General features: G+C 36.9%; 1 protein-coding gene across 3 annotated transcripts; it reads left to right on the top strand.

Annotated features, from left to right (window-relative positions):
* Positions 1-590: 590 nt before the first annotated feature.
* Positions 591-107,859, top strand: JMY (junction mediating and regulatory protein, p53 cofactor). 3 transcript variants are annotated; one of them, XM_020998380.2, is made up of 11 exons: positions 591-2,227; positions 42,228-42,401; positions 53,820-53,970; positions 62,936-63,105; positions 71,516-71,681; positions 75,246-75,433; positions 84,696-84,782; positions 95,435-95,530; positions 96,874-97,471; positions 99,040-99,357; positions 102,452-107,859. In XM_020998380.2, exons 1-10 carry the CDS (start codon positions 1,241-1,243, stop codon positions 99,345-99,347), a joined length of 2,925 nt encoding a protein of 974 aa, XP_020854039.1. In that variant the 5' UTR covers positions 591-1,240; the 3' UTR covers positions 99,348-99,357; positions 102,452-107,859. The 3 variants fall into 3 exon arrangements, with proteins under 3 accessions (XP_020854039.1, XP_020854038.1, XP_020854040.1); XM_020998379.2 differs by having other exon boundaries at positions 99,040-99,350; XM_020998381.2 differs by having other exon boundaries at positions 99,040-99,191.
* Positions 107,860-118,180: the final 10,321 nt, after the last annotated feature.

Here is a 118,180-nt window from a genome sequence, read left to right on the forward strand (position 1 = left end):
ACTCTGAGAAGGGATCCATAGACTTCAGAAAACTGTCACGACACAAAAAAAGATCGAGAATTCTTTCCCAAATGCAACTGATTTCATTAATGTTTTGTGTTTCTTCGTCTTCAGCGACAAGGATTCTTCTGGACACTAAGTTGTCCTCTAAATGACCACTCTGGCTCTCAAATGTGCACCACAGAAAGGGTGACTTGAAGAGCCCCGGGGATAGTTCACATCTTAGCTTCTCCCAGGTACAATCTGAACCTCGATTTCTGAGAGTGGCAATCACAGCACCTTATTCCCCTATTTTGTTCAGGTCTCCCTAGAGTTCAGGAGTCACCTGCCCCAGAAGTGAACAGCTACCCCACCCCTTAATCCCACCACCCTCCTCGCCTTCCATCCCCGTCCCAGGTGAGCACAGAGCAGCCGTTCCTCCCCGGGTCCTCCCAGTCCGCACCACTGCAAACTGCAGAAAGAAGTGAGCACTGGGATGAGGATGCGGGAGCCCAAGGATGGGGGCGGGGAGGAAGGTAGGCGGGCCCAGGCCTGCGCGCGCCGCCGCCGCCGCCGCGTCACCAGCGTGCCGCACGTGTCCGTGTTTACGTCCCTCGTGGAGCCGGACGACGTCAGCAGCAGAATGGTAACATTGTTGCGGTGATGGTGCTGAGGCGGAGAGTTTAGAGAGACGCCTCCGGCTCTAGCTAGGGTGGGAGGGGGCTGGCCTTGGCGATCGAGGCTGACAGAGCGATCCGACCCGACTGATCCTCGGACTGCATTCGCTTACAGCCTTTCTCCCCTGCTTGTGAGGCGTCGGGACGTACGTGGGGGCCTCGGTCCCTCTGACGGGAAAGGAGCAGCGAGAAGCAGAGCGGGGGGCGGCGGCGGCGGCCGGAGAGGAGCGAGTTGCCGCAGCGCTGGCGCTTGTAAACAGATCCCATCACACGTGACCATGTGAACTACCTGCTCGGGCGACGTGTATTGTCTTTCCCGGCGGCCGGAGCCGAGCAACCGCCGCCGCCGCCTCGCGCGCCACAAAGAGCACGGCCGACCCCGGGGCCTCGAGCGCCTGTGCGCGAGACCGAGCGCAAGCGCGAGCCGGTCTCGCTCCTCCAGTCCTCCTCCCGCTCGAAGATGGCTGATGGTGGCCGGTGAGAGGGGCGGCCGGGGCCGGTGAGTTTTTCGGAGCAGGGCGGGGGAGGGGAGAAGGGAGCAGCCGGGGGCTCCGGCTCCGCCGCGCCGAGGGGGAGACCCAGCCATGTCGTTCGCGCTGGAGGAGACGCTGGAGTCGGACTGGGTGGCCGTTCGGCCGCACGTCTTCGAGGAGCGGGAGAAGCACAAGTTCGTCTTCATCGTGGCCTGGAACGAGATCGAGGGCAAGTTTGCCATAACCTGTCACAATCGCACGGCCCAGAGGCAGAGGAGCGGCTCCCGGGAGCCGGCGGCCGCCTTAGGGGCCACCGAGGCCGGGCCCCCGCCGGACAGCCCGGGCCCCCGGAGCGCCGGCAACAGCCCGGTCTCGCGAGGCCGTGGGGAGCCGGCCGCCGGCCGGAGGAGCCCCAGCCTGCGCCGGAGCCCGGCCTGGGCGGAGGGCGGCGCGGCGCGGAGCGCGCACCCGCGGGGGGACGCCTCGCTCCGAGGGCCCGCGGCCAAAGCGGGGGACCCGGCGCGGGCCCAGGCCAGCCCGGGCAGGAAAGCTCCGGGGAAGCGGGAGCCGGTCCCGGCGGAAGCGGCCGGCCCGTCGTCGGTGCGGGTGGTGAGCACGGCCGGCGCGGCCGCTGAAGAGATCGAGGTGCTGGAGCTGGTGAAGGAGGACGAGGCGGCGCCGACGCTCCTGGAGCTGCCCGAGGCGCCCGAGCCGCCCGCCGAGCTGGACTCGCCCCCCGAGGAGTGCAGCTGGGCCGGGCTCTTTTCCTTCCAGGACCTGCGCGCAGTGCACCAGCAGCTGTGCTCCGTGAACTCGCAGCTGGAGCCCTGCCTGCCCCTTTTCCCCGAAGAGCCCTCGGGCATGTGGACCGTGCTGTTTGGGGGAGCCCCGGAGATGTCCGAGCAGGAGGTGGACAGCCTCTGCTACCAGCTCCAGGTCTACCTGGGCCACGCTCTGGACACCTGCGGCTGGAAAATCCTCTCCCAGGTTCTTTTCACCGAGACGGACGACCCGGAGGAGTATTACGAGAGCCTCAGCGAGCTGCGGCAGAAGGGCTACGAGGAGGTGCTGCAGCGGGCCCGGAGGCGCATCCAGGAGGTGAGACCGAGCCCTGGGCGAGAGAGGGGACTTGGGAACCGGCCCGCCCCTCACTTTGTTGCCTAAAGCCTGAAAGATTGGAGTGTTACATATGTGTGTCTAAGGGGGAAGGTGGATCTGAAAGGAAAGTTTAAGAAGTTTTTGTCTGAATACCTATAAATAAGAACTGACGTTTATGTAGGAGTTTACAAAATGCTTCTTATAAATGATCTCATTTTCTTCTCCCAGTGACCCTTTTAGGTGGGTGCTGTTGATACTCCCCCATTTTAGGGATGAGGAAACTGAGGCTTCCAGAGATTTAACGGCTTGCTCAGGGTCAGACACTCAGTGTTTGGGGGTGGGGGGTGGGAGGGGGTGGAGCTTAGAGCCCAGATCTGTCTTCACTGAGCCTTGATACCTTACAGAATTCTGGTCCCAGTGTTGAAGCCACGAAGGTCCTCAATGGCTGGCTTTGGAGTCAGAGGGACTGAGTTTTTGACTTATGGCAAGTCACTTAACTTCTCTGGGCCTCCGTTTCCTTATTGGTAAAATGATATCGAAGTTGCTTTCCACCTCTCAACTCTGTCATCCTAAAGGTTTGCCAATCTATAAAACCTGGTTCTCCTGGCTTTTTGAAGCGACTTCCCTAAGTCATTGGTTTACTTGACAATTTCTGTATAATCGGGATCCTTTAATATGTTGTGTTAAAGTACTGGTCTGGAAGTCAAGGGACTTAGGTTCTAGTCCCACTTCTGACACTTTCTAGCTGTGTAACCTACCTAGTTCAACTCATTTAATCAGTTAATCAGTAGTTAAGCATCTACCTTTGAGGAGGTCCTGTGCCATCCCTAGCAATACAAATGCAAAAAATGAGACACTCCTCTAGGAGGTTACCTCTCTTGAGGAGGGCACAATATGTTCAAGTTTCAGTTAATGATTATGTAAGTACATATACACAAAAAATAAATATGCAGTGGTAAGGAGAGGTTCATTAACTGGAAGAGTTGGTGTCTTAAAGGATCTGGTACTAGGGCTGAGCCATGAAGGGAGCTAGGAGATTCTGTAGGTAGAGCATTCATGGCCTGGGAGGCAGACTTTTTAAAGGCACACAGGTGGGAGATGGGCATTGACCTCCCTTGCCTCAGTGAATCTCATTTAGGCCGTTGTGCTAAAACAATCTCCAAAGAGTTTAGATTGTACCACAGGTGATGGTACAGAGGGCTGGCCTTGGTGGTTGAGGCTGTGACAGATCTATCAGACCCTGTAGAATACAATCTGTATTTCTGACTTTATCCACTAGTAATTTCCTGATATCAGGACTTCTTTCCACCCTTATGACTATAAGGGTGTTCTACAAGGTTGACCACACCACGTATCCATTTTCATTTTTTATCAATTGTGTATTAGTTTAGGTAAACGTCTACATATCATACCAGATAATTTGACTATATGTAAAAGAAGCAATGGATGATATTTAATACATTTATTATGTATTTAAAAGGTTTTACAAACCTCAGGAACTTTAATCTTTTTTAGAGGTTGGTTGGGACTCAAATTTCAACCATTCTCTTTCAGGTTGTTGAGCTCTTCAGTTTTGAAGAGATAATAGGTCACTAAGAAAGGACAGTGTATTCAAATTTAGTGTAGACTTTTTTTAAGTTTGGGAATTTTGGTCTAGATTTTTGAAATATTTTGTGCCATACTAATAGTAAATGTTAGAAATAAATGGGGAGAAAGTCTTAATGAACGTATGTTCTAGACTGTAGGGTATGAAAGTAATTTAACATCTAGCTCTTTTGTGAGCTTACACATCAAATAGAACTTTGAATTAAACGATTTTAAATTATGAATTCATCGTTTCTTCTAATGAAAAGTTAAGGTAAATGCTCAAAAGAATTTGTACCCTTTAAATCTTTGAAGTTTACCCAAATTCATTTTAGCATTAGTACCATACAGCTTGAATAAAAAAATAACACCTTTGAATTTTATTGTGCTTTGCTCTTCCTAGAGATTACTTTATTTGATTATTATAGATATACTACCTAATCTTTATATTAAGTCAGATGAGACTCATCTCTGCATAATGTACTTTTAAAATCTTTGTTAGAGTTAAAAAATCTTTAGAAAATTTTCTCATTCATCTTTGTGTTTACAACATTGCTTAGGTCTGAGTGGAGCAGTTCCACAAAACTGCTTGCATCTACCTCTATTATTATAGGTGAGTCAGAATTATAAGGCACTCTTTTTTTGGTAGCTGAATCCCTTTGGATTGGGTCTAAAACAGACAGGCAATATGCTGAATTTTGTGCTGGATCACAGGCAGGCCCAGTTTGTTTATGGTGAGACTCAATGCCTTCATTTTTTTGTTATCCTCTTGCTATTTGGTCTCTTTCTCTGCCTTTTTTTTTTTGATTAGTGTTGATGTGGTAGTTGTACCTACAAGTTTGGGATGTTGTTTTTTTAATGCCATAGGACTGACATAACTTGTTTTTCCTTTAACTCACATCAATATTTTACCAACTACTTTTTTCCTAATATTTGTCTTAATAATATTTAATTTCTATTTAAATGATGTAGCTTGGCTATATAAGCTGTTAATGTTCCTTAAGACAAATGAGAATGTTAAATTTTTGTAGGAAATAAATTTGGGTCAGAAATGAAGGTTGTCCTACATAGATGGGGACAGTTGAAAAATGTAAGTATGGGTTTACTTTAGTTCTTTGAAGGAAAGGTGAAATCCAAAAATAAAGTCAGTGCATTTTCAGAATGGGATTTGTATGCTGACTCAAATTTTATCTATTTATTTTTCTTTATGAAGATATCTAGTTTTTTATGTTTTGAGATCCTTTCAGGGTTTTTGATGCTGTGTAAAACAAAGTCTAAGTAATAGGAAGTATAAATTTATAAATTTGCTGGACATTAATTATATAAGTAATACTTTTAAAAATTGTTTAATATTTAATGGCAAAACACATAGTTAGCTGTTTCATTATTAGTTTTAACTGAAAATGTTCAACTGCCAGAGAAGTCATGCAGTCTTTCAATTCTTTGAGCCCATAATAGCTTGTTTCAGTGGAACCTTTTATTCTCAATCTTCTATTTGATTCACATTTGATGAATTTACTCTTGGTTTTAAAACCAAGCGTGGTAAATCAAATATTGTCCTTAGATATGTACCAGGTAAACAAAGGTACAAATGTAGTTATTAGCTATGGTTTTCCTTCCTTCCTTCCTTCCTTCCTTCCTTCCTTCCTTCCTTCCTTCCTTCCTTCCTTCCTTCCTTCCTTCCTTCCTTCCCTCCCTCCCTCCCTCCTTCCCTGTTAGGTCATAGGATCACAGATCTAGAACTGGAAAGGAACTTCAGAGGCCATCTTAACCGAACCCCCTCATTTTATAGATGAGGAAACTAAGGTCCAGGAAGGTTAAGTGTGGCCTATGGCCACACCAGGTAGTAATTATCACTGGAAATTTGGACCCAACGTCTTTAGACTCTAGAGCCAGTGCTCTTCCCACTGTACCACTATAATTTTAATCAAGCTTAATTATCCTTGAGGCAGTGTGAGAACTGCTAGAGAGTTGGCTTGGAAACCAGGAGTGACTACCTGGGTTCAAGTTCCACCTCTGCCCTTATTGGCTGGCTGTGTGACACCTGGGAAAATAACAACCTACTTTGTGCTGAAATTCTGAGACTAAATTGCAGAGATAAGCCAGCCTAGATTGGTGGAGTAAGGTTCCTCATTCCTATACCACTAAAATCACAGATCCATTCCCTATTCCTATTCTGAATGAGTAGTAAGAACTCACAATTTTATAGCACTTTTAAGGTTTACAAAGTGCTCTTCTCACACCTTTGAGTTGTATTAGTGTAAGTGTTCTTATCTCCATTTTATAGATAAGGAAACCACAGTTCCCCAAAAGGTGCTATCACTTGTAAAAGGTTACTCAACTACTACAAAGTATCTTAGACTGGGACTAGAACCCGAGTCTGATTCTCAAGTTCAGTGCTATTTCCACTTCAAAGAGTTGTCCCTCATTTAGGTATTTTCTGGTCTTTGTCCTTGCAGTGTTCAATTTTCCCATCCATTTAAGTATTGTTGTTTGGAGACCACACCTATTATTGTTTAAAATGTTCAGTAAAATAGTTGAAGTTTTTAAAATAGAATAGTCTGTACAACTAAATTGTAAACTCAAGACCAGTGGTCTTTCCATTGTTTTGTAACCCTTTTCTCTGTAAGTTTTCTGAATAGGACAAGACAATCCTGTGAGTACTTTGATATTAATAAATTAAGTAGCTATTAAGTTATAAATACTTTAAAATATTTTTTGCACCATTCTAGAAATGGTATGAGCATTTTCTCTTTATGCAGAACTATTCAGTGGAAACTTGAGAATCCTTTTGTAATATGAATAATCACTTCGGAGTCAGGAGACTATGACTTCCACCATTGGTTGTACCGGTAATTAATTTTGTGACCATAACCTCCTCGTGTCCTCATATGTAAGATATGAGGTATTCTGTACCTCAGCAGGTAGCTGCTGCAGTTAACAGAACAGTGAGCCTAGAGCCAGGAAGACCTGAGTTCTAATCCCACCCCATTCGCTTCCTAGCCATATCACTTAATCTTTGTTGGCCTTAGTTTCCTCAAATATAAATAATAACATCTACCTTCCAGAGTTGATCTGAAAGACTAAATGGGACAATATTTGACTTTTTAAAAAAAATTTTTAGGCAGTTGGGCTTAAGTGACTTGCCCAAGGTCACACAGCTAGTAAGTGTCAGGTGTTTGGTCTGAGGCTGGATTTGAAGTCAGGTCCTCCTGACTTTAGGGCCGGTGCTCTATCCACTGCGCCACCTAGATGCCCCAAATGGAAGAATATTTGTTTGCACTTAGTGCAATGTCTGGCACATAGTAGCTGCTTCATAAAATGCTTGTTCCCCTTCCTTCGTCCCCAGTACATTGTTAGCTTCCGGGGGAGGGGGGGAAGGGGAGGCTTTTTGTATCCCCGGTGCCTCAAATGTATACTTAGGAGGTTTGCTCAATTTATGTATTTGACTTAATAAAACAATTGTTATATTCTATTTTGAGTTTATAAAATTCAGATGGAAAGAAACTTCAGCTTCACTGCTCCAAAGAATGATGTTGTAGTAGAGTGTAAAGAGCATCAAATTTAGAATCAATGTACCTGGCACTGCTTCCAGTTAGTTACCTTTGGTGAACTTAGTGATTGGTGAAGTCACTTAACTTCTCTGGACCTCATTTCTTCCATCAAGGGTTGGGCTAGATGATCTGATAAACCTCTCTTCCAACTCTAAATCTATGATTCTATGCCTTGGTAGCAATTAACAAGGTATAACCAATTGAGAATAATAGGTTTTATATTAGTTGATTAATTTGTAATATCTTCCAGTAATTAAATTGCATTTAAACTAAGAATGGGCATTATAGGGAAAGCCTTGAATCCTGTCTGAGGGTTTTTTCCAAATGGAAATGCTTATGTACCATGCTAGATGTTGAATAAATATTTGAAAAAAAATGGTACCTAAAATCAATTATTAAAACACTTAATTGAAACTGATGTTTTGGGCATGGACTGTGGGGACTTTTAAAGTCACACAGTGTGTTAGTGACAGAACCTGGATTGAGAAACCCAGGTCTTTTGACTCTAAAAACCAATGCTGTTTGTACTATACAGAAGTGTTTTCCTCTGGCTTGGTAACTAATTAAAATAATCATTTGTGTACAAAACCACTTCTCCAGTCTTACATCTATTTAACACATTTGAGGTTGTTATTCAAATAACTGAAAAGAAAATGAATAAATGCTATGTTAACTTTTTGGTAAAACTCAAAAATTGAAATGCCTGATTAGAGCAAAAGGTGAAGCAAGAGAGTTAAGACTTTTGTCCTCTGGTCCTGAGTACTACACAAAGATGGGGTAAAATAGGAAGGGAGCCAGGCTGCTGTGTACCAGATACTGCCTACTCTGTGCTAGGCGATGTGCTAAACGCTTCACCAATATTATCTTATTTGACTAGGGCATGTTTCTTTATTGTTGGAACAAAGAAGCCTAAATTTCATTTTGGATTTATCATTAGAGGATAGATTTTCTCTAATGATTGTGTTCAGAATTGATTTAGCCTCTTACTCTTACTGTTACTGCGTACAACGTTCTCCTGGCTCTGCTGGCTTTACTCAACATCAGTCCATACAAGTCTTTCCATTACATTCATATACCACAACTTGTTCAGCCATTCCCCAGTTGATGGGCATCCTCTCAATTTCCAATTCTTGGCCACCACAGAAAGAGCTGCTGTAAATATTTTTGTACCTGTGGGTCCTTTTCCCATTTTTATGATCTCTTTGGGATATAGGCCTAGAAGTGGTATTGCTGGGTCAAAGGGAATGTACATTTTTATTGCCCTTTGGGCATAGTTTACTTAGAATTTTTGGCTACTGAAGTTCTTCAAACACCTTTTTTTCTTTTTTCCTTTTTTACCTTTCTTTCCAGGTCATTCTCTGGTGTCTTTATTGTCTTCCTTACAATTCTAGTAACTTTTGCTGTTTGTTTGTCTTTTTAAGAATGAGAATCAGCACACCTTTGTCTAGTATACCCCTTGACAGCTTGAAAGGTGTTAATAAGAGTCCTTTTCCTGGGCAATATAGGTCACAAGTGATTGATTGTGTTTTGTTTTTGTTTTGTTTTGTTTTTAACTTTAAATAACGGTTGCCTCCTATCAGAGATCATTGGAATTACTGGAAGGCTAATTTGAATCCCTGCCTATCTAATTGGGGCATAAAACTGTATCAGAATCCAAGTTTCTTTCTTATAGGAATTATTAAAATGAAAATTTCCTATTGTTCCTTGGTGGAAAAAACAAACTTTATACTCACTTTTCAGTATTTTACAATATTTAGTATTTCTGTGAATTATTAAACTTGTCATTGCTTGAAACATTTTGTTTCTTAGGGCACATGATTGGCAAAGCTAAGTGAGTTGATCTGAAAGTTGTAAAAGTGTATTAAAATTATCGTTTTAAAATATTCCAACTCATTTTAGAGAAGCAATCAGAACTGGTGTGTGTTCTAATCATCTGGAAATCTGATACTTTTTTTCTGTCTTGTTTATTTCATCATTCTGATGCTACCCTTTCTCCCTTATTAGCTACTAATACCAAATTCTCTTTTTCTACTCACTTATCTCTCTATTTCAGATACTTTGCCAAAAGCTTATTTATCACTGGTTAGCCTTTCCTTTCCATGGCTTGAAGGAGAAAAAATAAGAAATTATCTATCTCTCTATCTGCCTCTTCCCCTTTCTTCCCTTATGTATGGGGATACTATAGACTGGGGCATCTGTAGTTGCTCTGTTAAAAAAAAGTTTGAGAAGCAACTAGTATAGGGAATAAGAAAGAAGAGAACATTGAAAAGGAGGGGAAAGCCTGGTTTTAAAGTAGCAATATTATTTAAGTTTGAAAACTCCTTGAGAACAAATAGCCTTTATATAAACAAGCAATTATAGAGAAATCTTTTTAGAAGAGCACTCATTTTTGAACAGTTTTTTAAAACTTCAGTAGCAGTGGCATGTGTATTTCTTAACCATATTCTACTGCATATTTTGAACTCACTGGTTGTAGCCAAAATTTAAACTAAGGTCTTTTAATTTCTTTTTGTGGGGATTAGGTTCTATGGTTGCATTTCTCATTTATTTATATTTTCCAGTTTTCCTGCATCTAAGAGACTGATTTCACAGTCTGTGATGGCTTCTGCTGTTTTTATTCAGTGGCAAACACGCGTTTAAGGCAAAATATGGCTGGGACATATGTACCGTTTGCTTCAGTCCCATGGATTTAGGAACCTAAAAAGAAAAGGTAATTTTAGAGCTTGAAAAGAGAGATTTTCAGTATCATCCATCCAACTCTCATCCTATAGATAAGGAAACCATGAATCAGGGAAGTAAAATTTAGACTTGCTGAAGGTCATACAGTGAATTAGTAGCAAAGCCAATACCTAGAACCTGGATTTTCTTATTCCTGGTCCATACTGTATAATTTACTCCTTGGAGCCTAGCTATCAGCTGTTTCAAGCCAGTGTCTGAAGGGACTGGAAAAGATAGTCAGCTCCATATTTGTGTATTTGGTGAATTTAGGGGTGAGAATTGGAGACAGTTTGTTACCTGTAATGGCTTGAAATTTATTCTCTCAATCACTGTTTGGGGGATTTGATTATATGTACAATTATGGCTTTCCTCTTTAAAATCTGGATAAAATCATTAAGGAGAATTCCTTGTGTTGGGGTTTTTTGGTGACTTTTGTTTAAAATTGGATAGCCTATTTTCACTTGGGCCAAAATGGCAGAGAACGATTGTGTAAATTAATTTTAAAAAATAATTTCTAACTTTGGCATCTGTGCTTGTGGCAAGGAGGGGTTGGAGATAAAATAACATATTGGAATAACTTGTCATTAAGTTGTTTGTTTAGGGTCATATTAAAATTAGTTCATATTAAGTAGTTTTGTGTAGTAGAAAGAAACATTAACAGTAAGATACTGTCTGTCTTTATATTCTGACTTTGCTATTTGGTATCTATGTGAATGACCTTGGGCTTTTTCAGGGCTTTAGTTTCCTCAGGTCCTTCCTTGCTCTAAATCATATGAATCTAGTTATTGTAATTCCTAAATTATGTGTTTTATGACTATTCCCCTAGCACACATCAATATTATGGAGAAACAACCTAGAGTTTTTTGAATGTGAGATTAAAAGTAGTCTGTGATACAGAACTGTTAGTTATTCCTGATCAGCCTCTCAAGTACTGTTTGTAGCTTCTTTCATACCCCTGACATTCTAGTCCAGGAAAAGTCAGAAACCCCTTGTTTCCCACAGCTACTTTCAGACACACCTGTTACTGCTATCACCCTTGCTGCACCCAACCCTTCAGTCTTTCCACCTTTGAGTTTCAGTCTCCTTAAATCAGCCCTTCTAATTGCTTACTGGATCCCTTTGTCTTCTTTTTTTAGGTGTTGGGTACCTGACTTTGTCATCTTCACCTCAGACTTATTCTTTATTTTTATTATAACTTGACATCCCCTCTAACAAACTAGCTCAACATTCCATACACAACTTCCATTATTTACATCTTCACTATACTCCATCATCTGTAACTGTGTTGCCTCCATGATCTCCTTGGAAGGCATGCTGGATAGCATGCTGAACATGAGTCAGGAAGATCTGACTTCAAACTCATTCAGCCTCAGACACTTAGTATCTCTGTGACCCACAGTAAGTCATTTACCCTCTGTCTGCCTTAGTTTCCTTACTGTAAAATGGAGATAATAATAGCCTCTACCTCCCAGGGGTTATTATAAGGATACAATGAGAAAATACTTGTAAAGCACTTAAAAACCTTAAGGTGCTATATAAATAAATGCTAGCTAGGTTGATGATGACGAGATCTGAAACTCTTTATTAATCCTTAGAGGCATTCCCTTAGTGTGGATATGGTTGTTGTCCTTTGTTCTAGAAGAGGACCAAAATAACATGACTATGTTGGGATCAAGGTACATTGTGTCCATCTGTGGCTGATCAGACCAATATGAGTCCAGAAGCTCTACCACAGGACAGGCACAAATCGTCCATATGAACAGTTAGAGTAGAGATGGCTCTAAATTTGCAAATCTCACGTTTCTTTTGATCTACTATAATTCCACTTTGCTCTGAGAGCACAGCACATTCTTTGTTGTGGGCACACCATGTTAGTTGGTCCTGTGCCAGTGTCTCCTGTGTTTCACAGCTGATCCTAAATTCTTCAGAGAGACCTTGAAAGTGTCCTTGTATAACTTCCTCTGATCTCCACGTGAGCATTTACCTTCTTTGAATTCTCTATAAAATAGTCTTTTAGGCAAACATATGTTTGGCATTCTAACAAGTTGGCCATCCCATTGGAGTTGTGCTCTCAGTTGTGCAGTAGATAGAGTTTGAATGCATAGCATTCAGTTTGAGAAAGGACCTTAGTGTCTGGTACCTTATTTTAATGGATATGAGCCTAGATATGAAGTTAGAAAGTCTAAAATTAAAATTCCACCTCTGATACTTAGTAGATTTCTGACCATCACTGAACCTTTCTGAGCCTCAGTTTCCCCATCTGTAAAATAAGGATAACTGTAATACTTGTGTTACTTAACTCATAGGGTTATTATGAGACCTAGTTGAGATAATGCATGCAAAATGTTTTACAAACGTTAAAGTGTTATGTAATCTATCCATTTGTGCCTCTGCCTCATTTCTTTTGAACTTTTAAATTGATGTTAGCAGATACAGAGCTGGACTCTGCAAAAAGAGTTCAGAAAGCTGCATAATTTGTGCAAAAAAAATTGAAATCATGAATTGCCATAGAGTAATACCTGTGCATGACTACAGTTGGTATTTTGTGTATATTCTAATTTTTTTTACATTTTTCCTAATGTGACATTTAAAAAGTTTAAGAGATATAGTTTCTGGGTAATGGTTAGTGACAACTCTTGAATGCCAAAGACCTCTCATGGCAGTGGGCTCACAGTTTATATGCCCTTGGAAGAGTAGGTGTTCCTGAGGGTGGCAATCAACTCAGATTGGTTAACATAGTAATGAGAGAGAATGAATATTGCCGGGAGGGGCTGGAGGAATGTAACTTTGATTATGTCATTTACTTCTAAAATTGCCCAGTCTTAGAAAATCTAATCAAAGAATTTATACCCACCAACTGGTTCTATCAGGGTCCAGTCCCTTTGTTCAGGGCTTATGGATCACATGCATGCTGGTGTCCTGCCTCAGCTCTTTTGGTTCCTCATGTCTTTGGCTGTCTTTGCACAGCTCTGCCTCACATAAATCTAATTGAGTTGCAAGTCATGACATCACCTTTCTGATGTCATTGGTCGTCTTCGAGAAGAAGGACAAAACAACAACAAAACAATCTCTGGTTCAGTACATAGCAGCACGCAGCATCACCATACTACAGTCTTGGTGAGCAAATCCTTGGTTTTTGATTTTCCATGGAAAGGGGAGAAAGATTGGGGAGGGCAGAGAGAGCTTTGTTTAAAGCTAGTGAGTGGATTAGTTTATACAATTCTGCCAGAGCTTGTGGCTCATGCTAAGTAAGGTTGTTAGGGATTAAAACTAATCTGCAGTTCTTTTGTTGGGTTGTTTACCTTGTTATTAAACCAGTTATGTCAAATTCAAATAGAAACAGGCTTCATCTTTTTTTTAAATCCCTCAAATTAACATTATCTATGTTGTATTAAATAAATATTTCTCAATTACATTTTAATTGGTTGGGGCAACACTCTGGGAGTTTTGCAGGCCACATGAGCCATCCAGCCACAGATTTGTTACCTCTTAGATCATAGAGACAACTGAAATGGTTTGGTTTTTATCTCTTACAGCATTCCTAGTTTAAAGGGATTTGAAAGATTTTGTGAGGTTTAGAGAAAGTATCTAGTTCTCCATCTTGTTGGTCATGCCACACTTCTTGCTCAGTGAGCTTTCAGTGGCTCCCTATTGCTTCTAGGTTCAGATGTAAATGAAGTCCTCTAATATTTAAGGCTCTTCATAACCTAGCCCCTTAATGCCTTTCTAGTCTTCTTACATTTTACTCTCCAACCATGTGCTCCATGATCTAGCTACAATAGTCTACTGATAGTTTCTCAAATACATCTTTTGCACTGCCCTTCTGTCAGGCCTGGAATGCTTTGACCCCTCATCTCTACCTCTTATTTTTCTTGGCTTCCTTCAAGACTCAATTCAAATTCCAGCTTCTATAAACTTTTAACAGCTGCTAATGCCTTCCTCTTTCAAATTACTTTGATCTACTCTGTATATGTGTGTGTGTGTGCACGCATGCACGTGTGTGTATATATACACACACACGTGCGCGTGCACACACACATATATATCTAGTTACTTGCGTGTCATCTTCCCCATTAGAATATATGTCTCTTGAGGGCAGATTGTTGTTTTTTTCTTTTGATTTTCCTTTCTTTGCATCCCCATTGCTTAGTACTGTTTCTAACACATAGTAAGCTCCTAATAAATAGTTATTTACTTATTGCTTTAAACTGTTAGTGTTTAAAGAAAACTTCCATTTGTGTCAAATAAAGAAGAAAATGAGAGAGAAAATATTTTGAAATCTATGTTTTTCAACATTCAGCAAATACTATTAATCCCTCCCTACCATCTGTAGGGCACTTGTTTTAAGCACTGTAGGAAGTATACAGATGATACGGAGTTTACAGATGATTCAAATTTATGGGTGATAAAGTATACACATATATATAAAATTCAACTTTTAAAATAAGTGCATAAAAATATAGGGTCTGGTGAGGTCTGATGTGAGATAGATTACTTCTTTCTTGGGAAAGTTAAGAAAAAAAAGTTTCATGGAATAGGTGGTATTTTGTGCTAATTTGGGAGGGATGAAAGTAAATTGCCAGCAGTCTTACGTGTCAGAGGAAAACATTGAGCAAAGGTAGGAAGTCAGGAAAGCAGAAGACTTTGTTGCAGGGATGATTATTTCCAGTTGGCAACAGCATAGTGTACATGAATTGAAATGTAGTAGGAAATAGTATATGAGATATAAGGTAGAATGGGGCCAGATTTTGGAAATCTTTGAATGCCATACTGTGGAGCTTGGTAGACAGTAGGAGTCAGTGAAAGTCTGAGCAGTTAAGTAATATGGGTAGATATATACATTAGGAAGATTGATCTGGAACTGCTCTATGTGGGTTGGGTTTAGAAGAGATGTGATGTAAGGTGAGAAAAACCAGTTAGACTATAGTTTTCAGAGATTACTCTGAGATTATGAACCAGCATGGGTTTACTGGTAATGCCATTGACTGAGATAGGGTAATGGGGGCAAGATGAATGATTTTGTTTTGGACATAGATGAATTACTAGTGCTGCTGATAGGAAGGATCAAAGATTTAAAGTTGGAAGGAACCTTGAGATCAGTGGGATACATGGGTAGAATGCTCAAAAGGGGATTCGAAAAGTGAGTCTGGATCCTGGAGCTAGAAATCGGGGCCAGAGATAGAGTTTTGTGGCATTCAGCATTAGAACCAGTAGGAGGAATGATATCAAGATGATTATTTGAAGCCCATGGGTAGGGGACAGAGTTGCTGAAAGAGAGAAGCCTGAAGACATAGCCTTGGGAGTAGGAAGGTGCAAAATGAGCCCTAGGGTGCAGTTAGAGTGACAGGAAGAACCTAGATAGTGCGTGGTTCTGGAATCCAAAGAGTCAAGTATTAAAATTAATATTAAAAGGGAGATTGTAGGGCATTGTCATGGATACAGAAGGACCAAAAAAGATGAGAACTCAGTAAAATACAGTTTAATTTGGCAATTAGGACATTGTTATTGACCTGTGAGAGAGAAAGAGAGTAGGAATGAAATCCAGTTTGCAAGAATTTGGGGAGCTTGTTAGTGGTAAGGCTTTTTGTTGAGTCGTTTGAGTCTATCCAGCTCTTCATGACTCCATTTGGAATTTTCTTGGCAGAGATACTGGAGTGGTTTGCCATTTTCTTCTCTAGCTTGTTTTATAGATGAGGAAACTGAGGCAAGCAGGGTTCAGTGACTTGCCCAGGGTCATGTTAACAGTCTGAGGCCAGATTTGAACTCAGGTCCTCTAAGTCCAGCACTCTATCCACTGTGCCATCCAGCTGCCCTAAATTGCCAGTTAACAACTAAAATCACAAGATCTTAATAGTTTAGAAATGTCAAAGATAAAGGTTTATAGCTTTTCCTATTAACATTTTATCTATCTTCTCAAGACCACTAATACAAATATGTTTTCCCTTGGAGGTGTACCCCAGGTTCCTTAAATTGGGAAAGCTCAACTGGCCTGGTTGTGTATTTGGTAACTTCTTGAGTGATGCGATCAGTTTAGAAAGGGTGACTGCAGCAGGTTCATCTTTTTTTGGAGGTGGAATATTTAGTTTTCTTAATTAGTACTAGTAAATGTATCAGTTGCTTTTTTAAATTAATTTATTTTTAATTTTCAACAGTCGCTTCCTTACGCTTTCCTACCCCCCTCCCTTCCCACTATGGCCTGCAATCTGATATAGGCTCTACATATACATTCCTATTAAACATATTTTCACATTAATCATGTTGTAAGGAAGAATTAGAGCCAATAGGAGGAACCACAAGAAAGAAGAAAACAGGGGAAGCTAGGTGGCACAGTGGATAAAGAACCCGTCCTGAAGTCAGGAGAACCTGAGTTCAAATCTGGTCTCAGACCAAACACTTGACATGTGCTAGTTGTGTGCCCCTGGGCAAGTCACTTAACCCCAGTTGCCTCACAAAAAAAAAAAAGAATGGAGAAAACAAAACAGGAGGAAAAAAAAGCAAGTAGTATGCTTCCATCTGCATTCAGACTCCATAGTTCTTTCTCTGGATGTGGATAGCATTTTCCATCATGAGACTTTTGGAGATCCTTGCCATTGCTGTGAAGGGTTAAGTCTATCAAAGTTAGTCATCTGCACAATGTGGCTATTACTGTGTACAACATTCTCTTGGTTCTGCTCACTTCACTCAGCACCAGTCCTTACAAGTCTTTCCAGGTTTTTCTGAAGTCAGCCTGTTCATCATTTCTTATAGCACAGTAGTATTCCATTACACTCATACACCACAGCTTGTTCAGCCATTCCCCAGTTGATGGGCATCCCCTCAATCTCCAATTCTTGGCTGCCACAAAAAGAGTTGCTATAAATATTTTTGTACATTTGGGTCCTTTTCCCATTTTTTTGTCATCTCTTTGGGATATAGCCCTAGAAGTGCTATTGCTAGATTAAAGAGGTATGCAAAGGGGCAGCTAGGTGACCCAGTGGATAGAGCACCCGCCCTGAAGTCAGGAGGACCTGAGGTCAAATCCGGCCTCAGACCAAACACTTGACACTTACTAGCTGAGTGACCCTGGGCAAGTCACTTAACCCCAATTGCCTAAAAAAGATTAAAAAAAAAGAGGTATGCACATTTTTATAGCCCTTTGGGCATAGTTCCAAATTGCTCTCCAAAATGGTTGGATCCATTCACAGCTCCACCAACAGTGCATTAGTGTTCCAATTTTCACACATCTCCAACATTTATCATTTTCCTGTTTTGTCGTGTTGTCCAATCTGATAGGTGTGATGTTGCACCTCAGAGTTGTTTTGATTTATCAGTTGCTTTACATTTAATATATAGATGGTTGTATCAGGTTTGAAATTGTTAAATACAGTGACATTATTTTGATACTAAAAAAAATGAATTAGTTTGTTATAAATGTGAATGATAGAGCTTTGTAAAATAATGAGATTGTTTGTGGACATTTCTATTCCAAGCTTTTGCTACAGTTGTTTTTGCCTTTCCAGAAATGTCCTTTCTGTCCTCTATCACTGTCTCAGATCAGACGCCTTGCTTCATGATGACCCACTTTAAATATCACCTCTTGTATAAAAGCCCGTCCCCACTTTTAGCCTTTTGTGAATCTCTTGCCCTCTGTAAAGTCCTTTTAAGTTTACCATTTATATCACATATACTACCATATATGCTATCACTTTAATAAAATCTCTTAGCATATATACTGTCTTATTGTTACATTTTAATGTATATATCTTGTATTTCTAGATTGTTCTGAGAACTCTGAAGGCATGGACTATCTTTTATGCCTTTTTGAGTCCTCATTACAGGGAAGGTTGTTGATTAAATTTTAAATCGGCCTCAGAGCTAGCTTTATCTAAAGATAGTTATTCATCTATCCATATATACACATATATGTACATATATAAAAATGATACTTCATTAATCAATGATCTGATTCAGAGGAAGTAAAATGCAGTAACATTTATCATTTGTAATTTACAAAGAAATCAGGTCTTTAGTATTTTACACTATACATTTTAGAGTAGTTTGTTATATTGCTACTGTGCTTACTAAAAATTGTTGCATTAGCTTAGGTTATCACTAACAGTTGCTGAAAGTAACTGAATTAATCACTGATTGACACATACCAATTTTCATTATGTTCTTACCTTTTATTTTTGGCATTCAAGGCTCCTTTATTGTTTTTCATGATGTATTTTTAAAAAAATTTATTTTAGACTCAAACGCCAGAACACAAATACAGAATAGAAAAAAAAATCATAAAATTAGATATTGGAACTTAAATACAGAGTAAGAAAAGAAAAAGTATGTCATATGCATAGCAGAACATGAGAGGATTCAAAATATGTAACAATAGATCCACTTCAAGAAAGCCTGTATAATAAATACTACACCTTGTGTTGAGAGCTGTCTATCTTTCCTTTGCCTCCTTGTAAGTTTTTTTTTGTTCTCTGCTGTGTACTTTTTACTTTGTTCTTTTTTTTTCTGTCCTCCCCTACAAGGTTACAATTAAGCACGGATACATTTCTCTGTAGCTTTAGATATATGCATGCACGTATACATATATACACATACATGTATACATATATACACATATACTTTCCCAAACAAATTCTACCCCTGATCTTTGTTTTTAAGTTCCTGCATATTTCTTGTTTCCTATCACTCCTAACTCCTCTACTTTACTTCTACCTACTACCTTGCCCTCCTTTTACTTAGCCTACCCCCCTCCAAAGATCCCTTCACTGTCCTAACATTCCCATAAATCTAAACACCCTTCTATAGCCTCTTTTTTTTTTTTGGCTAGGCAGTGGGGTTAAGTGACTTGCCCAGGTCACACAGCTAGGGAGTGTTATGTGTCTGAGGGCAAATTTGAACTCAGGTCCTCCTGAATTCAGGGCCAGTGCTCTATCCATTGCGCCACCTAGCTGCCCCGTCCATAGCCTCTTATAACCTATTCCGTCTCCCTCTCCTGTTCTTAGCTTTTAAAAGAAAAAAGTTCTTAACTGGGTTTTTTTTTTTAATTAATGTTGCTTGCATGTAGCTATTGGAGCTATTGTCAATCTTGTGTCTGTTGAAGGTGGATACTGTATGCTTTGTTGAGGCTTTCATGAATTTCTGGAGTCCTAGGTTTGGACTTAGTTTAAGGGGCTGCTCCTCCAGCTCCAACTAGCCCTCTACTCAAATTGTTTCTGCCAAGCAGAATAGTTATTTTCCATTTGAGCACTTGTTGGAACTCTCTACAAAGGAGTAAATGAGGAAGAGACTTGGAAATGGAAGGTTAGAAGAGAGTCAGTTTTCTGTTTATTGCAGGAGAGTTGGTCAGGGAAAGCTTGACAGGTAAAGAGTTTATTTAATCTGTGAGATTACCCTGTTATTTTACTTGGAACTAAATTTCTAATATATGAGAAAAAAACAAGGCAAGGGAAAAGTTACAGTTGATTCATCTGACCAAAAATCCAGCTAGGGAAAGAAGAGACCTTCCAAATTGTATATAAAGAGAAATTGATTTTTCATTTATGGTGAAATTCTGAATCCTGTTTAAGAAAAGTACCCTATTACCTAAGACCTTTCGAGAGTTGAGTTTTTGAGTTGATGATTATAGGAAAAATCAGCCTCTGTTGCTGTGATACAATAAGAAGTCTCTCAAGGGGTTAGAAGAGGGGGAAGGGAGATGATAAAAAAAAGACAAAAGAAAATTTATGATGCAAAGAAGAGAGATCTGAGGAGAGGCTTTAGGAAATTCTGCCTTCTGTTACATGAATATAAAAAGCAAAATTCTAAAGTTTTAAGTGGACATTCATTTTTTAAAATAAAATAAGTAATTTTACATCATCTTTTCTTCTCAGATCCATCTTTCCTGTGTCTCTGTAACTTCTTACTGTTACTAAAAGTGCTCTAATAGTATCATTTATGTGGTGAACCTCTCGAAGGCATTCTTGTGTATAAACCCTAAGGCTGCTGTCACATCCTTCTTAGCAATCTTAGAGGTCAATTAGTTACATTAATTACTACCTTTAAAAATGTTCCCAACAAGAGTTTTAGCATGATATAATGGCAGCAATACTGGATTTGGAGTCAGAAGACCTTGTTTTGAATCCCAGCTCTGCTCTTTTACTGTGTGGTCTTTTGGATCTCAGTTTCCTAATGTAAAATGAGGAGGACTGAATGATTTCCAAAATCTCTCTTTTCAAATTTATTATTTATTTATTTTTGACATTATTTTCTTTTTAAATTTTGAGTTCCAAATTCTCTCCCTCCCTTCCTCACCTACTGAAAAAGGAAGCAAAATGACAAAGTTCTTAGCTATTTACATGTATCATCTTCCCATATAGGAATGTAAACAGTTTAAGTTTATTGAGTCCCTTATGACTACCCTTTCATGTTTATCTTGCTTCTCTTGAGTCTTGTGTTTGAATGTCAGATGTTCTATTCAGCTCTGGCCTTTTCATCAGGAATACATGAAAGTCCTTTGGTTTTGTTAAGTGTCCATTCCTCCCCACCCCCAAAGGATTATACTCAGTTTTGCTAGGTAGTTTATTCTTGTTGTAATCCTAGTTTCTTTGCTTTCTGGAATATCATGTTTCAAGGCCTCCACATTTTTAACATAGAAGCTGCTAAGTCTTGTGGGATCCTGACTGTAGTTCCATGATATTTGAAGAGTTTCTTTCTGGCTGCTAGCAGTATTTTTTCCTTGACCTGGGAGCTATGGAATTTGGCTGTGATATTTCTGGGAGTTTTCCTTCTCGGATCTCTCTGAGGATCAGTGGATTCTTTCAGTTTTACCCTCTGGATCTAAGATATTGGGGCAGTTTTCCTTAATTTCTTGAAATATGTCAGGCTTTTTTTTTTATCATGGCTTTTAGATAGTCCAATAATTCTCAGATATCTCTCCTGGATCTATTTTCCAGGTCAGTTTTTCCAGTGAGATATTTTATATTTTCTTTTGTTTTATTCATTCTTTTGACTTTTCTTGATGTCTCGTGGAGATATTAGTTTCCACTTGCCCAATTCTGATTTTTAAGGAATTATTTTCTTCAGTGAGCTTTTGTACCTCTTTATTCCTTTTGACCAATTCTGCTTTTTAAGGAGTTCTTCAGCGAATTTTTGTACCTCCTTTTCTGTTTGGCCTATTTTGCTTTTTAAAGAGCTCTTAAGTGAATTTTTGTGCCTCTCTGACCATGTAGGCCAATTATATTTTTTAAGGTGTTCTTTTCTTCATTTTTTTGTGCCTCTTTACCAAGCTGTTAATTCTTTTCATAATTTTCTTGCATCACTCTCATTTCTTTTCCCAGTTTTTCCTCTACCATGCTTATCTCTTTCTTTAACTCTTCCTGGAATTCTTGTTGGGCTTGTGTCCAATTAGTATTTTTCTTTGAGGCATTGCTTGTAGCTGTTTTCTTGTTGTTGTCTTCTTCTGAGATTGTATCTTGATCTTCCCTGCCACCATTGTAACTTTTTGTGGTCAAGTTCTTTTTTTTCCCTCATTTTTCCAGTCTATTTCTTGACTTTGAGTTTCATGTTAAAGTTGAGTCACTGTCCCAAGGATCAAGCTTTTTTTTGCTGCTCTTTTCAGAGTAGTTCTGGGAGGTCTGCCAGTTTTTGCTGCTTTTAAGGTGGAATAATCTGGAGAGAGGTGTGGCTACTGCTCTCTTGATTTGCATTCTGGTCTTTACCCAGGAAGGGCTTCTGCTCCCCTGCAGCATCAAGTGAAAGTACTCCTCTCTGACTTGGAACTGTGACCAGGTTCCCTGCCCCTCTCTTGTGACCAACTTCAAACACTCTTCTCTGCCTTGGAACTGTAACCCCAAACTCCTGTGGTCAATAGAATTGCCAGTGAGCATGAGCTGCACCCAGTGTCAGAAAAGGGTCATCTTTAATCACTTTCTAACCAGTTGTCTTGTTGTGGGCTGAGAGGTTGTGCCCCCTCAAAGACTGAAGTACATGGGTCATCTAGAATAAATTCACAGACTCAAGCATTCTTTAAGCCAAGGTGGCAAAGTTTATTGTTAAGCTTTTCAGAGGGCAAGGATTCTTAAAGGATCCTGCAACCTTAGAGAGGTACAGTTAAAGTTTATATAGGATAAAATAAAATAAAACGTGTGCCAAATATGCTAACTAGGGGATCCAGGGTGGGATTAGGGAGTGGTTAAGGAGTGGTCAGTTCTTAAAAGAGCTTGCACTTCTTGTATCTACTGCAAAGGCGTTTTAGGAAAAGCCCTCAAACGGGACCACATGGAGGTGTGGTTTTAGGCCTGCTGCATCACTAAGTCAACCAGAGTTCAGGGTAACTGAGAGTTGTCCAGTCTGCCACCAATCAGTGTCTTGTTAGACAAGATAGATGTAGGGAGTATACATATGTCTTAAATCTAGAATACAGTTAATGAGGAGGCCAGGATGTAGATAATAAGGCAGGGCGGTAGGATAGTATAGTAGTGGGTAAGAATGTCTTTATGACCCAGCACAAAGCCAGTTTAAACTAATAAATCCTTCAGGTGCTACTTGGAACTGCACCAGGGAGAGAGATAAGGGTCTTGCTGGGGCCCACTCATGAGTGATTGCTAGGCACAGGGTCCTTGGGCTAGGGAGAAACTGTCAGGGACAGTGCTTCTGAGGCTAGGGGGAAATTGGGATCGAAGTACAAGCACCCAAACACAAGCACCCAAGCATAAGCACCCAAGCACCACATCATTCTGACCCTTTTAGTGTCTGTAGGCTGGGAGGTCCTGAAGTTTCTGCTGCTGGCTTCCACCCCAGTGTCATAGACTTCTCCTGACAACTTCTTAAGTTGTTTTAGGCTGGGAAAAAAATGTCTCTCTCTGGCCTTTTGTTGGCTCTGCCACTCCAAAATTTGATTTGAGGAGTTATTTTAAAGTTCTTTGGAGGGGTATATTGAGAGAATTTGGCCTGGTTGCTGCCTTTAATCTGCTATCTTGGCCCTGCCTCCTGATATCCAAATTCTAAGATCTTAAGTGACTACCTAGCCTCTGTTCCAAGAACTACACAGTTCTAGAACCCAGAACCCTACTTTTGGGTAACTAATTGTTAGGAAGTTTCCCTTTATACGTTTATCCCAAATCTCTCTGTAGCTTTTATTCGTTGTTTTTACTTCTTCCTTTTTGGGCCAAATAAAATGAATCTAATTAATCTCCCATATGACATTTCTTCAGATGTTTGAAGACAGTTGACATGCTACTGTTAAGTCTGCCCTTTTGGGCTAAACGTCCACTTTTTCTTTAACTGATTCTCATGAGGACATGGTTTCTAGTCCCTTCTCATTATACCCTATTTAGCCTCTTTGGGCTCCAGTTCATTTTGTTTCCTTTATATATTAACACCTCTCACCCTCACACCCTTAGTAATCCTTCTACAGCTTTAATTCAGGACCCTTCTCTGTCCACCAGTTTAATCCCATTAACTCTGGTTTTTACCTGTTCCCCTTATTTATCTTTCGGTATAACCCTTTCAATAGCCATAAAATATTTGTTATCAGTATATTCATAGAATCTTAGAATTGGAAGGAATCTAATAGTTAACTGCAGCTTAAAATCATCCGGTTATTACTCATAGACCAACTTATTCCTTGACCTTTATTGATTTCCCAGTGGATTATAAAATTAATGTACGCTTTCAGTGATGTAGTCCTGCGTTGGCTATATTCTAACCTTATTTACCGAATATAATCAGTTGTTTCACTGTTAATTATCACTAGCAGAATACAAAATATTATGTTAGCTAAAAGAGACTAACCAATTGAAAACTGTAATTGCGTTTAAGATAATATAATGTAGGAAAAGCAAGAAACTTAATAGCAAGGAAGACAGATTAATAAATTAACAGTGTTAACTGAGATGCTATGAGCCTTGGTGTGCAAGGGTATTAAGTTCAGTTTCTGCATAATAGCCCTGTAAAATACTGTTTAGCTTGGGGAATGAGCTATGTTGGGGGGGGGATATATTGTGTGAATATGCTAGATATTTTTTGTAAATTCATTGTACTTTATATACACCAGTGCTCTAAGTTTGTTACACAGTTTAATAGTTCCTTGTCAGTTGGGTGTACATTTGTATAAGGTGGTAAATATATAATGGTTTACTTTAAAAATACATAGCATTCGGCATATAAATGTTAATAGTCCCTACTTTCCAAATGCTTTGCTGTAAAATTTTTCCTTTAATGGCTTAAAAAAGAGGAGTCAAAGCAAAGTATTTGAGAACTGATTTGTTTTGTCCTGGGAAGAACATCATACATTAACTCAGCAGTGACCCAGGTAAAATCTTACTGTTATTGTGCCTGCTGCCATTTATTTCTCTTCAACTTTTAGCACTTTTATTATCATTTCCTGAAGCCTTTGAGCAAATATCAGTAAATGAAGTGGTGCTTTTTTTTTTTGAGATAGAGTTTAGGATTATATGATAGATCACAGAATTTAGAGCTGAAAGAAACCATAGCTCTATTTCAACTCATGACTTCATTTTATAGACAAGGAAAGAGTTGGTTCACTATTTAGCTGGTAATAGTAAATGATGTTTATACAGTGATTAACAGTTTACAGTAATTTCCATGTATGAGCTCATTTGATCTTGGGGGACAGGGATGTGAAGTACAAGTATTATTAGTTTCTCTTTTGTTCAGTTTCTTTGTCTATGAAGTGAGAATTAGTGGCTTATTCCAAAACACCACAGCAAGTATGTAATGGATTTGGAATTTGAACCTAAGTCTTCTGACTCCAGATCTATTGGTCTTTCCACTAAACCAGGCAGCCTCCCTAAACAGAAAAGAATTATTTCCAAATTGCTAATGGTTTATATCCAGAGATAGCTTTCTAATCATTGTAACAGCACCGTCATTAATTTTTTATTGTTGTACATTGAGACAGAGTTCCAACTTCATTTGCATGTCCCAGGACTATGGCATACTATTGAAACTTCAGACATTTTGAATAGATTATGCTATAGAACCCCTGAACCTATTATTTAAATAATACATTTTAAAATAATCAAAGGATAGCAATCTTAGACTCCTTTGGAAGCTTGGAGGAAAAGTAAGAAAATAAAAGATTGCAGTCTGATAAAGTTAATATACATTTTTCAGTTTATTAACCTGTCTTTTTGTGGTCCCATCCATTGAATGCTTTTTGTCTTCAGTTACGTCATCTCAATCATTTGTAGTAGCTTCAAAGGCACTACCATAACTTCCTCATCAGTAACACATGACTGAGCATCTCACCATTCCTACTAGACAGAAATGTTCATTCAGACCTAAATAGAGGCACACTCATTTTCTGAATTTTGACTATCACATATCAGCAGTTATCAGTTTCATATAGCTTCTTCTTCAGTCTAGACTAGATTGATTTGAAATGGATAGTCCAGGAACCTTCAAGCAGCTAAAGAGCTTCTATAGTCAGGCTCCTCAAATAAATACCCTTTGCAGGAAGAGGAGTATATTGGGAAAGTTGTAGATAGGGGAGAGGGAGAAATGATGTTTAAATTTATCAGCTTCGCTATAACAACAATTGAATCATTTTATGTCCATATAATACTAATGGTGCTTTGTGACAGCCTTAAAAAATAAGATTGTGACTGAATTATGAACTCAGAATTTTAGTTTAAAAGGTAATGTGATCTCTGTGTGTGTGAGTAATAACTCAAAGAAAGGGTAGTGCATGAGAGGAAAAATGATCCTAGAGAAAAGAACTTATTACGGGCAGCTTGGTGGCTCAGTGGATAGAGCACTGGCCCTGGAGTCAGGAGGACCTGAGTTCAAATCTGGCCTCAGACATTTACTGATTGCCTCAAAAAAAAGAAAAAAGAAAAGAACTTGTTACCCTTTTCTGTTTATGAAAATAATTATGTAACATGATTCTACCTAACATACACTTTTCAATTCAGTAAGAAATTTTTGACTGGGTGCACTATGGTAAATAATGGGTCAGTTGCCTTAGAACCACAGACTTTCAGAAATTATTTTCATGCTTTCTTGTAATCAGATACTGCCAACTAACTAGTAATATTTTACTCTTGCGCAGTTGAAAACACAAGGATAATTCCTCGATATATTAAAAATCATGCATAATATTTTTATACAATTGTGAAAAGATAAAAATTAGTATTACCTCTGAGTTCTAACATTGATTTTATAATGTAATTGATTTATGCTATATTGATTTTAATAATTGAGTTAGTCTCTACCTGAGCTCATCTTGCTCAGAAATGTAGTTTTTCCTAGTCCAAATTAGTTTATAAAGGTGTGGTTGAAAAGTCAATATCACTTAGGCCATTAGCTCCTGGGACATTTGCCTATCGTCTGTAAATTCCAACCTGCTGGATCTGGTGCCACACCCCAAAAGACATGTAGTCTTTGTCCTTGCCTGTCCTTGTCTATCCTTGTAGAGTTAGGAGAGACTTGATCTCCCTAAAGGGGACAACAAACCTGGTTCTAGTCCCCTAACAAAGATTACAAGAGGTAGATAAGTCCCAAAAAACAATTAATGTGTCTTAATTGTCAGAGAGGGGTGTGATTAAACCACACCTGAGTGCCAACCCACTTTTGCTAGTATAGCTAGTTGTAATGCTCCAAAACTACCCAGATCTCCCTCTATACCTACAACTACCTGTCCAGAAATAGGATCTTCCCTCCTCCCCCACTGGGTTTGCTGGCCTTCTGAGGTGGCCAATCTGACTTGCTTTGTTAACAGTTAATACATTTCACTCTTAATAAACTGATTTTGCTGAGAGTATGTACCTCAGTTTACCTTTATTGCATATACTCGGCACACAACAAAATTAAAATTTACTATGTGTCCTAATAAAATATGTAAACTGATCATTTTGAAAAGCAGAACTAATAGTTTGGTTTCTTCATAAAGTAGAAATTTAAACATTTCTTTTTAATATTCTTGATTATGATCATGTTAGAAATAATGCAAAATATGACACATGTGGGATCATTTAAAGGTTTTGGTAACACCTTTATTTTATCTGCAAAAAATTGATAAGCAATTTTTCAGGAACATACATCCTATATAAAGTGAGAAATACGAATAATATGATATAATATATAGCTTGAGAGACAATAAATTCAGCTAAGAATTTAGAAATCAGACTGCTGAAGTAGGATTTTTTGAATGCTTTCCATTACGTCATTTCTTATTAGATTAAAAATAAATTAATCAAACTTCAAAAAGAGAAGGAAGAGTCTTATTTTTGTGAAGGGAAGGTTTTATTAGATTTTTTAAAAATACCTACTTAAAATTTCATTAATCTTTCTACTAGGCTTTTTTCACCCATTAATTACATAAAATTTTTCTTATGTATTGAAGAATAAGATGTGTAATATTCAAAATGCAATGACTGGTTAACTTGTGATTAAAAATGACTGATATCAAATGAATTTCCTTTATTGTCAGGAAACCTAACAGATTCAGAAAATTCTCCTAAGTGCCAATTCTTCCACTTCTGAGGCATTCTGTGTTAATCAGAGATACAATCTCTGATTTTAACATGACACTGACACAGGGGATGTTTTTTAAAGAACTAATAATGCTTGTCCTCTCACCACTTTTCACCTCTGCCTGTCTAAAAGCCCTAGGCAGCTTCTCTCTCTCTCTCTCTCTCTCTCTCTCTTCTCTCTCTCTCTCTCTCTCTCTCTCTCTCTCTCTCTCTTTCTGAGTTTTACTGCTTTCCTCCACTTTTTTCCACTTTTTTTTACCCATTACACTTTTCATTCCACCCAAGCCTCTTCCACTTGGCTTAGGAGTTCTGATCTTTAGCCCTTTGAGGTTTTTCCTGGATCCATTTAATTCCCCCCCCCCCCTGCTTTCCCCTTTCTAAAAAAGGCATGAAGTAGTCAGAGCTAAGCAAAGATTAGGAAGTATTGTTACAGATCTCCTTGGAACATGAGCCACAAGGACCATCTTTTTATTTTGGTATCTCAAGCTCTTGGGAGAGGTGCCTGAAAGCAAACATTTAAATGTTGACTAACTAATTAACGACAGTATTGGGCCGACTTCGTTATTCATTCATAGTACCTGTCCAAGATAGTATGTCTTTATGTACTGACTCTTTGGCCTGTCGATCCACCTACAAGTTAAGATCTAGACAGCAGTAATTTTTCATTCAGTTAAGTTAGGCCAAATGCCTTGAAGTATGCTTATAGATCTCCTTTAGGAAAGTTTACAGAATCAGTATAGTGTCATCTGTAAATGAGAACATGGCTTTCCCCATTCATAGGGAGAATACCTTTTACATTTAGGCTCTTTGGAATCTTCCATGATAGTGGCAAATCCTCTCTGTGAGAGTACTTCTTGTTTTTCTGTGACTTGGTTTATATCAAGATAGAGATATCAAAGTTCTTTCAAGAAAGTTTATATGAGAGAAATTTGTTGGAGATTGACATTTTGCTTTAAAAATTAAATGTTATTTTTTAAAATTAAATTTATTTTTTGTTTTCAACTTTGACTTTTATAAGATTTTGAGTTCTAAATTTCCCCCCCCTTCTTTCCCTCCCCCCTTCCCCAGACATCATGCAATCTGATATTGGCTATACATGTACAATCATATTAAACATATTTCTACATTAGTCATGTTGTAAAGAAGAATCAGTACCCAAGGGAAAAACCACAAAAGAAAAAACAAAAAAGAGAGAGAGGAAAATAGTATGCTTTGATCTTCATTCAGACTCCATTTTTTTTTGTTTTGTTTTTCCTGGATGTGCATAGCATTTTTCATCTTTAGTCTTTTGGATTTTTCTTAGATTATTGCATAGCTGAAAAGAGCTGAGTCTTTCAAAGTTAGTCATCGTACAGTGTTGCTGTTACTGTGTACAATGTTCTGGTTCTATTCACTTCATTCAGCATCAGTTCATGCAAGTCTTTTCAGGTTTTTAAAAAATTATTATTAATTTATTTGTTTTTAATTTTCAACATTCACTTCCATAAGATTTTGAGTTTTAAATTTTCTCCCCCTCTCCCCTCCACACTCTTCCAAGATGTCATGCATTCTGATATAGGCTTTACATATACATTCACTTTAAACATATTTTCACATTAGCCATGTTGTAAAAAAATAATTAGAACCAATGGGAGGAACTACAAGAAAGAAGGGGAAAAAAGAGCAAATAGTATACTGCCATCTGAATTCAGACTGAAACTCTTTATCTGAATGTGGACAGCATTTTCCTTCATGAGTCTTGTGGACAGCATTTTCCATCATGAGTCTTTTGGAGTTGTCTTGGTTGCTTGCATTGCTGAGAAGAGCTGAGTCTATCAAAGTTACAATGTTGTTTTTACTGTGTACAATGTTCTCTTGGTTCTGCTCACTTCACTTAGCATCACTTCATATAAGTCTTTCCAGGGGGCAGCTAGGTGGCTCAGTTGATAGAGCACCGGCCCTGAATGCAGGAAGACCCGTTCAAATCCAGCCTCAGACCAAAGACTTGAAACTTCCTAGCTGTGTGACCCTGGGCAAGTCATTAACCCCAATTGCCTAAAAAAAAAAAAGAAAACAAAAACATATCAGTCTTTCCAGGTTTTTGTGAAGTCTGCCTGCCTATCATTTCTTATGGAACAGTAGTATTCTGTTACCTTCATATACCACAACTTGTTCAGCCATTCCCCAATTGATGGGCATCCCCTCAATTTCCAGGTCTTGGCCACCACAAAAAGAGCTACTATAAATATTTTTTTTACTTTTTAATTCATTTATTTTTAGTTTTCAACATTCACTTCCTCGAGATTTTGAGTTCCCAGATTTTCTCCCCATCTCGTCCCTCCCCCTACCACAAGATGGCATGCATTCTGTGTACCCCTTCCTCTAATCTGCCCTCCCTTCTATCTCTCCCCATCTCCTGTTATACCCTACCCCTTCTATTTTCCTGTAGGGCAGGATATATGTCAATACCCCATTTCCTATATTTCATATTTCCCAGTTGCATGTGAAAACAATTTTTTTTAACATGTGTTTTTAAAACTTTGGGTTACAAATTTTCTCCCTCCCTTACCACCCACCCTCATTGAAAAGGCAAGCAACTCGATACAGGTTATAGATGTGTAGTCATGTAAAACATTTCCATAGTGGTCATGTTGTGAAAAACTAAGTATATTTCCCTTCATGCTGTCCCACCCCCCATTTATTCTATTCTCTCTTTTGACCCTGTCCTTCCTCAGAAGTGTTTGCTTCTGATTATCCCTTCCCCCAATCTGCCCTCCCCTCTGTCATCCCCCTGCTCTCTTGTCCCCTTCTCCCCTTTTTTCCTGTAGGGTAAGATAGATTTCCGTACCCCATTGTATATGTTATTCCTTCCTTAAGCCAAATCCTATGAGAATAAGATTCACTCATTCCCTCTCACCTTCCCCCATTTCCCCTCCACTGTAAAAGCCTTTTCTTGTCTGTTTCACGTGAGATACTTTACCCCATTCTACCTCTCTCTTTCTCCTTCTCCCAGTATAATCCTCTCTCATCCCTTAATTTTATTTTCCAGATATCACCCCTTCATCTTCAACTCACCCTGTGCCCTCTGTCTATCTATCTATCTATACACATACATATAATTTTTTCCCTCCCACTACCCTAATACTGACAAAGGACTCATGAGTTACAAATATCATCTTTCCATGCAGGAATGTAAACAATTCAACCTTAATAAGTCTCTTATGATTTCTGTTTCCTGTTTACCTCTTCATGTTTCACTTGAGTCTTATATTTGAAAGTCAAATTTTCTCTTCAGCTCTGGTCTTTTCATCAAGAATGCTTGAAAGTCCCCTATTCCACTGAATGACCATTTTTTCCCCTGAAGGATTATACTCAGTTTTGCTGGGTAGATGTAATCCCATTTCCTTTGCCCTCCAGAATATTATATTCTATGCCTTCCGGTCCCTTAATGTAGAAGCTGCTAAATCTTGTGTTATCCTGATTGTGTTTCCACATACTTGAATTGTTTCTTTCTGGCTGCTTAATATTTTTCCTTGACCTGGGAACTCTGGAATTTGGCTACAATATTCCTAGGAGTTTTCCTTTGGGGATCTCTTTCAAGGAGATTGTGGATTTTTCAATTTCTATTTTGCCCTCTGGTTCTAAAATATCAGGGCAGTTTTCCTTGATAATTTCTTGAAAGATGATGTCTAGGCTTTTTTTTGATCATGGCTTTCAGATAGTCCAATAATTTTTAAATTCTCTCTCCTGGATCTATTTTCCAGGTCAGTTGTTTTTCCAATGAGATATTTCACATTGTTTTCTAATTTTTCATTCTTTTGGATTTGTTTTACAGTGTCTTGATTTCTCATAAAGTCACTAGCTTCCAATTGCTCATTCTAATTTTTAAGGAAGTATTTTCTTCAGTAAGCTTTTGGACTTCCTTTTCCATTTGGCCAATTTTGCTTTTTAGGGCATTTTCTCCTCATTGGCTTTTTGGACCTCTTTTGCCATTTGGGTTAGGCTATTTTTTAAGGTGTAATTTTCTTTAGTATTTTTTTAGGTCTCCTTTAGCAAGCTTTTGACTTGTTTTTCATGATTTTTTCTCTTCTCCAGTTTTTCCTCTACTTCTCTTACTTGCTTCTCAAAATCCTTTTGAGCTCTTCCAAGGCCTGGACTGATTCATATTTTTCTTGGAGGCTTTGGATGTAGGAGCTTTAGCTTTGTTGTCTTCTTCTGGTTGTATGTTTTGATCTTTGTCACCAAAGTAAGATAATATAGTCTGACTCTTTTTGTGCTGCTTGCTCATGATCCAGGCCAATTACTTGAGTTGTAAACTCTTTCTTAAGGTAGGAATCTGTTTCCAGTGTGGAGAATACACTGTCCCAAGCTTCAGGGGGTTTATGCAGCTGTTTTCAGAGATACTTGTAGGGACCTGTAAATTTTCACTTCTTCCAAGGTGCTGTGATCAAGGGCAGGGTGTTTACTCCTTTCCTGGCCTGTGCCCTGGTCTATGAGTAACCACAAGCACTCCTTTCTGTCCTGAAACTGTGAGGAGGATTTCCTCCTCAGAGCCACTACAACCTCCACCACCAGCCCTCCTCACCCCAGGACCGCCACCCAGAACTGTGACCCAGATCCAGGCACAGGCAAAGCAAGAGAATCCTGCACCAGCAGAAAGATCCCTACAATCCTCCTCTGATCAGCCACCTGATTCCCCCTCAGTCTGTGAGCTGGAAGCTCAGGAGGCAGCCGTTGCCCCGGGCCCAGGCTCAAGGACTGGAGCTGAGACCCTCTCACTGCAGACACAGACTTTTCCCACTGACCTCTAAGTTGTCTTTGGCATTCATGGGTTGAGAAGTATGGAAACGGCCACAGCTGCCCCTGATTCAGTCCTCTGAGGCCTGCTCCAGGTTTGCTGTGGCCTACAGGCCCACGCCAACTTTGTTCCTCTCCCAGCCTGATGCAATAGTTTTTTCTGATCAACCATCCAGGCTGTCTTGGGCTAGAAATTTGTTTCACTCTGTCTTTTTGTGGATTCTGCTATTTTAGAATTTGTTTAGAGTCGTTTTTTACAGGTATTTGGAGGGGTTTGGGAGAGAGCTCAAGCAAGTCACTGCTTTTACTCTCCCATCTTGGCTCCACCCCTCTAAATATTTTTGTATATGTGGGTCCTTTTTCCATTTTTATGATCTCTTTGAGATACAGACCTAGAAGTGGTACTGCTGGATCAAAGAGTATGCTCAGTTTTATATCCCTTTGGGTATCGTTCCAAATTGCTCTCCAAAATGGTTGGATTAGTTCACAACTCCACCAACAATGCGTTAGTGTTCCAATTTTCCCACATCTCCGACATCAAATGTTATTTTTAGTAGCCAACAGACAGTAAGCATGCTGGCAACTTATTTTCTGCTGTAGAATATCAGTTACAGAAGCTTGTTTGTTCTTTTCTCATACTTTCTTGGCCACCCTTAATATTTAATATATGTGTAGAATATCCTCAGAGATTTTATAGAGATGCCAGAGTAGTTACAGGAGTGAAGTTAGTGATATTCTCTTGATCTTTTTTGGTGATGATAATAAATGTCAATTGTCTTTCTCCCTTCTCCTCCCATTATTTTGCTTTCAGCACAAATCTCCTCTATTTACACTAGGTCTGGCCCAACTACTTTTTCTTTCTGTTTTCTTTACTGTCATTTCTGCTTTTCTGAAGCATGGTGTATTAGAGACTGTAATGTTAAACTCTAAACATGGTGATTGCATTGTCATTGATAGAGAAAAAATTGTTCATAGTAACCTTGACAGATCTTTTACATTTTTTGTCTTTAAAGTTTTGTCCTCCTAGTTTCATCCTTGGGTTTCTTGCCAAACTTTCTATAAGCTTGTTTTTCCTTCTACTGTTTCTTGCTGTTATATGAAGCAATACTGTTTACAGTCTTCTAGTGTCCTTTTCTGCCTGAGTTTATATAAATATATTTTATAAGTTTATAACAAATATTGTAAATCACTTATAGATCATTGGCATTCTGGGCAGCCATCTCTCTACTTTACAAAGGAGATCAAGTGTTTGCTAATTGAGGTGCATTCTAGATTCCTTTTCTTTTCCTGATGAGGTGACAAATTTATGTTGGTAGAAAATATTAGACTTTCAGTGTCTTATTTTATTTAGGCAGCACGTACAGTGGATAGAATACCAGAAGACCTGCCTTAGAATGAATAAGGTCAGCAATTGAATTCTGACTTTGAGGCTTATTTGCTATTTGACCATGGTCAAGTTGCTTAACCCCTCTGAGCTTTGGTTTCTGCATGCATGAAATAGGAATATTAATAACTGTAATCCCTACTTCATAGGGTCATTTTAAGATCAAATGAGATAATGTATATAAAACACCTTGCAGACCTGAAAAAGACTGAATGTCTTATGCATTTACCAATTTTCCACCTTAGTAGCTTATTTAAAAAGGCCAAATTGGAGTTGTCTTATTTGCCTATCATACTCTCTTACCACATCTAGCATCTGCTTTTCTTTTTCCCTTAGAGGATGAATTTACACATTGTCACAAAGAAGCCAAAAGAAATAAGTAGTGTTTTTAAAGTAGTTTAAATGCCCTAGGACTTAGCAATTTGAATACTGAGGTTTTCTGTGACTAGCTTTTTATGCATGTTATGATATAAATCTGATGTGAAGGACCCAACTAGATTGACTTCTCTTGTGTCCATAGCAGATTCTTGTGTTAGTTTCAGATTCTTATCCTTGAGGACCATTTCATATCCAACCTAGTAATTATAAGCTATGAATGAACAAGTGGAATTTAGCACCTGACTTTAGTGTGGCAGAATTAGGGAAATATTAAGTGTCTGCTTTGTGCAAGGGTACTGTACTAGATGGTAAGATTACAAAAGTGAAAAATGTCTGTCTTCTGTCAGAGAGATTGAAATCTGGAGGGAGATGACAAAGAATTTCAATGGGTGAATATTCAGAGGGAGCTTTGAGAGATTGGGTGTAACAAGTTCACTGAAGAAGAAGAGGAAAGAACAATATCCAGGAAAGCAGATACTGTAGTTCAGAGGTTCTTCATTTATTTTTGTGTCATGGACCCATTTGGTAGTCTGTGAAGCCTGTGAACCCCTTCTCAGAATAATGCTTTTAAATTAAATTAAGTATATTGTATTTCAAAGGAAACTATGTTGAAAAAAAGTTATCAAAAATTTCTTTGAAAGTTCATTGATCCTAGATTAAGAACACTTGGTATAATTTGCCTAGCATATGGTAGAGTATGTGAGGAGCAGTAATATTTCTAGAAAAGTCCAAATTATGGAAGGCTTTTTTGAAGGTCAGGTTCTAAAGCATTTAGGTTTTGTTTAATTGGCAATGAGGACTACTGAGGACCTGGGACCAGATGTGTTTACAAATGAATTCTGTCAAGCATTTGAATAACACTTGTCTTGCAGTTTTAATACTAATACCAATCAAACTATCAAAGAATGTTTTATGGAATTCATTTGAGGGGGAGGAAAATCTGGAATATCAAGGGGAATTTTTTAAAAGTCAGGATGAAGGAGAAATAGCATTTCCACCAAGAAAACTCCAAATAGGGTCATGAAGAGTGGAATATGACTGAAACAATTCAACAACAGATCTCAAACTATTATAAAGCAGCACACATTAAAACCATTTGGTACTGCTGAAAAAATAAAGAAGTAGATAAATGGAATAGAATAGACAGAGGTAAATCAGAAACAGCGTAATTGAGTAACCCAGTTCAAGAAACCTGAAAACCTAAATTATTTAGGGAGAAACTCTCTATTTGATAAAAAGTGTGGGGAGCCTTAGAAGGCAGTTTGGCAGAAGAAATTAAACTTAAATCAACACTTTCTACAACACATTCAAAATGGATATGTTACTTTAATGTTAAAGAAGATAGGAAATGTATTCTCAACTAAGGAAGAGATAAAGCAATTACAAAAAGATGAAATAACTTTAATTGCATGCAACTGAAAAGCTTCTACACAAACAAAATTAGTGCATCTAGGATAGGGGAAGTGGTAGACTGGGGAAAATTCTTAGTTGTAGATTTCTCAGATGACGATTTGGTACTCAAAATGTAGGTAGCATACATATACACATACCTACATATATGCGTATGTTTTTATATGCATATGCACCTAATGTCCAGAAACCATTCCCCAGTACACAAATGGTCCAGGGATATAAACAGTTCTTAAAGGAAGAATTGCAAACTGTTTACAGTTACATGGAAAAATGCTCCATATCACTATAACAAGAGAAATACACATCAAAACAGTCCTGACGTTTCTTTTCACACCCAGAAAATTGGCAAAGATGACAAAAGGTAGGAATGGTCAAATGTTTTAGGGATTGTGCAAAGCAGAATGCCTGTCTGATGAGGCTTTATAGATAGCTGAGGAAAGAAGCAAAGTGAAAAGAAAAGATATGCCCAACTGAATGCAGAATTCCAGAGAATAGCAAGGAGAAACAAGAAGGTTTCCTTAAATTAGCAGTGCAAAAATTAGAAGAAAATAATAGAATGGGAAAGATGAGATCTCTTCAAGAAAATTAGAAATATCAAGGGAACATTTCATGCAAAAATGGGCATGATGAAGAACAAAAGTATTAGCAACTTTAACAGAAGCAGGAAAGATTAAGATGAGCTGGCAAGAATATACAGGAGAACTATGCAAGAGAGATCTTAACATTGCTGGTAACCACAATGGTGTGATTAATGATCTAGAGCCAGACATCCTAGAGAATGAAGTCAAGTGGGTCTTAGGAGTGCTTAACAGTAAGGCTAGTGGAGGTGATGGAATTCCAGTTGAGCTATTTAAAATCCTAAAAGATGATGCTGTTAAAGTGCAGGACTCAAAATGTCAGTAAATTTGGAAGACTCACTAGGTTGGAAAAGATCAGTTTATGTCTCGATGCTGGGGATTTAAGAATGGCAGTGCCGAAGAATGTTCAAATTACTGAACAATTGCACCATTTCACATGCCAGCAAGGTAATGCTTAAGATTCTGCAAGTTAGGATTCAGCAATGTGTGAGCGAAGAACTACCAAAAGAGCAGCTGGTTTTTTGAAGATGAAGAAGAACTAGAGACCAAATTGCCAACATTTGGTGGATTATGGTGAAAGCAAGAGAGTTCTAGAAAAAACCATCTATTTCTGCTTCATTAACTACGCTAAAGCCTTTGACTGTGTAGATCACAACAAAATGTGGCAAGTCCTCAATGAGATGGGAGTAGCAGATCATCTTGTTTCCCAAGCAAACAGTATGCAAGTCAAAAAGCAGGAGTTAGAACTGAGCATGGAACAACTGATTGATGGTTGGAAAAAATAGTATGACAAGGCTGTTTATTGTCACCTTATTTATTAACTTATATGCAGAGCACATCATGTGAAATGCTAGGCTGGATGAATCAAAAGATGGAATTAAGGATGCCAGGAGAAATACCAACAATCTTAGATATGTAGGTGATATCACTCTGAGGGTAAGAAGCCTCTTGATGAGGATGTAAGAGAAGAGTGTAAAGCAGAGATCTTCTTGCTGCCAAAGGTCCACGTAGTCAAAGCTATGTTTTTTCTTTTTTAATAACAGTATATGACTGAGAGTTGGACTATAAGGAAAGCTGAGCACTGCAGAATCAATGCTTTTGCTACTGGATTGTGCTACTGGAGAAGACTTTTGGGAGTTCCTTAGACTTTCAAAGTAGCAAGGAGATCAAATCAGTCAATACTTGTATTAATTCAGAGTATTCATTGGAAGGTCAACTACTGAAGCTGAAGCTTAAATACTTTGGCCACATAATGAGAAGACAGGTCTCATTGGAAAAGACCCTGATGTTGGAAAAGATCGAAGGCAGAAGAAGGGGACAGCAGAGGATGAGACGGACAGATAGTGTCATGGAAGCAACAAACGGGAGTTTAGACAGACTTCAGGAGATAATGGAGGATAGAAGGACCTGGTGTGCAGTTGTCCATGAAGTGACAAAGAGTTGGACACGAGTGAACAACAGCATAGGGGTTGTGGGAAGCTAGGCACACTAATGAATTGTTGTTAAATCTGTATGACCATTTTGGAAAGTTATTTGGAGTTACACAAAGTCATTAAAATGTCTGTACCCTTTGACCCAGAGTTCCACTACTAGTCTTTTACCCCAGAGAGGTCACTGATAAAAAGAAGCAAACTACCCCCCACTCCCCCCCCACACCCTGTACACCAAAATATTTATAGCAGCATCTTTTGTGGTAGCAAAGATTTGGGAAAAAAAGTAAATACTCACTGATTGGGAAAAGGCTAAACAAATTTTGATACCCTAATGTTGTTAATGTTACCATACTATAAGAAATTATTAATATGAAGAACACAGAGAAAATGGAAAGACTTAAATGAACTGATAAGCAGAAAGAAGTTAGCTGATCCAAGAAAACAATATATATATAGTGTAAATGGAAAGAACAACTACAAATTATATCCTTTTTTTAAGCTTTTAAAAAAAGATGAGCCTTCATATCAGAGAGTTTATTAAGAGAGCTTTTCAGTTTCTCAAAGGTAGTTCTCAGCTCATCCTCCTATTTAATTCTGGACCTACATCATTTTTGATTTACAGTATATCTTCAAAAGATAAATTGATAGGCCCTATGGGATGTCCATTCATGAATGTATCAAAATCTAAATAAGTCATCCTTCATTTGATTTTTCCCATGTGGATAGTTAGGCCATATTCTGAAGTATTAATCTCTACAGTGTTCATGAGTATCATGTTGATTATTATATCATCTGGAAGCAGTTGCATCTGGAAGTCTTCACTATTTACAGGGAATTTCTCTAACTTAGATTCTGTGGTAGATGGTCTCCATTATAGCTAGGAAGATAGAGCATTTACTAAGCACTTACTGTATATCAGGCAGTGTGCTCAGTGCTGGAGATGCAAATATAGGTAAGGAAAACAATCCTTGAAGCCCTCAGTGAGCTTTCTGCACTCTAGTGAGGAGGACAGCACAGAGAGGAACATGACAGTGGCAAGCACCTTTGCTGAGCCTTTGTTTTATATCTTGCTTGATGTTAGTGATTAGAGAGCTGTTGAACAATTATTTTATCTCTTTCAAGAAACTTTTGGGGCAGCTAGGTGGCAAAGTGTAGAGAGCACCAGCCCTGGAGTTAGGAGGACCTGAGTTCAAATTTGGCCTCAGACATTTACTAGCAGTGTGACCCTGGACAAGTCACTTAACCCCAATTGCCTCCAAAAAAAAAAGAAGAAATCTTGTGTAATTTTGTCACATGTGGGAGACCATCATCTGATGGAGGAGTCTTTAAGGCATTTTGTTCTACTGAATCAAATGTGTTTGACAGTCAAAATGAGCACTGCAGTCTTCTTTACCTTTCAGTCAGTTACATGATGGGGAAGATGTAGTCTACTGTGGAGTTCCACTTTCAGTGACCTCCATGTCCCTGTCAGGGATACTCCTGATGCTAAAATAAATGATTCTCATAAAAATTTGATGTAGCTGAGAATTTAGGTTTATGAGTCAATAATTATTGATGTTTTCTTAGTTTACTTTTTAGGTAATGATAAAGTCAGAGATTTCTTTTTTTACCCACCAAAAAACTTTTTTATTTTTCCCAATTACATGTAAAGACAATTTTTAACATTCAGTTTTTAAAAATTTTGAGTTCCAAAGTTTATTTCTCCTTACATTATTTCCCCCCCTCCCTAAGACAGTTAAACAGGTTATATATATACAAACATGTAAAACATATTTCCATATTAGTTATGCTGTGAAAAAAGAAACAGACTAAAAGGGAAAAAAAACCATGAAAAAATAAAATGAAAAAATAGTATTTTTCTATCTGCATTCAGACCCCATAGTTCTTTCTCTGAATGTGAATAGCATTTTCCATCTTTAGTCTTTTGGAATTGTCTTAGATCATTGTATTACTGAGAAGAGCTAAGTCTATCAAAGTTGGTCATTGCACAGTGTTGCTGTTGCTATGTACAGTGTTCTGGTTCTGTTCATTTCACTCAGCATCAGTTCATATAAGTCTTTCCAGGTTTTTCTGAAGTCCCCCTGCTTGTCATTTCTTATGGAACAGTAGTATTTCATTACCTTCATATACCACAACTTGTTCAGCCATTCCCCAATGAATGAGCATCCCCTCAATATCCAATTCTTGGCCACCACAAAAAGAGCTGCTATAAATATTTTTGTACCTGTGGGTCCTTTTCCTGTTTTTGTGATCTCTTTGGGATACAAACCCAGAAGTGGTATTGCTGGATCAAAGGGTATGGGTAGGGTATGCCCTTTGGGCATAGTACTTTTATATATTCTTCCCCCCCCTTTTTTTGTGAGGCAGTTGGGGTTAAGTGACTTTCCCAGGGTCATACAGCTAGTAAGTGTTAAGCATCTGAGGCTGGATTTGAACTCAGGTCCTCTTGACTCCAAAGCCAGAGCTCTATTCACTGCGCCATGTAGCTGCCCCTCTATATACTCTTTTCAGCTGCTTTTCCTATTTTTGTCCTCTCTTTTTCTTTTTCTGTATACATATATGGGCCAAATAGAGTCCAAATATGGTAGTTCCACCATCCTTACTGGTGAAAACAGTATGTTATAAGAATTCCTACAGTGTTTCCACATTCTTCTGCTATTTATTATCCTCTTTCCAGTTATATCAGTAAAACAGCCTTGCTTTGTTGAGTCTCTTTAAACTTCCTTTTCTTGTTTTATGTGGTATGCTGCTCATAATCCTTCATCATCCTTTAAAACCCCAAGTTATCTCTATGCCATAATGAAGCATCGACATAGGATTTCCAGTATAAAGATAGAGGGATAGTGATAGAGACTGAACTGATAGAGATTTCACTAGTGTAGGTGAATACCCTGGTAAGGAAACTCCCTTTGCCCCAATGATTGTGTTGGCTTTATCTCATATCCTGTCCTTGGGGTTAAGCTGTTCTTTATAATTTCATAAAATTCAGTTTTATTTGTGGTGATTTTTCGTTCCATTTATACTTTTGTAAATATTATAAATAATTATTTTCCTGGTTCTGCTTACTTTGCATCAGTTCATATCTTTCTGTACTTCTCTATTCATTATATTTATCATTTCTTACAGTAAATAATATTTCATTACATTCATGTACCATGATTTGTTTAGGCATTCTTGCATAATACACATCCACTTTGTTTCTAATCCTTTGCTACCAGGCAAAGTACTGCCACAAATGTTTTGGTGTTTATGAAAGCCTTTGTGCCAGGGGAGGATGGGGTGGAGTGACCTCCTTGAGGTATGTGCCTAATAGTAAGTCAAAGAATGTAATAAAATCTTTTGTAACTTGTGAGTCTCGGATACTGAGGAAGGCTTACAATAAGACACACATTGTGTATATATGTATATGTGCGTCTATAAAATGTGTAATGCCAAGTTTATAACTTGTAGATCAGTGGTTTTGCAAAAGAATGTAAGGTTGTATGCTAAGGTGTTTCAGGATCACAAGTCTTTATATCAAAATGTGAATTTCTTAATGCAAACACAACCCAAATATTACAAAAAATTTTTGTACATGGTTACAGATTTTCTTTCATTGTACTTTAATTTAAAATTCCTTAATTCAGAATTGGAGCTGGGTTAGACACATATAAGAAACAACTTATTGACCAGTGCTAAATTTCAGGGGAGAGTTTGACAAAGCAACTTTTGGAATTTTTTCTTTATGGATTTTAATAACCCAATAGATTTGGAGAGAGAGAGCGAGGAAGAGAGAATGTATGTATGTTTGTGTGTGTAGGCATTGCTTATACTACTTTTGTGGTCAGATTGTCAAACCCAGGTTGTTGAACTTTATACTTAAAAATGAAAATTGAAAGAAAATCTGAAGTTGAGGGTAGTGAAAAATAATCAGCTAGCGTTTTGGGGGCATCCATTGTGTGTTTTATACTAGGTGCTATAGAATAAAGATGAGGAAAAACATAGCCTTGAGCTCTTCTAGTCTGGGGTTGAGTAGTCATGTTTTAAATAACTAGAGTTCACAAGGAGACATGCATGATAATGTAGTTCCAGCCATATGAATAAAGACAAAGAGAATTATAAGGAAGTAATCTGCTTCAATTAGAGTTAAAGTCATTCTGGAAATGTCTGCTTTGGTTGGACAAGTCAAATTATACTTGACTTCCAAAAGAGGTAAATCTTGAGCTAGGTCCTAATTCCAGAGCCTTCCAAATAAGGAGACAAAAACAGAGATGGGTACAGCCTTGTGCACAAATACAGGAAACATTCCTAATAGTGGTGGAGAGGCTTCTTTGTGGAATAGTGAGATATTAAGTGTGATATGGACCGGGAAGACTGAATTTTGCAGCATCATTTATGCTATTTTGAATTTAAGCAGGCAGTAGGGAGTCACAAAAATGCTTAAATAGAATGCTATCATGGTAGAAATAATTTGCAAAAAGATTATTCTGGTATGACATGGTATAAAGCATGGACTGAGATGGTGGAAAATTAGAGGAATAGTGACCAAGTTGAAAGCTTGTCAAAATTATTTAACAACTTTCTTCTCTGTTGCTTTTCATATTATTATTCTATTAGAATTTTAGGTGCCATTTTAAGGAGCTTAATTTTAAAAGAAAGCAATTAAAGCATATGTAATCAGCTTCCTTACTATTGGGGTTTCAGCATTACCCTCTAAATCTTCCAATTCTCTCTTCAGTTATTAGAAAAACATAAGAACACAGAGAGTATGGTGGAGCTTCTTGACCTATATCAGATGGAGGATGAAGCCTATAGCAGTCTTGCAGAAGCCACAACTGAATTATACCAGTACTTATTACAACCATTTCGAGATATGCGGGAACTTGCAATGCTGAGAAGACAACAAATAAAGGTACACATTTTTCTGTCTAGTAATAGTAGCCTACCTGAATTGTATGTAGTGTCTTCGTATTTTGGTTTGGCACTAATGAGAATGAACTGGATAGTTTTGTAGCTTCCCTTCCCTTCTCACCCTCCCATCTGCCTCATCTTGCTTGGCATAGGCTTGAGGGAAACTGTTGTTTTGGAATTCCTTGTACCTAGAGGGTCCACAGTCATGAGGATGATTTGGTGAGGTCGCAGAATTTCAACCCCATGGCATTCATTTTTCATGTTTAGATAATGTGGATCAGATTTATTGAAATGCAGGTATTAACAATTGAATTTACCTGTCTTTTGTACTTGATGGTGTTGAACTAATATATGAATTTCTTTTTTGATAAATTACCAGTCATTCTATTAAAATAAATTTTCTTGGAAATACACATTGACAGTTTACCATAAGAATTTTTGTCTCTTTGAATAATGATGAGAAAGGAAGCATGCTAGTTTATCTTGTTTTGATAATGCTTAGAAACTTACTAAATAATTATACAAGAAACTCAAGCTTTTTTTAAAATTTGCATTTGTGATCTTTGAAACTCTTGGGTTGTCAGTCACTTTAATCTCTTAAAACTAACCTTTTTTTTAAGTGGTACTGCTTCATAGTGAACAGAGTCCTGGACTTGGAGTTATGAAGACTCAGGGTCAGATATTGCTTCTGACTCTAATGGTGTGACTGAGGGGCAAGTCACTTAACTACTCCGAGCCACATGCTTCTAGAATGTAAAACGGACATAATTCTTGTAGTGAGGTAGCAGGGGATAGTGGAAGGAGCATTGGCTCTAGAATCAGAGGGCCCCAAATCCTCCCTCTGTTTGTACTTTGGGACTAGTCTCTTAACCTTCTTGGAGTTCACTTTTTTTACTGTAAAATGGAAGGGGAGGGGCAAGACTAGAGGGCCACTGAGGTCCTTTTTAGTTCTAGATCTGCTCGGTCACTCTCATCAGTTTGTTGGGAGACTCAAATGAGACAATAGATGTAAACACTCCATAAATTTTAATGCACTTTATAAATGTCAGTTGTTATATTAAACACTGCCCAGATTTTCTGTCAGCAGACCTTTTTTTCTGTACATATTTGTTTAGATTTAAACTAACCTTTTTTTTCACTTTGAGAAGCTCATTTTCAAAACCGGAAGAGGTCATCAATTAATTTTGAGTCCAGTTGGATGCATTACTCAATACCAGATCTTTTTGATTGAAGAGTTGTAGCCCCTTCCATATCTTATAGAAAATGTTGCTTTTAAAATGAAGATATTTGAGTAAGAATAATGTAATTAAAATATGTCCTTTTTTTTAAAGACACACATGTATTTTTATATATGTACATTCATATATATATGTACTGAATGATCATGAGAGAAGTTATACCTCCATTTTTCATAATGTGTTTACTCTTTGTCGAATGTGGTTTTTGTTAGGGTAGACCTATTAAAGCAGTAGAAACTATTTCATCCCATAGACTTGCAATTTGGTCTTTCTGAGCACAGTTTTGATTTGCTACAATTTTATTTATTTGTATTATGTAAAGAATGTTGGTGTTCAGAATATTGGGGCATATTCCTGTCCATTTAGTAAATACACATTTGTGCCAATGATATGTCTGATATACTATGCTAATAAATTATCAGTGATGAAAATAAGAGCATTTGAAAAATTTCACTAGTTAAAAGTGGTATAATTTACTTTAATGTCACTTATAACTAGTTTAATGCATTGTTGAGAGAGCCAACGTGGAGAAAAAGCTATCTTAGAATATTATCATATTGGTCCACATGTATGGCACATTTGCACCTCCCTTCCTCCCCCTCCTCAAAAAAATCTGGCTTTTACAAAACCTTGAGTGTCGCCTGTTGGTATTAATATTTTTCACTGTTCTTTACATTTTTTAAAGTGTATATTCTGCAGTTTGTTAATAGCTAATGAGTGTTTGTAAGTACATTTTGGAAAGTAACCTGGAAAAATGTTCATTTTTCCTGTATCTCCCCTACCTACAGTTCCAGGGCAACTTTCTGCTCTGTGCCTCAGAAATAACCACCCTAGGCAGTCTGCTTCATGAGATTCAGATAGTTACTAAATTATTCTTGGTTCCCAAAGATTCTGGAGATCTTGGTTTAACTTTGTTATTTATGGCTGCTAGAGCTCTATTTTTATTCTGAACTTAAGCATTAAAAAAAAACCCTAAGCCTTTCTATCTATACAGTAGAACATAAAAGGGAATATATATGTATATGTATATACACACACACATACATACGTATATTGTATATATGAAACTGAGTTGTCAAGTCAGCAAGTGCCTTCTAAATGCCCAGGCACTATGGATACAAAGGAAGGCCAAAAAAAAAAAAGTTTCTGCTCTCAAGGAGCTCACAATCTAATAGGAAGATGGCAGTAAGAAAACAGCTATGGAAATAGTAATAGGAAAATGACTATGTACAAACAAGATAAACATGGGATAAATTGGAGATTTATCAAAGGGAAGATACTATTATTAAAGTGTACTTTGAAAGATTTCTCACAAGAGGTGGAACTTTAGCTGAGATATGAAGGAAGCCAGGAGGTGGAGAAGAAGAGGGAGAATGTTCCAGGTACAAGGAAGTATTTAGTTCCAGCTAATGAAGATGCTTGGAGTTAGGAGATACTGTCAGCAAGGAGGCTAATGTCATTGGTCATCCCCTTGACTACCAGTCAGTAATCATTCTCACTCCCCACTTAAAACCCATAAAGCAATTAATTTATACCAAGTAATTCTTTTCATGTATCTTTTTTTGTGTGTTGAACATGAACTAATTAAGGTTGATCAGGAGGGCAGGGGCTGTGTTATTTGACGTACTGGCTTCTTAGAGCCATGAGCCAAGACTAAAAAGAAAAAAATGTGCGTGTCTGCGTGTGTGTGTGCATACGCGCTCTCATTTAATTTCATCTTTTAGAGATGGGGGAGGGAGAAATGTTCCAGGTGTAACTAATGTGCCAAGATGATAGCAGTGTCAGAGGACATAGAAGTTATCAAGGTATTAATAAGATTTGACTATTGCATATGAGAGAATGAAATGAGAAAGAAGTGAGGAGGAAAGGGTGATAGCTAGGTTACTAGTCTGGGTAACTAGGAGATTGGTGGTACCCAATAATATGAAAGTTTAGAGGAAAGGATTGGGTGGGGGGGGAAGATAATGAGTTAACTTTTGTAACTTCACTTTTTGTGAATGCTAGGTTTAAAATGTCAATGGGACATCCAATTCATGATGTCTAAAAGGCAGTTGAATTCTGTTTAATAGTTCAGGACTGATAATAGGGTAGTGGCAATGGGAATGTAGAAGAGGATTTATAAAACATTTTGAGTGACATTAGAGTTAGAATCAATAGGACTTGGCAACTTACCAGATATGGGGAATGATAATAGTCATTCTGGAGATGGGAGTCTCGTGTTTGGTAGAAAGGGCAAGGCTAGAGTTATGGATTTAAAAGTCATCTGTGTGGAGATGATTGTTGAAACCATGAAGAAAAAAAACAAAAATGAGATTGCTAAGGGGCAGTTGGAGGACTAAAAGGTCTAAGACAAAATCTGAAGGAACATTAACTTTAAAGGATCTGAGAAAGGGAAGACAACGAGGAATTCACAAAAGGCGTAGTAGTCTGAGTAGAAGCAGAAGTATCTAGAAGACAGTAGAGTAGTCATCAGTGTCAGAACCTAGAGAAGAAAGGCCAAAGAGAATGAGGACTGAGGCTTTTGATTTGGTGACATTCTGAAAAAGCTTCAGTAGAGTGATGGGAATGGAGAACCAGATTGCAAATGCAGAAAGTGAGGTAAACTACCTTGTCAGTTAGTTTGGTGGTTTAAAAAAAAATGTGATAGATAGAAGAGAGACGGAGTAGAAGGGTTTAGTCAAGGCCTTTTTTGGATTGGAGAGACTTGGCATGTTTTTAAGCAGATGAGAAATACACTGTGGAAAGAGAAAGTCCTGAATATGCATATACATGAGGAAAAGGAGGTGATTTGGACTAAAGGCCTAGGAACAGATCAGACCAAGGATACAAGTAATAAAATTAGCCTTAGGAAGAAAAAGAGAAAGGACAAATATATTGAGAATCACAGAAATGTCAGAAGTGGCCTTAGAGGCCATCCAAGATGAAAATTCCTTAATCTACAGTGGTGGGGGGGGGATAACACCATACCATTTCCTGGAGCAGCTCATTAAACTTAAGAATACTTCATTAGAACTACTTAAGGAGGTCTCTTTATATGAAGCCTAGAATTGCTACTTGCAACTTCCACCTGTTCCTAGTTTTTATCTAAACAGTCAACCAATTTCAAAAACAACGAACTCTAATACTGTCTAACCCACATCTTTTTTCTTGTCCACAAAGATAGCTAGGCAAAAATCTAAGGCATCTATATCTTCCCTGGGCTGCCAGTTTTTGTTAAGTGCCAAAAAAAAAAAAAGAAAAAAAGAAAAAAATAGAAATGTGATTAGTCTGTCATGAACAAAAAAAAAAGGAAATGTGATTAGTCTGTCATGATTTCTTCTTTGCAGTCACTGCTTCCTTTTCTACATGTTTACGAACAATCCCTTTAACAGCGCTGTTGTCCAGGAAAAAAAAACCCTTTGTTTTAATGGTCTAGTTTTTCTCCAACAAGCTAGATCCTGGACTTCAACTGCTCCCTCTTTGCTGGACCCTCCCGTATCTGTTTCTGGAAGCCTTCACACCAAAAGTTTCTTATTTTTGGTGGATTGTTGCCCAAATGCCTGTAACATCAGAGGGAAGAGACCAATCAGCCCAGGGGTGTCTGTCTCCTTTCCCAGTATCGCTTTGAAGCTGTCAGTCTTGCCTGAGCATAGGAGATCAGCTGGTGCCCTTGTTTGGAAGTGTTAGATCCAATGTGGAGGGTTAGTGGGCTGCCTTGTTACTGTTGCCTGGCCTTTCTAATAAAGGGGCGTAGTACTGAATTTTCAGCTTTGACTGGCTCATCTCATTCTTCTACAAAGCTCTATTAATACTCTTGGCAAAACCCAGCAAATTTGTACTTGAATTTTGCCAGAAGTTGTAGTCTGACCTATAGTTTATAGGCTTCTTTATTTCATTTTTGAAAAAAGATAACAAGTAACATTTTCTGTTTTTCAGTCTGAGATCTCTCACATTTTCCATAGTTTTCCAGAGATTATTGATAGTAACTTAATAATCACTGCCAGTTTTTGTTTTGTTGTTGTTTCAGTGCCTCTGGGAATCTAGTTCACCAAGGCAGGTATCAAGGGCAACAAGGTACTCCATTACTTTTCTTCTTTCTTAGCTGGGATTTCCACTCGAAGTTAACTAATTTTGTTCTGTCTTTTTGAGTGCAGTGATTGAAGATATTGCCAGAGAAACCTGAAGTGAAATAAAAATTTACAAGTTCCATTTAGGGTGGGGGGGTGTTGTCTGTTATTGTCCCGTCCTTCCTAGTATGGATCTTTCTTTGCCCCCATGTAGGTTGTTTTTTTTTTCTCTCTTGTTGTTTTTAGTTTTTCTTGCCATTTTTACCTAATTCCACGGTTTAGCTCTCCTGATGATATTCTTACTGAGTAAATATACCGTGTTTTTGTATGCTTCTGTTATCTTCCCTTGCTTCCTTCTTCTTGTGCATTTTCACATTGATCTTTTCAAACAGCTCCCCTTCTTCCTCACCAGAATTGGTTTTTTATACCTTCAGAATTTCATACTTAAAAGTTTCCTATCCCTGCTGACTATAGAATTTAATTCCATGGAACCCCACTTAATCCTTTTTTTCTTGAATTCTTTGAAATCTACTCTCTTACAATCAAGAGTACATGTCATACTCTTTCTAGAAGTTTCCTCTGTTATTCTGTTGCATGTTCTCAATTGGAGACTGATTTCCCCATTGCTTATATTTAAGTAACCATTTCATCCCTCTTGGTGAGAATCAGGGACAGAATTAGGGTTTGTGTTGTTGGGTTTTCCATTTTTTGAAGGATGATATTATCACTAATGCAAGCCAATATATTATTAGCTGCTATGCATCTGGCAAAGAGAAAGGGAGCTTCAGTAGATTTCTCAATAGTTGAAGTTTCCCAGAACTACCATAGTTTATATCATCTGTTTGTTGCTGAACTACTCTTCTGTTGAATTGTTCTGTATTATACTCTTAATACAACATAATTTGTATTACCGTATCTCTAGGTCTTCATCAAAGTCAAAGTATATTATAAACCAGATTAACCCCTTCTCCATTTTGATTTCTTCACATGAGTACATCTTCTTAATATATAGTAGTATTCAGTGTACCTTAAATCACTGACTTGCTCTGTGTTTTTTCAGTAAGGTAAACCTTCTCAGGGTTTATCTATGGGTCCAATCTGAGAAGTCCCAGTGACATGTGTGAAGTTAAAATTCAACTCTGCACTGTCCTCTTCCCTTGAGTCCCTTGCCCCTGTTATCATTTCACCAATTGAATTATGCCAAGCTTTAACCTTAGATCTCTTCAACTATCTGCTATCTTTGTTCCTATTCATGTGTTGCCAAATGAAAATGGAGAAAATCAAGCAGCTGTTCAGATTGGATCCAATACAAATTTATGTTATATAAGCTAAACTGGGCCCTCACTTCTGCCAGGCAATCCTACTACATTTCCCTCATCAGTTCACCATCCTACTTTCCACAGCAGCTCTTCCAAACTTTTTCATCACTCCTCAAGCCTCTCGTGGCTCCCCCTACCTACACCCTCTTAACCGAGGACCTTGCCTCATATTTTACAGAAAAAATTGGGATCATTCATTGTGACCTCTTTTATCTCCCCTCTTCCTCATCTAATGTCATTCATATGTCATCTGCCTCTGTCTCCTCCTTCACCCTGTCTCACAGATGAGTTGGCCTTACTCCTTACCAAGTCTAATCCTGCTGCCTGCTCAAGCAATGCCATTTCATTCCATCTCCTTGAATAGATTTTCCCCTCTGTCATCCCCATTTCACTAACTTTCAATCTCTTTCCTTATTGCCTACAGACATGCTAGTGTCTCCTTTATTGCGGAAAAAAAAAATAACAACAAAAAACCCTTAGTTGATCCTTCTATCCCTACTATCATTCTATATCTCACCTGCCCTTTATGTCTAAACTCCTTGAAAAGGTTATCTACAATACGTCTTCTCACTTATAATCCGGCTTCTAACCTCATCCTTCCACTGAAATCGCCCTCTCCAAAGTTACCAGTGATTTCTTAGTTGCTAGATTCAGTGTTCTTTTCTCAGTTCTTATCCTTCTTGACCTTTCTACAGCCTTTGACACTATTAATCACTCTCTTTTCCTTGATACACTCTTCTCTCTGTGTATTTGGGACACCGCTCTCTCCTGAAGGATCTTCTACCTTTCTGACTACTCCTTCTTAGTCTTCTTTTCCAGAGCCTCATCTAGATCACACCCTCTAAACACACATGTCTGAGAACACTTTCCTGGGTCCACTTCTCCTTCTGTACTGCTTCCCTTGTCATCTCATCAGCTCCCATGGATTTAGTTAACATGTCTATGCTTATGATTCTTAAATCTACCCATCCTTCCCAAGACTATCTGCTGACCTCCAATCTTTCATTTCCAACTGCCTTTCAGACAACTTGAACTGGGTATCCATTAGACATTTTTTTAAAAGCAAAGCTTTGATTAATATTTAATTTTTAAAAATTTATTTCATTAAATGTTTTCCAATAAAATTTATAGTTTTAGCATTCATTTAAAAAAATTTTAAGTTCCAAATTCTCTCCTTTCCTCTCACCCCTCCTTGACCCATTGAGAAAGCAAGCAATATGTTATCAATTACACATATGAAGTCATGCAGAACTTATTTCCGTATTAGCCATGTTGCAATAAACAAGAAAAAATAAAGTGGAAAAAAAACCTATGCTTCAATCTGTACTCAAAGTTCATCAATTCTCTCTTTGGAAGTGGACAGCATTTTTCATCATGAGTCCTTTGGAATTGTCTTGATCAGAGGAGTAGCTAAGTCTTTCACAGTAACAGTTAATCATTGTTACAGTAGTACTCTGTATACAGTGTTCTTTTGGTTCTGCTCACTTCACATTATATCAGTTCATGTAAGTCTTCCCAGGTTTTTCTGAAACCATGCTGCTCATCATTTCTTACAGCACATAACAATCACATATCATCATATACCATCACATATACTATCACGCTATATATTTATGTGTGTGTGTGTGTGTGTATATATAATGTATACACACACACACACACACACACACACACACACACACACTACAGCACTCCCTCACTTAAATCTGATTCACTTGCATGTCATGCATGGCATCACCTCCTTGATGTCATGGTCCTCTTCCAGAATGAAGGACAAATAGCAGCAATGATATACCACAACTTGTTCAGCCATTCCCCAACTAATGGGCATCCCTTCAATTTCCAATTCTTTGCCACCACAAAAAGGGCTGCTATTAATATTTTAGTACAAATAGGTCCTTTCCCCTTCTTCTTTGATCTCTTTGGAATACAGGCCTAGCAGTAGTATTTCTGGGTCAGAGAGTTTGTACAATTTTATAGCTCTTGGGCATAGTTCCAAATTGTTCTCCAGAATGATTAGATCAGTTCAGAATTCCAACAAAAGTGCATTAGTATTTCTATTTTCCCCTCCAGCATTTGTTATTTTCCTTTTATATCATGTTAGTCAGTCTGATAGGTGTGAGGTGTAGTACCTTAGAGTGGTTTTAATTTGCCTTTCTTTCTCTTTCTGCTGGGCCAATAGATACTTTAATCTCAATTTATTCAAAACCAAACTCATTGTTTTCCCCCTAAACTCTCTCCTTGCTCTCCCTCCTGATTACTGTAGTAGGCACACCTCAGGCTCACAACCTAGATGTCATCCTGGCCTCTTAACTCTCTCTCACACCTCTCTCCTCCCAGTATCCATTCTCTTGCCAAAACCAGTAAATTCTGTCTTTGCAATGTGTCTCAATTATACCCCTTTCTTCTCTGACACTGCCACCATCCTGGTACAGGCTCTTGTTATAGTCTCCAGGCGTGAGGTAAATGAGATAATAGTCTGGTCCGCCTGCCCAAAGTCTTTCTCCATTCTAATCCATCCTCCATTCATTCATCAAATTATTTTCTGGAAGCACAGTGTGACAATACAAGGCTTTTATGTTCATATTTCTTGTTATCTGTATTTTGGCCATTGTGATATACCTTATGATAGATATCCATTTGCCTTCCACTAAGGGGCAAATTTCAGTATGTTAGTCAACAAATATTTATTAAGCTCATACAATATTCCAGGTACTTGTTAGGCATGGGATTACAAAAAGAGGCAAAAGACAGTGTGTAGAGGTCAACATGTATATGTATATCTATTTGTGCCTACTTTGTTATCGATACTTGTGTGCACTGTGAATTTTGAGGTGAGGAGGAAAGCAAGAATGAGATTCAATTCAGTTAAGCACTCATTATAGTCAAGACATGTGCTTACTGTACTGGAAATAAAAAGATAAAATTAAGTAATTCTTTTCCCTAAAGAGCTTACCTTTGGGGGAAGGAGGAGTTTGGGAGGAATATTATACCTAAGCTCATAAATAAATGCAGATTTTATGGAAAGTAATACAAAATGATTTCAAAAGGGAAGCATATTAATGAATGGTGGAGAAATTGGGAAAAAGCCTTGTGTAGAGAGAAGTCAATCAGTTAGCAAGCATTTATTAAGCACTTACAATGTGCCAGGCATTCTGTTAAAAAGGCAAAAATAATCTCAGGTTTCAAGGAGTTTTCATTCAGATCAAGGACGTTGATAACAGAGTGTGTCCAGAAGAAGAGTCTGTAAGTTGAAATGTGGGAAGCAAAGACTATTAGAATTCTACTACTGCAACTTCAAAAGTGTCTGAAGTATGAGAGAAAGCGTTGTCAGTAAGGGAAAGAGTGACAGGGAAAGCATCATCCTGTCATCAGGAGTGAGCCAGGTTTCATTGATTGTCAGGAGATGGAAGGAATGAGAAAGGAAGAGGTTTAAGGTGAAAGAAATTTGTTAGAGATCAGGGCATTATGGAATAGATGGGCAGATCTAGAAGGAGACATGGTAGGGGAGAGGGAGAGTTGAGGGAAATGAGAGTAAGAAAGCAAGTAATTAGAGATGGGGGATGGGATTCAGAGTCACTGGCATGGAGAGAGTACAAGGGAAGGGAGTTAGGCTAGCCATTACAGAATGAGTCCAGGAAGAGTATTAGTGGTTGGATCAGGTAAGGAGATGATTAGACTTTTCAGGGTTCTCCTTCATCTTGTGAGGTCCCAGGAACCTAGCTTTGTAGCAAGTAGGAGCAGGTGAAGGTATGGCGTGGAAATCCAGGGGCCTACTCAGGAAGCAACATGGAGAGATGGGCATGGTACTGGGTACTGGGGGCCTAATAAAAACTGGAATGTGGTGGTGTCTTATCTCTGGAGCCTAGGGTATGCTGGGTCCTGGAGAAGGGCTCATTGACACAGTGGGGAGGGCTTTGGGAGATGGGGAGTGTCTGGAGAATGTCCTAGGGGACAACAGAAGGAAAAGTTGGTATCTTGTTGGGAATCAGTTATTCCATATTTGCCTTCCACTTTCTCAGAAACTGTCATTCTTCAAGTTCTTCACTTGGAATATGTTTCCTGGCACTAGGACACATAGCAGGTGCTAAATAAATGGCTTTTTAATAGAACTATCCATCAAGCTGATCAACTAGCTATATGCACCATATCTATTTGAACCTTCCTTGACAGCCATGTACTTACTTTTACACACCACACACAGAGACTTTTGGGGTTTTTTGGCCACTGTACTTTTGTTCACATTTTAACTCTTGCATAGACTATGTTTCCTCCTTTGTGCCTATTTGAATCCTATGCCCTATCTTAATTCCTTTGTAGTACTTCACCTGATTACTCCAACCCAGGGCACTTTCTCTGAATTTTTTTTCAATACTCGTCTGTATCTAACCATTTGGCAATGTTCATTTATCTTGTCTTGTTATTTTTGTGAATAAGGATTCTGTAATGGACTTTATGTTTTATTAAAATCTGTTTTCTCCAAAGCTAGAATTAAATTGTATCTGATAGTGACATCAAGTAGGTCTCTCCGTCATGCACTTTTGGGGGAAAAGTTAATATGCTGTTTTCTTTAATTCATATTACAATTAACATTTTGAAGAATATTTTGTAAGCTGTTACTTGGACTTGGACAAGTTCTCAGCTACTTTTGCAGGTGGTCAGGTCAATATGTTGATTAGGACAGTTTTTTATACGTAAAACCCTCTATCCCATTTTTATTAAATGATCATTATGTTTCATATTAATTGCTTAGGGGTTACCAAAGTGGGGAAATCTGAATATAAGATTCTCAACTGCTGTTTGTTTTTTTCCAAAGATTTCAATGGAGAATGATTATCTGGGGCCCCGTAGAATTGAAAGTCTCCAAAAAGAAGATGCCGATTGGCAACGCAAAGCCCACATGGCTGTGTTGTCTATTCAAGATCTCACTGTCAAGTATTTTGAAATAACAGCTAAGGCTCAGAAAGGTAAGTTGCAGAGTAAAGTTGTGCTTAAATTATTTTTAAACAAATATTTTTCTGTTTCATAGTACTTACATATAAAGTTCTGTAAATCTACACAGTGCTTTGAGGCTTATTACTCCTATGATAATCTTGTTACTTGGAATTCAAACACCTAACCCTGAATAGAACTATATGAATTTGAGGTTGTTTGAAGTAAAGGAATTATTATTAGTACTTTTAAAAAATATCATATCTTTTTCCTTGTACCACCTGTGCTTGAATTTTGTTTCAGGTCACCAGTCATTTATTAACAATTGTTAATGTAAAAGACGGTATATGAAAGACCAGTGATTTAAAGACAAAATTAAATTGTCCTGTCCTCAAGAAATGTTACATTTTTTGGGAGAAGGATGTACCAGGTATACAGATATGTCAAAACAAGGTAGGGAAAGAGAAGGAGGTGAACAGGAGAGAAGACAATAACTCAAGCAAGCAGGTCGTAGCCTTTTTTGTATTATAGACTTTTTTGGCAATCTGGTAGAGTAGGGAAAGTCTCTGGACCCCTTTTTAAATGCATGAAATACATAGCACTATAAAGGAAAATCATTTATTGAAACAATGATCAAATTAATCAGACAAGTTCCCAGACTCCAGATTAAGAAACGTTGTTTTAGAGATGCTTGAGAAAACAAAACAACACATTAATTTTGTGTAGGAGAATGGAGATGTAGAGGAGAGCTGTGCAGAGACGGTTTTATGGAACAAAAGTGGCACCTAAACTGAGCCTTTAAGGGAGATTAGGTATTTGAGAGATTTAGATGAGGAGGGAATGCACTCACTGTATTGGAGGTGTTATCTATTTATTCAGGTATACAAAGTGGGAGATGATGTGTTGATCAAGAAACAGCTTTTAGTCCAGGTGGTCTGGAATCACCAAGTCAAAAGCATTTATTAAGTGCCTACTTGTGTCAGGCATTGGGGATACAAAGACAAAATATGCAACCATTCCTGTTCTCAAGTAGCTCACGTTCTATTGGGGGACTGTATGGAGGCGAAGAATATGAAATATGGCCAGAAAGTTCAGATTAATCCAGATAGATTGTGGAGTGCTTTGTGATTTAGCCTAAAGAATTTGTATTTCACTCTTGAGGTAACAGTCACTGAGGATTTTCAGTCAGTGGAGTGACACAGTCAAGACCTATGCTTCAGGAAATCTTTTATAGAATTTATTCAGTATATTTACTTAAATCTTTCATTGCTATAGAAGCAAATTTCAGTGGTAATTTATTTTAAAACTTCCTTGGATGAAGTATACAGTCTAGAGAAAATGTCTGTTTCTGTTTTCAAAAAAGTACTATTCACTTCAATAAACATTTCTAAAGCACCAACCATATACAAGACACTGAGTTAGCATTGAGAGTTAGAGCATTTTACCCTTTACTTAGCAGTACTTTCCTTATTTTTATCTAGGGCACATTTTCTTTCCTTCTTTTTTTTTTTTTTAACAGGCAGTTGGGGTTAAGTGACTTGCCCAGAGTCACACAGCTAGTGAGTATTCTGTGTGAGACCAGATTTGAACTCAGGTCCTCCTGACTGCAGGACCGGTGCTTTATCCACTGCACCACTTAGCTGCCACCCAGGCTGCATTTTCTAGAGCAAAGACCAAACTTTTATTTTAACTAGCAGGACTCCTACATATGTGAGGAAAATTATATTATAATATATATTGTTATTTCATGACTTAAGTTTTATAACTTCAGCTATTAAGAGGATGTTTTTCCCTCTTAGATTCTTTTCCTGAAATGTGGATATGATGGCAACAAGTAGCAATATTTTCTTGTCTTGTGGTTGAGCTAGTAGTTTTTGTTACATGAAATGGAGACCTGCAACTATTAATTTTCCTTATTACTCATAAACTTTTAAAATTTAACTTATTACTTCATATAGGGAGCTCCTAGTGAGCAGCTTTTCTGCTAATATAAACTGACACCTTCTTTGCAAATTATTTGGTACTAAGTATTGTCTGGAATGCTAAGAATTTAAGTGAATTGCTCCAAGTCACACAAAGCAGTATGTGTCAGAAACAGGACACGATTCTAGGTCTTCGTGACTCAGAGACTGCTTCTATCTGCTATGCCATGATGCCTCCTCTTATTAAAATGTAAACTCATGAAATACCTAAATATTCAATAGGAAACTTCTTTTAAAACCCACTATGTTTAAAGAAATTTTCGAGTGATTGAAGTTTTTTTAATTGTTGCTGGAGGTGTGAATTAAAGCATTCTGGATATCAGTTTGGAATTATGCAAGACAAATTACTAAACTTGTTACACTCCCTGGCCAAGTGACACTATCATATTGAGCATATTCTTCAGGAAGGTAAAAAAACAAAGATCTAGTTTGTACCAAAATATTGATAGCGCTTGGGTGATAGAAAAGAACTGAATCCTGCTGGGTCCTCATCACTTGGGAATATCTGACTGAACTTGGTTGTCTGATTATAGTAGAGTATCAATTATTGTATAGCAAGAAATATGTGACAAAAAAAATAAGAATTAAGAAAACCAGGGAAGATGTGAGAATTGATGCATAGTTTACAAAGTTATTTCTTCTCAGCAACCCTTGAGAACAGGTAGTACAACTGTTATCCTGTTTTACAGATGAAGACACTGAAATACAGAAAGCTTAAGTGACTTCCCCAGGGTCACATAATTAGCAAAAGTTGGTAGCCAGTACTTGAACATAGGGATTTTAAATTTGAGTACAGGACTCTCCACTGTACTGTACTGTGACTCTAGACATATACCTCAGGTAGAGTTACACCTAAATATTGTGTCTTTGTTTTCCTCATCCCACCCAGAGAGCCATCTTAAATATCAAGGAGTTTTTTTTTAAAAGGAAAAGAAAAATCTATACATTGAAAAAATCCGACAAAATATGCAATATTTCCACATTTATGGAGTCCCCATCTTTAAAAAGGAACAAGTGGAAATGTTTTATTTTATCTTTGTTGGGGCAATGCTTGTTTTGTGATTGTTCTTTCCTTGTACGTTGCCACAGTGTTGTGTATTTTTTTTGTCTCTTGCTTACTTCACTTTGTATCACTTTATATAAATCTTTCTGTGCTTCCTCTATATTCATTGTTTCTTATATAGCACAATAATATTCCAAAACACGTTTTATGTTATATTCATTAGAATGACCAGTGGTACCAGAAATGTATGTTGTGTCATAGTTTTAGTCTGTAGCGGGAGGCATGTGAGAAATTTCAAGGAAGGAATTGGTTGTTTGGGTTTTTTGTTTATTTGTTTGTTTGTTTTTGAGTGAGGGAAAGCCTTTATTGCACTTTTGCGGATAGAAGCAGGCACAGTGCACTTTAGTAGCACGTGGGCACTGGTTCAGTGGTAGAATCAACTTTTAAACCATTAGTAAGATCCATACTCCACCCATCAGGGCTACTGTTGGTCTGATTCATCTGAGTTACACCCTTCCTAGACAGCCCGTCGCATGTTCGTCCATGTTCTTCCTTGTGGTGTTAGGTCATGCGTCACATGATCAAAAATAGCGGCTATCTCCGCCCTTGGGGTGTGTCAGTTAATATTCAATAAGCTTATTAAGCAAGCGTAGTGGAGAAGAGCCTTTGCCCTGTGGAGGCTCTGTCCTTGAACCCAGCAGGTTGCAACCGGTTTAGCCTCTAAGGCTTTTTCTTTCTTTTTTTTTTTAAATTTTATTAATTTATTTTGATTTATCAACAATCACTTCCATATGCTTTTGAGTTGAAAATTTTTCTCCCCCTTCCTCCCCCCCACCCTCCCCAAGACAGCACACAATCTGATACAGGCTTTACATTTGTATTACTATTAAACATATTTTCACATTAGTGAAGTTGTAAGTAAAAATTAAAACCAATAGGAGGAACCATCAGAAAGGTGAAACAAAACTCAACAGAAGGTAAAAGTAAGTGATAGCGATTCGATTTCCATAGTTCTTGCTTTGGATGTGGATAGCATTTTCCATCCTGAGGCCTCTGGAGATGTCTTAGCTCCTTGTAATTCTGAGAAGGGTTCAGTTTAACAATATTAGTCATTGCATAACATTTCTGTTATTGTCCTCTTGGTTCTGCTTACTTCACTCAGCATCAGACCATATAAGTCTTTCCAGGTTTTTCTGAAGTCAGCCTGTTCATCATTTCTTATAGCACAATAGTGTTCCATTACATTCATATACCACAACTTGCTCAGCCATTCCCCAATTGATGGGCATCCTCTCAATTTCCAATTCTTTGCCACCACAAAAAAAGCTGCTATGAATATTTTTGTATGTGTGGGTTCTTTTCCCATTTGTTTGATCCCTTTGGGATATAGCCCTAGAAGTGCTATTGCTGGATGAAAGGGTATGCACATTTTTGTAGCCCTTTGGGCATAGTTCCAAATTGTTCTCCAGAATGGTTGGATCATTTCACAGTTCCACCAACAGTGTATTAGTGTTCTGATTTTCCCACATCTTCTCCAACATGTATCATTTTCCTGTTTTGTCATATTGGCCAATCTGCTAGGTGTGATGTGGTACCTCAGAGTTGTTTTGATTTGCATTTCTCTAATCAATAACGATTTAGAGCATTTTTTCATATGACTATGGATGGCTTTAATTTCTTCATCTGAGAACTGTCTGTTCATATCCTTTGACCATTTATCAATTGGGGAATGGCTTGTGTTTTTGTAAATTTGTCTTAATTCTCTATATACTTTAGAAATGAGGCCTTTATCAGAGAGACTAGTTCTAAAAATTTTTTCCCAATTTTCTACCTTCCTTCTAATCTTAGTTGCATTAGCTTTGTGCAAAAACTTTTCAATTTAATGTAATCAAAATTATCCATTTTGCTTTTCATAATGTTCTCTATCTCCTGTTTGGTCATGAGTTCTTCTGTTCTCCATAGATCTGATAGGTAAACTATTCCTTGTTGTCCCAGTTTACTTATCGTATCAGCCTTTATATCTAAGTCATGAACGCATTTTGACTTTATTTTGGTATATGGTGTGAGATTTGGGTCTATGCCTAGTTTCTGCCATACTCTTTTCCAGTTTTCCCAGCAGTTTTTTTCAAAGAGTGGGTTCTTATCCCAGAAGCTGGGGTCTTCGGGTTTATCAAATAATAAATTACTATAGTCATTGACTACTGTGTCTTGCATATTTAACCTATTCCACTGATCCACTTCCCTATTTCTTAGCCAGTACCAAGCAGTTTTGGTGATTGCTGCTTTATAATACAATTTAAGATCTGGAATTGCTAGGCCACCTTCCCCTACATTTCTTTTCATTAGTTTCTTTGATATTCTGGACCTTTTGTTTTTCCAAATGAATCTTGTTATTCTTTTTTCTAACTCTATATAAAATAATTTTTTGGTAGTTTGATTGGTGTGGCACTGAATAAGTAAATTAACTTAGGATTGTCATTTTTATTATATTAGCTTGGCCTACCCATGAGCAACTGATGTTTTTCCAGTTATTTAGATCTGATTTTATTTGTGTGAAAAGTGTTTTGTAATTGTGTTCATAGAGTTCCTGGGTTTGTTTTGGTAGGTAGACTCCTAAATATTTTATAATGTCTGCAGTAAGTTTAAATGGGATTTCTCTTTCTATCTCTTGCTATATTGGGCTTTGTTGGTAATATATAGAAATGCTGATGATTTATGTGCGTTTATTTTATAGCCTGCAACTTTGCTAAAGTTGTTTATTATTTCAAGTAGTTTTTTACTTGATTCTCTAGGAATCTCTAAGTATATCATCATGTCATCTGCAAAGAGTGATAGCTTTGTTTCTTCTTTGCCTATTCTAATGTCTAAGATTTTTTCTTAAGGAACTAGTTTACAGAAAGTTTTGGAGCATTTTCTGATTGATTGAGGGACTCTCCACAAGATCTTGGAATTTCTTGTCCTGTTGTGGAAGCCTAACCCCCTAAAATCTTTCTTACAATTCCCCCTTTTCTTTTCTAGTAAAGATTTGGCTTCCACACATTCCCAATTTCCTTATTCTCTAATCTCTTTAACATGATTTCGCATTGTCTGTCACTGGGGAAAGTCTCATTGGTACTTTCAATCATCATCCTTATATTGCCAGAGCCTGTCTTCTGATCTTCCACCTTGGGTTCTACTGGGATAATCTTAGTGAGGGACATCTCTGTCAATCATTGTACCAGTCCCCTATGCATGGAACTATACAACATCCTACAGCATTTGAGCCACAATTAGGTTAGTGATAATGGATACAGCCATTCCTTTTCCATTTGCCAAACCAGGATTCTAATCATCCCTTTAATTAATTATCTATCCCAGAGTTCTCTGCCAACTCGTCAGCTAAAGTAGGTAAACCTTGCAGTGCTTCAGTGATGGTTCTATCTGGGGCTGTGCTTCTGGGCAACATTTCATCAAGGGATTTTGGGAACTTAAAACAATATGGGAGAAGGAAGGGAGAAATTGACTGACGCATTGACAAATTAAAAAGGGGGCAGTCCCCTTATTAAGTACAGATATAGAGACCCAAAAGTAATGATAAATTGTCCATTTAAAGCTTCAGAAGTCCCTTCTCGTACAGCTGTCTGATACTCTGGACATCATCTGGTGAAGTTTTCTTGTCTAAGTGCCATTCAAACAGTGTCCAGCAGACTCTCCTTTTCTAGAGATCCTCCTTCTTGTGTCCATTCTCCTACAAGATTGATCTCAACACAATTAAATTACCTTGCCAATAACCAGGGCAAATAATGAAAGTTAACTCAACCCCCATGTCTCCACCATTACAAGATTAAAATTGGAACCTTAACCAATTGTCATATTTTAGGAAACTCAAATTAGAAAAATCAGAACCTAGCCTTATACTCTGCATTACTTCCAGTTTTATATCTTGCATTAATTCATTATTCATTCCTATTCCTATTCCTATTCCTCCATCAGGAGCATGAGATTCCACTAAGGAATTAATAACACACTCCAATACATAGTAGTGAACTTAAAACCAGTACATATCAAATGATAAAACAATCCCAATTTCTAGTCATGTACAAATAAATAATCCTTAATGAAAATGGATGCTTCTTTTAAGGCATTTACAAGATAAGTCACAAACTATTTTTCTTTTAACATTAATTAATTGTAACAAACTGAGACAACTTTAACATTAATTTAAGTATTAACTAAGTAACAGAGTAATATCCTAGTTCTACAATCTCCTGGGCTAATTATCCTCATAATGATGGGATATGAGCCCAAGCTGAGACCTTCACCTCTTGCCCCAAAAAGAATCTGGATCCCATTTGTCTATGGGCCCCAGAAAACCCTTATACTTCACTCAACTGGCCTATATGGTTTATCTCCAACAAACTTCCCCTCTGGCTGAAAGAAGGCCTGGGCTGAACTCTGCAGGCAGGGCCCTCGTGTCTTTACCTTGGGGTCCCAACACCTCCAAACCTCCAGACCTCATCACAACCACTATGAGAAATTAAAGGATCCTGGCTTATACAGGAATATACTAGTAACATGTCAAGACTGAATACTTAATTCTGAAATTCTAGGCCAAATAACTCAATCTTATACTTGCATCTTGCTATAATAACCTCAGATCAGTATTTATGCTTAGAAAACTTACTATTATGGGAATTTGCCATGAAAGAATAAGGACATAACTGAAGTAAGTGAACAGTGCTTCCCTAGATTCATGTCAATTCCAGGCAGAAGTTATGTGATGACCAACTGCATTGAGACAGGCTTAAAGTCTGCCAGGTGTCATAGTGGGGAAATTGAGTCAGGAGACTCCTACCTCAGCCATGCAGAAAAGTCGTTCTTCCGACCTTCCCATGAGAACACCCTCTTGCAGCTCATAGATGGAGCTCACAAACCTCTTTGCATGTTGCTGACATCATGGGTCAGTAGCTCAATCAGCTCTCAAGGAAAGAATTGTAATGAGCTATGTGGCCTTTTGAATAAATAAAAGGAAAACCATGTATCAGTGGGCAGCTACTTTGTTTCTAAATCTATGCTGATAAAAAGTGTTATTAAAAATATTTTGATATACATGGGGCCTTTATGTCAGTGACCCTCTTAGTCAAAGGGCATGGACATTTTAATCACTTTATTTGCATAATTCCAAATTGCTTTCTAGAATTATTGTACTGATTCCATAGCTCCACCAACAGTGCATTGGCGTGCTTATCTTTCCATACCTCTCTGACATTAATTGTTCTCATCTTTTGTCATCTTTGTCAACATTCGAGGTATGAGGTAAAACCATGGGATTGTTTGAGTTTTTTAAATTACTCTTATTAGTGATTTAGATTGTTCTTTCCTGTGATTGTTAAGTTCTTGTGGAAACTGTTTATATCCTTTAACCATTTATGTGTTGGGGAATAGCTTTTGGTCTTATATTTATGTTAGTTGTCCATATGCCTTGGAATACCATACCCTTATTAGTGATATTTGATAGATTTTTTTTTCTCAGTTCACCACTTCTCTTACTATTCTTGATGCATTAATTTTATTGATATGTAAACTTTTTAATTTCACATACCTTACATAATTGCCTCTATTTCTTGTTTGTTTAAGAATGCATTTGTTACCCAAAAAAATGGCAAATGTTAGAGGGAGTTCATTAAAATAGGCACATTAAATGTTGTTGAAGCTGATGGGCCATAAACTGTTTATTTTCATTTATTTATTCTTGAATAGAGTTGTGCCTGAGGAATAATAACCTGTAATCTTTATTTTTGATGGAAATATTAAGGAAAAATCCTGTTGTGACCTTTGAGTTTTTTTAAGTCACCCTAATAACTATTGAAATATTTGATATTTATATCTCATATAAGCTTCTGTCTCTTAAATATCAATTTACACATTCATATTCTTTCTTTGAAGTAGGTTGTCAGTGGTATCTAAAAGACATTGTCAGAATTCTATAATAGCAGGATACATATTAAATCTTTGTTATAATTTGTCTTTCTACAGCTGTGTATGATAGAATGCGAGCAGATCAGAAAAAATTTGGTAAAGCATCATGGGCAGCAGCAGCTGAAAGGATGGAAAAACTTCAATATGCAGTTTCAAAGGAAACTCTACAGATGATGAGAGCTAAAGAAATCTGTTTGGAACAGAAGAAACATGCATTAAAAGAAGAGGTAACATTGTATTAAAATGATGAAACATTTCCAGTTGGAAAAATGGGAAAAAATTAAACTTAAATTTTTTGGTATTATTCTGTGTCTGTTTCCTTGCATAAAAAACTGGTCTTTTTTGATCATATATAATTATAGAATCCCAGAGCTGGAAAGTACCTTAAGAAGCCACCTAGACCAACCTGTGCCTGAATGAGTTTCCTTCCTACAGAGACATTTTAATTCCCCCTTTGGATAGCTCTAATTATTAGGATTCTCTTCCTTCTCTTTATTAAGCCTAAATCAGCTTCTCTGCATTTTCCACATTGTTGCCCTTTTCTGTACTCTAGCCAAGCAAAACCATTCTAATCCCTTTTCCACGCTGAAGCATTTCAAATACTTGAAGAAAACTTACCATTTTCACATTGGCTCTTCCTCTGAGTCTTCTTATCCAGGCTAAACAAACTCAGATTCTTTAACTGATTATTTTTAAAATAAATTTTATTAGTATCTTCTGTGTTTACATCACCTATATTTCTCAATTTAGTCCTCCTTCCTTTCATCCCAGAGAGCCATCCCTTATAGCAATGAATTGAAGAAAAGGAAAAAATGCATAGTCCCTCACCTACAGAAACAGAGTAGGAAGTACCTTCCCATATCTCTTCATTTGGGCCAAGATGGATACCATTTAGTTTCATTTATTAAGTTGGTTTTTTTCTGTTTACATTGTAGTCATTGTATGCAGTATTTTCCTGGGTCCTACTTACTTTTGCCCTTCAGAGACTAGGATTCAGAAACTTTCAGAGATTTGTTGCTTATAATCATTATTATATGACTTCCCAAGAATAGTAATGTTAAAAAGATGGCCTTTGTTTCAGGGAGAAGCTTGAATGTTTTAAAAAATCTTTATGCAGCCTCCCAAAGGCAATCCAGCCCACTCGCTTCTTGTTTTATTCTAGATGTAATTCATTGCCTGTTTGAGACATCTGTTTAAGAAACCTGTACTGAGGACCAACTCTGTAGGTTGTCCATTTAACTGTATGTCATAGTCTGGATAAAAATGTTTTTAATCTGCTAAGTTTTCCTTTTATGATAGTGAGTCCTTACCCTTTTGAATAACTATAGATACATTTGGTAGGCTTAGCAGTGGTCCAGATCTTGGGAACAGTTGGAACAATGATATCTATGAATAGGAGCACCTGGAAGACCTCAACATTTATTGTAAATCCCTCTTCAGTTTTTTACTATATTCTGAGCATCCTCTGTGAGAGTGGTAAACGTACTTTTCTCTAGTTTATATACTTCACTTGATCTTGAAAAAGTTGACATTGACCCATTAGCGACTACTCTTTTTGGGTAGTCAGCTGTGAGTTACAGACACAGATAAATAATCAGTTAAAGTGATTTTACTCATGAGAGGAGAAAAATTAATTATTGAGCCCATCCCATATGAGTGTTGTGCCAATAAAGACTTTGTAATATTACCCTTTAATTAAATTTTTAAAAGACTACATAAATGCTAGGGAATATGTTAATTCAAAGGTACTCTCTTGTTGAGTAAAAATACTTAGCTCCTCTGACATGACAAAATTGAAAACTTGAAAACAAAACAAAGGCCTCAAATATTTATAATAAAAGCAGTGCTAGACTTGAGGCAGTTTTTTAAAATTTAAAAACTGAGCTCACCAAGATTCTATTTCACTGTCTAAATTTCTGTTATCCACATTTACCAGTGCTACTTCTTTTTCTTCCTGTTCCCTTTCATGTATACTGAATTCCCCCACAGGTTCCAGAGAACTAAATTTAAGAGAATAGAAACAGCAGCAGGACATAGTAAATACCTTCCAGGATCAATGTTTTGGAAAGGAATCAGGATGAATCTGAACTTTGGGAGTGGCTGCTTAATTCTGTTTTTTCAATAGCATCCTACAATCTAATCCAACAACCATTTATTAAGTAGATACTATGAATAAGCCACTGTACCAGCCACTGGCAATATGACAACAAGAAAAAGAAATCTTTATCCTCAAGGAGGTTTGAATCTACATTCTTCATATATGTACAGCATGTTTGTGTTCATATATATGTGAAAGTATGTACATGTATGCTGTAATTACTGATTATAGAAGTAAGTTCATCATCTTAGATCTCTTTAATTATTACTCTTATTTTTTATTATTTATCTTTTATTACTCTTATTTTTCAGGTGGGATAAAATAATAGAGGGTTGACTTGTTTTTTTTGTAAACCACTTAACACCACTGAAATTTTAGAAATTATAGAGCGTACGCAGAATATGTTTAAAAATAATTTCTGTTATTGAAATAAAGGAAGTTCTCTTTGCCATCGTCAAAGAAAAAGTAGCAAATTTAGGACAAATAAAAGGAAAGACATTTTGTTGGAGGACATCTTTTAATGCAGTGGTTTGTGTTATATCTAGTTAAATGCTTTTTTGGGGTGGGAAAGTATTTGTTGCTAACAAATAATAAATGCAGTGAGATTTTATATTCTCTGCACCTTTCTCATAGTTCACTTCTATTGTGCTTTGTAACATTGTGAAACCTAATAGTTCCTTTTGAATTATCATTCATATTGTAGTTCCTTTGTGCATAGATCATTCATACAAATATTATATAGAGATGAAAAAGTAGACGTGTGGGTGTATAATTGTTGATATCTTCTTGGTTATCCTACCCTGAGAGGGAGGTACAGAGAGGGGTCGTTGAGAAGAGGGGAGGGTTTGAGGGGGAAAATGAGTTCAGTTTTGGCCATGTTGAGTGTAAGATGTCTACGAAACCTAAAGTTCGTGATGTCCATAGGCATTTAGAGATGTAAGACTGGAGGTCAGCAGAGAGGTTAGAGCTAGATAAGGAGACGATTCCCTTTTACTATTGAGGGTATCCAGTTCCCCCAGGCTTGCAATCTAGGTGTCATCCTTGACTCCTCATTCTCTCTTAAGCCTACCCCTTGTTCCCTATCCATCTGTTGCTAAGGCCTGTCAATTTTATCTTCATAACATTTTTTACACATGTCCCCTTTTCTCTTCTGACATTGCCACCACCCAGATACAGGTCCTCATCATCTCACACCTGGACGATTGCATAGCTTCAAGGTTCTTCCAACTCAAGTCTATCCCTCACTCAGCTCTTAAAGTGATCTTCCTAAAGTCCAGACCTGACCATTTCACCCTCCTACTTAGTAAAACCCAGTGGTTCCCTGTCACCCCAGTGATCAAATATAAAATATGTTTAAAGCTATTCATAACCTGAAACCTAAAACATCCTCCCCCTTTCCAGTTTTCTTACCCCTTAACAACCTATCCCTCTTCTGCTCTCCTCTTCCCCACCTCTCCACAACCCTGCTGTGTACTCTGCAATCCAGTAACAGTGGCTCCTATACTCCCAGCTTTTTCACTGCCTGTCCCCCATGCCTGGAATGCTTACTCTCCTCATCTCTGCCTTCTAGATTCCCTTAAGTCCCAGCTAAAACTCCCACCTTCTATAAAAAGCTTCTGTTGATTATTTCCAATTTATCCTGCATATAGCTTTTCTTATACATAATTATTTGCATGTTGTATCTCTCTCTCATTGGAGTTGACAGCTCCTTGAGAGCAGAGATGGTCTTTTGCCTTCCTTTATATCTCTAGTGTTTAGCACAGTGCCTGGTTCTTAATAAACGTTTACTGATTGACTAACCTTCATTGGTTTTTCCATTACTCAAACTTCAACTTCCTTGTAGTGATCTCTTCATTTACGTTGTTGTAGTCATCGTACATACTCCTCTCCTGATTCTGCTTATTTCACTCTGCATCTGTTCAGATTTTGCCAAATTCTTCACACTTGTCACTTATTACTACAAAATATATTTATATACATTCATTTTTTCAGATATTCCCCAATTGATGGGCCCTCACTTTGCTTCTAGTGCTTTGCCACCACAAAGAGTACTGCTCTTAATATTTTGCTTTTTGTCTTTGATTTGCTGAGTATGTGCCCAGTTGTAGAATTTCTGGATCAAAGAGTATGGGCAGTTTAGTCTTTTTTCCTTATGACTAAACATTTATTTTCTTTCCTTTCCACTCCTTTTCCCATTGAAAAGGAAGAAAAACAAAATCCTTTGAACAAATAAGCAAAATACATGCCCACATTTGTCATATCCAAAACTCGATATTCATTTTGCCTCTTGAATCCATCATCTCTCTGTCAGGGTATGGGTAGTATGTATGCATCATCAGCCATCTTATATTTTACAGTGTTGTTATCGTATAAATTGTTCTTGTTCTGCTCACCTTACTCTATATCAATTCATGCAAGTCTTCCCAGTTTCTTTGAACCCTGTCCTTTTTTTTTGTCACTGATGAAATTTTTGAGCATTGTCCCCTAAATTCATTTTCCCCATAAACTTTGTGGTTTTTTTTATTGTTCAATTTTGCATTGTGTGATGCTTTTTGGGAACACATATGTTGCATTGTAGCAGAACTGACTGTACTATACTTTGTTCTGCTGTTCCCAAATTGATGAACACCCCCATAGTTTCCAGTTCTTTGCCACTACAAGAGAAGCTATGCATTTTTGTACATATGGTTCCTTTCTCCTTTCTTTGATCTCTTTGGGGTATAAGTCTAGTCTTGGGAATTGCTGAGTCAACGGGTATATATAGTATGGTGATTTGGGGTATAGTTCCAGATTGCTTTCCAGAGAAGTTGGACCAATTCAGAGCTCTGCTAACAGAGTATTAATGGGTCTGTTTCCCCACAATCTCTCCAACATTTGACATTTTCCTTTTTTGCAACTTTGCTAGTCTGGTGACTGTGAAGTGAACTCCTTTAATTTGCCATTTCCCTAATTATTAATGATTTGGAACATTTTTCTTATGGCTGTTGATGTCTTGAGTTTCTTTATTTGAAAATTGTTGCTTTGTATTGTATCCTTTGACCATTTATCAATTAGAGAATACCTGTTATTCAGTAAGCTCCTTGTGTATGTTGGAAATGAGATCTCTATCAAAGAAACTTGCTGCAAAGATTTCCCCCCAGTTAATTATTTCCCTTCTAATTTTAGCTGCATTTGTTTTGTTTGTGCCAAAACTTTGTATAATCGGTCCAAATTGATATTGAGGACAGTTGGATCACTTGACTGCTCCACCAACAGTGCCTTAGTGTGCCTGTCTTTCCACAGCCTCTCCAATATTCACTGTTCCCATCTTTGCTCTTCATCTTTTTCAGTTTGCTTGGTGTTATGAGGAAAGCTCAGATTTGTTTTAAATTTCTTTTACTCTTAGTGATTGGAGTATGTTTTCATGTAGTCATTTATAGTTTTCGGTTTTTATTAAAACTGTTGAAATCCCTCGGCCATTTTATCTGTTGGTGTCAAGGCACTACCATTCTCCCAGTCACATAGGGTTAAAGGTGTCATCTTCAACTCCTCACTCTCACCCCACATATCTGGTCTGTTGCCAAGACTTGTCCCTTCACAACATCTCCCATGGATATCCTCTTTGCTACATTCAGTAGCCATCACCCTGGTGCAAGCCCTGATCATCACACACTTGAACTGTTGCAATAGTCTTCCATCATAACCAATTGGTCTTCCTGTGTCAGATGTCTCCCCACTCATGTGCCAAAACTATCTTCTTAAAGAGCAGACCTGACTAGGTCACTCTTCTGTTTAATAAATTCCACAATCCTCTCTTTGACTTTTAAAGCCTTTCACAACCTGGCCCCTTCCAGTCCTGTTAACCCTACCTTAAAATTTATTCTCCTCTATGTATCTAAGACCATTGGCCTTCTTGCTGTTCCTCACATTCTATCTCTTGAGTCTATACCTTTTCACTGGCTGTCTCCCATACCTGTAATCCTCTCTTTTTGTGTGTACATCTTTCAAGATTCAACTCAAATCCAACTTTCTACAAGAGGCTTTTCCCAATCTCTCCAAATCTAAGTTCTTCCCTCTAAGATTACCTCCTATTTACCTTGTGTATACACACACACATACACACACACACACACACACACACACACACACACACATACATATATACGTATTTATGTACATACATTGCCTTCTCCATTCACGTGTGAGCTCCTTGCTAGCTATTTTTCCTTTTCTTTGTATTAGTACTGGTGCTTAGCCCAGTTCTTGGCACATGGTTAAGCATTTAACAAGTGAATGGCTGAAACAATATTTTTTAAAATTTGATTTTAGAAGAGTCTTGGTTTATATAAAAAACTGTTAGGATATCAGTGTTAGAGCTGAGGATAAATATTTGAAGTCCACTCCTAGAACAATTGACTTCTTTGCCTTTTACTTTCTTTTACCAAATACCTTATTTGTTTTAACTTAAAGGTAATCGCGTTCCTTTTCTATATGCCATTGTCACTACTGAAATTAGATTAATATAACCTAAGCCATTTCACAAAGGAGCAATAAATATTTTTACTCTGTACATCTTAGCCTTGTTAGAAATAACTTTAATTTCTGTTTTTCCCCATTCATAAAACTTTTGTTCCACTTAACATCAACTTAATACATATGTTCTTCACAGTTATACTTAGATTACTCATGAAAATTTCGTAAGACATTAAACAAAACTAACCATCGTATCAAGTTATTTCCCTGTTTACTGTTTTCTTGTCACATGCTTGTTTGGCAAGTAGAAAAAAAATTACAGAAGAAAAAAACATAACGTTAAGTTAAATACCTGAGGTTTTTTGGTTTACTGCTGTGCTTTTTATACAGTTGACTTTATGAATATCAAGCAGTTCGTTTTTACTGCATCTTTACTTATTTGTTCTTTGGTTAGCTAAACCATTTAAATACAAATAAAATGAGGAGTAAAATATGCAAAAATAATGAAGGCAAACAGCAGGTAACTTTACAAATAATGGAATGGAAACTATTTCTGCCCATCTCCAGAGTAAATTTACTGGTTTAACCAAACTTTGTCTTAAGGAACACTTGCAACTGCAGTCATAAAGGTGAACATGTTTAGTTTGTGTATTCCAAAGATACACATGGTAAGAGGTGTAATATGGGACATTGATTTCTACCACAACTATGAGTGTTCCAACCCTAAAGTACCTACAAGAATTAAACCTGTGGCTGGAACTATTTATCCCCTCCCTCTCCTCCAATTGCAGGCCAATCTGTAGGCAGTTTTCTTTGTTTAGACAGAGAACTTGTTTTAAACACTAGTGTTGTGAAATCACAGCATACCAAAAGTACTATGCCAAACATGTAAACCATGTATTAAAATTTCATATCTCCATGTCGGCCACCTTGGATGAAAATGTTATAGTAACATAACAGAATGTTAACTGGTTCTACTCTCCTAATATTAAACATAAAAACCACATTGGAGATATTATATATCCAAATAGAAGTAACAATAATAAATCATAAACAAAAACTATGTGGGACAGCATGGATGACAAAAATGGTCTACTGCGTAAATTTAGAATGAGACTGACAAAAATTAGAAGGCTGGTGAATTCTCCCTCCTCCTCCTGCTTCATCTTCATCTTCTTGGGTGTCTACTGTCCACAATGTCATATTGTCTCTCAATAATTGCATTATAAGTGTGCTGATTTTTGTATGATTCTTCACTTAAATGTATCAAGTTTAGCAATGGCTTCATCAAAAGCTATCTTTACAAGGGAACAGGTTTTCTCCAGAGAGCTCAGTATCTCATAATAGAATACAGAGAAGTTCAACACCCTCTCCTTTTTACTGATTTCAGATGCTTCTTGATGCTCTTGTTATGATTGATCCACTTGTCCTTTCTTGTAATCACCAGCAGCAACCTCAGCCAAATAACAGGACTAGTCTCCTTTTGTTTTCAAATAGCAAATTTTCTTTTTTCTTGTGAAGGGTTAGGAACCAAGAACTTTTCCAAGAGATAAAGGACTTCATTGCAGATATCTGTTAATTCAATTTTCTCTCTATTCTTGGGCCATCTGCTGTTTTTTCTCAGCACCTTCCGTCTTTTGCTCAGTACTTGAAACAATCTCTCCGAAATGACCACTGGGCTCCTGTGACATTTTTGTAAGCAACAAAGAGATAATTCCCCTCTTCATTGGATCATTCAATTCCTTGTTTACAGACTTCATGCAAGCTACCATGTCATCTTATTGCTCAGTCAATTTGACCTTACCTATGACTGAAATTCATTCTGTGCCTAGAGTAAAAGGTTCAGCAGTCTCTGGATAGAGACAGTAGCAGCAGTAGAGTTGACTCTCTGCCTCCCCATGTCTCTCAGTTCACAGCCCCAGCCACCAAAAACCATATAATGCTCATTAGCATCTTTTGAGATCCTTCCTGAGCTATAAGTTCTCATTTAGATGCTTTCTTTACTTTGCCATGTTAGGATGAATATCTTACTAAAACTTTATACTTTGACATGCCACAGCAATTATTATTTTTGTTTTTCTATCCAGATGCAGAGCTTACAAGGTGGTACAGAAGCCATTGCCCTTTTGGATCAGTTAGAAGCAGATTATTATGATCTGCAACTTCAGTTGTATGAAGTACAGTTTGAGATCTTGAAGTGTGAGGAGTTACTGCTAACAGCTCAACTTGAAAGCATCAAGAGACTTGTGTCAGGTACATATAGTAGACATTTTCTTCTACAAAGGTACATAGGCTGTTAAACTGTAAGGATTGGTGGGAAATTGAAATGGAAGCAACAGCTGCATTTCTGTTAAAGGACAAGAAAATTCTAACAAAAGTACTCTTTTAAAAAAGGACTTCTTCCAAAGGTTTGATGAGTAGTCTATTTGACTTTTAGTATCTTTGAATCTTTTTTTGGAAGTTTCATTTGGGTTATCAAAAATAAAATGAAGAAAAGGTTTTTTTAAAAAAATTTTGAGTCCAGTAATGTGGATTCTTTAGAAAGTATGTCCTTGATTAAATCTTTTTATTAAAGCAGGTATTCTTTAAGTAATGTGCAGCAACATTAAGCACACAAGAATATGTGTATGTAGTCTCTAGTTTTTACTGCATTTTTTATTAATTGCATTAGATTTTATCACTTGAAAAATTTGAATATTTGAAACATTTTTTAAATGTGTGGAAGAGACCAGAAGGAAGGTCACAGGAAATACAGAGAAGCAGAACAGCTTTTAAATTATCCATGAAACAACATATATGAAAAGAAAAACAAGTTGTCCATAATAGAGATTTATAGCTTCATTTATAATCATTTTCCTTTTAGTCTGTGTATGAAAATACTCATCTTATTTGGTATTTCTTAAGTTCAGATTTTTTTTTAAAGATCTTTAATATAAGAGGTTTGTACTGATAAACTTTGGAGAAATGGAAGAAGGAAATACTGAAGGTATAAGCATATGCTTAAAGTACCTTATTACAGTCCTTAAAGTTGGAATTTGGTAACTCTTAGTAAAAGTAGCAACCCCACTGGTTGCTTATTTTGTAAGAACCCATAGAAAAAGAGGCATAAGGTTCACAATCATTATGAACTATTGTTTGTTTATGAGGATGACACTACTGACCCACCATCAGTGGGGCTCAGGATTTGAATTGATTTTTCCAGTACCTTGTTCCCTTTGGGGCCATTAGCATACACTTACAAAGTGATTAGCAGGAATTAGTATAATATAAATATGACCATGCAGAGGTAATTGACCCAGTTGGGAATCAAAACTTGTAACTTTGACTGTTTTAGCACAATGTTTAAACCCAAGTCATATAAAAGTTCATAGATTTTGGGTATTTGCCCATTTTCTCTTATGCTTCTCACTTGTGTCACAGGCTTCTCTTCTGTGCTTCCAGTTCTTCTTCCACTGTCACCTTCCTCACTGAAACAATTCAGAAAGTGGTGCTTTTATGCCTTGATTACTGATGCACCAAGCCCATTCCCTTTCTAGCCAAATTAACTAAATAAGTTTCCTGAGTCCAATCTAGAAGATGTGGTTAAGCCACCTCAGACCTCTCAGATGAGAAGATAATTGTTTCTGGCCACTCAGATTCAGTAGTTAAGATTCCACTTAGAAGCCAAGAGTTAGTTGCTTTTATAGTTTTTGTTTGTTTTTGTTTCCTTTGATAGCTTTAGCTTAAAAGATAAATGGTATGGTGCTCATTAAGAGAAAAGCAATTTGTGCTTTTTATAACCTCTGACTTTTATACTACTACAACGTGGTCCAAGTGGGCTGTTGTTGAAAGCTACCAAGCAGTTTCAGCACATACAGATCTGGTTAAAGTAGTGAGCACACAACAATAATATGAGCAGCAGGTTTTCATTTTGGTTATCAGAAAATATTTATTAAACATCTTCTGCAGTACACTATACTAATCACAAGGAATTTAACACTATGTCTCCCTCAAGGGGTTTGCTATAGTGGGGAGACAAGATATAGGTGGGGAAAGTTTAAATAATTTGAGGTATATGTATGTGCTAGATATTAAATGACATTATTAGGCTTAGGTAGGTTTCCAAGGTTTTTATCAATGAATGAGGTTTAGTCCCAAGCCCACCATTTTTTATTTTCGTCTTTGAGTGGAATGAATGAATGAATAAAAAAAAAGCATTATCAGTCAATATATACCAAGTCCTGTGGAAATACAAATTCAAAAGCAAAGATAGTCTCAGCTCTCATGGAATTTACATTCCAATGGGGGAAATCACACAGGTAAGAGAAAGATAGCTGAAAAGGGTAACTTTGATTCTGGGGGAAGAGAGTATGGTACCTGGAGATAAGCTAACACACCCCTTTCTGGAGTAATTGCCAAAGCTGATTAGATCATAATTCCAGTACTGGATGGCTTGGTAAGGCTATGTGTCTAAGGCCATCTGAAATAGTGAACTAAATAAAACAATCATCAATATGGAGAGCAAAACCCAAGGACATAGTTTCTGGTGTAAGAATTTTGTCCAGTAATTAAATGATAGGATATAGAATACATGCTCATTAAGTGTTCAAATGAAACCAAGCTGAAGGAAGATGAAGGTAATTAAGGATGGACCCTTGAAAGATGAGTACAAATTCAAAAGTCAGGTTGGACTAATCAAAACTTAAATAACATTTTATTGAGGAACAAGAAATGCAGAATGACAGTGCAGTTAGGCAGAGAAAATAACACATATAAACAATCAAATAAGAGGCTATCAATTTAAAATAAGATAAACAAGGAATCATCTACATAGTATATGTCAGAAAACAGTCTCTGTATTATTGGTATGCATAAACAGAAATAGAACATAAACAAAAGCAATCCTGTTATACTCAGCACTTGTCAGACATTAGATTACTGTGTAATGATCTGAAGATGTTGGAGTAAATTCTTCAAAGAATGTTAACTTCGATTAGAAAATATGTATGCAAAACAAGGGTTCTTCATCTGGGTTCTTTGAACTTTGAAAAAAAAGGTTGATAACTGTATTTCAGTATGAATTTAAAACCATTATTTTGAAAAGGGATCTATAGGCTTCATCCTATTGTCATAGAATCCATGACACAAAGAACGTGAAGAAACCCAAGTTAGAAAGTTATGAGAATTTAGATCATTCAGCTTGAGGTTTTCAGAGTTTGAAACATATTTACGTAAGTAAGCGAAAAAAAATTAGCTTAAACTTTATTACAGAGTATGGATTATGAATTATGTAATTAGATAAAATTGTGAGTTGTGGAATTAGAGAAAAAAATTAAAAAATCTTAAGGGAATTCAGGCATACTGATTTTCTGTTAACTATTTTAACAAGTTTAGGCCTGCTTAAAACTAGAAATATGCTTAGATGACTTTGGGTCTTTTTGCACTGATTAAGAATAAAGAACAATGAGGGAAAGCCCTGGTTGAATTAATGAAGAGTCAAAACTATAGGTTCTTATAGTTTTTCTTATTTCTAAGCAAAGCCCACAAAGTAACTAATAGGACTAACCATTCATAAAATGTTACTACCTAGAGGCCTCACTGTAATGGCTAATTACATACACAGAGTGAGGAGTGTTTTAGGTGCTTGATCATCTTTACTCTTCAGAATTATGTCTTAGGTTAATTAGTTAATTTACTTAACCACATCCCTCTTTTTTCCCCCTAGCCAGAGTAAGTGTAAACCTTGACCTAACTCATGTCAAAGTTTCCACAGATGCAGAATTAATGAGGATCCAAACTAATGTGTTTTTCCCCCATTTTATTGACTTTTCGTAACAGAAAAGAGAGATGAAGTAGTATATTATGACACTTACGAAAGTATGGAGGCAATGCTTGAAAAGGAAGAGATGGCTGCATCTCTACATCTACAGAGGGAAGAGTTGCAGAAACTTCAACAGAAAGCTCGGCAATTGGAAGCAAGGCGTGGGCGCGTTTCAGCCAAGAAAGCCTACCTCAGGAACAAAAAGGTTTCATATTTAAAATTTTCCTCAAATATATAATACAGTTTTAAATTCTCCTTGCAGGCATTATTTTTTCTGTAGCCACACTGAAAATTCTAGTGGACTTGTAAGAAATTCTAAAAGATTGAATTCCTGAAGCTAGGTTGAGTACCTCTTTTTATTACTTAGCTTGAAAAGAACTGACAAATTTAGTTCTCCTTTGTAGACTCTCCACCCCCAAAGGGAAAAAAGAAAAATGACAACGATGTCGTGCTTACCAACGTCTCTGCTTAAATTTGAATCAGTTAAGTGGCATGTTCCTACTAGTCTGTCACAGAGTAGCTTAGGTATTCTTAAGAATATTCTTCTGAACTTTTTTCTTCTACCCAGCTTGGGCCTGGCTTCTCTTTTTCTTCTTCTTCTTTTCCTCCTCCTCTCCTTCCTTCCTTCCTTTCTTCCTTCCTTCCTTCTTTCCTTCCTTCTTTCTCTCTCTCTGTCTCTCTGTTTTGAGGATGCTAATCTTAATTCCATAGTCTGATTAGTGAATTCACTTAGCTTTTTAAAAGGAAATGAATTTTAATTTTATTTTGACTTTCGCTGACAATTATAAATATTAAAATTTTAACAGTTTATAAGAAAAATGATCATAAATGAGAATATATTTATACAACTTGTTATTTACCTTTTCTTAACCCTACTCCAAGAGATAACACTATAGCTTTCTTTACAGTGTTTTTAATATGTATGTTGATATTATTGTTTCTTTCTCTGTTTGTAGCTTTTGTGATCTTTAAGTTATACTGTTCTTTGCATCACTTCATGTAAGCCCTCTCACACTGGAAAATTAATTTTTATACACCTTTCATTTGTCTTCTCTTCATATTATGTTGTGTTGAAAGTACTTGAATGGAAATACTTGTGTTGAAAATTGAACTTTTTTTTTTTTGCAAAGTAAAGCTGTAGGGTTTTTTTATGCTATGTGACATCAACAGACATTTTATGGAATTTGAAACAGCCACAAGGAAAATAACTAAATATGAATGAAAACCAACACTAACACAAAATAGTATTTGTGTGTTCTTTACAAATTAGGTAAGGCCTCTTGGCTCTACCTGTAGTATTCTTTTCCAAGCACACACATCATTATAACTTTGGTTCTTCTCCTCCTGTCCTCTCTCTCCTTCCCCACTCACTTAAGAAAATGGAGAATCCCAAGCATTCTTTTCAGTGCTTCTTGACCCTGGTATCAAGTTCTCAGTAATTTGTTCTCTTTTTGCAAGCCTCAGTCACAAAAAAGCACTGCCTACTAGCACTGTGACTTTATTCAAAAAGTAGGTGTCCTAGCATTTTTCATTCCATGCTATTTCAAAGACCCATAGGATTTTCACTCTTCTTGGTTCAAAAAAAAAATCCCATTATTGTATCCTCTGTAAGTAGGTATGAGTGCCATCTAGCTTATAAATATGCAAGTAAATATTGTTAGAATTTGGAAATGGCTTTCACATTATACATGGAGGAAATGATTTGGGAAGGAAATGTTTTAAATGCTTTTGATGGGAATGATGTTTAAGCTACCTAAGACTGATTCCAAGTGTTGTAAAAGCACCAATTTGCATATAATCACAAGTCACAGTCTTTTGCATTTGTGTAGTCCTGCCTGAATGTTTTTCCTCTTATAAACTATTTGATCTGCTCAACTACCTTATGAGGTAGGTAGAATAGATATTTTAAAGACCCATTTTCCAGTGAAGACTAGGCTATGAACAGATTAAATAATTTTCCTAAAATCATACTGCTAGTTAATGATACAACTAAGACTTAAACAAAGTCCCTTAACTCCTGGCTACTTAATCTTTTAGAGTAGATCCCTATAGAATTCCCAGAACTTTTGCTAGGTGCCAAGTATACAAACACCAACAACAACCACCAAAAAAATCAGTGTGCCCTACAGGTGGCTTCTATTCTAAGAACTTCTGTCCTGCTTGAAAATATAATTGATTTTATAATTATGTATAAACTGGTTTTAGTTTTTACTGTTAATTGGCTTACAGAAAAATTATTGTTCATGATGACTGCTAATTTTTAAATAAATTTAGATTGCCTTTTATCTTAAAATAATATTGGCTTAATCAGACAGAGGAAAATCCACCCCTAAACGATTTGGCAATATTTTACTAGTAGCTTCAGGATGTCTGTGATAAGGTGATGTTAAGTAACATAGGATTATAATTCTTCTCTTTTCGTTATTCAGAACCAGTGATGAAATATGTGCATATTACATGTATATTGGAAGTTCTATCTTTTTGCCTGATAGTGGTTAGAACTAGTGTTAAATCAGCCTAAAGTCTAACCTTTTGTAAAAATACAACCCTTTTTAATGATACTCAAGGACTGCTAAAGGTAATCCTTTGAGTATCATTAATAAGGGTTGTATTTCCAAGGATGCACAATTTTATGCTTTGTTTCTTGTGCCAAACGGGTACAATCTTGCTAGTGATAATTCCTGGTATGCGATAGATTTGGGCTTTATTCTTACTTCCCTGTTCGTTTGGCTATTTGTATGTAGTAAGTTAGTATGTAAACAACTTTTAACAAGTGAGTTTAAGACCCATCATTATCAAAAGAAGCCTGTTTTGTCTTTGTTCTCTTTGCTTAATGTCTTCTTTTTGTGACTCTTTCCTCATCCGTTTATCTGGCTGTCAAGCTCTTTTGCCTTTCTGTCACCTTCTCCAGGCTGCATGCTTTCTGCTATTAGACATGTGCTCAGAATCTCTTCTAATCATCTGCCCGTCCCCTCCTCCCCACACACACAACCAACAGATCTATTAACACATAATATCCATTGGCAAAATATGCCAGCAGACTACTGCTTGGCAAGTGGCCTATGTTATCATTTCAGTGGCATTTATTTAATAAGAATTGGGTTGAGTCAGCTCTCTAAATACTATGAAAGAGAAACAAGTTAGAAGTATTTACTTTAAGATACAGTATATAAAAAAGTCCAAAGAGTAGATTTGTGACCTCTTTTTTGTTTATGAAGGTAATGTGTCACAGATTTTGAAGTGGCACAACACACAGAAGGAATACAATATTAGTATTTTACTTCCTGCATGATTTAAATGGTTATGATTTAGAATCTTAAAACAATTTCTCTTTAGTTCTGTTTAAGTGCTTATAAGCAGACATATAGCTCTGAATCAGATTTTGAGGGAGCAATTGTTTGGATCTTCACAAAACCTTTTTTTTTTTAATTCTTCCTTGTGGCATGGAGGTGACTGAGTCCTTAGGGTGATGCTAGAAGAGCACAAGAACTGGCAGGTTCTACCATGCTGGGAAGGTTTAATGCTGACAGTGGGATGTGTCTACTTCGCTCATGATGAGCATAAGCAAAAAGGCCACCATAAGCTAATCAATCAACAAGTATTTATTAAGCACCTACTATGTGTCAGACTTAGTAGTCTGGGCTAGCAAATGAGGACATAAAGGCAAAAATGAAAAGTCCTTGACCTCAAGGAGATTATGTTCTATCAGGAAAGACAAATACACATATTATAGAGGTATTAAATAAAATAAATATAATTTTTTTGGGGAAAGACCTCATATAAAAGGTGAGCAGTTAAACTGAGTCTTTGAGGAAACTGCATTCTAAGAAGTAAATGCGAGGAAGAGGTACATTCCAGGCACGTTGGGCAACCAGTGCAAAAGCATAGTGTAGAGGGTGAAATGTCATGTGAAATGAAATGGAAAGCCATTAGGAGACCAATTTGACTCAAGAATAGAGTTTATGGGGGAGGGGGGATAATGCTGAAAAACTAAGTTGGGGTCAAGTTGTAAAGAGTTTTACATTTCAAATAGAAGAGTTTATATTTAATCCTAGTAGTGATAGAGACCCATTAGAATTTTAATAGAGTGAGATTTGCCCCAGGTGGATAGTTAGGAGGGGGAGGACTTGAGACAGGGAAGTTAATTAGAAGGTTATTGCCATATTCCAGATGAGCAGTGATGAGAGCCTTAGAGTTCTGGCCCTAGGCATGTTGAGTTTCAGGTACCTGTGAGATAGCCATTATAAAACATACAGTAAGCAGTTGGTGATATGTGACTAGAGCTCAGGAGAACTATGAACCAGTTCAGCTCTACAGTGTCCTCCTCTCTTGATTCCCTGGCCCTCTTATCAAATCATATTGCTAATTGCTCCTAGCCATTGCTCAGCCTTGGAATTCTCCCACCATTCATCATTTTCAGTCCTACACAAATGCTGCTGAACAAAGATGGAGAACAACCATTCTTACTGGCTCCACCACAAATTTATGTTACACATCATCTGGGCCCTTACTAGGCAGTCCTCCTATACTGTACTATACTTCCTTTATCCACTATCTCATTCTCTACGGTGGCTCTTCAAGATCTCTTCATCCTTCCTCATCCTCCCAAAGATCCTCTTACCCTATTCTCTCAGCTGAGAATTTTGCCTCTTAATTTTACAGAAAAAAAAAATGAGATCATTCGCTATGACCCTCTTTGTTTCCTGTCACTCAGATGCCTCCTGCCACTATCTCCTCAATTTTCATTTTTGGCAGCATATTTCAAATATGCCCCTTCAATCCTCTGATACTACCAGCACCCTGGTGCAGGTCCTCATCACCTCATACCAGGACTACTACCATAGCCTGCTGGTGTATCTGCCTGTCTCAAGTCTCTTTCCACTCCAATTTATCCTCTATTCATTCATTAAAATGATTTTCTTAAAGCATAGGTATGTCCATGTCACCCACCTACTCAATAAATTCCCTTTCCAGTATTCTTACAACTTTATTTCCTGCCACATAGTCTTTGATCCAGTGATAGTGGCTTCTTGGCTGTTTCACAAACAAGACACTCCATCTTGGCTGTCCCCCATGCCTGGAAGGATCTCCCTCCTCTGCTTTTAATTATTGACCTCCCTGGCTTCCCTTTAAGTCCCAACTAAAATGCCATCTTCTGTAGGAAGCCTTCCTTAACCCCTCTGTATTCTAGTGCTTTCACTCTGTCAAAAGTTTTCTCTTTATGCCATATATGTTAATTTGTATGTATCTGTTAGCATATTGTCTCCCCCATTAGATCATGAGTTCCTTGGAGACAGAAACTGTCTTTTGTATCCCCAGTACTTAGTATGATACCTGGCACATAGTAGGTGCTTAATAAATGTTGATTAATCAATCAAAAGTCATCAGCAATTAACAGTCAGTTTGATTGATTGGATAGCATGTAGATTGAGGATCTAAATGAGCCTTTCCTCATAATTTAAAAAAAATGCATTAAAATCAACCAATGAAGCATAGAAGAAGAGTAGCATGTGAAACAGTCTGCACTTAGTACAAGGGAAGGAATTTATTTCTTTATCTCTTCTCCAAACTGTTACAGTTATATAATATTTGATTTGGTTTTAGTGTTCTTTTCATTTATGATATTCATGAATGTTATCTTAGTTTATCCTTACTTTACTCTGTATCAGAATATATACATCTCCCCATGTTTCTCTGAATTCCTCATAGTCCTAAAGTTCTTATAGTCAATTATTTCTTACATCACAGTAAGAAATGTTGCAGTAATATTTCATTACATTCATAGACCATAGTTTTTTCATCCCATGACCCAAACAAAGAGTGCCCACTTTGTTTTTATTTCTTTGCTATCACGTATTTTGGTATATATGGGTTCTTACTTTTTGTCTTTGAGAGGTATGTGCCTAATAATGGAATCTCTACATCAAAAGATATAAAACAGTTTAGTTACTTTTTTAAAAGCATAATTCTATTGATTTAAATTAAGTCTTGTCCATGGTAACTTCCAGATGGGCCAATTTCAGACTTATCTGCAAGTTCAGTGTTCCACCTTGCTGCATAATAAATAACAGAATCCAAGCCCTTAAAAGAAAAAGAGACAGGCTATGGAAGACCCTCAAGAAGCAATACATACTCTTACTAGGGCTATCCCTGGTCAAGAAAGAACCAGAAGGACTTTATTTCCTATAACTGTAAGATTTACCATTCCACATTAAATTAAATTCTTAAAAAAAAAACAAAAACAAAACAGGTTGGTAGGTGGTACAGTGGATTGACTGTTGGATTAGAATCAGTAAGACCTGAGTTTGAATCCTCTCTTCAGTACTTATCGGCTGTGTGACCCTGGACAAGTCACTTAATCTCTCAACTCAATCTCCTCTTCTATAAAATGAGGTTAATAATAGCACCTACCTCACAGGGTTGTGGGTTTCAATGAAACAAATTTTGTCAAGTGTTTTGTGAACCTTAAAGCACTCTAAAAATGCTAGCTGTTATTATCACTACAATATTGAGTAGATTGTTTTCTTTTTTCATTACATTAGAAGAGAAAACAGAAGTAACAAGTAACCCAGATAATTTTTTTTTGTCCTATGGCAGAGTATTAATAGGTAATGATAATCCCATGCAACCAAAACATGGAGATAGTCCTTTGAAATCGTTTTAGTAGATTTAGATCCAAATCAAGACTTGGGGACATAGATTAAGGAAAACGGGATGCTCTTTAGGTTTTTCTAAATTCAGTATGCGTTTCAAGATAAGTAACATCCCCAAAGTTCCTACTAAGGTACGTCCAAGTTAGAAATTAAATAAATACCTTTGTATTTATCTGTTTGTTACATTATCTATATAAATATTTCTATTTGTTCATCTCTCCAAAAGTATTAAAGCATAATTCTAAATTGTTTTCCAGAGCAGATAATCCCTTCACAATTCCACCAGTAGTTTGTTAATTGTGCCTGACTTCCCATAGCCCCTCCAACATTGACTATTTCCATCTTTTGTCATCTTGCCCAGTTCGGGGATTCCTCAGATTAATTTTAATTTGCGTCCTTTTAAGGTGATTTGGAACAATTTGTTTTTTAAACCAATGGTTTAGTGGTTATCACTCATTTGCAGTCCTTCAGTGAACTATGTAGGTGCTATAATGTAGTACAGTGCTATAATGTAGTACTCAACTAGACACAGATCTCTGTGGATCACATGTTATTTTAGAAAACCACAAGTTAACGTTATCTATGTTATATTATATTTTTACTTATTTCATTTCCCAATTATATTTTAATCTTTCTCAGCTGCACTCAGAATTTTGTGGGTCCAAATTGGACACCTCTGGTATAGTGGATAGAGTGCTGGACTTGGATTTTGGAAGGCTCGGGTTCAAATTCTACCTCAAAATTACTAGTTGTATGAACCTGGGCATATCACTTAACTTTAATTTGCCTCAGTTTCCTCATATATAAAATTGGGCTAATAATAGCACCTACCTCACAAAATTGTTGTGAGGATTGAATAAGATAATATACGTAAAGTGCTTTGTAAATCTTATTTAAGTGTTGTATAAATTTTATTATTATCATTATTCCCCTTTGGACTGCTTTTATTGGGGAGTGTTGCCTATCTAGAAGTGACAGAATTTTGAAAGCATTGAGGTATTAATTTTTAAGATAAGTAAAATAGAAGACTGGAAAAATAATTGAAAGTTTTACCAAAATAAAATAGACAAAAAGACATTAGTGACAACCAAATTACATGCCTACTCTTTCAGCTCTACAAAATCTTTGAGAATGATCTACGCATATATCAAGGGCATCCTTGATGAACATAGGAAAAGGAGACATAGGAACTTTTGCAAACCATATTCTATAGTAGATCATATCTTTATGGCCACACAATTGTCTGAAAAGTGCTGTAAACAAATATTTCATTTTGTTTATTGTTTGTATAGCAAAATTATCCTCAAACAAGATATCTCCCTTGTATATGTCACATTCATCTCAAGATAATCTGATACAGTTAACAATATAAACACTATATGATCCTGCGATTATCAGTATCAAACCAGGCATGAAGAAAAGATGTATGTATATCCATGTCTGTTGTAGAATACCAAAAGGAGAGGTAGTCTAAATATGTAGCACAATCCTGCACATGCTTCCAGTTGTGATTTACATTATGCCAATTGTATCAAGTGCTACAATATTGCAGAACCTCTCATGAGATATAGTCCACCAGTATGTATGTCTTGAACAAACAGTGCTGATTGATAGTACAACTAGCCCAGACTTGAATAGGTAGAAGTGAACCAGCTGGCTTGCCCTTGTGAAACTGTGCAGCCTTCTCAACAAACTTGGGCTTCTCTATAAAATTAAAAAACTCACCACTCTAATGGCAGTATATTTCTGGCAATGCTATATGGCTGCAAATCAGGAAATACCGCATTCTACACAAAGTTGAAACTGAGAGGCACCAAAAGAGCATTAGATGAACTGGCCTGAGGTGTATATTAGTAGGGTATTACATGTTACCAATGATGATGCGCATGAAAGAAATGGCAAAAAGTGCATAGTCAAAGTAATGGCCTCTAAGGACCTTCCAGCCCTAAATTTATAATATCACATGTATGATCTAAAAAGGAAGTGAGCTGGTGAAAAGAGCTGCCTTTGGTGCCCATGAAATATTAAAATATCTGTCACATCTATTAGATCCTCTCTAGAGGATTTATTAAAAAAAAAAAAGGAAAATAATCACAGGGTATGTGAGCTGAGATGGGCTATAGTTTCTAGGGATTAAAGGAATGCCTCTATCAGTGAGATAACTGATCCACTGAATTATTCAAGAAGTATGTGGCATTGTATCACATACCCACCCATCCTTCCCCAGTCTTCAGCATGAGTGTAAATAGCTGCATGGTACATCATCCTTCGATTTTTTTTCTGTTTATTTGCCAAATTTTCATAAAGCATTATTACTTATAGTAACAGTCACATTTGTATGTAGCTCTGTAAGAGTATAGAAATGTATTTTCCTCTCAGATAACCCTGTGATGAGATACACAGTGCAGCTATTATATATCCTCATTTTATAGATGAGGAAACAGACTTAGGAAGGTGGGTAACTTGTCCAGGTCCATGTGGTTGGTCAGTGACATGACCAGGCCTCAAACTGGAGCTTCTAGTTTCAAATCCATTGTGTTTTCTACTATTCTACACTAATTTTGTGGGTTTTTTTAAATATCCTAGTGATAATAAAAGACAGTTCCTTCATTTTGGTTTTTAATGCAGTAGAGAAGTCTTATATATGCTGATCTAGAAATTGACCTCATAGGAATTTTACGTGCTCTTATCTGCCTAGACTGTGTGGTAAATGAATGGAATAGAAAGATTTCAAGGTTAAAGTTAACTGCTAAAATAGATATCAGTTGTTAAATTAGTTTGGTTCATATTTATGCACATTTTGTTTTCTTATAGGAAATCTGTATTGCAAAGCACAGTGAAAAATTCCAGCAACGCCTTCGCAGTGAAGATGAATACAGGACACATCATTCAGTACAACTAGTGAGTTTGGGTACTTTGGTGATTGGATGTGAACTATTTAATGGTTTAAAGCTATATATTCGAATTAATTCAATTTCTTGAAAACTGATTTTGTTAAACCATTTTACTTCTTCCCTACTTCCCCAACACACTTCTAATATTTTCCACACTTAGAGTGTGAATGTGGATGTTTTGATAATTCTATTTTGGGGGAAGACATGTGGTTTAATTAGTACGTTTTAATTAGTACTCATTTTACAGATGGAATACAGATATACAATTGCTCTGTACCTAAAAATTGTTAGTGGATTGCCTGGGACACTGAAAAGTTAAGGGACCTGACCTCAGGTCTTGCTGACTAAGGCAAGCTCTGTCTACTACTTTATTATCTCTGCCCTTGAAAATAGCAGCCTTTATAAATACAGAGCTCTTAATTAATTCCATACTACTGGCTTAACATATAAAGAGCAGAAATACTATAGTTGAAAAGATGAATGATAACCCTCTCTTTTAAATTCATTCCAAATTAGCAACCACCCACAAAACTTTTTGTGGTTTCAACTTTTACCTAGAGGCTATAAGAGAACAAAATGAAATTAATTTAGCATTCTGTTTATCTTACCCGATTAAAACTGCTCATCTCTATGTTTGGGACTTTTTTGTAAGGTTTCCATCAGAGCCAGTTTTATAGTAGATGAAGTAGTTTGGAGTGTTGTTTTAGGGGTAACCAAAAGGTTCTCCCTTTTATTTTCTCTTTTCTTCCCTATATTCTCTTCCTTGTCCCCAACCCCCCCCCAAATCAGGTCATTTGTGATTAAAATTCTATAACTAATTTCAGGCTTTTGATTTAAGGTTCTGTCCCTTATTACAGTGAGTCTTATCAATCTTTTATGCATCCCTGTAACTAAGACATGTATGTGCTAGTCAGTCAGTGAGGAAGCATTTATTAAACTTTAAGATGTGTATGTGCTAGTCAGTCAGTGAGGAAGCATTTATTAAACTTAAGTACCAGGCACTGGGGGCAGCTAGGTGGCGCAGTGGATAGAGCACCGGCTCTGGATTCAGGAGGACCTGAGTTCAAATTTGGCCTCAGACACATAACACTTACTAGCTTTATGATTCTGGGCAAGTCACTTAACCCCATTGCCTAGCCAAAAAAAAATGTACCAGGCATTGAATTAAGTACTGGGTATACAAACAAAGGGAAAAAAAGTCCCTGCTCTCAAGGACTCACAGTCTAATGAGAGAGACAGTAAATATGTACAAACAAGCTGTAAACTAGATACATAAATAGTAAGTAATTAACAGAGAAAAGGCACTAGAGAAATTGGGGAGAGCTTTCTGTAGAAGAAGGGATTTTAGCTGAGATTTGAAAGAATTCAGGAGAGGCAGTAGGCGGAGATAAGGAGAGAGGCATGGAGAGCAGCCAGAAAAAATGCTGGGAGCTGAGAGATGGATTGTCTTGTATACAGAAGAGAAAGGAGGTCAGTGTCACTTGATCAAAGAGTATTTGGGATGAGGGTTACAAGGTATAAAAATACTGAAAGGGTAGTGAGGGGGGAGTGGCTAGGATATGAAGGACGTTGAATACCAGAGAGAGTTTACTTAGTAGGGGGTAACATGGTCTTAATGCTTTAGGAAAATCATTTCGGTGTCTGAATGGTGAATGGACCTGAGTGGAGAGAGACTTGTGGCAGACAGACTAACCAGCAAGTTATTGCATTAGTCCAGGTATGAGGTGATGAGGGCTTGCACCAGGGTGATGACAGTATCAGATGAGAGAAGGGAGCACCTTCAAGAGATGTTGCAAAGGTGAAATCAGAAGATTTTGGCAACATATTGAATATGGGGGTGGGGGAGAAGATAGCAAAGTATACAGAATCTAACCTATGTTGCAAGCCTAGGAACTGGGAGGATGGTATTGCCCTCCACAGTAACAGGGAAGTTCAGAAGAGAGGGGAAGGCTTGTGGGAAAAGATAATGAATTTAGTTTTGAACATGTTGAGTTTAAGGTGTCTACTGTACATCCAGTTCAAGAGGTCTGAAAGGCAGTTGGAGATACAAGATTGAAGGTCAGTAGAAAGCTTAGAACAGAATAGGTAGATCTGAGAATCATCAGAGTAGAAATGGTAATCAGATTCATAGGAGGTAATGAGATCATCGATTGAAGTAATATGTAGAGAGAATAGGCCACAGGACAGAGCCCTGTGGGACACCCTTCCTGGGTCTGTGTGAGTTGGATGAATATCTGTCTAGCAAAGGAGACTAAGAAAGAGCAGTCACATAGGTAGGAGAAGAACCAGCAGAGAGTGGTGTCATGAAAATCTAGAGATGAGAGTCTCAAGGAAGAGAGGGTGATCAGTATTGTCAAAGGCTACAGAGAGGTCAAGAAGAATGAGGATTGAGAAAAGGGCATTGGATTTGGCAACTAAGAGATCATTAGTAACTTTGGAGAGAGCAGTTTTGGTGGAGAGGAAGTGGAGGTATCTATTACAGATGACCTTAGCCACAAAGGGCAGAAGAGATACAGGATAGTAGTTATGGGGATGAAAGGATTAAATGAGGGTTTTTTGAGGATGGGGAGACATGGGTATGTTGTAGGCAGTAGGGAATCTGCCAGTAGACAGGGAAGGATTGAAGAGAAGTGAGAGAGTAGGGATGACAGAAGTGGGGGGAGGGGGAAGCAAATGTGCAGATAGCAGATTAGCCTTGGCAAGAATTTTAGGGCCACCTTTTTGTGGGAGGCTAGTGAAGGAGGTCATGGCAGAAGGCCTGAGTGAGATGAGGTGGAGAAGAGGGAGCTCTTGGCCAGTGGCCTCAACTTTTTCTGTAAAATAGGAGGCAAGGTTGTTGACCAAGAGAGAGGGGGAGGGGGAGCGGGAGCTGTAAGAGGTTTGAGGAAGAATGAAAAAGAAGAGCTGCTGTGGAGAGTGGGATAGAAAGTTGATAAAGGTAGATGGAGGGAAGAGGGAGTTCTCAGCAACTGGCCTTCACTCTGGTCTCTGGTGGAAAGGTAATCATTTTTCCTTGCCAAGGCAAATCCCTTGATCCCATGCCCTCCTGACTTCTCCAACACATTGTCCCCACTATTATCTCCATTATCACTCTTATCAGCCCTTGCCTTCATTCAGTCTCCCTATCTATTGGTTCTTTCCCTTCTGACTGCTCCTTCTCATGTTCCCTTATCTGTTTAAAACAAACTTCATTTGACCTGACCATTCCTGCTAGTTAGCTGTCATCTCCCTTTCATGGTTAAATTCCTTGAGAAAGCAACCTACAATCTGTGCCTGCAAGTCTTTCTCTTTCATTCTGTTCTAAACCATCTACAGTCTGCCTTACATTCTTTCATTCAACTAAAATCAACCTCTAAAGTTATTAGTGACCTCTTAATTGCTAATTCTAATGGACTTTGCTCAGTTCTTTTCCTCCTTAACATCTTTTGTGGTAGACAACATCTATCACCTCCTTGTACCCTCTCCAATATGGGTTTTTGCAATGCTCTATCAGTCTAACCATGTTACTTCCCTAGTCAGTAATCTCTAGGTGTCTGGGTAAGTCTAGCATCAGATATAAATTTCTCTGTCATTTAAAGCTCTCTATAACCTGGCCCATTCCTACTTTGCCATCGTTCTTATACTTTACTTTTTGATCAAGTGACACTGACCTGTTTGCCCTTTCTCCTCATCTTGAGACTTTACTCTGTCAGATCACCCTCAGTCTGTTCTGTGTATACTGTATACCTAGTTATTTATTGTCTGTTCCATTATTAGAATGTACATTCCTTGAGGGCAGGAACAATTTTTTGCCTTTATTTATATCTCCAGTGTTTAGCACATACTTCAAACTTAATAGTGCTTGTTGGACTGACACATTGTGAAAGAAGGATTTGATTCAAAGAGACTGTAGAGAAAGCCTGAGATCAAAGGTACATAAATGGGATAGCAAAAACAAATTTTGCTTCACAGTTTTGCCTAGGCCCAGGCCTGCACAAATAATCTGAGTTGGTGATATGAATTCCTAATTCATAAAATGAATTCCTAAATGAAATAAAAAATTTGGAGTAGCCTTAGGAAACATATAAATGTGTATATGTACATGTTTTTTCCTCAAAATTTTGACAAATTATGTTTTATTTAAAAAAAGATTTCATTTGATGCCTTTTATTTCATTGATTTCCAGACATACCTCTCCCTTCTCATTAAATGAGCCTCTCCTTGTAGCAAAGATTTGACCTTGACCCATCAACCATGTATGACAGTGTATGAAACATTTCATAACTAATCTTTTCTCCAGAACAAGGGGGCAGGAACATTTTCTCAGTTCTTCTCTGGGCCATTATTCAGTTTTATTTTATTGTTCTTCCTATTTACATTGTTGTTTATATTTTCCTAGTTCTGTATACTTTATATCAGTTCATATACATCTTCTTATTCTCTGAGTTCTTCGTATTCATTGTTTCTTATGGCAGTATTCCATTACATTCATGTACCAAAATTTTTATAGCCATTTTCATGTAATGGGCATATTAATTGTTAATAATTTATAATTTTTCAGAAGCATTATAATACAAGATGTCCAAGTATTATATGAAACAATGCCTTTGGGTACACAATTTCCAAAAATCCCAACAACTTCATTATTTGCCTTTCCAAGAAGGACTTATGAACCATCCTTCCATTTAGTTGTAATTTCCTTTTCTCTTATGGTTTAATTTGTGGTGTGCATGCCATGATTGATATACTACAGTTCCTTCAGCAGTGCATCTACTTGTTGATCACAGAACAAGGATCTCACAATTAGAACAGCCGCAGTTAAGTTCACCTTAATAGCTGGCATAATAACTGTGCTAGTCTTAGTTTGCTCTGCTCCCTTTTTGGCCTCTTTCGTTGTCACTCTAGAAGTAGGATGGTGCCACACGGGACTCATGGCCCATGTGTATTGGTTTGTTTCATGAGTCACCAAAATTCTTGTGGATTACTACTACTAAAAAATTAAATTATCAGTAAGGGGCAAGGACTATGCTTATTTTCAGTAGCTTTAATAAATACTCTTTATCTTTATTCTTAGGAGGTACTTTTATGAACTGTATGATATAAGAAAGCTACATTTGAATACTTGTCACCTCAAAACTCACATTTAAGGTCCTTCACAAGTTGCCTTTAACCAGTTTTTCAGCCTTATTTCACAGTGGTCCTCTTCATTCATTGTATATTGCACGCAAAATAAGTATTCTTTGTTTTCCAGTAATTATCCTGTCCTCTCCTACCTCTTTATATTTGTTTTTGTCATTTCCCCATGCCTGGCATAGACACATACTACATACCCAATCGCTGCATGTTAAAACTCTTCTCACCTGCTCAGTCCAGTTTTGGTGCTGCCTTCTCCATGTAGCCTTACCTGATTATCCCCTTTCTGCACCCCCCCAAGAAGTTAATGACCCCCTCCCTCCTTGAATCTTTTATGATATTTTTTAACTTCTCACATATATTTATCATATTCCAACTGGTATTATAGATATGTATGAATGTTTCTCCCTCTGTTCCCCTTCCCCCCAGATACTAGATCATAAACTCCAAGAAGACAGGACTTGGTCATGTTTCATTTCTGTATCTTTAGCACGTAGCATAGTAGTTTACGAAGAGTGGCATTTAGGAAATGTTTATTGAATTGAATCTCCAGCCAAGTCCAGCAGCCCTCTTCAGCTTAACCTTTTTCTTTATCTGGTAGTCTGGCTGCAGAATCACCTACTTAACAGCTACCAAGGACACATTATCCCACCTCTCAAGAAAGTGTCTGTGGTAACTGTTACTTGTCCTTAGTGATTTCTAGACTATGTTTATGTATTTAATTTTCTAATATTTTCCACTGGGTCCTCAAGAGAAATCTGTATCCACATTTGTGGTATCCCCCCTTGGAGTCAGGGCCTTACCCTCTTCTATATCAGGTAACATGTTGGGGATCTCACATGAAACACAATAACTTTTCTGACAACCCTGTGACAGTACCATATACTTCTTTTTTGGTTTGGTTTGGTTTGGTTTGGTTTTTGTTGGGCAATGGGGGTTAAGTGACTTGTCCAGGGTCTCACAGCTAGTAAGTGTCATGTGTCTGAGGCCGGATTTGAACTCAGGTCTTCCTGAATCCAGGGCCAGTGCTCTATCCACTGTGCCACCTAACTGCCCCCATACCGTATACTTCTAATCGGTTCCAAGAATAACATGTTGAGAAATTTTTCTAAGGTAAATACAGAATTCTTGGTCAATTTATTTCTCTTTATTTCCAGAGTAGGTTGAATTAGATTAAGGTACATTCCAGTTGTAAATTCTATAACATGTAAGTGATCTATGAGTTCAACTTATAATCTTGATGTAAACATAATTCAACAGTATCTATATTTCATTTTCTCACATAATGTAAATAATTACAATAGTCCTTTTTGCTATCCCTTTAAAAGCAGTTCTGTTTTTCCATATGTTCCAATTAGGTTCAGTGGCACAGGAAAATATATGTATTTGTTAGCCTTAGGATATTTATTTTTTTTTGCTGCCTTAGTAACTAATCAACTGAATAACTATAAATTACTGCTCTAGATCTGACTGAAATATATAATGATGTTTTCTTTACTTCCACTCTCTCACTGCAGAAAGTTCTTTGATTTTTCCCATTCTGATTTAATCTAGTCCTATAACCTAAAATATTGATCCTTCTCCCAGAATTTTATGTATATTTTCTAGTATAATTTATTAGTTATCTACATGCATTTTAAGTATAAAGCAGGTCGTTTTTTTTAATGTGTACTAAATAAATTTATCATCTGTTTCAATCCCTGTTTTTAAAATCTCCCAGTTAGAACCACTTTTTTAAAAATGATTTTTAAAAATTAATAGCTTGTAACTCAGCTTTTGCTTTATTTTAGGTTCATTCTACAGATATACATTGATATCATTAATTTCACAAAAACACAACAGGGGAGGTGTAGCACATTAGGCACAGTGCCATGTTGTATAAATGGATAATCTGCCAAGTAGGATTTCAAGTGTAGTTTAGTTTAATATATGAAGGTTTTCATTTGTCCTCTTACTCCTGCCCTAGGCCCCTTATATTTGGGTTTTAAAAGTCCATTTCTATATCTTAGGCTCTCTTAGACTTGAAGTAATTATTAAAGGCAAATGTAGTTTTATTATCCATGACTGACAGATTATGAAATTGGCCAAATGTACTCTAGGATTTAAAACTTTGCCAAAAAAAAAAATCGTAGTGGCAGAAGCGGATTTTTTTTTCTATAATTCTTGCTTGGATAAAGCCATTAAGTAAGAATATAGTTGGGAGGACATAGAGGGAGATATAATCCTAGATTCAAGAGAGAGATGATACCTGAAAAGGGGTAGCAGAAAGGAGGAGAAGAAAAGAATGTTATTGAAGCACTGGGAGACTAATGTTGACCTTACCTTTGTCTCTATATGAACTTTTTATTTGCTCAATGAGGTTATTTAAATTGGCTTCTAGCAAACAGGAGGGGAAAAAAGAATCAAGAGTTGAGGTGTGAAGTACAAAGTTTTTTTCTAATGTATCATATGTCAAACTTTTTGTAGTTTTGTGTAGTGAGAAAATTGAATGTGCTCTACTGCCATGTAAATAAATGTTCTTATCGGGTGTCTACTTTTTTTATTTAATATTTTATCTTTTTCCCCAATTACATGTAAAAACAATTTTTAACATTCAATTTTTAAAATTTTTGAGTTCCAAATTCTCTCCCTCTCGCTCTCCTCCTCTTCCTTCCTCCCCCCCTCATTGAGAAAGCAAGCAATTTTATATAGGTTATACATGTGTAGTCATGCAAAACATATTTCTATGTTATTTATGTTGTGAAAGAAAGTGGGGGAAAAACAAAAAGAAAGTAAAGAAAAAGTATACTTCAGTCTGCATTCAGATTCCATCAGTTCTTTCTTTGGAGATGATAGCATTTTTCATCATGAGTCCTTTGGGATTATCTTGGATCATTGTATTGCTGAGAATAGCTAAGTCATTCACTGTTGATCATCATAAATATTGCTGTTACTGTATACAAAGTTCTGCTAGCTCTGCTCATTTCACTTTGCATTAGTTTATCTAAGTCTTAGCACAATAGCATTCCATCATAATCATATGCGACTTGTTCAGCCATTCCCCAGTTGATGGACATCTTCTCAGTTTTCAAGTCTTTGTCACCACTAAGAGAGCTGCTATAAATATTTTTTTTACATATGGATCCTTTTCCTTTTTGTTTCTTATCTCTTTGGCATATAGACATAGTAGTGGTATTACTTGGTCAGAGGGTATGCATGGTTTTATAGTCCTTTGGGCACACTTCCAAATTGCTCTACAGAATGATCGAATCAGTATATAGTTTCAACAATAGTGCATTAATGTCTCAAATTTCCCACATCTCCTCCAACATTTGTCATTTTCCTTTTCTGTCATATTAATCAATCTAATAGGTGTGGTGTGGTAGTTCAGAGTTGTTCTAATTTGCATTTCTCTAATCAGTAGTGAGTTGGAGCGTTTTTTCATATGCCTGTAGATAGCTTTGATTACTTCACCTGAAATCTACCTGTTCCTGTCCTTTTACCATTTATCAATTGAGGAATGACTATTTTTATAAACCTGATTCAGTTCTCTATATATTTGAGAAAGGAAGTCGTGTCTACTTTTTGAAAACAAAATGGTGTTGGGCTCAGATAATCAGGAAACTCTATACACATCATATGCCTTAGATTGCCTTTTAATTTTCACTCATTCTTTCAATAAGTTATTTATTCTTGTGTATAATAGTATGGGTAGATATTCGGATATAAAACGTGTTCCCACAACTTCGACAAGCTTGCAGTCGCATTGGGAAAGAAAGACATGAATGAAATATAAAATCAAAGTACAGACCAATATCATTAGTGTTTCAATTCAGCCAACATTAAGGGTTTACCTGTGCAGAGGCACTGTTAGTAGCTAGGACTACAAAGATAAAAGAGGGAAGAAGCAGAGTCTCTTGCTCTTTTCTGATCTACCTTCCATCTGGTGCATCAATTATTATAATTCAAGATGGACTATTATAAGTGCATGTGAGAGAGCCAGACAAAGTACTAGGAGAAATTTTAAGAGATGGGGCTATGGGGACAAGGAGGATTAGGAAAAGCTATGGAGTAGGTGGCCCTCAGATTGGATTATAAGGGAGCAGAATGATTTCAGGGGAGATCCAGGGTAAGTGCATGCTTAGAGGGTCAGTAGGTGGGCAGTATGAAAAAGGTTGGCAGCAGGTTTAGAACATAGGTCATGTGAAGGGGATAGTATGAGCTAAGGTAGGAAGGTTACTTGGAACCAAAATTTACAGGGGACTGAATGTGGGGGGAAAGGAGTTTAAACTTGATTCAGTAGGGAGTCACTGAAATTTTTTGAGCAAAGCAGTGTGATCAAAGCTGCATATTGGGAAGCTTATGCCTACCTTGTTAGGAAAGGCAAATTGGAGAGGGAGAGCCCAGCGATGAGGTCATGAGAGTATCTCAGATGAGAACCAACTGCATCAGGAGGGGAAAGAAGGGAGCAGATGTTAGCAATATTCAATCAGTAGTCTATATAGGACATGGCAGCTGAACCGAAGGGGAACAAAGGGGTCAAACACAACCCACAGTGCTTCCAAGTGCAGCCAGAACCATATTAAAATGTAAGTGGGAAATTACTAAACTAACAAATACAAATCACACAGATAATGTTAACGTTTAGTTTACAGGCACATCCTTATGTACATTTAATGGCTCACATATCTGTTTGAGTTTGACACCACTAATCTTGTCCTATCCACTTCTTTTTTTTACAAATAAAGAAGGCAGAAAGTCCCACAAGAGAGAAATGACCTATAGAAGTCTCAGAGCCAAGGCACAAACCTAAGCTTTCTGATTTCATATCCACTGTGCTTTCCATTGTACCCTGCTTGGGACTGTGCTGGAGTGAGAAGGACAGAAAAAAGGATGAGTCCAAGATATCTTACAGACTAGTGAGAAGAAAGCAGTGCCATCAGTTGAAAGAGAATTGTCTCAAATAGGGATGAATTTGGGAGAGAAAAATAATGAGCTCTGTTTTATATATGTCCTCAAGTTTGAAATGTCCTATAAGAGAGATGGTCATCCAGGACTGGGTATCAGGAGAGCAACCGTTCCATCCTAATTCCAGATTCAGTCAGCATGAAATTTTAAATGCTTGGGAAAAAAAATTCTTGAAAAATCATGTATTCTGGTACCACCCATTCATCTATTGGCTTATTATCAACTTGTAGTTGGCAGTATTATTTGCAAATATTTCAGTTTCTGTTATATCATCTGTGATAGTTAATCTGACGAAAACCTCATATGGCATGCTATTTATTTTTTAAAAGGTATTTGAGATGACTTACACTTGGATTGACAAATCATGTTGGTAATTTATCAAAACTGTATGCGTTTAGAAACTGTGTGAATTACTGACCTAATTTTTTTCTATAATTAAAAAGGGGACTTGGATTGGTAGAATATATTAGCTGAAAGCACTTAGCAATCACTTTGTGTGTAATCCCCATCTGATTGGTAGAATTTTTCCTCTGGTTTTGCTGTTAATTATAAACATGAATAGGTATGTGTCATAATTGATGTTTTGTGGTTCTTTATTAGAAGAGAGAAAAGTTACAAGATGAAGAAGAAAGGAAAAGTACCTGGGTTAGCCAAGAAAGACAGAAGACACTAGACAGACTTCGCACATTTAAGCAGGTAATATAAAAACACGTTCTTATAAGAAAGCAATGAAAATTGTATACATACTCCTAGGATTTCTACATACTTGGTTCTTTAAGTGTGGTTTAGAAAATTACAAGTGAAATTAAACTACCTAAATCATTTTTTGATTATTTTAATTGTAAATGTATAATCTTTTTCCTGCTTGTTTCTAGAGTTAATATTTATCTGACTATTACAATAAGGTCTTCAATCCTCTTGTTCCCACTTTTCCATTGTTCTACTTTGACCCTATTCAACAGGTCCAGCAGGAGGGCAAGAAAATGTCCTGATTGTTCTGATAAGCCTTACTTCCTTACAGTCCTGTTAGATGTGGAAGTTAGTGTACATCCAAGTGCCAGGTTTTGCTGGTTGATTTTGGTATGTACCAGTGGGTAGGGCTGCAGAGATACTTATTTTATACATCTTTTTTAGCTACACTAATACATAGAGGAATGGCTGTGTCAGTGTTTGAAACATCTGTCTATGAAGATAACTAAAAGCCTAATACTTAGTTATCAATTTTAAACATCCTTGAGCCTTAGTGAAATCTATGTTATAGGACCACGTTATAAGTGAAATTGTCTTCTAATAAAGTCTTTTTAGTAGTTGAGGGACTGAAACCTCTTAATGATTTCCTAGAGTCCAGGGGTGGGGAACCTGTGGCCTGGAGGCCGCAGGTTCCCCACCTCTATGACCTAGACTATCGCCTCATAGAGGTTTGTACTCTATAACAAATAAAATCATATAAAAAGATTCCAATATAGTTAGTCCTTTGAAAATACAAAATAGTAACCTGTTTGTGTAGCATGGATCCAGAAAATTGTAATGTAATCAGAGCTCTTTAACTGCATTCTTTTCTTTTAAAAAAAATGCTCCTCCATTTTCAAGTTATTGTTATATGAAGAGTATGTTAATGGGACTTAAAATAATTATATGTTCTCTGTGGGCTGATATAAGTGAACACATTTTGCTTCTGTGTTTTACTCTTTATGTTTTCATATTTTTGTTAAGTTTTAAATGGGTAATTATTTAAGAAGGAAATTTGGGTAACCAAACTGAAGTAAGCAAAATTTCACTGTGATTTTTGGTAAAGTGAGGCCTTACTGAAAAAGTTAATAGTGGCACACCTTAGTAAGATGTATCAGATTCTGGTTGCCTGGGTTTAGTGTGATGAAGTCTGCTGTATGTCATACAACTTTTGTTCTGGTTGTCTCAAGAGCAACAAAGAACATTTTGCAGGAAAATGATAATATCAAAATTAAAAATTATGTAACAAAAGTTATCTGCAAACATTTTTTGTTTTACATGATTTAACCAGTTTAATGTTTTCCCTTTAGCGGTATCCCGGACAAGTCATACTTAAGTCAACACGACTTCGACTAGCTCATGCAAAGAGAAAAAGTGTTGCAAGCCCAGTGTCCAGTGTAGATCAGCCTCAGTCCCTACCAGTAACCCTAAGGACAGAAGAGAAAACTGAAGAGGAGGAACAAGGAAAAGAGGTGCTTCAGTCTTTGCAAACCAAGGAACCCCAGAGACTGGCACAGCTTGAAGAGCCTTCATTAACACAACTTGAAGCCGCTTCATTACCTCCCAGTGGTGTTACCTCTGAACTGCCTCATGTTACACCTCTTCCACTTCTTACTGATAATGACCTGACACCAGGTACTGTTACTGTTGTCCCACTCCCACCACCTCTTCCTCCAACTCCTCCTCCACCGCCCCCACCACCACCACCACCACCACCACCCCCTCTACCTACTACTAAGGATGGTCCCACAGAGTCTCTGGAGAAAGGCCTTTCTAAAGTGGAGGGTGAAGAGAAGAGAATCCCTAAGTCTGCCAGTGCCCCCTCAGCACATTTCTTTGACAGCAGTCAGCTGGTCAGTGCCAGGAAGAAGCTTAAAAAAACTGCTGAAGGTTTACAACGGAGAAGAGGTAATTTTCAATAAAAGTACAGTTAAACTTTTATTTAAAGTGAGATATGCCTGTTGCACTTTTGTTTCATAGTTCCTCATAAAGGTTTAAAAAAAATTATGTCAGATTTCATGAAATTTAGAAATTGCTTATTGCCATTAACGGTTCTCCATTTTTCTCCTCTTTTTATGAAAGGAATTGGTGATTCTTGGGTAGTTTGGGAGTGAGAAATAGTTATTTTAGTAAAAGAAAGATACAAAGTCTGAGCATCATCATTAGAGGAAGAAATGTTACTTAGGATAAGTTTGGCAAGAACTGACAATAGGAATAGTAACTAGAGAAATAATGGATTTTTACAAATGAGTTGTAATATCTTAAGTCAACCAATAGCAGATATTTTTTGAAATGTTTATAGTGTGTTAAGTCCCATTGGACAGGTACAAATATATAAGAAGCTTACACCATTTGAGAAGATGTGGTAAGAAATCTAGATTAGACCTAAGCATGTAAATTATCTGAGTGAAAGAATATTAGTCACTAAACTGAACCAAAAGTAAGTATTATGTGTTCAGTTCTGTAACCAGTCTAGATATGGGGATATTTCAGGCTTAGAAAGCAGTTTGACACGTCTTTATTTACCTCACTTTCCCTTTCTGCAAAATAAAGAAGTTTCATTAGATCACATATAGATTTGACACCTGGCTTACATGAGGCCATTGTTCTCAGCATTTACCATTTTTAGAAATGCTCATTTTTCTCTTAGATGTCCCTTAGCCATAGTTGCAAAGTATGGCTAGAATGCCAACCACACTCATGGGAAAAATTGAGAGGGACATTTTAAAAATAGCTTTAATCAGATTAACCTTTAGCTGCAGTAAATCTGTACTTTAATTTTAAAGGATGAATTTTTCTCTAAGTAGTCAGTCCTTTGGTTAAAGGTAGAGAGAATGTGGTTCTTTATAGCTGAAGAACTTAAGTTATAGGTAGCAATTGTGTTTTACCTGTTAGGGACAAAAATGACAACCTGTAAAAAGAGGAATTTTTAGGCAGTTATAAAAAGAAGTTATTATCAGTGGTACAATGAAAAGGACACTGCTCTTAAAATCAGACCTGAATTAGAGTCCTAGGTTTTACTTCACTTGGGCAAGTCGTTTAACTTCTCTGGACTTCAGTTTTCTTATCTGTAAAAGGGAGATAATACTATTTATACTATCCATCTTAGCTTAGAGCTTTCTTGAGAAAAAAGTTTTTGTAAACTTTAGAGAACCTTTTAAGAAGGTGAACTTTTGTCTCAGGAACGTTTTGGACGCTATTAGGACAGAATCACACTTGATGTCACTAAACAACTGTTCCCTAACCTTTAATTCTGTTTATTTACCAGATTCAAGAATATCAATGCACAAGACTAACCAGAGTAGGATTAGTATTTTTCCTGTGCAAGTTATTAGGAGCAGCTCTTCAGTAGAAATTGTGTGAACAGACCAAATGGTCATACTTAGACTCTTTTCACTATCTTATTAAAAATTCTAGTGATTACAAAATTTGATTATGGAAGTTCTAATTATCTATTTTGTTTTTGTTTACCAAAGTGAGTTCACCAATGGATGAGGTACTGGCTTCCTTGAAACGTGGTAGTTTTCATCTGAAAAAGGTTGAACAACGAACTCTGCCTCCTTTTCCTGATGAAGATGATAGTAATAACATCTTGGCACAGATAAGGAAGGGGGTGAAACTGAAGAAGGTACAGAAGGAAGTTTTGAGAGAGTCCTTCACGCTTTTGCCTGATACAGACCCACTAACACGTAGCATTCATGAAGCACTTCGAAGAATTAAGGAAGCATCACCAGAATCTGAGGATGAAGAAGAGAGTTTGCCTTGCACAGATTGGGAAAACTAACATGTAAATGGTCCTGTCTTTGTCAAAAGCATTTTCAGTTTTCTTTCTATTTGAGGGCAGGGGTAAGGGTATTAAAGTTGGGTTATCATTTGGTTTAATCATGTTGTTTACCACATTCTCACTACATTGTGTGATGAATAATAAACTTTTTATATTTATGCATTCCTTAAATCAGTGGATCAGAGAAATAAGTTTTTGAGATATTTAAACACCTCTTTTTAACAGAGGTTGAGTGATCCCTACAGTACTGCTATCTCTTTAATAATATCCCTTATAAAAGTGAAACAAACTTTGACAAATTAAGTCACCACCATATTCCAATGTGTACATGTTTTTTTTGTTTTCATTTTTCAGTGTTTCTGACTTGAAGAAATTGACAGTCATTTAGGCTAAATAACTTCAAATCAGAAAAAAAAAATAGCACTTCTTATATAAACTGAACTATTAACATTACCTTCCCAAGGAGTCACTTTATCTAGTAGTATATCGTTGTTAGATCATGGAGACAATAAGCCAATAATATCTGCTTCAGCATTTCCCCCACAGATTTGTAGGCAGTATAGTAAATTATTTAATAATTACCAATGGAAAACATTCACCTAAGGATTTCTTTTTGTGTGGTAGTGGTGGTAGGGAGGTGAGGAAAATTAAACAGGAGTTTAATTTGTGAGTTGAACTACAAATTATGCCAAATACCTAAAATTAAGAGAGTTGTCTCATATTTAAAATAGTAATACAGGCCCATGCATTTTACTTGGTCCTATTAACATGTTTTTACCATAGCCATTAAGATCAATAAGGATACCGTTTTTTCCCCCTTCCTTTTGTTTTTTCCCAGCCTCTTCCTATTCACAAATTTTCATAGGTGGTATGCCTTGATTTAAACTGTTGGTCGTAACTGGGCCAAGCACTGAGCCTTCTAGGCCACCGAAGCACTCCCTGCCCTTAGTGGATGTTGATCAATAATAATGATGAAGGTGGTAGCACATTGAGATTAGTCCTCTAAATGTTTTGATGAGAAAAACCAAATACATCTCCCCCATTCTTCATGATCACCACCAGTTCTTTAAATATTCCTAGCTATAATTACTTGGGGGCTGTACCAAGTGATTTGAACTCATTTAGAAAATAAGATATTCTGAACACTTAGGGTTTCAATTCCATATTATCTTGGGCTCATAGTATCACAGATTGAGAGCTAGAAAGGGTTCTAGTTCAAACCCCTCATTTTATAGATGAGGACATTGAAGCTTTGAGAGGTTAAGCTTTCATAGGTGGTAATTGAAAGACGTGAGATATAAATCTCAGTCTTCTTAGAAATCCAGTGCCCTTTTGCTATACTATACCTTCCTGCTCTGAAAGATTTTTGTTCTATCCTCTTTAATCTTATATTCATTCTTGATTGAAAAAACAAAAATAGAAGTTAGGTATCTTCATTTTGTTTCTGCTGTGCATTATCATTATGTGTTCATCCACAAGGATATCCCTTCCCCCTCATCATTTTCTGGGCTTCACTATTCTCATAGTACCTTGCTACTTTTTCATTCATCTTTGCTTTTTACAAAGAACTTTTCGGATAGTGAAGTTGATGACTTTAGAGATCTCCTTTTCTTTGTCGTTAAAAGTATTTGTGACTTTGTCTTTACAATTTAGTCCTTAAGAGTTTTTCTATCCCTCTTAAATGAACTTGCCTTTTTAGTCTCAGGTCAGGCCATGGCATCTATCTTTTCATCAACATTCTATATTCATAATATTCTCTTTTCTATCTGTGATGAACAGAAAGGACTTTGTTTTTGGCAACTCTAAGGTCACATGGTATCTTCCAAATATGTGGTTGATAACTTCCCCTTCACCAACTGGCTCCAAAATAGTTTTATTAGTCTTGTTCTCTACTTCCCTAAAAGTGAAATTTTCGGCAGTAAAAGTCAGGAAATTGGTTTTGTTTTTAATAGGAAGAGATCCCCAAGAAATCTCCAGACAGTTGTATTACCTGATCATTACCATATCCTGCCTCTTTGCCAGTTTTGCCATTTTTAAGTAATTTTAGTCACCTGTGCCCTCAATTGTTGACTTGACTGTATATAGATTCTTATTTGAACAGCACAACAAATACATCGAGAGTGCTATTAGTGTCCCCATTTTACAAAGGAATAAATTAAGCCTAAGCTCATGGTCACGTAATGGCACTGCATGACTTGAACCTAGGTCTTCTGACTACTTGTCATTTGCCACTAACCATGTTGCTTCTCAGGCACATGGGTGATTGAGGGGTTTGGTTTTTTTGGAGGGTTTTTTTTTTGGTAATTTGGACTTGAATACTTAGAAGTTTAGCGTTAAAAAGGACCTTAAAGATTTTCTAATACAATTCCATTATTTTATGAATGAGAAGAAAACAGTACCACTGGAACAAGAAACTAGGTCAATGCCTAAAGTAATTTATATAATTCCTACTTGTTGAATAGGAAGGATTAATGAAGCATATAGATTTTTTCTTTGCTTTGTTTTTAGAGATTGAATTTAAATGTAATTCATGTTGATAAGGCTTTTAAAAATATCCTGTTTTCAGATTTATTTTTATTTTTTAAAAATGTATCTTTCACTACCTGTCCACAAGGAGGCAGGATGGTACAGTGGAAAGAACACTGGATTTGGAGTCAGAGGACCTGGATTTAAATCCTGTTACTTTCCATGCAACCTTAGTCAAGTCATTTAACCTCCAAGCTTCAATTTCCTCATCTGTAAAATCAGGGTTTGGCTTAGATGACCCTTTCAAAAGAGCTTATCCTGTTTAAATCTATGGTCTTTGTAGTCTTCAGTTACACCATACAGATAAGTGACTGTTTATAAGGCTAGAGTCAGAACACAACAAAAAAGCACTATCCTGTACTTCAAAAGACATTTTTAATTTGATCACAGTAGTATCTGGAAATAATTTCTTTCCCAAATCAATTCAGTCCTCTTTAATACCAAAGAATAACAGTTAAGTAGAAATACTTATTACAGTGACCTCATCTAATAATAAATGCAACATTCTACAGTTAAAATAATACCTTTAAGAGGTTATCTTTTTTAACATGATTTTGTTTTTGTGTTTTTGAAAACAGGTGACTTAACAGCCACTGAGGAAAAATAATGCCCACAGTTGAAGAATTATCTTCCTACTCCTTTGGGGAAAATTTGTAAGCAGTTTGATTCTGCAGTCTAAACTGCATTAGTTCAGTGTGTGAAAAGGGAAGTCATTTTATAGATCATCTTCATGATTCTATCCATTCCAGTACATAGAGGTTAAACAAAGTGAATTTTAGATGTGCAATGTATGTAATCATAATGAAGAGAATGTCTCTAGGATACCCTCCCAGTTCTTTTAAAAGCACTTTTTCCATTTACATCAATGGAGTGGCCAGTTAATGTTAGAAGAATGCTGTTGCATTGACGAACATCTACTGTGAGTTATATCAGGACTGCTATGAAATCTGCCCTTTAGTGCACTGAGAAATCATCTGCTTGAAAAACAGCTTCTTCCACATCAGTTTATTCTACAAACAGTTGAACATCTTCTAAAAAAAAAATAAAATCCTAGTTACCCTAGTAGTTTATGTGACAAGAATTGTAAGAAATTCAGATGGAAAATAATCCCAAACTTCCATAATTGTTCATCTCCAAAAGAATTTACATAAAGATGTTAAGTAACATCTGAACAGAACTGTAGAGTAATCATGGAGATACATATATTAATATTTATTTGCAATGACATGATACACTTAACACGGCACAGTTTTAGAAAGCCACACAGTCTTATACTTTGTATGTTTTTTGAAGTAAAACTTTCCATGCGCTTTTAAATAGCTCTTCATAATTCTGAGTTTATACTAGTTTGAACTTTATGTGCAACTTTGTTATGAGAAGCAATACTTTGTAATTTGATAGTACTTAAATTCTTTTTAGTTTTTCTGTTTGAACTGTTACTTGATTAATGTAACTCATGAAATTTCTATTTGGAATCACGTATGAAGATTACATAATGGGGATCCAGTGCTTTAATCTGTGTACTATGTAAATTTTGGTGTGCTCCACGGTTTAAAAACAAAGTGTGCTCCACAGTGACTTCTATCAAAAAAATAGACATTATAACCTCTTCAATTGACAATTCACTACTTTTGAGCCCTCAAAGTAAAATTTTGATGAGTACTCTTCTGCATCGGCACAATGAAAAACAATTCACAACTGAAGACTAGTAGTTTATAGGCAATTTATTTTTTTTTCCCATACCAGGATACTAAAGATTAATCTCTTCACAGTTGTGAATAGTTAAGTAGCTCAATTAGACTAAACGCAAATTTGCCCAGTCTGCTGAAACTAGTAAGAACACTTGAGTAGATTCTTACTCTTGAGTAAGCGAGATCTATCTTGGACTCTGTACAAAAAAAGTTAACTATTGCAGTAACAAGGGACCTCACAATACCCAGTCCTGTAAGACCTTTAGAACAGTGTTATAGTAAAGTCCCAGTGTATGTGGACTGCTACTCATGTGTTAAGGAATGAAAAAATGTAGTAATGCCATACTACCTTTCAGCCCCATTTCTTTTAAAACAATTGGGGGTTGGGGAGACCCAGCAAGATACCCTGGCAAAGGTCATAAGTCTTAGGCTATTCAGATGTCTTGGCTTTTTAAAAAAAAAATAACTTGTCCATTCAGATATTGATATTGCCAAGTATTGTTTGTTGAAGAGTTTAAAGAAATATTTGCAAAGTGCTTGTGAGCAGCTTTTTTCCAAAGTGGCATTCTTTTTATTCAGGCAACATTTTACAGATTCATATGTTATCTAGGCAGATTAGTAATACAAATTTAATATAGGAAATTTAGTTATCCTAGAGTCTTTAAACAAGAAAAGTATTGTACAACAATGAAACAAAACTTGCTTTTTAATTTAAAAAAAAGGTTTGGGTTTAGTGATACTGTTTTTGCTTTTAAAATTAGCAGCTTTGTAAGCAATTACATACATGAAAAGAACAAAGAACTCCTATTTCAGCTATATCTTTGGATACAAGTTTTCCCACTCTACAATTTCGTATCCTGTTTTCTTAATAAGAGAACCAATAAGAGAGACCCTTTTTTAAATTAATAGCAATATGTACTTGGAACCTCATTGTGGGGTTATTGACTTAAGGAAGATCTGTCTTCTACCACTTTCAGGTACCAAAAGCACTTCATTATAAGGCAGTCTTAATTAAAAGAGTTTCCATTGCCATTACCCAAGTGACAGTGTCACAGCAAGGCTACATTGCTTATGTCAAGTTGATGTCCAATGGCAAGATGATTGATTCCACCAACTATTAATATAATTTATAGGGTTTTTTTTAACATGAGATTTCAAATCCCAACAAAGTTAAACAAGATTATATTCTTTCCTTACTCAATACTCATCCACCATTAAAACATAGGCTGATGTACTGGCCTTCTACATATATTGTAGCTATATTTATAGAAGTGATAAGAGCTACTTGTCTTATTGAAAAAGTTGTCTGGTTTACTTCCCTCCAATTAAACTTGCAGTTCAAACAATTTTTATTACTGTTAATTTATCATGTTTCCATAATGAGAATTAAATGTTAATATACAGTTCCAGTCCAAGCTGCCAGGTGTTTAAGTAGGAAAGCAAATGTGTATTGACTTTGGGGTGGTAAGAGAGTAACCTTACAGATCCCTGAGTCAGTTTCACATGTTTCTCCTATTAATAGAAATGAACTTGTATATAGAGCTGTGTACAGTATATAGAAAAAGTATTCCAATGCTGCAAAATCTTGGTGGTACTGTCACAGTATGGGGAAATGCCTGGCTTAGGAGGCTTTACAAAGATTGTTATCTTGTTTGTTTGACATGTCTTTGCAGACTTAATGAGCATGTGAGTAGTATAAAAATAATTCCAAGTTCCATCCCCTAAACCTTTGGAGCAGAAATGGTTTTATAAAGTGCATTTTGAAAAGAGACTCAGTCCAGCGATAATACACTACACAATATATTCTTTTGTAACTTTCTATTACATGAAATTATAACCATTTATTCTGCTTTTATGTAACAGAAAGCCTCTACTTGTTTATTACAAGCTGAGTGAGATGTGTAATGATAGTAGATAATCTAGGGGTAGGATATGTGAGGCCATTTTCCATAAAATACAGTCTAAGACATGAGGAGCATACTGCTGCCATCACAAATGCTAAGACTTCATAGTCATAAGTGAAAGAAAAGTAAGCCAAAATGGAAGGACAACATCTGTGATTTGGAATTGAAAATCTACAAAAGTTTTTATACATATCCATAAAAATATATTTTAAAATCATTTTATTCATCTGTTGTGTTTACATAAGATGAAGGTAGCTTTTTTAGCTTAGGGGAAAAGTTTTCTGGTTTTGATTTTTTTTTATAAAACACAAAACCCTGTTTTAAAGTTTTCTAATCTTAACACACATGCTTAACATCAGCTATTTACTTGTAAAGAACTCTTGTGTCCTTAGAGGCAATATCAGGGATTTGGGGTTTCATATACTTTACGTGGCTCTTTATAAAGAGCTATTTTGCCTTTAACATCTTTTTCATTTAGTAAAATATTTCAGAACTCTGGCAGGTGCATTATTGAAATGCAACCAATTGATAAGAGAAACTGTAAGCTTAATTGTTGTTAACCTTTGTTTTCTTTGTTGCACTGAATTAAGATTGTTATTTATAAGGCTCTATATTCATTTTAAACAGATTTCATTTTCTTTTTTTAATAATTTTATTCTGTTAAATTCCCAAAAGCATGAAAGAAAAAACTGTTATACATAGCATTAGAAAATTGATATAATACAAAGCAGTGAGGGTTATTTCAGAAAGAAGAGGTAAAAGTGGAAGCACTTTTCTGTTGGAGCACATTGCATTCATTTAGAACTACTGACAGATACGGTAGTTACATTTTTAACTCGATTGCAAAATGCTCTCTAGCTAAAAGCACACTGACCAATGTCACTGCTAATTAGTTGCTCTATAAAAGTAAGCAGTGGATATTTTCTAGCCTATAAATATAGTATAATTTAAGAAGTTTTCCTACAAAATGAGTTTATATTGCTGCCTAAACTGTCACGTATGTAAGCATTTAGAGGTTTTTAAAGGTGGGAGGGAGATGCCCGTATACTTTCTGGATTGATTTTTATACATGTTTGTGTATGTGTCGTGTGTATGTATGCACGTTTGTGTGCATGCATATATATATGTCTGTGTACATATGTATGTAAATGTTTATCTTGTCTATTGAGTTATTTTTAAAGATCTGTTCATTCCAGATTCCTAAATTTGGCCCACAATGTTTACACCTTGGCACTTGTAGAACTTAATTTGATTCCAGTATAACGAAACAAATCCTTTATCACTGGCCTTTGAGGAATTCCAAATTCACTGATGAAATGTTCTTCTCTCCCCCTTCCATCCCCCCACCCCTGACTCCTTTACAGTGCTACTGAAGTGTGGATATACAGAAAATACCTCTGATGTTGACAGTGAGCAACTTTTACCAAATTTGTGGTTCCACTGCATGTACAGTAGATTTTTTTAGGGGGGAAAGGGGGAAAGTGAGGCAGTAGTGATTCTAAAAAATGTCATGTATACACATATAATAATTTGTTCAGAAGGTATGATCCTGAACACACAAAACAAAGGGTTTAAGTTACTTTTTTTTGAAGACCTGCATGTTATTGTTAAAGGGTACAACTGCTATTCTAACTTCTCACAAGATCTTCTCATTTTAAGAAATCGCTTTAATCATGAAGTGATAAAACCCCCACCTATGAAGCAAGAAGGATAGACAATTTGACCCATACAATGACTTCTTTACCTTTGAGTGTATCTCCACAGCCTCATTGTACTGTATGTCTTGCCAAGTGTGAAACCACAATATTCAGTTTATGAAGAATAGAAAGCTACAGATCATCTTGCATGAGTGCAGCTCATTAGGGTTAATTAAATTGACATTTTTCAGCCTGTTCTGGATACATGAAAATTCTAATGGCAAACTGATCCACCCTTCACTAGCTTTGTGCAATATTGTAAAAGTAGAAAAAAAAACAACACTAGCACATTGTGCTTGGCTTTAAGAAGTTCTTTTAACAGTTGCATTTGAGTGGACATTTTAAATGCACATTGTATTGTATTTGCAATACTAAGTAATATTCAACGTTCTAAAGTATTAAGTAACAAAATGTAAAGAAAAAAACTAAGCAAGCATTTAGAGCAATACTATGAAATCTCCAATAATTGTTTTGACTGTTGCCTTTTTCTTTTTCTTTAGTGCAACTTTTCTGCAATGTCATTATCGTATTGCTTTTTATTTCATGTTTTTTACACTCATGACTTCAAAGTTAAACTATTCTACACCAAGTACTGCAATCACTTTTCTCTTCTTGTACATGCAATGTAACAACATACAGTTTTGGTGCTTAACAATATTCCTTTTTTTTCTTTAATAAAGGATATTTATTTGAATTATTTGATTTTGCTTACTCAGAAAAGATTTCTGTATATTGTGATTCTCATTTTAGGTGGAATGGATCATTCATGTAAGTCTTACTTTTCAAGTATGCTGTAAGAACATGATTTTCTTATTTATTTTCCTCCAAAGTTTATGGTAAAATATTTTCATTAATTGAAAGTATACATAAGACCGCAGGCACTGATTGTAATTGTAGATTCCTGATGGGGTAGAGGGAGGATAATCCTGTCATTTCTCCCAATAATCAAGAAATTTTAGCAGTGATACAACCAGAAGTTGTATTGAATTTCACTTAATGTGGTAATCATTGCTTGGTCACTTAAGTTAATATAAAACTAAAAGGAAGCCTTCTTATGTAAGATGTAGCCAGTAGCATTTTGTGAAAATGTTTTGTACTCTAGTGGGGGGAAAACTGCTAGTTTGGTGGTTTTTAAACTTTTGAAGATAAAAGTGCTAGATCTCACATTTAACAAGGAATGTTATTATATTTATTAATATGGATGTGGAAAAAAATTGCCTAAAATTAATCAACTGCTTTCAAATACTATGGATGTCATATGTGTGTGTGTGTGTGTGTGTGTGTGTGTGTGTGTATGTGTGTATATGTATATATGACAGATTTACCTTAATAACTATCATTTTGCAATGTGAATGAGAGGAGTTCAAGTTTCCTATCTTCTGATGTAAAGTATTTCCCATGGAAAACCTAAAAATTAAAGTAATGAAAACAGGAAGAAAAAACTTCAACTAGATTCCACAAGTGGAAGTCAGCTTTGAGTGGATTGTCCACTTTATTAGCTGAGATTTCTAGTCTTTTGCTCCCCTGCCCTCTTCATAAAGCCCATATAACCTTTAGTTATCTCTTCCAGCACTACAGTGTGCTTCCCCTCTAAATCACTGTCTGCTGCTTAGGTTATTTCTGCCCAAGAGCAATAGTCCTTAGGATGTGCTTACTTAGATTTCCCACCTTTAAGGAAACAGAAAAAAAATAGCAAAATGAGGAAATGAGTTCTGTCTCCTTCTGAGTTGTATCCTTAGTTTGATTTTTTTTAAACAGGCATACATATTTAGATACTAATACAAAGTAGCATTGTGAAAGCAAATGTAAGAGTTTAGGTTGTGTTAGCTCTTGGCAGATAAACAATTTTTCTTTATGCCACTGTCCAAAGTGCAACCAATGATCTCAGTATTTGATCCTTTGGAGAATAACAGAAAAGGTTTTTACCTAATCCACTACTGAATATGAGTTACTACCTTGGATGACAGTGCTATGTGATGTCATGCTAGCCAGCTTAAATTATTTTCCATTTCATTTAATGTAATTCATGTGGCCTACTGGAGAAAACCTGATCCTTGCTATCGAAGTCCACGGTTTGACTTTGTGGAAGAAGAAAAGATTCAGGCTTCATGTGGCTATATACTAATGGGAATCCACTTAGGGAATTAAATATACATTGTTCAGCATCCCACAGTGCCTTTAAAAAGATAAAGGACTCATCAAATGCAAAAGGTAGAAAAAAATCATTTACTGACCATAATGCAATAAAATTAGTATTGGATAAAGGAAATTTGAGCCAAAAAAATGTAAGTAAAGACTAATGACACTTTGAATAACAATTGGGCAAAAGAAACCACAAATTATAGACAATAGTGTTAAGTATAGTGAAACAGTATGGCAAAATATTTGGAATACAGCAAAAGTAGTCCTCAGGAAAATTTATACTTCTGGAAAATATCAAACTGATCATGAACATATTTTAAATGTAAAGGAAAAATCAATTATATGCCATGAGAAACAAAATTTTTGAAATTTTTTTGGGATAGGATAAAACTAAAAGCTGTTGAAAAAAGGCCAGTGAAAAATGAAAGTTCACATAGAAAAAAAATTATTTTTCTGATAGTGGTTTGGTATATGTAAATTATATGTATGTGTGTGCATGCATATGTATATAGATAATTCATTCTCCAGTAGGTAATTGCAAAGTACAGTGCTTCAAATCAGGATATGAGATGCAAATCAAAACGAGCTGAGGTTTCATGCTTCACCCTTGCATATTGCCAAAGATGACAAAAAATGGCCGAAGTCAGTGTTGGAAGGGTCGGGATATAGTAGGCATGTTAATGCATAATTGGTGGAGCTGTGAAATAGTATAGCATTTTGGAATTATGCAGACATGACAAAAATGCCCATACCCTTTGGACCAGAATTTCATTTACTGGGCTTATATTCCAAGGAAGGTGGTGGTGGGTTTTTTTTAAGTCCCTATATAAAACAAAATAGTTCTAGCAGCACTGTTGTGATAGCTAGAAATTAGAAACAAAGTAAATGCTCATCAATTGGGGAATGGCTGAACAAATTCTAGTACATGAATGAATATTAGTGTGCTGTAAGAAGTGATGTGTGTGATGAATACAGGGAAGCGTGAAAGAATCTACGTGAACTGATGCAGAGTAAACAGAGCCAAGAAAACATCTAAGAATTACAACAATGTAGACGGAAAGAACAGCTACACACCAAAAAAAAAAAAATCAAAAGTGAATGGAACATAAAGGTCAAGCAGCACTTGGATATGAGAGATGGGAGGTGGGTGGTCCATAAGTGTTATACATTGAACATTTTTTCAGTATTTTTCAGTGTTATCAGTTCTGACTCTTTTTTTCTGTTTGGAAAATATTATAGAGGATGATTCCTTGGAAGGGGGAGAGGGAGGAATACTGAGGCTAAGTATGATTTAAGAAACAATTTTTTTTCAAAAACCTATGCCAATAGAACAGTATTGAAATTTATGAGTATCTACAAAAATGTAAAATGATCAAGCAATGCAAAAAGATCTTACCCCAATAACAAAAAAAAAATCAAGCAATCCATAAATTGCCAAGGAGAAAAAATCCTTGCATCAAATGGATTTTCCATTGAATTCTATCATTTAAAGAACAATATGCTACTATTATTCTCAAAGATAGAGAGACAAGCCCACCGAATACTTTTAATTAGGCAAAGGTGGTCCATACTCTAGAGTGAGAACAAAGAACCACAGACTAATCAATAATGAATAGTGTTGCAAAATTGGAAGAATGACAAGTGGATGGCAGCTGGTGTTGCAATAGAGTGAGTGCTGGGGCTAGAGTCAGGAGGGCATTCAAATCCTGTCTCAGACACTAGCAGTGACCCTGGGCAAGTCACTTAGTCTGTTTGCCTCGGTTTCCTACTGTAAAATGTGGATCATCTTAGCATCTACCTACCAGGAGTATTGTAAGGATCAAAAAATATATTTGTAAAAATCCTTTTGGACGTAGTAGGTGTTATGTAAGTGCTTACTCCTTTCCTTTCCCTTCCCCTTTGCAAGTCAACAACAGAAATACATTCAAAAGGTAATTTACTATAACCAAATTGGATTTGTACTGGGTGTGCAAAAATTGTTTACCCACCACTAATGCTTAGCATAGCATTTAGCAAATAGTAGACATTTAATGTTTATTGACCGAGCACTAATAAAAACAATTAGCAAAATAAACAAACTACCCAAAATTACAAAAACCATATATGCTTCAATAGATGCAGAAAAGGCTTTTGACAAAATTCAGCACTCTTAAAACCTAAAAAGGCATGAAAATGCCATTTTTAATGGAATCAAAAGCATTAAAAACCAAGATGTAGCATTGTTGTGATAGAGAAATAATGGAAACCTTCCCATACAAAAAAAAAGGTAAGGATTCCCTCTTTCCTCACTTATTTAATGTAATCCTAGTTATAGCAATAGGATAGAAGAATCAACCAAAGAAATAAACAGGAAAGAGGAGATAAAACATCCCTATTTGCAGATGATTGGATTAAATATCAAGAAAAACCCTACAGAAATAGCACAGAAACTAAGATGATAAATATTTGCAACAAGGTTATAGGATACAGAAGCCACAAGTATCAATAGTATTTCTTTGCCATACAAACAAAAACAAGGAAAGCATTAAAATCAAGCAATCTTCCACATAGCTGCCCAAGTGATTTACCTAAAGCACAGACCTGACGCATTGCTTTCCTACACCAAAACTGCAGTAGCTACCTATTCTACAATCAAATACAAATTCCTTGGTATTTAGGGTCTTAAACAATTTGGCTCCAACCTAACTTTCTAGCCTTACACATTTCTGTCCTTCACACATTCTGCCATCCGGCCAAACTATCCTTTCTAACTTTTCCTTACACATAATGCTCCATTTGTTATCTTTGTGACTTTTCCTTCCTGGTTGTTGTTCATGTCTAAAGCATGCTTCCTCATCAACCTACATCTTAGAATCTAATAGTTCCCTTCAATGCTTATCTTAGGTGTTGCATTCTACATGAGGCCTTTCCTGATCTCTCCACTTCTTGTCTCTCCCCACCTTCTGCCAAATTATCTTGTAATCTCATATACACACTTATATATGTGTGCTGCCTTTTCTGGTAGTCTATAAGCTTCTTGGAGAGGAGGATGCAGTTCTTTTGAGAGTAGTCTGTTGATATCCTTTGGCCATCTATCCATGGGGACGTAGCTCTTGATCTTTTATATCTGCTCTAATTCCTTATATTCTTTGGATGTCATACCTTTTTTTTTTTAGGCAATTAGGGTTAAGTGACTTGCCCAGGGTCACACAGCTTGTAAGTGTGGTTTGGTCTGAGGTCACATTTGAACTCAGGTCCTCCACTGCGCCACCTCGCTGCTCCAATATCATACCTTTTTAAGAAATATTTGGCTCAAAAACGTTTTTCCCAGTCAACTTCTCTTCTAAAAGCAATGATTTTGCTTAAGCAAAAGCTTTTCAGTTTCGTAACTGAAATTACCTAGTTTATCTTTTGTGACTATAACCCTTGTTTCTTTAAGAATTCTCTTGACCGTAACTGCGAAAGGCTATGATGTTGTTTTCTAATTTTTAACAGTGTAATTTCTCATGTTTAGGTTGTGTATTCATTTTAAATTTATTATTCTGTATGTGTTAAACTATTGGTCTAAATCCAATTTCTGTCAAAATGCTTTCTAATTTTCTCCATAGTTCTTGTCAAATGTGCACAGATTATTTTTTTTAAAAGTAAATATTGCTAATAATCCTTTGGAAAAATGTTCAACCTCACTGATAATAAGTTTGGGTATAACTTTACACCTAGAAAATTAGCAAAAGTAATAAAAAAATAAACTTGTTATTGGTAGATTATAGAAAAAAAGTACATCCATTCCCTGCTGGAAGAATATTGCATGCTTATAGAATATTTTTGGAGTGTGCAGTGAACTTTACAAAAATAAATCTTTTCCTTTGACCTTTATTGTTGGGAATATGCCTGGTAACATAAAGAAAAAAAGGTATTTGAAAACTGTTAAAAGATTTTCATAAGAAAATTCTATGTAATGTAAAATAAAGTGTAAACTTAAATGCCCAACAGTAGGGGAAAAGTTAAATAAACCATGGTACATTAATGTAATAGAATAATACATGTAATGAAATTAACATGGAAAAGCAAAATATTCAGAATCTGAAAAAATCTTTATGAAATTAAAAAAACAGTCAATATATTGTAATGACATGAAGAAAACTGAATGAGAGTGTCAACAAGGATTTATAAAGTGTTTTACTATATATGCCATGCATTTTGTTAAGTGTTTCAGAGAGAAAGAGAAACACTATCTCAGCTCTCAGCTCACATTCTAATTTGGGAGACTTGAAAAACTATGTTCATAAAATACATACAGATTTGTAGGAGGTGGTGATATCATATCCCATGAAGTCCCACAAGGCCCACCTCAAAGCAAAGACAGTGGATGGCCTACTTCACTTAGAGAATGTATCACACAGGAATACATAAATCCAACAAGGTGGACCAGAAGCTTGGTGGGATGAGCCAATGGTTGTTGAGACTGAAAGAGTGCTGAAATGGAAAGAGCAATCAAGTGAGCACTAATTTTGTTTTTCACTGAATCTGTGTTCACACTTACTAGCTGTGTGATCCTGTGCAAGTCACTTAACCCCAATTGCCTTAAAAAAAAAAGTATGATATCCAAAGAATGTAAGGAATTAAATGGGTAAGAGAAAAAATAAAATACATACTGTATGGAGGGAAAGTGATCAGAGGGAAGGCACTAGCAGTAGAAGGAATGGGATAGATCTCCCACAGAAGGTTAGTCTTAAAGGAAGCTAGGGAAGCTGAGAGGTGGAGATGAGGAAGGAGAACATTCTAGGCACAGGAAACCATAAATAGAAAGGCACAGAGCCAGGAGATGGAACGTCAAGTTCAAGGAAGAGGAAGTAGGTCAGAATAAGTTGATCAGAGTTCATGGAGGGGTATAAAGTCTTAAGAAGACTGGGATAGGGGCAGCTAGGTGGCGCAGTGGATAAAGCACCAGCCCTGAAGTCAGGAGCACCTGAGTTCAAATCTGGCCTCAGACCAAACACTTGACACTTACCAGCTATGTGACCCTGAGCAAGTCACTTAACCCCAATTGCCTTAAAAAAAAAACTGGGAAAGTGGGAAGTAGCCAGTCTGTGAAGGGCTTTAAATGCCAAACCAAGGATTTTATAATTATATTTGGTCCTGGAGATAAAAGGGAGCCACTGGAATTTATTGTGTGGGCAGGTGGTGATCAACACCCCTACAAAATATAAATACCACAGTAGTAAAATAACTTGGGCAGCTTCATGGAGGATGAATTGGAGAGAGACTTAAGGAGAGCAACTGGAAAATTATTGCCACAGTTTAGGCCAGAGGTGATGAGGTGCTGAACCAGGGTGATGGTCATGTGAGTGGAGGCAATGAGACACGTGAGAGGCTATGAAGGTAGAAATGACGAAGGTAGTTAGACAATAGATCAGATATGTGGAGTGAATGTGAAGAGCTGAAGATGACATTGATGTTGAGAGCCTGGTGTCTAGAAGGATGGTAGTGTCCTTGACGGGAATAAGAAAGTTGGGCAGAGAGGAGTGTTTGGGAGTAAAGATAAACTCTATTATGCTAACTTTGAAATACTCACAGGACATCCAGTCCAAGATGTTCAAAAAGCAGTTGGTGGAGTGGGACTGGATATCGATCAGGTAATCATCTATAAAGAAATGATCATTGAGCCCATGAGAGTTGATGAGTTCACTGAGATAGTATTGAGAGAGAACAGAGAAGTGCCCAGACCAGAGCCTTTGCTGCTACTTACAGTTTAATGGGCTATGACATGGATAAATCCAGTAAAGAGACTGAGGAATGGTCACAGGTAGGAATAGAAACAGGAGAGAGAAAAAAAGAGGATCTAGGAGGAGATGATGATCAACAAGGTCAAAAACTGCAGAGAGATCAAGACGGATAATTATTAAGAAAGGTCATTAGATTTGGTAATTAAGAAAACATTAGTAACTTTGAAGAGGGAAGTTTCCCTTGAATGATGCAGTGGGAAGTCAGGCTCTAGAGAGTTTAGCATGGACAAATAATCCCAATGGAAACCTAGAGGAAAGAACTGACAAAGTACTATGCTGATTTAATTTTGATGTACATAGTTACCAAGTAAGTTTAGTTGTTTGTATTGCTGTTTAACATTAAGTTCTAATAAAAACATTTTTAAAAAGAAAAATATTTGATTCGGTAGATGCAAACTCTACCAAAGGCTCTTTTCCAACATTTTGTCTCCTATGTCTATGTCAAAATCAGATTAGATCCCCTGAAAGTTGTTAACAATACAGCTCATTTTCTTTGATGAGCCTCTAATGATTTATATCATGTGCCACATAAAACAAGGAGAGGTATGCTTCCCCAAAAATGTTTAGGACAATCATAGAGGATGATATCTACCTTAGAATCGAAATAGAGGAGGAATTTCCAATAGTTGATGAAGTCCTCTGTGTGCTCCTATTTGCTGATATTTTGCTGACTGAAGCAAGCTTAGAAACACTGAAGAATCTCCTGAGTAAGCAAAATAATTGATCAAGAGTTCAGCCTTACTATCTACAAGGTAAAAACAAAAACAAGTGGAGAAAGAGGAAGGCAACATGGCCCTGTGGAAGGAAAGTGCTTGCAATTTGATGCCAAGACCTGGACTGGAACTCCAGCTCTGCCACTTACTGCCAGTGTAATTTTGGGCCTCAGTTATGTCGTTTATAAAATGAGTGAGTGAACATGATGATCTCTAAGTCCCCTCTATCTCTCATTGTATGATCTTGTGCAGAATACTTATTGCTGAGATGATGATGGGCAGACAATGTAAAGAAATGGCACATCAGTACATATGTCTTGAGACAGCATATATTAGCAAGAACTGGGCCCAGAGCTAAAGGAGCAGACCAGACTGGATTGTTTTAGGGAAAATTGAACTGTGTTTTGAAAGATGCCAAGCTTCTCCCTGAGGCAAAGACATTTAGTGTGTGTGTGTGTGTGGTGTGTGTGTGTGTGTGTGTGTGTGTGTGTTGTGTGTGATTATTCTTCCAGTGATACTATATGACTGCGATTCACAGGATACCATGGTCTGAGAGGTCTTCAAGTTGTAGGTTACCCAAAGGGCAATGGAAAAGCACCTAGGAAGAGCAAGCAGGCTGCAATACATTACCAACAAAGAGTGATGTATGAAAAGTGGCATCAAGAATGTCATCAGAGATGTGTAGGACCAGAAGAGGAGGAGGGTCATTCAATCTTGTGGAAAGAGCTAGAGAAAACCGATTGTCAGTTTGTGAGTTCCACTGTGATTCAAGTGTTATGAGATCTAGAGGGAGGCCCCCAGCATGTTGTATAGACCCCCTGTGGAGGCTTGATGGGAGAACACGAACAAGAATCACATAGGATGAAAAAGCATGGCTAGGATATAATCTGTCCTTCTGGAGGGAGGACATACATTGATAGGATCACAGATTCATTTAAATACAAGTCTATGTTGAGGTTTGGTTTTGGCTGCCGTGTCATATTCACTAAAACTCAAAGGGATCTCGTCATTTTGGGAGTTCCCTCCAATATGCTGATCACAAACTACTGCTTACTCATCCAACATGATTCTTGTGCAAATCCTCTCAAAAGCTCGCCACAGGAGAGGTTCAAACAAGTGGATTTATTTTCTTCTTTTTTTTTCTTTATTTATTTTTGATTTTCAACATTCACTTCCTTAAGATTTTGAATTCTAAATTTTCTTCCTTTCTTTACCCTCCCCCTCTCCAAAATAGCATGCAATCTGATATAGGCTATACATATACATTCCTATTAAACATATTTTCATGTTAGTCATGTTGTAAAGAAGAATTAGAACCAATGGGAGGAACCACAAGAAAGAAGAAAGAACAATAACAAAAAAGAGAGCAAGAAGTATTCTTCCATCTGCATTCAGACTCCATAGTTCTTTTTTTCTGGGTGTGGACACCATTTTCCATCTTCAGTCTTTTGGAATTGTCTTAGATCCTTGCATTGCTGAGAAAGGCTAAATCTATCAAAGCTGGTCATTGCACAATATTGCTGCTACTGTGTACAATGTTCTTCTGATTCTGCTACTTCACTCAGCATCAGTTCATGTAAGTCTTTCCAGGTTTTTCTGAAGTCTGCCTGCTCATCATTTCTTGTAGTAGCAAGTGGATTTATTTTCTCCTGAAATTCTTAGGATACCAGTGGAATATCTAGACATCATCTATCATCTCATCCACTGCATCCTGTGCCATTCCCAGTTATCTTGACTGTCTTGATTGTCTTGCCACTGGACTTTGACAACTCTGGAGAAGAGAGTGAGGCTGATGACTTTACACAGCTCTGCCTCACTTAAATCCAATTCACTCAAAAACCAAGACATCACCCTCATGATGTCATTGGTCCTCTTCCAGAAGAAAAGACCACCACCACAAGCAGCAGCAACAATAACCTCCTTATTCACACAGAACACACATAAGCCAATCTCTTTCTGTGACACAATTTTTTCCTGACATCCTTTATTCCCGCTCTTCAGAGTTCTTCATTGCTTATGTCTGTTACATATATGTTCACATATAACATGGACCTTTCCATTGCCCTTTGTATGATGCTTATCTTTAGTTCTTCAGGGGCAGTGCCGTTCCAGGTCTTACTGATAGCAATGCCAGTATGATACTTGTATTGAAAAGATGAGCCTTTGCAGTTATGGGAAACTTGGGACCAGTGAAAGTATTTGCAGTTTCTTGAAAGCAAACCAGTCTTCTCTCCTTTTCTTTTTCAACTCTGGACACAGTTCACCATTTATCTGTACTGTTTGTCCCAGACATACATACTGTTGGACAAGCTTGATAAGCTGTCTGTTTGGATGAATGTTGACATACAAGCAATAAACATATTTCATCCATTTGATCCTTCTTATATGAATGGAC

The sequence above is a fragment of the Phascolarctos cinereus genome, unplaced genomic scaffold (genome assembly GCF_003287225.1).
Source record: "Phascolarctos cinereus isolate Bilbo 61053 unplaced genomic scaffold, phaCin_HiC Scaffold_4;HRSCAF=312, whole genome shotgun sequence".
In the NCBI taxonomy this organism is placed as follows: Eukaryota; Metazoa; Chordata; class Mammalia; order Diprotodontia; family Phascolarctidae; genus Phascolarctos; species Phascolarctos cinereus.

Bases quoted from the DNA above. Each gene is read 5' to 3' on its own strand.
- JMY (XM_020998380.2), top strand. From the start codon at position 1,241: ATGTCGTTCGCGCTGGAGGAGACGCTGGAGTCGGACTGGGTGGCCGTT. The intron at 42,402-53,819 runs GTACACATTTTT...TTTTTTCCAAAG, and splicing joins TGAGAAGACAACAAATAAAG to ATTTCAATGGAGAATGATTA. The intron at 53,971-62,935 runs GTAAGTTGCAGA...GTCTTTCTACAG, and splicing joins AACAGCTAAGGCTCAGAAAG to CTGTGTATGATAGAATGCGA.